The sequence below is a fragment of the Peromyscus californicus genome, unplaced genomic scaffold (assembly GCF_007827085.1).
Source record: "Peromyscus californicus insignis strain IS unplaced genomic scaffold, ASM782708v3 Scaffold_18__1_contigs__length_77618521, whole genome shotgun sequence".
NCBI classification, from domain to species: domain Eukaryota; kingdom Metazoa; phylum Chordata; class Mammalia; order Rodentia; family Cricetidae; genus Peromyscus; species Peromyscus californicus.
Genome location: NW_026294480.1, coordinates 953,733 through 1,096,861, shown reverse-complemented (window position 1 = coordinate 1,096,861; position 143,129 = coordinate 953,733). Strand labels below are relative to the sequence as shown.

The window sequence follows — 143,129 nt, the reverse complement described above, 5'->3', positions numbered from 1 at the left end:
AGGAATGTGTGTGCATATCCATGAGTTGGTGTGTGCATTCTAGGTTTATAGTGGTATATATGCATGTGTATGTATGCTTTTGAGTTTCCGGTTGAATGAGTGTACATATGTACACAGCATGTGCATGTGACTGTGCATGAACCACTGTCCATAAGAGAAGGAAGAAATTTTACAAACCAGTCATGTCTTTGGTGGCATAGCCACTGCTCTGAGAAGCTGGACTTCAGCTAAAAGGCCTCAGGCTTGCCTTGAAGCCACAGAACAGTTAGGGGTTGCTACTGACCCTGCAGCTTATCCTCTGTCCATTCAACCTATAGGTCCCAACAATGATGGCCAGGTACAGGAGGCAGATGCACACACTGTGTTGGGTCAACCCAGGTTAAACTACAGAGAGCTGACCCTGATCCACAGGCCCACACCCACAAGGAAGGCCAGCTTCTTGGGAGCATACAATCATCCAAACAATGTAGAAATACCAGTTCAGAAATGTACAGAGGATCCAAGTGTCTCCAGGGCTGGTAAGTTCTGGGTTAGTGCTGCCCAGCGACAGGCTTTCCAGAAACATTAGAGCTCAGAACCAAGCAGGCTCCTGGAATGTCACGATTTAGAGTTGAATCAGATTTTCAACAAAAAGGAACACTTTTAGCTTATGAAGTGCACACTAACTATAGCAGATTGGAAGAAGAGAAACGCAGTTTTTCTACTCTTCTTTCCTGTCCCACATGTTCAGAGTTGAGGCTGCGTAATTTCTCTTGCTAGTTCCAAACAGTATATGCTGAAGATTTGTCCATCACAAAAGTTCTACAAAAGCACAAATTTTTTATAGTATTTTTATTTTATAATTAACTTAATTTCACAGATCAGCCATGGATTCCCCCGTCCTCCCTCCTCCCACCCCCTAGCCCTCCCCCTCAATCCACCCCCTATTCCCACCTCCTCCAAGGCAAGGTCTCCCCTGGGGAGTCAGCCCAGCCTGGTAGACTCAGCTGAGGCAGGTCCAGTCCCCTCCTCCCTACACCAAGGCTGAGCAAAGTGTCCCAGCATAGGCCCCAGGCTCCAAAAAGTCAGCCCATACACCAAGGACAGGTCCTGGCTCCACTGCCTGGGGGCCTCCCAAACAGTTCAAGCTAATCAACTGTCTCACTTATCCAGAGGGCCTGGTCCAGTTCCATGGGGGTTCCTCTGCCATTGGTTCACAGTTTATGCGTTTCTACTAGTTTGGCTATTTGTCCCTGTGCTTTTTCCAATCATGGTCTCAATATCTCTTGCTCATATAATCCCTCCTCTCTCTCACTGATTGGGCTCCCGGAGCTCCACCTGGGGCCTGGCCATGGATCTCTGCATCTGCTTCCATCAGTCACTAGATGAGAGTTCTATCATGACAGTTAGGGTGTTCGGCCATCCCATCACCAGAGTAGGTCAGCTCAGGCACTCTCTCAACCATTGCCAGTAGTCTATAGTGGAGGTATCTTTGTGGATTTCTGGGGACCTCTCTAGCACTCTGCTTCTTCCTATTCCCATAGTGTCTTCATTCATCATGGTATCTCTTTCCTTGTTCTCCCACTCTGTTCCTGATCCAGCTGGGACCTCCTGGTCCCCTAAGCTCTCTTTTCCCCCGACCCTTGCTCTCCATTACTCCACCCCACCCCCAGTTTGCTCATGTAGATCTCATCTATTTCTCTGTCGTTGGGTGATCCCTGTGTCTTTCTTAGGGTCTTCTTTACTAGGTAGCCTCCCTGGAGTTGTGAGTTACAGTCTGGTTATCCTTTGCAAAAGCACAAATTTAATGACATTCTGTCATATTTTTTTCTCCACTTCACACCCCACTTTGCTCACCCTCAGTATAGGGTTCTGCTGCTCAATCTGTCCTTGTTCTTTCCTCATTATCCTTCAGCCTCAGCACCAGCCCATCCTAAGGAAGCCTCTACCAGAAGGACTAGAGCCCAAGCAGCTTCTTGAAAAGAGAATGCTGGGGAAACTCAAGGGATGAGGGCAGGAGAAGGAGCAGAGCACCAGCCTGGCTCCTGGTGGTGGAGTCAGTGTTGGAGTGTGAACTGCACCAGCTGTAGCCAGCTGATCTACCCAGCAGCAGCAATTCCTTGCTTGGGGGTTGGGACTCCTATTCTGCCCACAAGGATCTCTTAGGAAAACTTCTTTGCAAGCAGCCAGCATCAGAGATATGGGTCTGGGCCTGGTGGTCATCAACTTCCTCCAGAAGCCCTCAGTACAGACAGGAACCCATCTAGGATTTCCTGGCCACAGCTGTCCATGGATGGGGGGTTGTCTGGCTCACCAGGTGTGGGATACATTGAGGGGCTGTGACAGAAATGTTCTTAGATCCTCAGAGTTAATGTGGACAATGGCAGAGGACAAATGTTCCTGTGTGCCTCAGACTTAGCCTGTCCCAGCCCATGGCAGCCAGTTATGACAGCAAGTGGACACATCCTGCTGGGGATTTTTGGCCAGGAACACTGTTCTCTCCCCAAAGCTTGTTCTGGAAATGCATGACTCCAAGGCCTGGTAAGGGCAGGAAATTGAGGCTGGGGCAGGAAGTGGGGCATAGAGGTCAGGGACTTTTGTCAACTTCCAGCTCCTTCCAACTTGAGGCTCTTCTCTATAGAAGGGAGAGGATGGTCCTATGCAGCCTGGAGAAGATGGGTCCTTAAGGCCATGAGAAGCAGACTGCACTTTCTGCCCTGGATTCTGATGTGATGTAGACCCACCCAACTACACACACACACACACACACACAGACACACACACACAGACACACACACACACACACACACACACACACACACACACACACACACCCCTGAAAAGCTTTGAATAGTCCCTTTGAACAAGCAAGTCCTGAATTGGGCAACTGTGAGGAAATGAGTAAGAACTGAAGAAGTATACTTAGCATGATAAGATCTTAGGAAAGCCTAAAGTGTTTCTGGAAGTTTCTGATGTTTACAAAGGATAAACAGGAGAGGGTCACCTTTTGTCCACAACACTCAAGAGGTTTCCAGAAGAAATCTGAATCTCGATGGCTTCCCAGATCTCAGTCTTTGAGCACCCAGTGTAGACACATGCTGTAAGAGATGTGGTGCTTGGACAGACACCAAATCAAATGCAGTTCCCAGGCAACTGTCCCCCATGAGCACAGCCTGCCTTGCTCCCAGACCACCACCAACCTCACATCCTCTGGAGACAGGCCTGACCATCCACTGGACAGCTCAGAGCTTCCCCTCAGCTACCCATGATATACTGAGCATTATAATGGAATTGCCCTCTGATATGGGGAGTCCAGGGTGTTTCTCCCTGACCTCACCAGAGAAAATACAGAAGGCAGACCAGGTTCCATATAGCCTCCCCAAACACAACAGGGAAGGCAGCTGCACCTAGCACAATTAAATTCTTAAGGGTGCATGCAGCTAAAAGAAAAATGTGACTGGGTTGTGGCTCAATTCTAACCTTGTGTGCTTGAGGTCCTGGGTTCCCAAAACAAAACAAAAACAGCAGAACTTTAAAATTAAAGCATTATCAATATAAGTAAATAATCCTCATTTCAATAAAGACGTCCATTTTCATATTATATTCTGAGTAGGCCATCTTTATACATAGGAGCATTTTAGAATAAAGACACCTCATAACCACTACCCTGGGGTGGGGGGAGCTGACAGACACCAGCTTTGCTGATCCCCCTCTTCCCATCCTCACAGCCCTTCTGGCTATGTCTCTGACCTGTAGCCTTATGAACAGTAGCTGAAACTCACCTACATTGGTTCAGGAGACCAAATCACTCTAGATACAGAGAAATAACTGAGATACTGGGAGCCTGAGATGCTAACCAAGGACCTGACATGATGACCCGGACCAAAACAGGTTCCTGTGTATCTGTGTATACAGTATGCATAGGTGGACCTACTTATATGACTTTACTCAGACATACCCTTCCAGAAGACAAACAATGTCTACTTAAAAATCTATCCATAATGGCTAGAGAAATGGCTGTCACTGGAGTCTCTGTTGTACAATCATGAGGACCTGAATTTGGATTCCCAGCACCCACATAAAAGCTGAGTGTGAGCCGGGCGGTGGTGGCGCACGCCTTTAATCCCAGCACTCGGGAGGCAGAGCCAGGCGGATCTCTGTGAGTTCGAGGCCAGCCTGGGCTACCAAGTGAGTTCCAGGAAAGGCGCAAAGCTACACAGAGAAACCCTGTCTCAAAAAAAAACCAAAAAAAAAAAAAAAAAAAAAAAAAAGCTGAGTGTGACCCTTTTCCTCCTGGTGGGTTGCCTCATCCAGCCTTAATATGAGGGGAGGTGCCTACTTTTATTGCAATTTGATATGCCTTGTTGGTTGATAATCCTGGGAAGCCTGCCCTTTTCTGAAGGGAAAAGAGGAGGAGTGGATTGGACATGGAGGGGTGGGGAAAATGGATTGGGAGGGGAGAGGGAGGGAAAATTGTGGTCAGGATAAATTTAAAAAAAAAAAAAGCTGAGTGTGATGGTGACCCCAGCTTGGGGCAAAAGGTGTGAAGGCAGGCCTGTCCCAGGCTTGCTGGCCAGCCAGTCTAGATCAACCAATGAGCTCCAGGTTCAGTGAAAGACCAGGTTTCAAGATACAAGCAGCTGAAGAAGATGCCTAAGGTCAATGTACACACACCTGCATGAACACATTTATACACACCCAGCATATATATTTTAGTTAGGGTTTTATTGCTGTGAAGAGATACCATGATCACAGCAACTCTTATAAAGGAAAACATTTAACTGGGGATGGCTTACAGTTCAGAAGTTTAGTCCATTATCATCATGGTGGGAAGCATGGTGCTAGAGAGGTAGCTGAGATTTTCTACATCTGAATCTGCAGGCAGCAGGAGGAGACAGTGAGCCATTAAGCCTGGCCTGAGCTTCTGAGACCTCAAAGCCCACCGCAGTGACACACTTCCTCCAACAAGGCCATATCTGCTCCAACAATGTCACACCTCCTAACAGCGCCACTACCTATGGGCCTGTAGGGGGCATTTTTATTCAAACCACAGTACACATATATACAACACATACAAATCTGTCTACCCATAAGACACCTGAAACCATAAGGTATTCCACAGCACCAGGCAAATGGCCTTGGATACGCACACATGTCCTGCAATCTGCCTAGGCCCCAAGGTTGTCTTTCAAAAGCCAAGAGCTGTACTAGTCCCCTCTCTTCAGAACCAGTCAGTCACCAGATCATCCACATTGGTCCTGGCCTTCAGTCCTTTCTCTTCTGCCTAAAAAAGAATCACTATTGAGAAAACAATCATCCTTGATCCAGAGATGAGAGCAGGAGTCAATATGAGAAAAGGTGTGAGGGACCTGGGCCACCACACTGTACCTTGCATCTCCTGGGTCAGATACTACAGGCCTCTCTAGTGCACATTGCAGACCACAGGGTTGAAAATCTGAACTATCCTCAAAGCTGTGGTTTGAGACAAAAGCTCAGGGCCAACAGGGTGAGGGATCCCCAAATGACCTACCAGCTTTACCTGCATCCTGGTCTCTATTCTGTAGCCTGAGCCAAGATCATTTGATGATGATGTCCCAGAAGGAAGTGAGGGAAATGCCCGCCACCTCCTTTCCCATAACTAACTTCCAAATGTGAAGACAGGGTGAAGCCTAGCATGCTGACGTGAAGGCTTAGCATCACCTTAAGTATGCTCAAGTGTAGCAGTCCAACAATAAGACACATGAGGAAGGTCACTCCAGCCCAGAAGACCCTGCACTCTATCAGGTCACTGAACCTCACTGGATGGTGAAGACTCCTGCTCACTACCCACAGCTAGCCAGGAGATTTGGCTCATCCCTAACCAGGAGCTTCCTGTTCTATATAGGTCAGAGGCCCCAGGGAAAAAAAGAGTTCCACCCTGTGTTGTCCTGTCAGTGGACCAGCAGATATCGCCACCTAGTCTCCAATACCCCAAAGTCCACAGAATTATCTAAACAGGCCTATCAAGGCTCGCCCACTGCAGGCATCTGAAGCCTCCAACCCTACTCTACTCCAAGTGAAGATCTATGAGGCTCTGCATGAAGAACACTCTGATCCATCTCAGATGTCTCTGTGTCATCTGTCCCGAACTGCACACTCAGCTGTCTCTCACTGTAAGGGCAACATTGAGGTAGAGGTGGCCAACAAGCAGCCTGTTGGGTCCAACAGACCCAGCCTTCAGGTCAGCCAGAGCCTTGCTGCACCCCTCCCCCACACCGCTGCCCTGGGCTTCAGGGAACCTCATTGCATTCTCACTGGTTTTCCTGCCAGGGAACTGTCCAAACAGCTCAGGTTCCTCGCCAAATAAAACACGGTCTGGAACCGCAAAGGACAACCCCACAGATGGAGCATTCATGTCAAACTTAGGAGTGGTGGGGGGCCCCTCTAGCCTCAATGGCAGAGGGGTGTGACTTGAGCCAATATTTGCTTGAGAAAAAGAACTGGCTGGGCACACACACTTCAGGGGATAAAGGAAAGAGGTGTCCCGAAGAGGCAGGGAGGACTATTAGGGTCCAGCAAATTTCAGATCCTCAGATTCAGGGGTGTCCTCCTGACCTGCTGAGCTAAAAGTAGGGTACATACTGCCCAGCAGACTGACCTAATTAAGGCACTTTCTCCCCAGGCACCCGTCTGTGAGTCCATCGCCCACAGGCCATGGAGGGGGGCAGGAATCTCCCTGTCCGAAGCTGGTCAGGCCAGGGACAGAGGGCTTTTTGTTATGCTGAGATTTCCAGAGGAAAGCTGGCTCTGAGTCTGAGTGATTTTGCTCCATAGGCGAGAGGTTTGGCCAGTGCCCAGCTGGGGATAGAAGGATCTGTGTGTTCTGTTGGGGCCACATCATTGCCCAGCCGTGGTGGGAAAGCAGGCCGGCTGTTCATGAAGCTCCGACTTGTTGAATGAAGTCTGATTTTCCAGAATCACTCTGACATCAGGCTGTGCTGACTGAGATGCCTGCCCACAGATTACATTCAGATTATAAATGAAAATACGAGAACCTAAGGCTTGCCCCCACCCCCCACACTCACACACACAAAGCTTAATGGAGTAATTAAGATATAATCCCACTCTTCCAAAAAAAAAAAAAAAAAAAAAAAAAGCTTTTAGCTAAGAAACTCGGTGCCAAGCCTTAGTCAGAGATCAGCCTTTGCTGACATTATCAGCCCCACGAAAATCCGCCTGTCACGGAGGTGCTGACACCACCAGACACCCAGGCCACATGGAGTTGCCAAATCCCGTCCTCTTTGTTCTGAAAGGAGAAAGCTTGGCCATGAGCTGCAATCCCAACAGAACGAGCGTGAAAATGCTGCTGCCTGGAGGGTCTTGTTAGGACAGCAGACTGACAGCCAAGTGTAAAGTAGAATTGAAAAGGTTGATGTTAAAATACGAAACCATTGCTTATTAAATACTTGCAAATCTCTCCCTTTTCTCCCGTCTTATTTTTTTGAGGATTTCATTCATAAACACAGATCTCTCATATCCGTCCAACCCTCTCCCCCAAGTAAGCAAACAGGGATGTGAACCCTGGCCCTCAGAATAAGTCTGACGCTCCACCAACTGGGCTATTCAATCTCTTAAATACTTGCGCATGTTCATAGCAGCTCACATCTGCCACATACCCCAATCCAGCCCCCAGGTCCCATTGTTCTTGGCCAGGCATTTTCCCACCAATAAGAGGTGCCTACCAATAAGAACCAGTTCAAGGCGCCCCCACCCTACCCCCCCCCCCCCCCCCCCGCGCCCCGTCTGGAAAGGAAAAAGCAAGCTATGGCTGAGGAGAGGAAGGAGGGAGAGAAACACAGAGTGAGCCATCCCCAAGAGGATGGCTACTTGGACCTGCTAGCACCCTGTTGTGGGTCCTTGACACCTCATTTCCAGTCTTCTTTCTCCCCTTTCTCTCTGGGTTACCTCAGCCTTGTTTCATCCACACTCCAGGGCAGGGCCAGCACCTCGGCATTTGTCTTGTGTGTTTCTTCCTTGTGCACGTGAGGATCTGACAGGATGCTCTGGAGAAACAAGATGGTTTGTTCTCTGGAAATAATAAGATGTTGTTTCAGAGTAAGAGAAAATCCAAATGCACAGGAAAGTGGGGATCCCAAAACATGTATGATATTGATGGTCAGTTTATGTTGCCCATCAAATGACAACAGGCTCCCAGAGGTTATTTTCTGCAAAACAATTTACTACTAAGAACTGTGTTACTTGGGTTAGAAAGATGGTTCAGTGGTCAAGAGCACTGGCTACTCTTCAGAGGACCCCCCTTTTGTTTCTAGCACCCACATAGTGGCTTGAAACCATCTGTAGAGTTCCAGGAGATCCAACACCCTTTTCTGGTCTCTGCGAGCACTACACATGCCATGTGGTGTACATACAAACAGGCAGGCAAACACACACATAAAAATAATCTTTAAAACCTTTATAACTGGGCCAGGCAGTGGTGGCACATGCCTTTAATCCCAGCACTCAGGAGGCAGAGCAGGGGGATCTTTGTGAGTTCAAGGCCAACCTGGGCTACAGAGTGAGTTCCAGGAAAGGCACAAACATACACAGAGAAACCCTGTCTCAAAATACCAAAAAAAAAAAAAAAAAAAAAAAAAGAAGAAAAAGAAAAAAACCTTTATAACTAAATTTAAGAAAAACAAAAGGGAAGAGAAATCAGAGAAGACAATTAAGTCAGCACCTGAGAAACAGCTTGAATGACAAAGCAAAAAGTTTGCAAGGATGTTACAATGTAAACATGCTAGCTGGCTTTGCTTGTGACTTTTGCTAGAGTTCAATATTCTGAATGCAGATGAATTCATTCCTAGACGTAGCTCTCAGGAAATTTTTTTATGTTTCAGCTTCCTCAGCTTACACAGTGTATCTTTACCTGCAGATTCGTGCTGTTTAACAAACCTGCAACAGCTTTCTCTGACTCAGCAAAACACCAGAGATAAGCCTATAAAGAGAAATGAATTATTCTGTATCCACTTTGGCCCAGGTTTGGCTGGCCCTGTTGCTTTGGGGTTATGTTGAGGCGGCACACCACAGTCGGAGCCCAGAGCACAAGTCAGAGGAAGAGTGTAGAGATCCGGCTCTGCTCTGTTCTTAGTCACTCCATGTTGCATAAAACCATGAATTTTTCAGGCTGTGCCTTTCCTTGAGAGACTCCATTTCACAAGGAGCCTTCAACTATGTTTTGAGGATGGGGGTAATTGCTCTCCCATGTAAACAAGGAAACAATACCATCTTTACAGCACCACCGGTGCAGTGCAGTCTCATAAAGGACTTATTCCTGGCTGTGAAAAGGGTGCCATCCTATGAATTTATCAAGGGGAATTGAGACAACATGATCACATGGGCATCTCAAAATCCTATCAGGGAGACCAGACCTTACCAGATTTATGAGACACACCAGACCAAGGAAAGGGTATAACTTCCTCACACCTGAACCTCATAAAGTGATATACATTTAACACTGTGGTCGCCACCCACCAACCTAGCATCTGATATCTCATGTTGCATGAAGGACCCACAGGACTGTCCCTGGGGCTTCAGCTCAACTCTGTCCCCCAATGTTAATGTGTCCTACTCAACGGCAGCCTGCCTGTCTCCCTGCTCTTCTTGCCCATTTGGACATGAACCCACAATTTCATGCTCCAACATGGTTCTGCCCTCTCATCTCTTCAGCTGTCCACATCTTTGATCTCAACCCTACTCCCCTTCAGACTGATTTCTAACAGTAATAGCTTCTTAGCAATAGACTCTACCTCTTACATTCTTCTATAGCCTCTTGAACCAGTAATCATTCTACAAGCCACATATGGACATACAGCTATATAGATATATTTACTTTGTGCTATGTGATATCAGAGTTAATATCAGTAATTAAAATTGAAATAAAAGAATTTGAGGAAGATGAATGCTCACACTTTTAATCCCAGCTCCTAGGAGGCAGAGGTAGGTGAGTCTCCTTAAGTTTGAGACCAACCTGGTCTACACAATGACTTCCAAACCAGCCAGGCAGCCAAAGCTACAAAGGAAGACACTGTCTCAAAAGGAAGAATAAGAACCTACATTTGTCCCTTAAGATTTTCATGGTAGGTGGGATTATTTGGAAAATTGCTGCCCTTAAAACTGTTGCACCCTGTGAATTTGTTGTTATTCAATAAATTCTGACATGCTGACAAGCCACAGACATGTTTGTCTCTGTTTCTGTCAATAATGCACTCACCATGAAAATCATTCACTTTGAGGTCAGGAAACAAAACAAGGAAGAGGAAGCAGCTGAGGCCCTACTGTCCCCTCAAGGGGACAGCCCAACAACTTAGAGTCCCAGTGGGCCCTTAATGAGTTCACTGCCTCCCACAGCACTGCCCCCAGGACCTTTGGAGGGTACTTAGCCCAGGCCTGAGGCCTCACTCCAACAGGTGTAGTGCTCAGGATTTCAAGAACACTGATCCAGTCAGCCAAGAAGCCCCTCCTGGTTCCCTGTGTCCTCTGTGCTGAGCCTGACCCCCAATGCAGTTACCTGAGACAGGCTAATGTGTATTTGTTGCTGAAATTCTTTCCCAGGGGGAGATGAAATCAATGTCCACCCCTCCCCCTTAGGTCCTAATGACAAGCTGAAGCATAATTCTGCCGAAGTTTTTTCTGGGGAACCAATGAGTTTATCAGGCTTCCTTACAGAGTAGAGGTGAGACTTTACTTACAGGGGTGTGGGTGCTCCCCCTTCAACAGAACACACCTGAAAAGCCTTTACCCAGCGGGCATGAGGGCTTCCCCCATACCTGCATAGACAAAGCCCACCCACTCCACCCCGTCCCCAGTCTGGCCTTCCTAGGCCACATGCAATTAAGGCAGACCTGTATTAGAAAAAGTCAAACCTAGAGTCTGATGAAGGCACACTAAATGTACAGTGCTTGCTTCTTGGGAGGAATTTATGGGACCGCTGGTGAGGCCCGGCCTTTCCTAAGGCCCCAGCTACAGTCCACCATGTAACACCAAAGAAATATGGCGGGTTCCATAGCCTCCTAATCCCTGCCCGAGCTGCCCACAGGCACAAGTGTTATAGACTATTATTTTAACGTGTGTTACTTTTGTTTATGTTGCATCTGTTTAACTCTGTGAAGCTGTGTTGCTGTGTCTGTGTAAAACACCTGGTGGTCTAATAAAGCACTGAAAGGCCAATAACGAGGCAGGAGAACGGATAGGCAGACAGAGAGAATATATAGAAGGAGAAATCTGGGAGGAGAAAAAGAAGTAGCCAGAGAAAGAGGAAGACTCTAGGGGCCAGCCACTCAGCTAAACAGCAAGCCACAAAGTAAGAGTATGATTTACAGAAGTAAGAGAATGGGAAAAGCCCAGAGGCAAAAGGTAGATAGGATCATTTAAGTTAAGAAAAGCTGGCAAGAAACAAGCCAAGCCAAGGTTGGGAATTTGTAAATAATGGTAAGTCTCCGTGTGTGATTTATTTGGGAGTTGGGTGGCAGGCCCCCCAAAAGAGTAAAAACAAACAGCAACCCACAAGTCCCACTCATGAAGAACTCAGAGGTTGCTCTTGCCACCCCTAAACTTTCCACTTGTCCTTGAGAAGACTAACGACTCTGGTGGGCAGACAAGAAGCATAGAGTATGATGCCAGTTCTGTTCTGGACACCAGCACTCACTCTCACTTTAAGAAAGCCCTTGGAGGAAGTTCCAGCTGCCCTATAACAGCAAAGGGCAGGGAGGCAGAGAAGAATGACCACTGAAAGAGCCAGGGGCTGAGGCCAGAGGGCAATGGTTACGCTGTGGCCTGACCCTAGTGTAGAGCAGCACTCAGGTGATGAGGTGAGCTGTGGTTATACCCAGCACCCCAGCTTGGGAAACAACAGTGGGTTCCCAATGGGTGTCTGAGCCAATCCATTCATTCTAAATACAGCAAAGGAAAGTGACCAGGAACAACATGTAGCCTCAGGGAATGTTTGTCTAAAGCATAACTGAGCACTACAGTGTGCTCAAAAATGCTTGAGCTCAGAGTGTGCAAGCAAACACTCATTTCAACTGGAAAAGCACCTGCCGAAACACACGTCTATTCTGGGCTACCAATGCATGTTTAATAGAGATACTAAAAAAAAAAAATCACCAGTGAAGTGAAACATTTGCCCTTCAGCTCTGATTGCATAAGAGTTCTAAGAAGGGAGGGCATATCCCATGTGTCACAGAATGGGGCTCAAGCATCCTTCCCCAAACACCCAGATGCCTTGCTCAGTGTCTGATGGCTATGCCCCATGCTGTCCCTTTAAAGCCGAGTGGCATGAGAAGACTGTGATCTTCAGAGACTCTGGGCCTGGTCCACTCAGGCTGAAACTATGTACAAGGGTTCTATTTAGACAAATACCACCTCGGTGAAGAGTCACACAGGCGCCCTCAGTGCGTTATCAGACCACGCGCATCTGCTCAAGACCTCTGCTTGCAAGAGCTCAAGTGTGTAGTACAAACAAACCTGTGGGCCACCAGACACGCATCAGCATGTATGCAGGATGCACATGTGTCCAGGTGTGAGCAGATACAGGTGTGCCTAGTTGGCTCAGGAGTGATTACAGCCTCCTGATCATCTTCATATGGTCCCTAGGGGTCACAGGGAGCTGTCACACACACACACACACACCATCAGGTCCTACTGAGGACAGAGGGAGGGAGAGGGAGGGAGAGGGGGTGAAGCCCATGCATTCCACACACTTCCTTGTGATACGACAGTGTGGTACAGACCTGGCAGGCCTGCCCTGGAATGTCACAGGGCCAGCTGCTCCAGCTTTGATGATCCATCACCCTGAGGCCCCCTGGACCCTCTCCCAGCCCTTCCCAAAATGCCCTGTGGGGACCCTCCTTGACTGCTAGAGATAAATCCTTCTCTCTTCCCAAGGCTCTGGGTTCATGTGGATGATGGGGCATTATTTTGAAGAGGGGGCCATTCTGAGCCTCAAGACTCTGCTCTGTGTGAGCTGATGCAAAAACAGTTATGTATTCATGAAAGTGAAGACATGTGTAGGTAAATCCTTCTAAAGTTTTTTCTTCTCCAAATGAATTTTTTTTTTCTCAGACAATGACTACTACATGACCTAATGTCCTGATGGTTTAGAACCAAAAGGCACATCATGGAGAACCATCTGCTAATCCCTACAGAATGTCAGGCAAGTCTAACCTGCACCCTGCAGGCTACATGTGACTAAAGAGAGCCAGGAATGCAACCCAAAGTTTACAAAATTGAAAATTTAACTTAAAACATTATGAGATTTATTTTGTAATTTTTTGTAACCCGATTCCATGGTTGTAAACCCCTGTTAACAAGCTTTGCTCCAGGCACTTTAGATCATGGACAGCTGAGAAGTTGGAGCTTCCAAGGTGGTGGACCACCAAGGTGACAGGGGATGCTGAAGTGGGGCAGGAGGGCTGAGGCATAGAGCAACTTTTGGGGCCAGAAAAAGCAGGGCACAAGGGAAAAGCCAAAGGGACAGACATACAGGGGTCAGACCTGGGAGACTGGGCAACCAGAACCTCCAGGAATCCCTGTGGGTGAAGGCAGTATACTGAAAGGGATCAGGGAGCCAGGCAGAAAGGTCTTTACAGTGGGGCTGGGAGGTGCTGCAAATCAGAGTTTCAAGGGGAGTTAAATGATTGTCTAAATCTGTTTGGCCTGCAAAGACAAGTTCCATGGCCATAGGCTTTGATTTCTTATCCCCAGCATTCCCAACCACCTCAAGACTCATTAGCAAGTAGAAAAAAAAAAAAAAAAAACCCAAACAACAGCAATCCTGGTTAAATTGTTACTTCTCCCTCACATTTATAAAGCGTAGAGGCATCCAGCCTAGGGCTGGCAGGCCCTCCCTCAGGCCCAACCCTTTCTCTGTTGTTGCTCTACTGGCAAAGAGAGCTTGTGTAAGTAAATCATTATAGTCTACCTTCAGTGTGAGGTGCGTTTAGAGATCATTAGTAAATCACAGATAAGCAGGAGGCACTGGGTCCCTGTCTTCCCTAGACAGTGGCCGGTGCCTGCTTACCTGAACACTTTATAGTTAAAAAATCACAGACAGTCTGCTATGTGACTGAATGCACATATCAGAAACAGAAGGGATCTTGAGCCTCAGGAAGATGGGGAATTTGGGGTGGGGACTGCGCAAGATCAGCTGTAAATTTGTACTTCCCTGAAGACTTCCACCAGTGAGGAATTCAGGAGCAGGGAAGTGCAATAGGAATATGAATACCATTGTTTTGTGCCAAATTGGTGTGCCAGCACTTCCTGCCTTTTCTCAAGCTGATGCCTGGCATTACAAGATTGAAAAATAAACTACCTAGCTTTTGCTACTGAGTCTTCAGTACCCTTATTATGAAGGGAGGATCATTGTTTCTCACAGATTGTCTTTCCCATGATTGTGTCATAGCCAGGCACAAATGCTGTACCTTCAGCCACATCTTCTACCTTCCAGCCTGCATGGAGATATTCTCTTTTTAAAGGCACTTTCCAAAACTCGATGAGTCTTGGGCTTAAGTCTCACTTGCTACCAGAACCTAGTCACATGACTACAACCCCAAGGCAGGTAGGCTAAAAAAATGTAGTCTACCCTGAGTGTGCTGAATAGTTTTATGTCAACTTGACACAAATTAAAGCCATCTGAGAGGAAGGACTCTCAATTAAGAAAGTGCCACCATAAGATTGTAGGCAGGTTGTAGACAGGCCTGTAAGGTATTTTTTCTTACTTAATGATTTGGGGGGGGCAGTCCATTCTGGGTGGTACCATCCCTGGGCTGGTAGTCCTAGATTCTATAAGAAATCAGGTTGAGCAAGTCATGGGGAGCAAACCAGTAAGCAGCCCCCTCCATGACCTCTGCATCAGCTCCTGCCTACAGGTTCCTGCCCTGCTTGAGTTCCTGTCTTGACTTTCTTCAATGATAAACAGTGATATGGCAGTGTAAGTCAAATAAATCCTTTCTTCCTCCTTTGCCTGCCCTGGTGTGGACCCATGCACTGGTGATGGGTTCATAGAGGACTCAGGAGTTCAGAAGTGAATGGTAGTGGTAGGTGTGCGATGCCGATTGGGCCTTGCTGTAGACAGAGCTGTTTCCCCAAATGCATGGGCTAAAACTGTACCACAGGGAAACAGGAACAGACTGAGGAACTAGAGAGTGGGGGAGGTACTCAGAGAACGGATCCTAAAGACAGGTCCAGAGAGCTGCCTTACTCCTTCTACCACAGTAGAGAGGACACTGAAGAAGGTGTCATCTCTAAACAGGAAACCAGGCCTTCACCAGGCGCTGTAATCCACTGGCACCTTTACCTCAACTTCCAGGAGAGTGAGAAGCAAATGCCTGGGTTTTCCGCTGCATGATCTGTGGTGTTCTGTGACTAAGACAGACCACAAGCCAGTAGGTGAGATCATCACTGGGTATGTGGTTCTGATCTTGGCTCCAGAAGGAGGTCATACCCCAGACAGTATTTGATGATTGATGAGAAGACAATCTAGCCAGAACGGTGGGGCAGAAGAGTCTGGGGGTGGGGGCTCAGAGGTGCCCCAAGAACACTACGTTTACAGGATGAGGCAAGAGGACACAGAAGGAGGCAGGCTTTCAGGACAGCTAGCTGTGAGGTCCTATGGCATCCAGATAACAGTAAGCAAGGGCCTGGGGTCCAGCAGTGGCTACGGAGATTAGAGACAGATTCTGGGGGCGAGAAGGGCATTGGAAGTGGCTCCATCTATAGTTTCCAGATTGACACGAACACAGGGCTGTTGCCTGGCTCTCACCACAGCAGCTCCTCTTACGGTCTTTACTTGCCGTCTGCTATGGTGGACATAACCAAGGCCAGCAGACAAGCATGAGACCAAGCAGATGCCTGTAGCCAAGACACTGTAACCTCAATATTCTTCCTTCTGCAGAACTGAGAACTCCATGAACCAGCTCTGTGGTGTCCTACTGGCCGAGCAACACCAGCTCCTCAGACAAAAAGTATCTGGCACAGTCTGCTTACATACACAGACACACTCAGAGACATGGAAATGTGGGTTCTGCCCAGGGCCATGAAGAAGTGCTGAGACATCAGATTACATTGACTTTAAGGAATGGTATTTTCTTTGGATTTCTTTATTTGGTTATGTACCTTAAAACTAAAGGGAGTAGACATAAATGGCTAGAATGCACTAGAGAAAATCTGCTGAATGTGGTGATATTGTGTTCCCCAAAATATTGTGTACCCTAATAAACTTACCTGGGGTCAGAGAACAGGAAAGCCACTAGATACTTAGGCTAGAAAATGTTGGCACTCACGTCTTTAATCCTAGCATTCCAGAGGCAGAAATCCATCTGGGATCTCTGTGAGTTCAAGGCCACATTGGAAACAGCCAGACATGGTGACACACGCCTTTAATCCCAGGGAGTAAGCCTTTAATCCCAGGGAGTGATGGCAGGTAGCAGAAAGGTATATAAGGTGTGAAGACCAGGAACTAGAAGCATTTGGCTGGTTAAGCTTTTAGGTTTTGAGCAGCACAGTTCAGCTGAGAGCCATTTGGATAGGACACAGAGGCTTCCAACCTGAGGAAACAAGATCAGCTGAGAAGTTGGCCAGGTGAGGTTAGCTGTGGCTTGTTCTGTCTCTCTGATCTTCCAGTGTTCACCCCAATACCTAACTCAGGTTTGTTTTTATTAATAAGACCTGTTAAGATTCCTGCTACAGCTGAATGCCATTTTTGCATCTTATAACTTCCACCTGGTTAACATTTATTGACCTCAAGCTCTGACAGGTTGAAGTCATCCAGCGGTTCTTACTTTATTTTTCCCTGGAATTCCCCTGTAATCCCATGATGGCCTTGAACTTAACTATGCAATGCAGACTGGCTTTGAATTCACAGTGTAGACCGGTCTGTCCTAGAACTCAAAACAGTCGCCCTGAATCAGCCTTCCAACTGTAAGGATTGCAGATGTGAGCCACTATGCCCAGCTTGGGCATAAGTCTCAGGTGGAAGAGAACACAAAATGGAGTGTGCTGCATGCTACTGTGTTGCTTTTCCCTTAGAAACACAACATTCTGCTCACCTTTCACAGTGGACCAGGAATGGCAGTCTAGGTCCACATGGCTAGAACCTCCCTCCATGAAGTATCTGAGTCACCCCATTGCCCCTACAATCCCAACTCTGCTTGTCAGGGCTCTGCTGTTGTGGTGTGAATGACTGAATACACAGAGAGAAAGCCCAGAGCATCATCACGAGCCTTCAATGTAGAACAGAGCCACAAACCCAAAGAATCCATAGAAAGCTGGGGTCTTGGTCACTGAAAGGCCAAATTTAAACTAATTATCTTCATAGAGGGGATTTTAAAGCACATATGGTAAGGACAGTGGAGGGCTCACATGAATAAGCTGCCTTGAAGGGAAGGTGCTATTTTGAAGGTCACGTGGGAATGTAGTTGTCCTCCAAACCATCGGCCACAGAGCTAGAGGTCAGCCAAGCTGCTTGCTTCACGTGGCATTTGTCTCAGCCTCATCAGCAGAACCACACAACCATTTCTCCTGTGGGGAAAGCACCACTAGGTTTAAGGCCATTGTAAACCCAGCATGGTCTCATCCTAAGGTCTCACACTGCTGGAGGGCACCCCAGGCCTGCAACCTCAGTGTGCTGAAGTGTAGGCAACAAAGGGCCACACAGAGATGCAGGGACTATACTTTATCCTCAGGATCTGTCCATGGCTTTAGCTTGGACCTTGATTTGGAATGTGCTCCTCCCAAAGATGCCCAAACCCGGACTCTGTGAATGAGGCCACTGGGAAAGGATCTTCGCAGGTGTGATGAAGAAGGGTCTCAGGATGAGACCTTGCTGAGTTTATGCTGACCTTATGTTTAGTGCCTAATGCCCTCCAGGAGAAAGGAAGTGTGATGGGGAAGCACAGAGCAGTAAAGAAGGCCACAGGGCAGGGAGGCTGAGGGTGGCATGATGCATCTGCAAGCTGAGGAGCATGGTGGACAGAGGCGGGAGCCCAGCTTAGACAAACTCCCTCAACGTCTCCGCTGGAACCTCTGGAGTATTAACCACTTGGTATTTAGAGCTCCCACACATAAGCGTAGTGAGCATGTCCCGCTCAACCTCCTGAAGGACATTCTCAAACACAGAACATGTGCTGGTTCACCTTCATTATCAACTTGATTGGATTTAGATCAACTGGCAGACACATACCCCTCTGGGTGTGTCTGTGAGGGTGTTTGCAGAGATTCCTGAGGAGGAAACACCATCCTGCATGTGGCTGTCACTGTCACGTGACACATGTGATCACACTGAGATGTGATCCTGGACTGAATAAAAAGGAAGAAAGGAGAAAGCAAGCTGAGCGACCATCTCATTTTCCCTTGTGACCAGCCACATCACACCTTCCCTGCCAAGATGGACTGGTTCCCTCAGCCCATTAGCCAAAATAAACCCCGCTTTCTTTAAGCTGTTCCTGCTAAGCATTTTGTCACAGTGAGAAGAGTAATTAATACAAATGTCCATAAACTTGAAGATTTAGGTCACACTAAATACGTGTTCTGACTACTATGGAATTAGCAGTCAGTAACAGATCTGGAATATTCCTGAATATTAGAAACCAAAGCCCACTCTTTTGTGTTTGGGAAGTTTTATATGAGCATGTGTGCACATGTCGGTGTGGGTACACTTGCCCATGAATGCACCTGTGGCAGCCAGAGGGCAATGGTCAGGGTCTTCCTCAACCACTCTCAACCTTACTTTTTGAGACAGTCTCTCAGTGACCTGGGTCTTCCCTCTAGGCAAGTGGTTCTCAGCCTGTGGATCAAGACCCCTTTGTGGCGTCGAATGACCCTTTTACAGGGGTCATACATCAGATATCCTGCATGACAGATATTTATATTATGATTTGTAACAGCCACAAAATTACAATTATGAATTAGCAACAAAATGATTTTATAGTTGGGGTCACCATGACATGAGGAACTGTATGAAAGGGTTGAAGCGTTAGGATGGTTGAGAACCGCTGCTTTAGGCTAAGTGGCTGGCCAGTGAGCCCGTCTCTACCTCCCCAGCAGTGGGAGTCCAGATGTATTATACTATGACCAGCTTTTACATAGGTACTAGAGATCTGAACTAGTCCTCATACTTACAAGGCAAGCATTTAACCCACTAAAACATCTCCTCAGTCCCCTAAAATCCTGTCTTCTAAACAATTTCTGGGCCAAACAACATGCCAAAGCAGAATCTAGAAAGTATATTAAACTCAATAAAGCAGTGGTGCAGGACCTAACACTCCACTGCCTGGGCTTCAGCTGAATCAGTTCCCGAGAGAACATTTACATTGTTGCTTATCTGTATCACAAAACAAAGAATATTAAATGCCTTGGCTTTCACTTTAAGGAACCAGAGGAGGAAGAAGAACAAATTAAAATAGAGAAACTCCCAGAGCCCAGATTAAAGGCTGGTGACAAGAGAGAGGAAGTTGGCTCAGTTGGTAAAAATGCTCGCCCTGCAAGCTCGAGAACCTGAGTTAGATTCCCAGAACCCACAAAAAATCTGAGCATAGTGGGCCAGGTGTGGTGGCAAACACCTTTAATCCCCACACTCAGGAGGTAGAGGCAGGTGATCTCTTTGAGTTTGAGGCCAACTTAATCCACAAAGAGAGTTCCAGGACAGCCAGGACTGTTACACAGAGAAACCCTGTCTCAAAAAAACAAAGAAGAAAGAAAAAGAAGGAAGGAAGGAAGGAAGGAAGGAAGGAAGGAAGGAAGGAAGGAAGGAAGGAAGGAAAAATGGACAAAGTGATGTGCATTTGTAATCTCAGAACTAGGAAAACAGAGACAGGCAGAACCCTAGAACTTGATGACCAGCCTGCCCAGCCTAGTTGGTAAGCTTCAGGTTCCAGTGAGAGATCCTCCCTCAAAAAAAGACAAGGGGTTGGGGAGATAGCTGGTTGGTTAAATACTTGCTATGCAAGTATGAAAACTGGAGTTTGGATCCTCAGCACCCGTGTAAATGGCAGGTAAGTGTAGTGGCCTGTATGTAGTCCCAGCACTTGAGAAGCACAGATAGGGGAGTCCAGCAGCAAGATAGCTAGCTAAACAAGTTGGATCAGCAAGTTCCTGAGTCAAGCGGGAAACCCTGCTTCAATATATAAAGTGGAGAGCAACAAGGAAGACATCTTGATCAACCTCTTGCTTCCTTGTGCACCTGCATGCACAAACACACATACACAAACACACACACACACAAACACACATACACACACACACACACACACACACACACACACACACACACACACACACCAAAATCAAACAACAAAAACAAGGTAGATAGTTCCTGTTGACCTCAGGCCTCTACACATGCACATATACCCATGCATGAGCAGTCTCACACATGTGCACCCATACAAACATGCACACACACATCAAAGGAAATAACACAAGATCTCAGAGAAACCAGAGACTTCTCTAAGATCAACAAAGTCGGGAAACATCTGACCTGATCAATCAGGGACCAAAGAATGCAAGAACTATCAGGAGTATCTAACCATAGTGAAAGAACATGGGACTATCACGGGTGAGCACTGTAAGAACACAGGGGCCACCCCGTCTCAATAAATAAATAAATAAATAAATAAATAAATAAATAAATAAATAAATAAATAAATAATAAAAAACAACAAAACAAGAATATGTCAATATGATAGTGCATCTCTCAACTTTGATGAGATGGACAGATTCCTAGAAAGATAATACACATCAAAGCTTACATATCTGCTTACAGGCAGAATGACCCTATTGCTATGGAGTTATTTGGATCTTAGATCAACGATAACCTCACTGAGAACTTCTACCAACATTTATAGAAAAATTAATAGCATTCTGCACAAGTTGTTCGAGAAATCCAGAGGGGACAGAACAGGCGTAAACTTGTCCACGCGGCCAACATTGTTCTGATAACAAACAGGCACAGACAATATGAGAAAAAGCCTCCACTGGGCAGTCTTCATGGACATAGATGCAAATATCCTTGAGCTTGTTTGCAACCCACACTGAAAGGAAAGGCAAGGGTAAGCACTCCTCATGTCCATCAATTTGACCAAGTGTTCTAACCAGTAAAACCCAGCAAGAAAAAGAAAGTAAGATGAGAAAAGAGGGAGCATATTGATACAAATTTAAGGTTATTTTTGTTATACTGTATACATATTTCTACTTATGTTTAAGATATTTTGTATATTAACACAAATTTAAGTTTATTATTGTTATATTGTGTATACATTTATAATTCTGTTTAAAATATTTTTGTGTATTGATACAAATGTAAAATTATATTTGTCATACTGTATGTACATTCTACTTCTGTTTAGGATATTTTGTATATTGATACAAATTAAGGATTTTTTGTCATATTGCACTACACATTTCTATCTCTGATTAAGATATTTTTGTATATTTTCACACATTCGAGGTCATTGTCCTTATACTGTATAATCTGTTTACAGATTGTTTATTTTTATAATGTTGAAGCATTAGTCTTTAAGCTATATAGGTTGATAAGAATTACAGGTTAATAGTCACCCATGTTTGTCAAACTTATAGTCATATTAGTTAGGTTTTCTAGATATACAGAGATATTTCAGATGGATAGGTCATCTTCAAACACTTCAAAGACCTAGAGAATATGGCATTTAAATGTTTTAATAACTTAAAATTTCATTGATGTGAGACACAATTGCTCCTGGCAGCACCCATCTATTCCTGAGAGGATAATGGGCATCGAAGACACTCCATATGAAATTTGTCTTCTTCTTGGCAAAACTGGCCTGTTGAGCAAAGAACTGCCCTTGCCTTGACTACTGACAGTAAGCATGCTGTCCAATCCAGACAAGCAAGACACAAGGAAAAGCGACTGCTGAACCTTGCCAAGCCAGGGTAGGACAGTCTTTCAAATTTCCTGCTTCTGAAAATGGTCTGTCAGATATTCTAGGCTGGTAGCCTAGAATAAGTGGATGCCCCAACATTGCAGAGACAATGGGTGACTGTCCAGGCAGCCAGCTGTTTCTGTCATCTCTTGCATTTTCAGAAGTTGCTTGCTTGCACTTCCTGCTTACTCAGGTATTGTTACTTTCCTTCTCATGTATTTGATGGGGTTGAACACTAGATGGTTACAGTTACAGTCCTCTCATGTCTTAGCTCAGAGCATATCAGGTCCAAGACTTAGATTCTCCAGGATAGGACAGCTGTTGGAGCAATGTCTGTAATTTGCCAGTTACCTATGGTTTGGACATTTAGTATGTGTTTCTTGCTTGATGTTGTTCTTGTTGGTTGTAGTTTCATTTTTGTTTATGTTAGTATCTTTTCTTTCTTCTGGACAATATTTGATAATTGTTATTATATAATCTTTGTGTTAGGATTAGAACTCTTTCATTTAAACAAAGAAAGAGGAAGTGTTATGGGAATTATTTCCATTCAACCAATGGCTTTGGGGTAGAAAGCTCTAGAGTGTGTTCTTGCTTGCATGCAGGACTGCTTAAGAGCAGAGGAATAGGGGTCCGTGTGCTCTCTAGGGTGGTCGGAACAGAAGCAAGCCTTGCTGTTGGTCCCCATCGCCCTTGGACAGAACAACAGGACAGCGGCAGCTGGAGCCACAGGATCAGCAGCGGCATCTTCCTTGTTCTGTATTAGTGAGTCTGCATTTCCATTGCACCCCTTAATAAATTATTAAATAGCTTGTATGGGTTCATACTTCAGGAGCAAGATTGTCTTTGTATGGATTCACACTTCAGGAGCACACAGAAAACATGATTCTGTGCCTAGGAAATCCAGAAACAATGAAAAAGCTACCAGAACTCACAAGAAACTCTGATGAGACTCAAAGATACTAATTTTTGTATACTGGCAATAAACAGTCAAACATTAAAGGATCATTTATGGTAGTTCAAAACTACCACACATGGCAGAAGTGAACTGTTCACGCACAGCAAGCCACAAAACATTGTTGAGTGAGATGATCAAAACTAGACAAATTGTGTTTTGTATACTGGGTAAATGAGTCAAAGGCCCAGCACTGTTAAGAGCCCATTTCTTTCAAGATTCCCATGTGACTGCTAGCTGTGGTGGCTCAGGCCCACAGTGCCAGTTACTCTGGAGGCTGAGACTAAAGAATAGCTGAATTCTGTGAGTTTGGGGCCAGCATGGGCAACATAGTGAGATGCTAATGTTATTTTTTTTAAAAAAAAAAGTCCTGTTCAAAGAGTGAGAACACTCCAAGCTAGAGGATGTTAGAATGTATTTCCAAGTCACATAAGCTATAAGGAAATGAATTCAGAATATATTAAACCTCACAGGGTGTCTGTCTGTAATCCTAGCACGCAGTAGGCTAAGATAGAAGAATAATTGGGTTTCAGGCCACCCTGAGCTATATAGCCAGACTCTGTCTCAGAAATAACCAGTCTCAACAGATCCACTACAAAAAAATGTAAACTATCTGGACAGATAGTCCACTGAAGGTGAGTCACAGATGTCAAGCACATGTACAGATGGTCTTCCACTGAAGATCCCGCCAGTCAGGAACCACGGCATGGATGCTGGTCTAGGTGCTGAGTACTGGCACATGGAAGTACCCAGGAATAAAACACAGAGTAGCTGCAGCAGAATTTTACAGTCATCAGAAGAAATGTAGAAAACTATGAGCGAACAGCTCTACACTTCAAAATATTTATTAGAATTTGCTCAGGAGGGAGGAAAACAACACAAGAAGAAAAATTCAGATCTGTACAGGGCGATGAATGAGCTTAAAAGGCAGCCATTGGCACAGACACAAAAGTCTTTTCGAAAGTCTCTATAATCTCTTGAAAAGATAATTGACTGTTCAAAGCAAAAATAATAATAGTGTGCTGGGGAGGTTCAGCACATGTAAAATTAAAACACACAAGAGCAGAGGCAGGAAGGGCGGGATATTGTGAAGTCTCCCCTGGAAAGTGGCATCATCCTATTTGAAATGCCATCAGAGAATACGTGTTAAGCCCTAAAACAGATACTGAAATGTTAAAGTAAAGATGTATAGCGGATGAGCCAATGGTAGAGATAAGATGGAAAACCCGCTAAATTGGTCCGGAAGAGAAAAGAACAAAGCAAGGCCAGAGAAGATAATCGGAAAGCAAACAGCAGGACTGAATGTTTCAACCTTAGTCTGCTGTATCAACCTCAGATGCAGGAGATCTAAACTCTGCTGTGTTGGTTTGTTTTTGAGGGTGTGTTGTTTTGGTTTTGAAACAAGAGTCTTGCCAAGTACATTAGCCTGGCTTTGAACTCACAGAGATCCTCCTGTCTCAGCCTCTCAGGTGCTAGAACTATTGGATAAATCGCCAAGCCTATTTTTCTAAACACTGCTACAAAAAGACTAGATTTAGAGGTTGGTTAAAAAGTGAAATGCATAGCAAGATGGAGAAACATGCCCATAAACAGTAGTCAACAATAAGGATGGGTCAGAGACTCCATCATAATAAAGAGGCTGATTAGTTGAGGAGCAATCCCTCTGAGTATGTACGTACATACCTAAAGACATTGCAGCAAAATACAGAAGACAGGAGCTAAAAATATTGAAAAGTAAAATAGAAAAGTGCCCAATAAAGTTGGCCTCGGCAATTAACAGAACAAGTCACACAAGTGTAGGGAGATGTGGGACCCGCACATGCACAACACTATGCGTCGATGTAACCCACCAGCATTCACAGAACACTCCACCCCAATGCATAATTACAGGCCATCAATGCCATGAGCTCACAGGGCCTGGCTTGTGACCACAAAGGAGTTATTAAAATTAATGACAGAAATGTGTCTGGCACCTTTCCAAATATTTGGACATTACTATGCAGCTAACTAAACAATACATGGGTCAAAGAGACCACCAGGGAAAATAGAAAGTAAATTAAAAATCAAAGGAAAGTGGGAAACCAGCGGGCCAGTGGCTGTGGGATGCAGACAAAGCCGTGCTTATAAGAAAACGGACAGTGTTAAATAAGAAAGGCCTGCAAGCAGCAATCTCCACTCCTACCTTGCAAAGGCAGTGAAAGAATAGCAGATTTAATGTGAAAGAGAGGAAAGGAAATTTCTGCCACTGCAGCTATAAAAGGGCTTGCAGTTTCCACTCTGCCTCTCTCCTGCTACGTGAGGACTTGGAGTCCCCTCTGGGGGACACCGTGCTCAAGTAGCATCTTGGACGCAGAGAAATCATCAGATTTCAAGTCTGCTGGCTCCTGTTTTGGAAGTGTAAGAAAGAATTTTTTCCTGTGTCTATAAACCACCTATGCTTGGGTGTTTTGTTACAGCAGTACAAAGAGATAAGACAGAGGACTTCCCACCTAGCCCTCTGATGTTTGTTGATCTCTGAGCAGGACTGTCTTCCTTTGACAGTCACTTTCTTGACTTTGTGTCTCCTCAAAACCTGATCTAAACAAATCATTTCCTTCCCCCAGCCTCCTCTAAACATGCTCCATTGGCCCAAGGATCCACTGTGGGTTTCCACAAGGCCATGTTTCTCACAGGGCTTCCACAAAGGCAGAGAGGGCAGGTAGCTAAGGCAAGTCCTCTCCTGGGACTCGAACACTGATCCTGCCTGGCCTAGTCACCCTGCTTAGACTGTGGGGCTGGGACCAGGTGCCCCTCTCACCCCCATCCTTTCAGGGACTCACACTGAACTGTGAACTTCCTGGGGGTGTGAACAAATGGCTACAAACTGGGAAGAAGAAACAGCTGTGTCTTCTCACAGCCCAGAAAGACAGACGTTCAGGGTCCAGGTCGAGACAGCTCTCCCTGATATCCCTAAAGGACCCTCCCAGCTCTCTCCAGCTTTGGGTGGTTGAGTAGCCTATATCAGCACAACTCTGGTCCTACCTGCATCCCCTCCTGCACTTTGCCTCCTTGTTCAAAACTCCCATTTATAAGAACATCATTACTTATATACTGGATGAGTCCCACCAACCTATTGGATTCATCTTGCTCATATGCAAAAACGTTTCTTTCCACATATGGTCACCTCCACAGGTACTGCAGTAGGACTTAGGGGAACATGACTCAGTCCACAACATACTCTAACAGGTCCCCAAGCCAAGAGCTTTAACTGGACTTCTGCTCATCTCAGAAGGCATTTCTCACTTACATATTGCCAAGCACAAATATAGTGTGTGTGTGTGTGTGTGTGTGTGTGTGTGTGTGTGTGTGTGTGTGTTGGTATTTTACTTTATGAGACAGGGTCTTCTTATTTAATCCAGGCTGGTCTGGAATTTGCAATCCTCGGCTCAGCCTCCTCACTTGTACAATTATAATGACATACCAGCACACCAGGCTTACGTGTATCAAGTGTATATGACTCCATCCTGTCCCGTGTGACTGGAGGACCTGGGCTAACACACCTACACGAGATGTCTACAACTCTCTGAGACCTGGCTTTGAGGCTACAGAAATCCTGGCCCAGGATACCCTCAGGTCTCTGTCTGTAGAATTCAGGTGGCACCTGGGCAAGCTGTCTTCCTTGGGGTAAAGGTCTGTATGTAAACAGGCCTTTGCGTCCTAGAGTTTTCTTGACAAAGAGCTGCAGATCCTTGGATGCTGCACTCTTGTGTCTAAGACTAGAGTAAGTGGGAATTAAAAGCTAGAATCAGTGGAATGCTCATGGCTAGGCCACAGGGCAACAAAACAGAGCATTAAGGCTGTTCATCGTCCTTAAGGACCTCCACAGCCTTCTTAGCCCAGAGGAAAAGCTGTGTGTATTGGTTGCTGCTGTGAGGCTCATCTTACAGAGTGGACAAAGATGGTCTCAAGGTGAAGTCAGGTGTGGAATACAAGATGAAGCTTGAAGTGACAGGACCTGCAAGTGTATTTTCCTCCTAGCCAACTTCTCAAAACACAGAACAGGGCTCAGCATGGTCACAACTGTCAGCAGTTATCAGAGGCTCTGGTCACCCCATGAACAGGCTTCTATGAAAGGATGTGGTGGGGTCTCTCAGAGCTCTGGTGTCCATAGGAACACAGGGCTTTGGGGAAGGCGAGACAGGAAGCCAAGGGGGTCCGGAATTCTGCAGAACTTGGTTCCTTCTTCCAGTCTGGTGACTGAGACTGGACCCTCAGCCTCCCACCACCTGCCTGTTGAGGGTTCTATGATACACAAATAAATACACCTGGCGTTGCAACAAAAGACATTTGTGAGTGTTTCAAATGTGCATATTTTGACCGGAAAGCTACTTTGTGTCCTAGTTAAAAAACAGGGATACAAACTACAGAAGGCATTCAGTGAGTCAAATGTATACATTTTAACAGGAAGGCTATTTTGAGCACTCGTTAATAGCATAACACAAATTAAGGTCCGCTAATGCACCCCCTTCACCCACGATGGCGACTGATGGATTACAATCGTTAGGGGAAGGAAGCTGCCTGCGAGGACAGTGCTGCGCGGGGAAGCGGGCCTGGCACAGTCCCAGGTCGCTCCAAGAACTTCTTTCCAGGGTCACAGGCGCGGGCCAGCTCTGCTGCGTCAGTGGGGTCCCCAGCGGCCGCTGCGCCCACAAGCCTCGTTTCTGCGGCCCAAGCCTTCGGGTCTTCCCACTCAGGGGAAATCGCAGGCTTCCCCCGGGTACTAGGAAAGTCCATGAGCCCCGAGCTGCGCAGGCGCAATCATGGCCCAGCGCTGTCGGGGCGGGGCATCCCGTTGGCCCCACCCACGTCACGCCGCCCCTCCCGCGCCTGCGCCTCCGGGCGGCCGCGCATCCTCGGCCCTCTCCCGCGCGCTCTGCTACCTCTGCCGCCTTCTGCTCGTCTGCGCTCGGCTCTGCTCCGCTCCGCTGAGCTCCGTCGGTTGTGCTCCATCTGCACCGCTCGGTGCTCAGGCGCGGACCGCCATGAGGCTGCGGGGCCGCGGGCCGCGGGCCGCCCCCTCCTCCAGCTCAGGGGCAGGCGACGCGCGGCGGCTAGCGCCCCCGGGAAGGAACCCCTTCGTGCACGAACTGCGGCTGAGCGCCCTGCAGAAGGCCCAGGTGGGTTCTCCGCAGCGCTGCTGTGCTCTGCCCAGGATGTGCCCGGGATGTAGTGGGGAGGGGCTGGGCGCCGCCCGGTCCTTGGAGAGCCGCGCCCCTCCCCTGCAGCACCCTTCGAGCCAGCGCCAGGGTCCCGCTTCCCGCCGCCTGCGCGCATGCTGACTTACACCCTCTTTGGTTTCAGCACCGGACACTACACTCCATCCCTTGGGCCCCACAACCTCATCCCGGGCCTGGCGCGGGTTCCCGCCAGCAGGAGGCCTGGTGGTGGGCGGCGGAGGGGGCGGGGGGGGGGGTTCCCTCGCATCAAGCAGCCCCTTTCGAGCGCCTCCGCTCAGCTAGACCGACTATGTGGTGGCCTAGTGCCGGAACCTGGATGGTCATCTGGAGCAGCAGCGGACGTGCGAACCCCCTGGCATAACCCGGCGGGAGGATTTCCACATCCATGTTTGCGGATTGTTTCCTGTGTCGAGTACACTGTTAGCGACGCTCCCTGGGGTAGCTGTGCCGGGAATCAACTTTATACAACCTAGTTCCCACGTGAGAGGGAACCGGTGTGCTGCGGTTGGTTGGTGGGAACCTGCATCCAGGCACAGTTACCATCTGTTCCAGCCGCTCTCACTGTGAGATCTGGCACAAGGAACCTTTCCTACTCTGGGACCAGGTCTGTGGTGCTGTGGTCACTTCGGGGACCTTTCTGTACGTAATGAGTAGAGTTCACAGTTTCAGACTTCTGTGGCTCTGTGGTTTATGGGCAGAGTAGTATTTCCAACTATGAGGAACCAGCTCTGAGAGGAGATGGTGTTTTTAAGGTGAAGTTTGTGAAGTCCGTTGAGGTTGTCACTTTCCCAGGCACAGGTTTCTTCTCAAAGTTTCTAATGGGGTTGGAGAGGGGGAAGGCAACGTTGCTTCATGTCAGGCCCCAGGTCTTATCCCCTTCCTTGCTTGTATCTGCAGCCAGACAAGGCAGCTGCCTGTGGGACTCTGCCTGGAGCCTCCGCTGCTGTCAGTGGTCCCCACTTCCTGGGGCTGTGCCCAGAAGGAAACCTTAGGGTGCAGCCATCTCTGAACCTAATTATCCCTCTGTTTCATTCCACAACCTCCTAACCTACAACTCTCTCCCAGGTCACTTGTGCAACCAGTGGGTCTTTCTTCCTCCTCCTGGATCTGCTGCTTGGAAGCCCTCCTGTGGATTTGGGGGCTCCTCCCTAGCCAAGTCCATTCTGGTTCACCCTACCCCATTCCAGCCTGGTCACCCTGCTGCCGCCCCACTCTGGTCACCTTAAACAGCACATCCCTGATTGTTCTTTCCAGTCCTTGCCTTATTAGCCTGCCTCTACCCCATCCTAATCTGCACTGCCTCACCCTGTCATGTTGCTTCCACCTCATACTTTGTGTTCCTGTCCCTCCCCTCGATACTCAGTCTGGATGAATTACCTTCCTCTCAGAAAGCTACTTATACATCCATCCTTGCCACAGTCTTAACCCATTTAGTCTGATTCTGGGACCAGGTCTTTGTTGCCTAAAAGCATGTGCCCACGAGGCCCTGCTCAGAACCTTGGTGTAACTACAGTCTGTGGCTAAAGAACGTGTTTGTAAATGCCCTCAGATTCTCTGTTGTACATTCCCCAAAGCTGTGGTTTGCAGAGCCTTTGTCTTTATGGAAGGCTTTACTGAAAAGTTTTCTAGAGGGCAGATGGATGACCTGTCAAGCAAAAGAATCCTGCTTCCCCTTAAGGAGGAGGTCCCTTAAGTCTGAAGCTCAGAAACTTCCTACTCCAAGTAGCTCTGAACTAACTACCCTGGGAGGGGTTACTGTATAGCTTTGGATTAAGGACACACAGGCCACCTCAGCCCCTAGCAGCCCATCTGTCACTTAGCTACAGATTTAGCAATCAGCTTAAGCATTGAGTGGACAGAAAAATAACAGGCTAAGATCTGTCTGCACACTGGGATCTGAAGCACTCGCTGCTTCCTGTTACAGCGAGGAGACAGACGAAGGGCAGGCCTCAGAAGGTCTTGGGCTGTCAGCTAAAATTCTTCTCAGTTGGTTGTTTTTGAAGTCCTAAAGTGGTTTTCTGTCACAGGGTTTTGGGGGTACTCCCCCATGGACTCTGTGGTACAAGCATTTCCCGTCCCGGCTCTGATGGGTTTTCCCGATTTTGAAATTTGACTAGATCGGAGTTGACTTCCTGGACAGCAGAGCCACCTTCTCCTGGGGCCAGTCCTGGTTGAGTGCAGGTTCAGAGGCAGCTGCAAGCCCATCCCAGAGAAGGCGATAGTGAGGTCAGGTGGCTGACAAGTTCTGCCCTAACTTCAGAGCCCCGAGTAGAATTTGCCTAAATAATGGAAGTCTCTTCTGGCAGGCTTTTTCTTTTAGTGTCTGAGTTCAGGCAGAGCACAGCTGGGCTGTCGCCGGGGCCTGACTCCAGTGGGAAGGGTGATGCCAGAGCAAAGTCCTGACAGCATGCGAGATCCTGCCACTCCTGCATTTGTATCTAGTCCCCAGGCCCCGGGCCCATGGGCACAGGGAGGGCAGTGGCCTGCTGACACTGCAGGAGACTTAGTGAGGGGTACTCTGTATTTAAAAGATCCTGTTGCCCGTCACCATGCTGCGTGGAGGTGCAGGTGTTCTGCAGACTTACAGAGGAGAGGTGAGACGCTGGAGTAGCTGGCTTGGCTGCACAGTGCTTGGCCCTTCCCAGAATGCCTGGAGCCCAGGTCAGCTTAGAATGCATACTTGTGCTAGCAACGTGGCATCTGATGGCCCACCTCTGTTGGTGCCTGTGTGTCTCAGGAAGACCTAAGGTTGTTTCCTTGTGCCTGGCTTTTGGTCACTGTTAGCTACAGCCCCTAGACTCTAAGCTTTAGAGGCGGGCGGAAGGCCAGCCTGAGTTCCTGTGTCACAGATGAGGACTGAACTGTCCCTGTCTCACAGCAGTGTGATGCCTTCGTGTAGACGTCTACCTGCCCTTCTAGGGAGTCTTCATGTAGAGCCGACCTGTAGTCTTTCTGAGGTTCTAGAAAGTGGTAACAAACAGTGGGAAGGAGTAGTCCAGGGAAAGACCTGACTCACTTTTACAGCCTTTTAGAATTTGGACTTTTGGCAGCCTGAGTGTTTCTTTATAAGTATACACTTTAATGCATAAATGTACAACTGGAAAGCACAGGTCTGTGCAGTTGCTAAGGCGTGGAGCCTGTTTTAACCCAGTGTCATTAGAAGAACCCATCTGAATGTCCTTGTGCTCATGTCAGATTATAAGGGATGGTGGATAACTTTGTTGTTGCCCTTGCTGATTTGGTGCTGGTGAGTGTGTGCACGTATGTGCACGTACATGATGCCAGAGGTTGACATTTGAGTGTTTTTATCAATCCTCACCTTACATTTGGAGACACGGTCTCTTACTGAAGTTGGTATTCACCAGTTCAGCTAGACTGGCTAAAGAACTGCAGAGATTGTCCTTTCACCTCCCCAGCACTGGGATGACGGGCACCCACTGCCACCACTGGCTTTTGTGTGGGTGCTGGGGTTGAACGCAGGTCGTGTTTGTGCAGTGAGCACTCTACTAGCTGAACCATCTGCCGGACCCCAGTCCTGCTTTTTGTTTTACTTTTTAACTCTGCGGGCTTCCCTTCTGCGGCCCTTGGTGTTAGCAGTGACAGCTGGCTTTTGTCTGGCTGTAGACCGTGCTCTGCACTTTTCTGTGCACACAGCCTGGTCCCCACATAAGGCCTAGGTAGAGTGTCACCTTCCACAGCACAGATGGGAGCTGACACTAGAGAGCCGCCTCTGGCCCTGGTCACAGCTCCCAGCAGAGCCCACACCTTTTGAAGATGTAAATATAATTCTGGCCTCTTGCCTGGGGCTGGCCTTGAGATTGTTGTGATGTCAAGACCCACCCTGTCTGCACCGTGTCCAGGGCCTGGGTCCCAGCTGGTGTCACAGTTTCCTCTTCAATTGCTTGGGTGCTAGTGTGCCAGGAGGAGCCGCTGGCGTGCGTCTTACACTGTGTTCTTTTTCAGCTGTAACTCTAGCCCTAAGCTTTTTTTTTTTTTTTTTTTTAATTTAAATTGAATGTAATCCTTTCCGTCTACAAGTGGTAAACGAGTTAGCTGACTGACCTTTGGTCATTCATACAAGTAGCAGTGACCTATGTCTAACCTGTGAAATGGGCTTAAGAGTATGCAGCTTAAGGGAAGTTGTGATTCCTGGGAACCCCGGGTCAACCACCAACCGTCTAGGCCTGTGCCAGTTTCATGCAAGCGGGCACCATTGGCGACTTCCGTAAGCTGGTGCACGTGGCAGCCTGAAACTTGCAGGATGGACATGGAGCCTGAGGCTGTCTCCAGGCTGTTCCTGGAGGCAGCTCTCCTGTACGTACCTCCTTGTGTCAACCTCACTCTTCACTCCCAGCATCGATGCACTCTGTTTGTGTCCAACTGAATGACTTGTTTCTCATTTCTTTCTTTTTCCCGTTTTTCATGTCTGTAGGCACGTTTACTTGTGTTGGGTGTGAGCAGGTGGGGGCACATGCGTGTGGAGGCCCAAGGATAATCCTGGGAATCATTTTCAGTAGTTCTTCCATCTCATTCAATGAAGCGGGGTCTCTTAATCACACGCAGAGCTCAGTAGTAGGTTCAGTTTGGCTAGTCAGCTTGCTCTGGGGATCCCATCTCTGCCTTGTGAGGCTAGAGTTACACTCACTGGGGATTTTCTTGGATTCAGGGAATTCCAAACTCTGTTTTTCACACTTGAGTGGCAAGCACTTAATCAGTGAGCTATCTCTCTAGCCAATATCTATTGTTTTTTTAAAGATCGGGAACTTTGTGCCTTAAAATAGCGGCCGGCCATCAAGACCCAGCGGCAGACCCCAGGCATGGGACCCACCTGCTGGCCTTATCAGTCACTTGTGTCTGATGCTTCCATTTCCCCTAAATAGCAGAATGCCCACAAGTCCAATTATCTACTCCCCCACAGTGTTTGAGAGGGTTCCCCAGACTTCCTTTCCCAGGTCTCTGAGGCTTGAGTGTTGAGGCAAATCTTTTATCAAATCCTGTCTCTCGAAGCCACATTCCAGAAGGCCTGACCCAAGGATCCAGGAGGACTTACCTAACATAGGGCCCCTCCATATCTAGTTTCATTGGACATAACCTAGGGCAGGTGCAGCCAGCCCAGATGACCAGGGCCATAGTTGCTCAGCACGCAGTCCTTGTGGGTCTGCTGCAGTATGTTAGAGTATCCTTACCACTCCTGACTGGAATTCCTGATGTCTCTTTTGTTCCTCAGATCTGTAGTCTAGATGTGAATGACTGTGGAAATGAGCCCAGAGGAAAGAACCCAGTGTTGGGGAGGCGGGTATGTGTGGGGGCCAGTAGTGCCATGTTTTATTGTGATGGCAGGCCCATATCATATTGTACCACCATGGCAGTTTTCTAATGAGTTAAAGCTAACCCGTGTGCTCCTGGGCTTTTTCCATGTGGTAGTCCTTCAGCATGCTGCATGGACCGGTGAGTGGAGGTACTAGCTGTGGCCTAACCTGGTACACGCCCCTGGGGTCGGCTGTTCGTGTTGGGAACAACTCCTTTCCTGAGCCAGCACATTACCGTTCAGTTGTATCTGCTGTACAGTCAGAAGAGTGACTTATTATCCCTAAGAACTTACTTGTCATCTACAGGCTTTTTTTAAAAACACAAGTTTTTTAACTGCCCAAGTAGACATAGAGCTGGACTGACCTAAAGTCTGGGAGGGCAAGGGCTGGCTCTTGGCCATGTGGTGGAGTGGAGAGCTTGTGTTGGCCTGTGCGTAGAGATGGATAGAGGCCTGTGAGCTGGGCTCATGCCGGGTTAGGTAGCGAGGGCCACACTTTAGGAGCCTCTTAGGGTCTTTTTGCCTGCCAAGTTAGCCTGTAAGGGGGCAACTGCTATGGACAGATCAAACCCCAGGCCCACCTGTCCCACAGGAAGTCTCACCTACAGGAAAGAGTTCTTGGTTACTTTGTAGTCTGTCCTGCCAGGTGTTCTTTGACTTTCTCACATGGCCTCAGAAGTTCCCAAAAGCTCAGCCCCCTCCCAAACTGACTTCATCCTCTCCTACTCTTCACAGGTCTCTTATTCGAGCCAGCACCCTGAGACTGTGTAGCTCCTGTGGTCAGTGAGGTGGGAACCTTCCCACTAGAGGCATGTGATCAAGTCAACTCCATCCTTCAGAGGAACAACCAGTCTCACGGACATAGTCCCTGTGGTGGTTCGAATAGGAATGACCCCCATAGACTCATGTGTTTGAGTGCTTGGCCCACAGGAAGTGGCACTATTAGGAGGTGTGGCCTTGTTGGAGGAAGTGTGTCACTGTGGAGGTGGGCTTTGAGGTCTTATATGCTCAAGCTATGCCCAGTGAGATACACAGTCTCCCTCTGTTACCTGTGGGTCAAGATGTAGACTTCTCAGCTCCTTCTCCAGCTCTGTGTCTGCCTGCATGCTGCCATGCTTTCTGCCCTGACAATAATAGACTAAACCTCTGAACCTGTAAGCCAGCCCCAATTAAATGTTTTCCTTTATAAGAGTTTCTGTGGTCATGGTGTCTCTTCACGGCAATAGAAACCCAAAGACAGTCCCAATACACCTCCTTCCTTGACCAGCTAAAACAAATAAGCTGTCCATGTGGTATGGAGTTGATAGTATTTGGGGTCTTCTCAATCAGGGAGCTCAGGGTGTGCTAGAGGCATGGGTTCTCACCCACAGAGCTTGTATAAGCTGCAACAGAGCATGTTTGTAGATGTAACCGTCTTATTAAATAAGAAACACAGAGCCAAATGCAGAGTTAAAAAGTCAGAGCAGTAGCTAGGAGCTGAGACTAAAAACCTCCTTCTTACCCTTCCTGCCGCTGCCATTCTTCCTCTCAGCAAGAGGCCTACTTCCTGTGTGTCTGTCTTTTTATTGACTTTCTGTTCTGCCTTCTCATTGGTTGTAAACCCAACCACATGACCTCCTCATCACTGCCTGTCTATACAGACCTCCAGGTCTTCTATGGTTGGTATTGAGATTAAAGGCGTGTGTCTCCATGCTGGCTGTATCCTTGAACACACAGAGATCTGCCTGCCATGTGATCGGGATTAAAGGTGTGTGCCACCACCGCCTGGCTTCTGCTATGGCTTGCTATTAGCTCTGACCCCCATGCAACTTTATTTCTTAACATACAAATAAAATCACATTTCAGGACAAATAAAATATCACCATACATGTTATTTCCAAATAGCCTTCCCGCTGAACAGTGAAAGCAGCTGGAATGCTCTGGGGCTTGAATCTTGTGATTTCCTTGCTCAGTCCAAGCAGTGAGTCTTGAAGATAACCACAAATTGGGGTGGGTCTTTCTCCTGGACTCAGCTGAGTCCTAGTTCCCCAGGGAAGATGGGACCAAAGTGAGTCCCTACACATGTCTGAGACCTGTCTGTCCCACTGCATGGTGGACCTCTACTGTTGATGCTCTCCCAAGGGTCCCCTCCCCTGTATTGTCTGATATTCATGGGTTCCAGCCACCGTGACCACTGGCCTGGCGGCCACATTCCTGCGGAGTTCCCCCTATGTCTCAACATTAGAGTGTGAAATAGTACTTGGGTTGGGGAGAACATGGTTCATCCTGAGCCCTGTCTGGCTGGTATCCCTCAGCCTCAGGTCTATGTCCTGAACACTTCCAGGAAAGACCTGATGAAGGAACAGCGTGTTAATATGCAGGCACTTCTCTGCCAACTGATACTTGAAGTACCTCTTCTTGGAGCTGCCACCCTCAGCGGGCAGGGCCAGGGGCAGGGTCTGTGGGAGCCAGGAGAAGCAGGTCCTTTAACTCAGGTCCTCTCTGGTCTCCTGAGACTGGACTGTTCACCTGTTGGAAGCTGGAGCCGCCTCTGGAGTCACAGGCCCTGGGAAGCTGCTGGCAGGGTTCCCATCTCAGTTCCACCTGTTCCTGGTAGCCTTCGGCAGTTTGTGCACATGGTGCTGAGATGAGTGCCTGGAAAGATCCCTTTTGGAGGACTGTAATTATGGGGAGTCCTGCCCCCCGGTGCTCCCTAAAGTAGGTCAACTGCCACTGAGTCCCTGCAGCTTTGGAGAGGGATTTAGGACCAGTTTCTATTTTTGAGTCTCATTCTTAGCAGGTAGTGCATACAGCCCCCAAATGTTTGTTTTGGCAGAACCCTTGGGTGGCAGACCACCGCGGCAGGACCCCGCCTGCCGGCTGTCATGTTGTAGTGTTTCACCTCTTAGGCTACAAGACTATGAGAGCAGAACTAAGGGGACCAGAAGGACAGTGCCACACCACACACACGCACATGCACACGCATGCACGTGCACGCAAGCACGCACACACACGGAGAAAACTTGTGTTGACAATGTGTAGTAGGAAGAGTGAGGAAAGCATCCTGGAGAGACCCCTGAAGCCAGATGAAAGGCTCCCATCATGCCTGCCAGGATGGTCCTGAATCAGAGAATAAGCATTGTTCTGGGTACCCATGTTGGCTGCTCAGCCTGGACCTTCCCACCAGAGAACTTTGCACTTACTGCCCCTTGTGGGGGACACTGTCTTCTGCCCATTTTCCTCGGTCCTTCTGGGGTCCTGTAGTCACTGCAGAGGCCTTTCAGAGCACATGCTCCCTGTACACCCTTAGCCTCCTGCCACACCCTCCCTCAGTCAGTGTAGGCAGGATCTTGGTGTGTGCAGTTCTTGGTCATGTCAAGTAGACTTCAACATCACAGGTGTTGAGATGTGTCTGTTGAGTGACAAGTCCATTTAATCACATCACTCATGTATTGATTACAGGGATCTGCCAGCAATGGGTTTTGTGCTGGTCTTTTAGGAAGCCTACTGTCCAGACAGCATGTGACTGGTTAAGTGACTAGTCCACAGGCTCCCAGCTGGGAGAAGACCATACAGTCTGGTGAGAGGGAGGGGTATTTAGGTGTCTGTATCTACAAGCCACCGGGCTCATGGCAGCTCAGCCTTTCTAAGGACTGGGCATGTCCTTGACCTTGAGCACAGGGCTATATGTTGTATGATATTTTGTTTGTGTTCTGACAAATAAAGCTTGCCTGGAGATCAGAGAAGCAGAGCATCCAGCCACCAGAAACTTTTTACCGCTACAAAATCTCAGACTGAGTAGAGTGACCCTGTCTCTACAAATCCTGAAAGGGCCTCCGAAATCCTGTCTCCACCTCCCTAGTGCTGGGATTAAAGGCATGAGCCACCACGCCTGGCTCTGTTTCTCTTTTAGACTAGTTCAGTCTCATGTGGTCCAGGGTGGCCTCGAACTCCTAATCTTCCTGCTTCCTCCCAAGTGCTGGGATTAAAGGTGTGTGCCACCACTGCCTGGCCTCTATGGTTGACTAGTGGCTAGCTTTACCTTCTGATCTCCAGGCAAGCTTTATTTGTCAGAACACAAACAAAATATAATACAACAGCTACAGGCTTTCAAAGCCCAGAGGCCGACGTAATGAGGCTGAAGAGTAGAGTTAGAAAGGTCTTGTCTAGCTGAGGCCTGTCCAGAAACCTCTCTGCACTTAGTCTATTTAACCCTCTGGCCTCAGGGGAATCCTCCCCTAACCCCTGCCACGAGGGAGGGTAACTGCTTCCTGTGTGGTAATTTCTGGATCTTCGAGTGAGATGGCCACAGCCTGGGTGTTGCTTAGGGTGTTACTTCTGAACTTATCTGGAGCTCATGTATTCTCTGACACTGCAGTGTCTCTGATAGAGCATTTCTTGGGGGTTCCCAGGCTGCAGTCACTCCCCCCATATGTCAGTGCCTTGCTGCTTTTCTGCCAAAGGCTGCCCTGGGTGATCATGTAGCCTTTCCTCTGACTGCACAGATGTTAGACCAGGCCTGGGCCCTCCCTGCTGAGATAGATAGCTGCACAGCCTATGCTGCTGTGTGTGGAGCTTGCACAGGGTGGCAGTTCCCTAACACCCCACCTATCACATAAGGAGACATGTGCTGTGGGACCTGCTGAACTAGGTGGCTGAGCTGTTGCTCAGTGCTCACCAAGTCCCAGCACCTGCCCATAGGAGCACAGCTGTGAGCTGTGAATGGCCAGGTGCTACTGCTGCCTATGAAATGGCATGTGGAGACCCGAGCAGGTAGCCAGGGTGACTTCCCAGGTCCTTGTTTGTTAAGTTTTGGGGTTCCAGAGCCATCTCGGGGCCTGAAGTTGCCTTGACTCAACCTTTCGTGTGCTCATAGGGATCTCCAGTGAGAGATGTGTTCCCAACCTGTGTTGTGGTTTGCAAAGAGGCATGGTTAGCCATGGGGAAACTGGATTGTACCCGAGACAAGGAGATGATCCCTCTCGTGTCCACGTGCGGTGTGCCCTTCTGTGGTCTGTCTCAGCCTGCAGCCTTCCATAGTCACACACCAGTGTCACTGGGATCTAGGGCAAATGCCAGGGTGTTCCGGCACCACCCCAAGGATGCTCTCCCCAACAGTGCCTCTGTGTCAGTGAGGCACAGGCCTGAACTAGGGGGATCCAGCTGACAAAAGTTTCTGGGATCTTCCCACCAGACCCACAAAAGTTGATGAAAGCCATCTGCCCAAGCGCTCCTCAGTTCCACCCTGTGTGCTGAGACTGATGATTCTGTAAGACCAGAGTGGCCGTGAAGACTGTATAGCAATGGTGTGTGGCAGGGACAGCCCGCTGGGACAATCACTCCTAACTGCCCATGTGGTTCTTAAGGTGATTCTTTAATGTTTTAGTGTTTCCCCAAAGAAAGGGTCACATCAATCTGCACCAAGAATGGTCTGGATTGGTCTGATAGGCTGAGACTTTACTGGCCAGCCCTTGGGTGGACCTGGTGTAGACCTGGGGAGTTGGAACTGAAGGTTTAAAAGAAAAAAAAAAAGCTCCATCTTAGAAAAGCTATATTTAATTTTAGATGTGAGTGGGAGAACTAAGAAGGGCTTATAAATAGCCATAGTGCAGCCTCTGAGGAGAGAGTTCTGGTGGAGACGTGGACGCTAGCTGTGCATGAACATCTGAATACTCCAGCCCAATACACAACTGGAATCTAAGGCCGTCACGACAGGGACATTAACGTGTTAGTGAGAAATGGACGGATGGATGCAATGTAAATATGGGCAAAAGATTTAAAAAAAAGGTGAAGTACAAACATCCAGCAGACAATATAACACTGCTGACGCTGTTCTTCAGATGGCCCCATGCCCTGTATCCAGACTCATCTTGGGCTTCTGGCTGTAGAGGATACTGAGCAGTGGGCGGGTGCTGTGGGATTGGTCTTGTACAGTGGCTAGGGTCAGATGAGCCTGTTTGATAGAGCTATTTGTGAAAAGATAAAACTGCCTGCCTGCAGCAGCATACAATGTGTTTGTTCTCTTCTACTTTGTGTGGCCACGAGCTTTGGTTCCGAATGTGACTGTTGAAAGCTCCCTGCCTCAGAGCTGTGTTCAGCTAGAGCAGAGTCACCCTGGACCTAATTAAAGTATTGAGGCGACATAAGGCAGAGGGGATGCCTGTTGGCTGGTCTGCTTATTTGCTCCTGTATGGTCTGGATCTAGTTGGAGTCAACTGGGGCTCTGGGTGGTTGTGTGGTATTAAGCCCTGGGCTGTGGGCTTCAGCAAATGTGCCTTGGGGTTCCAGCTGAGGGATGTGTGTGGGATTTATAGTGCTTTTTAAAGCCTGCGTGTACTCTAAAAGGAAAGTGTAAGTTAAACTGCATGTGTCTTTCTTGTCTGGTTTGGGGCAGTGGCTGTTATGATAGGCTTAATGTTCACATTGCTTCAGACATTGGTCATTAGTTCCTGGTTTGGGATATTGACCCACAGTTGACCCAAGGACTAATTTTCCCAGGTGTTTCAATGCCCTGGAGGCATCCCTGTAGTTTTTACCTCTCATCTCTAACCCATTTGGGAAGTCCATTGCCATATCTTCAGAGCCTTGTTGCCACCAGCCTACCAGGATAGCTTTTTGGAATACACAGGAACCATATCTGCCTTCCTTTCTAGACTTGAGTTAGTCCTTTCAGGGACAGCTTTGCTTACATCAGGGCTCTGGCCTAGACTCCTGCTTCTTGGTACTGAATCTTTCACCCATTACTTCTCATTCTGGGGTAATACAGACCAGGGACATGTGACATTTGCAGCCTACCCCTCCTTGGCCATCATAGCCATCCCAAACCCGAGAGCCAGAGGCCCATCTTGGGCTGCATTCTGAATTTGTTTTATAGGAGAAATCAAAAGGAACTGCTAAGAGAGAAAGACTGCTGTGGCTGTTTGTCCCTCAGGTAGGACCTGTGGGGCAGGATAGCTGCACCCTAGAGAGGAGAAGCTGGGAGGAGGGCAGCCTCAGCTACCATGCCGGTGACTTAGTTACTGAGCTGACTACAGGTGTCAGGAAGTCCAGGTTGGTGGCATTATGGTGGTACCGTCCCTGAGTTAGAGCCAGCATGTGTCAGAGATCTGCGCATCCTGAGAAGCGCAGGGGCTCCAGGGCCTGATGCCTGTTATTTCCCAAGTGGTTTCTCCCATTGCTCACGGAACCTTGGGCTCTGATCAGTCACTACCTTGTTCTACTCTGGTTGAAGTACAACCCTGCCTCCCTGGTAAGATTTTTCTTTGTCCTCTGTGAGCAGGCAGGCTGGCTCTGTGGCATGGGGGTACATAGCCAGCTGCCCCATCTCTGTTTCCTACTCAGGGTGGCCCACCAGAGTTTCTAATTCCCTCTGGGGTGGGTGAGGGTTTAGGGCAGTTCTTTGTGTATTGTGCTCAGGCTGTTCCTTGTGGCCCCAGCAGCCTTTCATTTTGCCTACCATCCCATCTAATCCCTAGCTCCTACCCTGAGTTTCTGGATGAGGAAGTGACATGTGGGCCTCTGGCTTCTGGTCCATCCCGTCAGGAGCTGGTAGCAGGTCTCTGGCACCAGGTGCTCTGATGGCTGCTCTGAGTGTGATGGTTAGATCCCTGTTGGTTTATTTTACAGCTCTGCATGCCCTGGCTTGGGCTGAGCATACATGGATGTTGGTTCATTCCTCTGGTCTCTACACAGTTGCTGACTGTGCTGTGGCATCCTGTCCAGTCTCGGGGTCCTCCAGACAGCTGCACCTGTCAGGGACTCCTCCAGTTGGCCGTCTCTGTGACCCTTGAGCTGTGACCCAAATGCTGAAGTCATCCAGGCAGCTGGAGAGAGACCCATCTCGGTTTCACCGTCCCTATGCTTGTTGCCTCGGATCTGTCCTTGGTGCCGTGTGTCTCTTGAAGCTCCACCCTCAGCTGTCCCACGGAGAACCTAGACTCACCTGTCCCCCAGTGGTGCCCCTGGGGTGGCATCCAGCTCTGCTGCCACCAGCAACAGTAAAGTTGGCAGACTCTCTCCATGATCGATGGAGGAGTATAACTCCTCAGGGTACAGAGCTTACCCGCGTTCCCACTGAGCATAGGAGGCCTGCATCACCTTCTGCATGGCACCGTGTAGCATAAAGTACTGGGTGCTCACTTGTCCTAGAACCTTTTCTTCACGGGTCACAGAAATTGCCCTGTCAGGTGGGATGGTGACCCCTTAATAGACCCTGGTAGGCAGAGAGAGACCACCATGGGGATGGCCGGAGCTGCGGGACTCTGGAGACTGAATGTGTGGGAAGGGCTTTGCCCAAAGACTGGACAGTGAGGCAGAGAGAATGACTTCCACCAGAGTGCAGGGATACCCTCTGCCAGTGTCTCTGGGTCACTGTGGTACCAGTCTAGGGCAGGGACAGAATGGGACCTTGGCCATCAACCTGGATTGGCCTCTATCTGAGTCCTAGACAAAACTGTGAGTCCCTAGCAGCCTCTCAGGAAGGACTGCTCATGGGAGTGTCTGACTATGACCCTTGGTTGATTTTCTAAGGAGCCAGAACGAGGGCCAGATTTTTAGTACGTGTGTGTGTGTGTGTGTGTGTGTGTGTGTGTGTGTGTGTGTGTGTGTGTGTGTGTTATAGCATGTACGGGGAGGGCAACTTGAAGGAGTCAGTTCTCTCCTTTCACAGTGTAGGCCCTAGGGATCAAATTCGGGTTGTAAAGCTTGGGCATCTTTACCACTGAGACATTCTGTTGGCTTTTCAAGGTTATCTGGCCGCTGGTCTGTGCCCTGTTGGTCCTCAGGGCCCAGTCCTCCTGGTCTCACTCTTGTCTAGCATCCTCCTTGGAACCTGGTCTTACTCTGTCACTCTCCAGGCTGAGCCTTGGTAATTGCCCCCTCCATTCCACTCCACACACCCCATTGCCCTCTGCTTTGCCCCAAGATTCTCTCTCCTGTTCTGACATCTGACAGGGCTCGACCTGTCAGCTCCCTGGGGAGGATGTGGGCAGGGTGAGCACTCAGGTATAAAGTGTCACAATCTTGGACACATCTGAGTCCATCTGCCGTAGCTTTTGGGCAGACTGACCACAGGTGAGGCTGGATGTCCCTGGGGGTCTTTGTGAAGTGCTTCTAAAATGAGGTAGAAGCATTGACCCTAACACAAGTCTGGAAGAGGTCCCAGCTGTCCCTATCCCTTCGGGAGCCCAAGCCACACCCACAGCCAGCCATTCCTCAGACACCTTCTTGGAGGCCAGCTTTGTAAAACATCTAGAGGAAGTCAGGGTTCCAGAGGTCCTCCGCAGGAAGGCAAGTGAGAGCCACCCGAAGGCCCGCAGATTGTGACTAGAGCTTGTTGGCACCTGGTCGCGGGGTCCAGGCAGGGTCCTGATCTCGGGGTCCAGGCAGGGTCTTGATTGCGGGGTTCAGGCAGGGTCCTGACCGTGGGGTCCAGGCAGGGTCCTGATCGCAGAGTCCAGGCAGGGTACTTTCTGGGTGTGTTCACCACTTGGCCACTTCACTCGGACCTATCCGTTCATGGTGCCCCTATCTGTATCATTCCCAGAACCTCCAGCAACCCAGTGGCCACAGAGCCCCTCAGATCTGACATCCCAGCATCCAACACTCACTTTGCCGTTCTTAACTTGGTGCCCTGCACAGATGGATTGGCTCGGGGTGTGCTGTACACCACCAGGTAGCTTTCTGCTTCTTCTCACTGACTGTTAGACACTCTTTGAGAAGAGAGCAGCTGAGGATGTGTGTGCGGCACCGATGCCACCGTCATCCATGTGGAGGATGTCGTGTGTTTGCAGGTGTCCTCAGGAGTCATGTTAGTTCCCCTACAGTGAACACACTGGTGTTGGTGTGTACTTTGAGGAGAGTTGTCTATGTCAACTGTCCCTGCCAGGCTGACTCAGGGCGACAGGGTCTGTGCTGGCTGCGTGTGATGGTACTTCATGCTGTAGCACTTCACTCTTAGACACACTCAGTGTTACAGGCCGGCGCATCAGGAGAGCCCCATTTACATACAGAATAAAGAATCCCTGCCGGACAGTGGTGGTGGAGCACGCCTTTAATCCCAGCATTCAGGAGGGCAGAGGCAGGTGGATCTCTGTGAGTTTGAGGCCAGCCTGCTCTACACAGTGAGTTCAGGACAGCCGGGACTGTTACACAGAGAAACCCTGTCTCCAAAAGCCACAAAAAAAAGAAAAGAAAAGAATCCCTAGTTAGCTGCCCCTGGCCACCAGGACAAAGCATCGTGGCCGGCCTGACGCTGTCTCATATTCAGGTGCTGCAGGGCCGGCTCCTCTTGAGGAGAGATGTGTCCTTCTGGGTTCACTTTGACCCACTTTCTCCTCCATCTTGCCAGAGCTATAGGACGGCTCAAACCCCAGGGAACAGTTTCGTGACCAGGGCAGGGGCACCCATCTCCACCCCGAGTCCCTGTAGGCTTATAGAGCACACCTTCCCCACAGCATCCTTGCTCTTGGGCGGGGCAGGGAGTTCCTGAACTCTTTACTTATCTCCCCAGAGCACTGATCCCAGAGAGTCTCTGGGGTGGCCACACTGCCTCCTACTTGGGCCCCAAAGCCTGCTTATCTTCCTTTGTCCAGGCCCCTGTCTACAGGAGACTTCCCGGAGAACAGTCCTCATAGGAGGGGTGTCCAAGGTCTCAGTGTCCCAGCTGTGACCAGCTTCAAATATAAGAGCTGGTTTGGAGGTATCTACCAGGGGTCATGGAGAGAGTGAAGTGTGTCTGTGTATCCATATGTTCAGTGTGTGAGGAGAATATATATCCATGTTATGTGTATTGACACATGTGTGTGTATCAGTGTGTGCATGTGTGGCTATGCATGAGTGTGTGTTCAGTGTGTGTGTGAGTGTGTGGTCATTGTATGTAAATATATGTCTATGTGTCAATGTATGTGAAAATGTGTGTGTTCAGTGTGTCTATGAACGTGTCCACATTGTGTGTGGGTACATGTGTGCTGTGTATATGTGTTCAATGTTTGAATGTCCACGTTGTCTATATTGGTTTATATATGTATCATTGTGTACATGAATATCTATGTGTATATATATTTGTTCAGTATGTGTGAATGTGTCTACATTGTGTGTGTGTGTATATGTGTTCAGTGTTTGAATGTTTGTCCACATTGTCTATATTGATATATATGTGTATCATTGTGTACATGAATATCTATGTGTATATATATTTATTCAGTGTGTATGAATGTGTTCACATTGTGTGCACTGGTATATGTATATACATATATACCTAATGTGTATGTGTTCAGTGTGTATATGAATTGGAATATGTTTGTACATGTATATCTATATGTATGTGTTCAGTGTGTATATGAATATGTCCATATATATACTGGGGTATATGTGCATGTGTGTTTGTATCCCTTTTTTCCAGTGGGTATGTGAATGTGTATTCTTTGGTGTGTGTCTTTGTGCTATGGACAGATGTCCTTGAGTATACCATGCCCCAGTCCTTGGTCTTCATTGATGCCTCTAAGCTGTATCCTGACCTGTGGGCTCCTGAGTTCTGCCACTTTTCACTGCTCCCTTGTTTTGCTGCAGTAGATACTGGGGTTCAGTCCGCACTTCCTGTCCTTATCAGACTCACCCTTACACAGAGACTAGGGTTGATGGGACTGATATGGAGTGGCTGCTGTTGAGGCCCTCAAAATGTAATTCAGACTGTCTCCTGTGATGCTGTGATGGACTGTGTGTATGTACCAATTTCATCTAGACTGTATCAACCTTCAAAGGGTAACTGAGGTTAACACAGCCCCAGGCCACTGTAATTCCTTATTGAACTGTGGTACAGTTACTCACTTCTGGCTCACAGGCAAGATAACCACATAGTCTGTTTGGCCTGGCACCTTTGAGAGTGATGTGACTCCTTGTAGTGAAGTCGGGTCTCCACTCTCCACAGCTGGACTTAGGAAGTGGGGCTCTGGGTCCCAGCATCAGGGGCCCTACAGCTCTGTGTCCACGGAATTTTCACGGAGTTGCAACCTTTAGTCCAACCCTGTTGTCATCTGGGAGCATAGCTGAATCCTTTACTCCATGTCTCTCCCCTCATTCATACTCATCCAGCTCTTCCCTGGCCAGTTCCTGGACAGGGTATCCAATCTGCCACATGCTACCTCAGTTTCTCTGGTGAACAGCCATATTGTGTGTAGTTTTGGTAAAATGGGCTCTGGAGACCTGCCCGTACACGTTATAAGTTGGCATCAGCGTGGCACTGGGCCTTCTGGGTGTGGAGAGTGGACTCCTGTCTCCCTCCCAGCGTCTCTCTAGCACCCTGTACTCCTGATGTGGACAGAGCTCTTGATTTCATAAGCTACAGAAAGAAAAGGTGCCTCGAGGCTTTGGTAGAGAGTCAGGCCCTGCCCTGGCAGCGGCCACCCACACAGGGTGTCTGGAAAGTCGTCAGACGCTCAGTTGCTCTTCAGTCTGGCCTGGTTTTCTAAGAATGATTCTCGGGGCTGCTAGAGCTTTGCTTCTCCTCCCCACACCCCACACCACCGTCACCACCAGATTCAGCTACTCTGGTGTCATAGCCTCCTGGCTACCTGCTCCCTTTGTAGTGGCTCAGAAACATTGGCCTCTCCTATGTCTGTGGTCCCCTAGTCTGTTCAGACCAGTTTGCACCAGGGTGGGCATCCTGAAGTAGGGACCGGTGGCTAGGCTGAGTCTGTGTGAAGACAATAGCCTGTGGAGATGTCAGGAGATGTGGGCAGAAGGGACAGCAGTAGGTTCTAGAAGGTTCTAGGAGGACTGTGGCAGGCCCCATCAGCCCTGCCTTGCTCACCTGGGAGAGGGTTCCCTGCTCCCTGGGATACAGACTGGAAAAGCTGGAAAGCCAGCACTGAGTGAGGCTGGAGGCAGAGTACAGAGGAAGCTGGCCCTGACCCTTGAGGCCTCTCCACTCTCCCCAATATGCTGTACAACAGCAAGCTGCCTCCCCAACTTCATGCATCCCCACACACTGCACTGCAGTGCTGCAGAGGGCTGTCTGCTCCCCTCTCCCATGCAGCACACCGATGCAAAGGACTTCCTCCCTAGCTCACACCCACCCCGCGCTTGCTGAACAAGGCTGCAGAGGCTCCCTTCTCAACTCTCAAGTTTGGCATTGTTGGGAAGCCTGCTAAGGGCTTCTAGGAAAACTCCTCGTGGAGAGTAAACCAGAGTAACCCAGGGAGAAAAACGGAGTTTGCAAAGCTGGGATCCTAGAGACTTGGAAGCTGCAGCCAGGTAGCCAGAGAAGTGGCAGTGAGAAGTGGCTGTTAAAACAGCACAGGTCAGTGTAGTTATAGGTGTCTCCCCTGAAAGTCAGTGAAGAGTTGATCCAGGTCAGTTTCCAGCAAGCCCAGCACCCCTAACACTAGCCCTGACTGACAGGTAGGTAGCCTCCCAGCACCCCTAACAAACACAAGCCCCAGTACATTATTTCCTAGTGTTGCAAGTAAGAATCTGACATCGGAGGAACCCTGGCCACAGCACTTTAGCGTGTTGCACAAGAGTAAGTGTTACGTCCCAGTAGAGGCAGGGAAGTGGTTGATGTTTCCTCCAAAGACATCTACTGACAGCCCACTGCAGGCTGCCGTGGGACGGGGAAGGTCATCATTATGAGATGTCATATGTAATCATTGTCCCAGTGAATGAACTAAGTGTTGGAGTAGATAGATGTTGGTATCTGGATCTGTCCTGCCCTCAGGCCTCAACTGACTGCTGGGCCTTTAAAAGGTGTGTGAATTCATTCTCAGTGTCAAGTCCACCCTGATTTCTAAGGCTGTGAAAATGCCTTCCATGAGTGCAGCATTTGGCTCTGCCCTACAGAGCCGAACTGCCGCCACATGTCTTCCAAACTCAGAGCCACAGGCAGCCACCTGGTCCTGTAGCCTCCTGCTGCCCTGAGGTGAGCACTGATTAGTGAGCCGTGCCTCCCTTGGGCTCTGGCCTTCTGCCCAACCTTGCCTTGGCTGGAGAGCTGCCCTGATTCCTCTGTTCTCCGGTCCAAGATTGGTCTTGCAACTCCACTCAGCTCCCTCACAGCCTCACCAATGTTTGGGACTACATCTACTATCTCAGTGCATGTCAACACTTTGTGTGTCTGCACATGTGCGTGTCGGACCCAGAGGTCAGCCTCAGATGTGGTTCCTCAGACACCATCTGCCTTGTTTTGAGACAGGGTTTCTTAACTGGTCTGAAACTCACCAAGTAGGCAAGGCTGGCTGGCCAGTGAGCCCCAGGGTCCCAGCAATCCCCAGTGTTAGGATTTCACTTTTGTACTACCACACCTAGCTTTTTTTTAACTTGTGTTCTGGGGTTGAACTCAGGTCCTCAGCTCCTTACAAAAAGCACTTTACAGACTGACATATCTTCCCAGCCCCAGCTTAATGATTTTAGGGAGAGGTAGGAAGGAATGATGATGTGTTGAGCAAGACATGGAAGCTTGGCTCCAGCTTTGGGGTATCAGGTCAGAATAGAGCTGAACGTGCCAATCAAGCTCTGCCATGCCGCTCCCAAGACATCCTGAGTGTCTTCAGTCAGGAGCGGGAGGATGGGTGCCGCAGTGATGGCAGCGCATTGGCTAGCTGTGACCTGGTTCTGCAGGACCCCAGGGTGCAGGCAGACTCCAACATGTTCTCAAACAGGAGTGCTTAAAAAAAAAAAAAAAAAAACAACACCTGTCTTCCCAGGTGGCTTTCATGACGTTGACGCTGTTCCCCATCCGGCTCCTGTTCGCTGCTTTCATGATGCTGCTGGCTTGGCCCTTTGCACTTGTGGCCTCCCTGGGACCGCCTGACAAGGAGCCAGAGCAGCCCCTGGCCTTATGGAGGAGGTAAGTAGCTCTTCTGGCTGACGGTGTGTGTGTGTGTGTGTGTGTGTGTGTGTGTGTGTGTGTGTGTGTGAGAGAGAGAGAGAGAGAGAGAGAGAGAGAGAGAGAGAGAGAGAGAGAGAGAGAGAGAGAGAGAGAGATGTTCATTGTCACAGTATGCTGCTCAGTCCATGTGGATCTGTCTCTCCTTTCTAAGCCTGCTTTATAGGGACCTGTTCCCCAGGGACCAGTGCTACCTTCCTGCTTGTCACTTGTCCCTGCCTGTCTCTCTCTGATCTTTAGACTTCATCCTCACGGCTCTATGGGTCATGAGGCTGCTGTACCCATGTCTCAGAGCACAGAGATTACTCCACCACCATGGCCTCCTGTGTTCCAGAACCTCTTCTGTCTCTCGATGGCCTGAAGATTAAAACCAGAGCTCCCAGGCCACCCTCACCCAGCTCTGGGTCTGCTGGTGGGAATTGGGGAACATACTCTGAGTGACCAGCTCTTGGGCTGAGTTGGCCCAGCACCATAGTGACAGGGTCCCTGCTCAACCCTCACAGTGCAGGTGCTGGGGGGGAGGGGCGAACACCTTTTGAGTGACAGGTCAGGTCGCAGTTGACACATCCTGCCCACCTGGGGTCACTGGAGGTAGACAAGCCTGCACCCTTTCTTAAGTCTAGTGATTTGAAACCAATTCCCACTTTCTTACCAAACTTGACAAAGCCAAAGCTCTGGCTAACAGTAGGCTAGAGCCAGACAGTCCTGCCCTAGTGGGGACCTTGGGCCAGTCCAGGCCCCTGAATGTTGGACACTGTCACTACAGGCTGGGTCTCTCTTAGATACAAACTGGCCCTTTCCTTTAAGTGTTAGATATGAACGAACCTCAGCTGTCTGAAGATGGAAGTGTTGGGAACAGAGTCAAACTGGGCACTCACGGTTAAACCACATCTTCTTGTCAAGGGATGTGTGTGTGTGTGTGTGTGTGTGTATCTTTCCACCTGTCACAGGTGCCTTAGCCAGCGCTCTAAGAATGCTCTGCTGTTGTATCTAGAGGCCCCTTCACCAGCTCAGAAAGGCAAACAAATCATTGTTGGAGATGCTGGCAGAAAGGCCTACAGACCACCAGATCGGCTGCTGTGCAAATAAGCTTTTCCTGGAACATGGCCACCCCCAGGGCTACTTTCACAGGGAGCTGAGTTGTGTGGGTGTGGGGGCTGTATGGCCCCAAAGCCTAAAGGTCACTGCTTTGCGAGCTGAGTGTTCACCCAAACCTCCCAGCCTTTCTTTTCTTGTGAGGGCCTGATGACCAGGATGTTTGTTCAGGAGAGAGGCAAGAGGGGATCTCATTTTCTAGACTTCAATTCTCTGTGTGTCAGATCACTACCAGATGATGGTGAGCACCCGGTGTGGGCATTGAGTGAGGCTGGTCATCATCAGGTGATGGTGAGCACCCGGTGTGGGCATTGAGTGAGGCTGGTCATCATCAGGTAATGGTGAGCACCCGGTGTGGGCATTGAGTGAGGCTGGTCATCATCAGGTGATGGTGAGCACCCGGTGTGGGCATTGAGTGAGGCTGGTCATCATCAGGTGATGGTGAGCACTCGGTGTGGGTGTTGAGTGAGGCTGGTCATCATCAGGTGATGGTATCACCACCCCGTGTGGGTGTTGAGTGAGGCTGGTCATTCGTGAAGTTGTTGCTTACTCTCAGCTCTTCATTTGTCTGAGATTTCCTAATCCTCTTTGAACAGCATGCTTTACTGTGACATCCGTTAAAAGGGTAAAAAACCATAATGTATGTATCTAGTATGAAATAAAACCAAGCACATCAAATTTAGGGCAAACCAGATCCTGACTTTGATCTTTCTGCTGGGAAGCAGACTCGGGTGGATTTAAAGGTACTTGGGTGACAGGCGTCAGCTCTTGGTGACGAGGGGATCTACATGCCTGCCTGGCATCACACGGGCCTGATCACCCCTTTCTTTCTTCCCTATCCCAGCTCAGAGTCTGAGCAGCAGAACCGTCTTCAAAGTGGGTGACTTGGGCTGTGTTCCTTGCCTCCGTGCTTCCTGGGGACTCTCCTGCAGGCACTCATGGGCTTTAGCAAGCTGCAAAGGGCCCCAGCACACTGTCCAATGGCTCTGTCCCTGTGTGTCCCAGTCACAGGGTCTGTTCATAGCAGCTTCCTTTACTGCACCAATGTGATGCAAGTCTGTTTCACGTGCAGTGAGTGAGAGGCTGAGATTTCTTACGGCCACAGTTTCCCTCAAGCTTTGTACGTCTTTGTCAGCTCAGGGTACATGTCATTCTGTGTGAGACAGAAGAATGTGTTTATGCCTGGGTATATATGTGTATAATGGTGCATGTGCCTGTATGTATGTGAGTGTGTGTGTATGAAGGATGTACATACATGAACGTACACATGTGAGAATATGCATGTGTGTGTGCCTGTTGGAGTGTGCATTTAGATTAGACTATGGATATGTGTGTAGGTACTGCATTATGTTTGCTGTGCATTTGTTGGTGTGTGTGTGTGTGTGTGTGTGTGTGTGTGTATGTGTGTGTATGAGTGTACACAGGTGAAAGTACATGTGTGTGCACATGTTGGAGTACACGTGTGTGTATGAAGATGAGGGTATGCATGTAGGTGTTGGAGTATGTGTGTGTAGATATGTGTGTTGGAGTGTGAACATATATGAATGTGCCTGTTGTACTATACATGTATGTATAGATAAGAGCATGCAAGTGTGCACATGTTGAAATGTGCATATGTGTAGGGTTGTTGTGTGTGTTGGAGTGTGCATGTATGTGCATGTTGGTGAGTATATGTGTAGGAGTGTGCATGTGCACATGTATGTGTACACAGATGAGACTGTATGATTCTATGTATAGGTTGGAGTCTATGTAGATGAACGTGTGCATATATGTTGAGAGTGTCATGTGTACAGTATACACGTGTAAACTGGACCTGTATGTACCGTGTTATGCCTCATGAAGCCCTAGACACCTTCATTCCATATCTATGGGAACTCTAGATTTGTGGTCCTGGGTTCTCATGGGTGCTCCTGACTCCGAGTGGCACAGAATTAGGAAAAAGTGGGGTTTAAAATAGCTAGCTGCAGAGTCATCGAAGTTCTGAGTTATAGCAGCAGATTCATTCAGACTCAGACCACGTTATGTCTGCACAGCAAAGCTGTTGTGAACAGATTGATGTTAAAGACGACTTTTTTTTTTTTCTGGGTGAAGTTGGTTGCATTCAGACATTCTTAAAAATCTCAGGCTTTCGGTGAATGACACAGTTTTACAAGAGACGCTTATTGTAAGTGACTCTCAAAGTACAGTGTCATAAAAATCATACTGCTGCCTCTTGGTAGTACTGCCCCCTACACTGGTTCTTTTATCCACCATAGCAGGTCCGGGGTGGGCCAGGCAGGGAGCAATCAGGTCCTCCAGCTGCTGGTCCTCAGCCAACAGGCAGCTCAGGAAGGGCTTGTTCCTGAGAGCACCTCTGGACTCAGTTCCTGGGTTGATAGGTTAACCGTGAGAGTGAAGGACTGAGTATCTTACCCCCACCCTCAGAGAAGAGTCACCACATCCTGGGTATAAATACGATTTCCTCTGTCGGCAGAAGCACAGCCACATCCTATGATTTACAGTTTTTTAAATCACACACGTGCTTTGCTTTGCATGTGGACGGTAGCCTTTGGTTTTGTTTTGTTTTGTTTTTCTCTTGCAGTTTCAAAATCTCTTTTTCCTGTGGCAGAAAGAATGTCAAAACCCCCAACTCAGCCTCAGTTCTCCAAGCCCCATGGTCAGGCCACACTGTGGGGTAGTGATTGCCTTCTGGTGCATCCAGATCATCCCCTGTCCGGTCTTTTTTGTTTTTGTTTGAAGACTTTCTAGAGTATCAGGTTCTCTTCCCAGAAAGAGGATTTGCAAGAGGAGCTCAGACTTGATTAACCACTGACAGACAGCTTGTTCTCCCTTGCCTGGCTTTCTGGTTGGCTGAAGCATAGCGTGCATGTTCCCCTGGAGGGTGCGGGTCTACTGTCTTGGGGCTCATGAGCCTGTGTGTGGAGGCACATTGTTTCTCTTCAGAATCTTCTCTTCATCCTGTGCCCAGAGCCCCAGGTCTTCATCAGCACTGAACAGCTTTAGCTCATGTTCCATCCCCCTTCTTCATGTTCCTGTAGCTTTCTTTCTGGGCCTTTACTTGACCTCCAACCTTGCCCAGAGCTCATTATCCTCCTTGCCTCTGTGACAGTACCAACAGGATGAGGGTCTTCACCTTCACTGGGCCCACAAGGTCTGTCTCCATTCACACCATCAGCCTGGGGCACCCAGCCCTGAGCGTAAGCTTGTGGCGAAGAGCCATCTATTGGGCTCAGCTCTTTTCCCAGCCCCTCCCCATGCTCAAACCCCCCCCCCCCACTGTCTCATTTTCCCCATGGGGGCAGAAGGGCACTGCTGTCAGCAGGTCGGGGTTGATGGTGCTGACTTTCCAGCTCCCCTCGTCCCCTTGCCTTCCCAGGACCGGCTCCTGTTCCAGGGGAGCCTTCCCACAGCTGCCCTTCCCCATCCTCGGCAGCCTCCTCCTTATCAGTTGCTGTGCATTTTATTGCTGTACATTTTTATTGTGAGTCCATCTAGAAGTGTCCGGCTGACGTGGAGAAGTGCACACCCACGTGTCACACCATCCCTAGAAATAGAACCTTGAGTCTGCTCCCCAGTGTCTCATGGTAACTACAGCAGCTGCTGATCCTCCAAGTAAGCAAAGGTCTTTCCAAGGTGACTCCTCCAGGGGCTCTGTACCCAACAGTGATTGGCCACTACTTAGATCTGCCGGGGCTCCTCTCACAGAACCTCCAGGGGAGTTAGTGCTTTGGGAAAATCAAGGAACAGGGCTTTGGGCTCTTTTTTTTTTTTTCCTGTGGTTTTTGGTCACCTGGTTAGCCCACAGCCAGTGAGATCTGATGCATTCTGCAGCAAGCCTCCTCCAGGGACCAAGCTCCACCCAGGCCTTCCCATACTACATGTCACTGCCGGGGTGTCCCAAAAGGTGTCTGAGTGGTGACAGGTTTGTTGAGCGTGCGTAGAAAGGAAGATACCAGGGTTGAGCGCCTGAGTTCTCATGTGTTTAAAAAGGACATCATAGGAAACCAAGATGGATGGCTTAGGCCAGTTTTCTTTCATCTACATTCATGTCCATCTAGGTCCTTCCAGAACCTTACTGATTCATGTGGTTGGCCTCTAAGGCAGGGGGACCTATGGGAAGGAGGTCTAGAAGGCTCACCAGGGCAAGGCCCTTGCTCTCAACTGATTAGCGTGCAGCTTCTGATGGGTGTTCTGCATGCTTTGATGGCTTGTCTACTCATGCGTGGCTGAGTGCTAACATGAACTGCTGATATCTAAAGTCTGGGTGTTTGACCTTGGCTGTGTGATCTGCTGTCAATGCCGGGTAGCTGTGTTCACTTGCAGGATGCTGTGTGGTGGGAAAAGCCCTTCAGTTGTCTGTCAGAGGAGGTGGGAGACATTGGCTATGGGTGCCCCAGAATCAAGCACTCCAGTTCTCCTCTCAGGAAAATTGCTGAAGCAGCCTTCAGCGCCCTGCCCTACTGCCGAGGCCCCATTATCACTTTTCCCGTGCCCCCTTCCATGCCTGTGTCGTGGCAGGAACCTGATGTTGCCTGTCCCTTACAGGGTCGTGGACTTCCTGCTCAAGGCTATCATGCGCGCCATGTGGTTTGCTGGCGGCTTCCACCGTGTGGCTGTGAAGGGGCGGCAGGCCCTGCCCGCGGAGGCTGCTATCCTCACACTGGCACCACATTCTTCCTACTTCGACGCCATCCCTGTCACCATGACCATGTCCTCCATTGTGATGAAGGCGGAGAGCAGAGACATCCCGATCTGGGGAAGTGAGTGAACACTTGGGAGTGGGTGAGCCTGCGGGAGTGGGTGAACCCCCTGAGAGCAGGTAAGACTTCAGGGATGGGTGAAGACGCGCGCGCGCGCACACACACACACACACACACACACACACACGCAATGAGCGAGTGAGACCCTGGGAGTAGGTAAGGCACCTCCCCACCCACCGACAGGCCCCTTCAGGCTATCTGCCGTCATACAACAGGCCCTGGCTGTGCTCTGTTTTCGTCCTTGTGTCCCCTATAGCATGAGCTTTTGTGGATTTTATTTATCAGCACCTACATGTCCTCCAATACCGTCAAGTGCAGAGATGCGTGTCCGAGGTATGTCTTGTAAGCATGCATTTCTTGTATCACAGAGCAGTTCAGGGTCTCTTGAGCTTCTGGGCAGCCTGCTCCTGAGGACCAGTGACTCCCACAGACCAGGAACAACAGTGTCTCAGAACTACTGATCAGATCACAAATCCTGGGTGCCTTGATGCAGCACAAGGTCTTTCTGTCTCATTCTAGGAACAAGTCCAAGGCCATAGTGTGTGTGTGAGGGGGATCCCTTCAGAGCCTCCACAGGAGATTGTCCTGCCTGCCTGGTCACATGGCCAGCTTTCCTCTGCCCCTAATCTGTGTATGTCTTAGCTAAGAGCGATGCCAGTGGATAATCCATGATAGCCTCATTTTAAGATCCACAATTTCACCTACATAGACTTTTTGTCTGAAAGGCCATGTTCACGGGGTCTCTCTAGGGTTGGGACATGGAGAGAACACAGCATTGACATCCAGTTGCTTTTCACACCCTGGCTGGCTTTCTTCATGGTTCCCAGGCATCTCAGTATATGATGTGGGGCTGGGGTGGGGAGGGGTGGTTATTGGGTACTGCGGTGATTGTGGTGGCTGTGGTGTCCTTGATTTCAGCCTGACACCTGTGGTAGAAGAGCCACAGCTCTGAACCCGCATCATCGCGAATGAATACCCCCAAGGAAGAAGAGACACAGATTGGCAGAAAGACTCTATGTTCTGAAGCCTTGTTCTGGTGTCTGGGCACTCTGCCTGTGAGCCAGTGTTCTAGATTAGCTCTGTGGCTCTGTGGGTCTCATGAATATGGCCACTCAGCAGGCTCACCTATACTACAGAGCATAGTTTTGTATCTTCCAGACTGTGGGCCCTGGCAGTGTGATCTGAAAACAGGTGCCTCCTGGGGTCTTAGTTAAGGTTATCCTGGCTGTGATGAAACACTATGACCAAAAGCAGCTTGGAGAGGAAAGACTTTATTTCAGCTTACAGTTAAACATCACAACCTATCGCTGAAGGAAGCCAGGACAGGAACTCAAGTCAAGGTAGAGAACTGAAACAGAGACTGTGAAGGAGTGCTGCTTACTGGCTAGATCTTCATGCCTTGCTTAGCCTGATTTTTTTTTTTTTTTTTTTTTTGGTACACCACAGAATCACCTGCCTGAGGGTGGCCCCACTCAAAATGTATTGGGCCCTCCCATGCCAGTCATTAATTAAAAAATACACCATAGGTTTGCCCAGAGGCCAGTCTGGTGGTGGCATTTTCTCATTGAGGTTCCCTCTCCACAAATGGCTTGTGTCAGGTTGTCATAAGACTAGCCAGGAGAGCTGACATCCCAATCTCTCTGTACGTATAAGACTTCTGCTCTGTGAAAGACCTCCAACATCTTGGAGTCTATTTGCCCGGGAGATGGGCAGAAGAAAGGACATGGCCATCACTCTGGATTGTCCAGCACTGACCCTTCTGATCTGGCCCTGACCAGATGTCTCTCCCAGGCTAAAGCATAGAAACAGCCTTCTGACACTTAGCCAGGATATGAGGAATGTTGGTCACAGCTGCCTAAGGGCACTAGAGCGTTGGGGTATGTCTGCACAGGGCCTTTCTGTCCTCACTTCGTCCTCTTCTCCCTTTGCTGGTGAGCAGGCATTCCCCCATTGCATTGCATATGGAAACATTAAGGAACTGGCTCTTGGCCATGGGGAAGCAGGTGGTCAAGGAGGCTAGAACCTAGGTGTGGTGGCAGATGGCAGCAAGGTCCCCAGCCTAGATCAACCCCTTCCCTCAGTACACACCTGTGACTTTTCAGACTAAGCCCACTGCAAACATGGCCTCCACAGCCCACATGCTTCCCCGACCTGAGAGGTGTGGTCATTCCCTTCCAAGGGAAATGTGAGTTTTCACCGTGCGTTCAGGCGACACTGTGGTCAGTCGTATCCTAAGCAAAGTATTCCAAGGCTTGTGGACCCTGCATGAATTCCCTCCATCCACAGGGTGCTGGTACAGAGTTGGCTCATATGGAGGTGAAGAGACTAGATTGGGGCTCGGCTAGTGGTTTACTGTTGGTACAGTGTGCTGGATGAGAGAGTCTCATCTCTGTCAAATACCTGTCTCAGTCCCCTGACTGAGACAGCCAGGGCCTTGCAGAGGTGCCAAGTGGGAAGGCAGAAAGCGGGACTGTGTGTAGCCCTGCACCTGTGAATGGTACAACAGATCCTGTGGACGGAAATGAGCTGGCCAGTGTGAGCACCTTGGTTATGAAAGAACTCTGAGCAAGCATGGTCACTCCCCTTCTTGACGAGGCTCCTGGAGGGAAGCTGAATTATTTGGGTCATGGGCTGTAGATTTATCAGCCTGATATCAAATAAAGGATGATACTCCACATGCCTGGAAAGTTAGGTTGAATCCAACTTTGAATTTTTTGGAAGCTAAGTGAGGTCGTAATTGGCAGATGTGCAGCCCACCTTGATAACCCTGAAAGGTGTCACAAGCCCTGAATGTCACTGCATGTGGCCCCTGGCAAGGCACCAGGAAGCTGTTGGGTTTTATAGAGGTATTATCACTGTGTACAGGGGTTTTTCCTGTAGCTTGTGCATTTCCTGGTCATTTATACATAGTCCACAGAGTGAATGGTAGTGGCAAGTTTATCAGAAATGTTCCTTATCAAGGTATGTCTATAGTCCCAGCACTTGGGAAGCTGAGGCAGGAGGATCACTTGAACCCTAGCTAGAGCATCAAGACCCTGTCTCTAGAGGGAGAGGAATATTGATTAGGTTCCAAATGTAGCTCATCCCAGTTGGTTCCTTACCCAGCTACCTTTGAAGGCAACGTGCCAGATTAGGTACTGTCCTGGGCACGCAGGACGTGTTCTGGTTCCTGTCTCAGAGTAGGCTTGGGTAGGCAATGGCTTGTCCCAACTTCCAGCCCCTCTTTTGGGCCTTGTGACGGACAGCTCCTAACTCTGTTGAAGAGATGAATGTTGAAAATACCGGAAGTGTTTTCATCTTTAGGTCCGTCAGTGCCAGGAGTGTGACCAACCTCATACCTTTTTCTGTCTACATTATCAGTCTGTGAGTCAACTTTATGTGTCTCTCTTAGTTAGGGTTAGGGTTTTTCTTGCTGTGATAAAAACCCCATGACCAAAAGGAACCTGGGGAAGAAAGGCTTTATTTTAGCTTGCGCTCCAGGTAACAGTCCATCACCGAGGGGAGTCAGCAGGACAGGAATCTGGAGGTAGAAGCCATGGAGGAGTGATGCTTACTGGCTTGCTCCCCATGGTTTGGTCAGCCTACTCTCTTATACAGCCCAGGGGTTGTATATCACTCCAACAGTATGCTGGGCCCTCACACATCAATCGTTAATCAAGAAAATGTCCACATGCCCCACAGATTCCCTTCAGAACAATTTCTTTTCCCAAGACAGGGTTTCTCTGTGTAGTCCTGGTTGTCCTGGAACTCATTCTGTAGACTAGGTTGTCCTTGAACTCAAATCCACCTGCTTCTGCTTCCTGAGTGCTGGGATTAAAGGTGTGCACCATCACCGCCTGCCTCGGACAGGGCAATCTTAGGGCAGGTTGACAAAAACCAACCAGCCAGTACTCATTCATTCAATGAACTGGTCAAGTGATGTTTGGATGTAAAATGCTAAGGGAATGCCATCACAGACCTGTTGGAACTTCTGGCATGGTTGTATAGACCATTTGTACAACATGGGACTGTTGGCAGGGAGCTTCAGACTTTCCCTTCCTGCCTTTAGGAGCGACTTGTCCATTGAGGTCCAGAATCATTTGTCTGATGGAAGAAGGTTTACCCAGGAACCCTCAAAGATAACATCCTGGGTGCCCAGATGATCACTGTTACCTTGTCCCATCCTTGGAGCCCTTCTTGCCTCCCTGTACCATCCTCAGATTCACTGAAGGACGGGAAGGCATCTTCCACAATCCGAGTCAGTTTTCTTATCCTTGACGTCATAGACACAGAAAGCTTCTGTACTCAACCCCATGAAACACACTAGACTGCAAGACCAGGGGAGCCCCAGCGCCTCTAGGAAAGATGATGGCATTTTACAGAAAAGCAGAGAAGGTCGGGGTTGTGATGTCACCCTCACAGCATCCTGGGTGGATTCTGTCATTCCTCTGCCTTTTTACTCTAAGTCATTTTAGCAGCATCAGGAAGTTGACAGAAAAGGATGAAACAATTAATTGCCAGAATGACAAAACAGCTAAATGATTCAAGACCTGGAAAGACATTGTCCCCTGGGTATTTGACTCTTCATATGAGTTATGAAGACACAGTGGATTATTACTACATCAAAGGGATTTTCTCTTTTTTTTCTTCCTTCCTTTTTTTTAAAAAAATTGTTTTCTATGCTTTTTGGAAAACCTCCTAGAAAGAATCATGAAGTAGTCTTTTCAAGTCTCAAAATGATTTACGAAAAGAACCTACAGCTAAAACGGTTCCGGGCGATGAGCTGTAGTCCCCCTGGACCTGTTTCTGTTCTCCTCAGAACCTGGACTTACCTGAGGGTAGTTCATATTAAAATTCCTTCAGAGTATTTTGAGCACCCTCCTGTCTTTTCATGACCTTACTTTGGTGGTCCCCAACATTTTGGTCAGTTGAGCCCTGCCAGTCGTGGCATAATAACCTCGAACCTAGACCAGATGTGGAGGCCCTCTGATGCAGTGATTGCCCCAGAGCTGTGTGTGATCTCTAGGGTTCTTACAGCAAAGAAGCCGCGAGAGTTTGTTCTCGCCACTCTGGAAGCTAGAAGTCCAAGAGGAGGGCCTGGCCGCCAAGCACAGGGTGACAGCTGGCCATCCTCGGTCCTCCCTGGCTTGCAGGCACATCACATCCCATCTTGTCATGCAGCCTTCTCTCCCCCACCTCTGTTCTCTTAGAAGGGCATTGGTCATTGATCGGGACCTAGCTAGGGTGATATCATCTGAACTTGATTGCCTGCAAACATCTTATCCCCAATTAGGGTCACATTCCCCGATGCCAGGAGTTAGGGCTTCATCCATGACTTTCAGGAATGTAAGTTCAACCCACAGTGGGGTCCAGGAGTACTTGACTCTCTTGTTCTGCTAACCGAGTGGCAGCGGGTCGTCTCTGTTTTGGTAGTGTTACCATTTTGTCCTGTGTGTCCTGGCTGATGGTCCTCCGGGGCACACGGGTTGTGGGGGTTCACTGGAAGGTTCCTCACCCTCCAGGCGTCAGCATGGCCCAGGGAGGTCTCTGTTCCAACTCTGTGGTTGCTGACACCCTGTCTCCATTCCCACAGCTCTGATACGGTACATTCGGCCCGTGTTCGTGTCCCGGTCTGACCAGGACTCTCGGAGGAAAACCGTGGAGGAGATCAAGCGACGGGCACAGTCGGATGGAAAGTGGCCTCAGGTAGAACCATCCCGCTCTTACGGGCTCTTCCAAAACTGTGCACTTTGAGAATGGAAGAGGAAAGAGAGGAGACCACAAAGCCTGCCACGTCCATCTCCAGTGCTGAAGTTCACATTGTTCTGTGTGTCTTTGGGGGCGGGTGTGCATCTAAGAGTGTGCTTGGTGTTGGGCACTTCGGGTTTCCGTGTCTGGGCATAAGTGAGAGCGGGCTCTCTGGAGTGCCCACTTCTTTGTCGCTGTATGCGGTGGTGCCTTGCTGTTTGCCCTGGGTATGGTCTGCTAACGGTGAGCCTGTGGAATTCAGGTTCCAGATCCCAGACTGAACCTCTTTGGCTCCTGTCTCTGCATCCATGAGGCCTACCTTTGCCCGTGGCCCCCGTCAGCCTGAGATGTCTTGGTGTCACTCATGTTCAGTTCTTTTCTTTCCACTTGAGCCAACAGGTAGCGGCTGGAGGCTTTGCAGGATCCCCTGTCTGTGGTACTGAAAAGCACTACAGATCTGGGGCTTAGGCACCTGTGCCCACAGGCAGCCTCTGTGGAGGCTTCTGGCTTGTAAGGTGTGGCAGGTGTCCACCCCCCCCCAAACACACACACATACACACACATACATACACACACACACACAGACACACAGACACACACACATACACACACATACATACATACACACACATATACACACACATATACACACACATACACACACACACACACATACATACACACACACATACATACACACACATACATATACACACACACATACACACACACATACACACACATACTTAAATACACACACACACATACACATACACACACATACATACACACACATACATACACACACACACACACACACACACACATATATACACACACACACACACACATACACATACACACACACACACACAGTTGCTCTCTCTTCTCCAAGGAGCTTACCTGTGCTCTTCGGGCATGCCCACTGAGCCCACCCAGCCTCCTCAATGGATCACCTTCCCATCAGGGCTCAGATTTTAAAGCTATTTGAGCATGCCTTCCATCATGGGGAGTTTGAGTTTGTTATATGCTGCCATTGACGTGTCCGGGGGGGGGGGGGGGGACGGACAGGAGTTTCTTCACTCTGTGGTTGTGCCCAGTGGCTGCCGTTTCCTGTCTGTTCCCAGCATCCCCGTTCCTCGTGGTGTGGATCCACTCCTCAGTGCCTCCACTCTTGGCCTCCGTTCTGTCCTGGGATGTGTGTGACTGAGAACCATGTGTCCTTCACTGCTGTGGCCTCTGTTCTGTCCTGGGATGTGTGTGACTGAGAACCATGGTGTCCTGCACTGCTGTGGCCTCTGTTCTGTCCTGGGATGTATGTGACTGAGAACCATGGTGTCCTGCACTGCTGTGGCCTCTGTTCTGTCCTGGGATGTGTGTGACTGAGAACCATAGTGTCCTTCACTGCTGTGGCCTCTGTTCTGTCCTGGGATGTGTGTGACTGAGAACCATGGTGTCCTGCACTGCTGTGGCCTCCGTTCTGTCCTGGGATGTGTGTGACTGAGAACCATGGTGTCCTGCACTGCTGATTACTTTGTGGTTATAGTGTGTTTCGTTTTGCTCGTCCGCCCCCAGCCCTGGGGGGAGCCCCATGAAGACCCTCCTCTTTCTGGGAGCCGTAGTCTAAAGTTATGTCAGTAATAGAAAAACCTATTGGTAGTGGGGCTCCTATTGACTCTGGATTAAACTTTGGTTTAATGCTATCTTTTTCCCATTTTAAGATAATGATTTTTCCAGAAGGAACATGCACGAATAGAACCTGCCTCATTACCTTCAAACCGGGTATGTAGTTTTTTGTTTGTCTGTTTTGTTTTTATCTGTGTCAAAAAGAGGAAACCAGTCATGACTTTTAAAGTAATGTCATCTGTTGATAATGGAAGTCTTTGTTGTCTCTTATGACAAGTTCTAAGAAGCATTTTTAGAAGTCACAGGAAAGTCTCAGTGTTTGAGCCAAGAACTGGAGTGTTTGCAGGAGGATGAGGAGACCGTGAAGGCAGTGGCTATTACGAGGTGATACCGTTTGCCTGAGCTCTGAGGTCCTGACCAGTGAGGCCCTGATGTGCTGAGATCTCCTTGCTCTCTGGGATACAAAGTGCCCTGGGCCCTGGCAGATCCCACTGACTATAGGGGTCTTCCAGCCTGTAGCTTGCTCTTCTGTTGCAAAGCCTTGAAGGCTGGTTTTAGAGCCGCATGAGAACAGGGCTCTTTCTCCATGGGCGTGAACAGTGACACATCATCTTGGACACCCCCTCATGGCACTCCCAAGCCCAGCATTGGGATAGAGCCCCTGGCTTTAGCAGAGTTGTGATGATGGAGGTACAAAGTCTACTCCTGACTGCCTGGTTAAAGTTTTGTATACCCTGGGAGGTGTAACAGGTTTACCCCTTGATCCTGTCACAGCCGTTAGTGCCATTAAGAGGTAGGTGGGACTCATAAATTCTCTTTGCATGGGGTATGTACACCATCTCCCACAGACTAGGTTAGACTGGGTACAGCTGTCAGTATTTCGCTCTGGGCTGCATCATACTGCCCTGTCTTTGAGGTTTTCCAACTCCATGGTCTTTCCATTCTTTTTAGTGCTGGATGGTAAATTCAGAGTCTTCCACCTCCCAAGACCGCCCTTTTTTTCTGTTCATGTGCACACATAGCTGAGCCCTCCCTTTTTTGACACAAATAGTGGCAGCAACTTTGATAAGCAGAGATAGCACAAGAAAGGAAACTCTTACTCTCTCTCAATGTGTCCTGGGTTGCTCTTTTTAAAAAGGCTTAGCAGCTAAGGAAGCATGTGGTGACCAAGACAGGCCTAGGGAGAAAGCCCATGGCCCTCCCCACCTGGACTCCTCACCCTGGGTATGGTCCATACAGGCCCCTAACCATTTTCTTTGAAACCTCAGTAGTGATACCAGGCCATGTCCCCAAAGCAATGGGCAGAGAATAAATGAACTGTGAGGGAGTTGGGGTTTCTCAACCATGACAGGGAACCCGTTCCTCTTCCATAGTAATGAGATTACCTATCCTTGAAAAGAGGACCAGAGGACCGGCTGCCAGCCTCACTGCACAGAGGAAGCTATGCTGCCTCTGTGAAGTTGAAGGAATGTAGACACAAAGAGGGCCTGTGGAGAGCCTCCCCAAGGGCAACACACATCGTGGGGGAGGGGGAGGTTGTATGCCACAGTTACCAACCAGGACTAACTGGTGTCCAGATAAGGTTCACACCCCAGATTCTTACTCAGCTCTGGACCAGTGTCCAGCCAACTACCGTACTCCACAGCACACATGAAACCTCTGTGGTCTGAACTCCTTCCTGTGGGTATCCCTGCTGCTAGTTGCCGCTTAGGTGCCTGATGCCAGCCCAGCACCTGTTTCTCTCACATTGTACTTGCCTTCATGGCCATGCATATTCAGATGTATACATTCACCCAGGTTCCAAGATGGGAGTTTTTTGTGTGCAGATTTTTCAAGGGGTGCACAGAAATCCTGGACCAGGACCATCACCAAGGCCCTGAACTAAAGAATAGAGAGGTGTCTGAAACAACAGGAGAACTTCCCTCTAGGACCCTCCCCTCCCTGAATGGTTACACACCACTGAGGAACACTGATTTCCATGAGACTCTGCACTAGTCCAGAAGAACACAGAGCCCCTCGGCCAGCAATGGTGGCTTCCTCTGGTGTCCGTTCCTCAGTGTCTGGGTGCTCCTGACACCTTGGTTCTCAGATGTATGGGCCTTCAAACAGCCTTTTTAAATAAAATAGAACTTCATAAACCGGGCTTGTCAACTCATCAAGGAATACATAGCCAGTATATAGATAGTAGAGGAGACTGTCGGGGCAGTCCTGGGGCCTCTCAGGTGATATTTCTCCAGTGCTCAGGCTAGTCACACATGGGGAACAGGGCTCTCTCCCCGGTGAGACCAGATATGCCTTATCCTGCTTAGTGACTACCCCAGATACAGGTCATGGGCAGTGAGTAGAAACCAAGGTTGACAGAGTAGACCTATGGAGAAGAGAGCCTGACAAGGGCCTGAGGTATAGACACCCTGGAGACCCTCACCTCCCATCGGTGTCTGTTCATATTGGTACTGATACACAGCAACTCCTCTTTTCATGGACAGTGCAGGGGTACAGGAAATAATCCAGGACCCCAAAGAATGTCTTCACTGACCTGGAAGGCTGGCACAGAAAAGCTCAGTTTACTGAGGCCAGCAAAAGTACCACAGCTAGGTCCCAGCTTCCCATACCTCCTGTTGCCAGCATTGAGACACTGCACTTTTCTTGGTAGGTGCATTCATTCCTGGAGTTCCTGTCCAACCTGTGGTGCTACGTTACCCAAACAAACTGGTAAGTCATGTTCTTCTGGGACATGTGTGAGGGGGGTTCAGGAGGAAGGAGAGCTGGTGTTTTGGTTGTATCTGGATTGCCATGTCTGTGTCCTTTGTCCATGCACACAGTAGTTAAGAGAGCAGTTGGCACCATCCCACGGCCTCAGCCCAGAGAGGGAGCAGCAGGCTCCGCAGGTGGAGTCCCAAGTGTCAGCTAGCTCCCTGGTGTACTCATGACAGTTCTAGAACAGTCTCAGCACTGGCACACAGAGTTCACCTTTCACAGGCCCAGAAGCAGTGCCCTGCTCCATCCCAGCATTTAGTGAGACCCCACACAGACAGTCCTCAGAAGCTCCCAGAGCCTGGCTTACTCTGGGCAGTTTTAAAATCCAGGGCTGCTTACGTTCTAGAAGACTGAGCAGTAGGTAAGGAATCGGGTAACTTTGTTGCTTCCTCTGCTCCAATTGAAAGTATTGTTTTAAAGAAACAAGGTAAGACAAGGTAGTTGGGCCCAGAGCTCCTGGGTGACCTGGAAGGACCCCAGCTCAGAAGAGGGAGGCCTCAGAGCAGGTTCTGCTGGGTTTTGCCACTACGCCTTTCTCCCAAGAGTCCTTAATAGTCCCCCAACCCCTGGGGGGAGGTGTCAGCACCAGCCTGTTGCACAAATGCCAGCTGTAGCCTTCCTTCTGCTGTGACTCTTGGAGCAGGTGTTTTCTGCCTTGATGGCTTCCACAGTTAAAAGTGGCTGGTCTATGAATGTAAGCCCCGGGGCCCTGAGTTGGTACTAAGCATACATGGCATTTCTTAGTGGAAATAGTAAGGTGGGGGTGCTCACCACAGTGAGCTCTCCCTGTCTCCAGCCGTCAGTCACCATGACAGCGGAGGACAGGATGGAAGGGAACCTCTCCACTCACAACCTAGTGGTAGCAATGTAGGCAGCTCATGGACACAGTGTCCAGCCTGCCTGAGCATGGGGTCACGGAGGCCGTCTGGACCATCAATCACTAACACTAACAGATTAGATGACTCTATATCATGTATCGCTGATCCACGGAAGAGTCCATTTCCTGTCGCTTTCCTGAGGAAGGCCCTGCCCTCTGCTGAGAGTCAGCACACCCAGGAATAGAGTAGCCTGCCAGCCTATTTGTGGGAGTGAGGTTTCCATTCTGAGTTGGGTGATTCAGGGCCCTGGAGCCCAGGGCACAAGCTGCTTTTACTCTGCCTGTATTAATGTGGGAGGAGAATAGCTGTGCATTTCTGGGCTGGCCGAGGATGGCCCTCCTGTGGTCTGGCTCTACTTTTGATTCATCTGCTTTCTCACTCCCAGGACACTATCACATGGACGTGGCAAGGACCCGGAGCGTAAGTTGGGCACCGTGTCATCCTGTCTGTCTTCTCATTCTGTGGACGCACAGGCCCCTGATGACCCCCGTGCCTTCGTTACTTTTGTAAATGTGAAAACTGCTCTTGACAGCAATTAGGGTCAGCCCATTGTGAAAAAGCTAAGTGTTCCCGCGTGGCTCTATAACACGCCTGGATTCTGGGGACGTAAGTTCCTCAACACCAGCGCCCACGGGAAGGTACCTGAGCCCTTCCCTTACCCACCTAGCACACCTGGTACTGTCCACCTGGCCGCACCTGGTGTTTGGGGATGGGGGTCTTTTGTCCAGGCAGTGGGATTCAGAAGGTGCTAGGTGAGGGAGGCCCTCTAGAGTTGATATCCCAATCTTCCCAGGACAGACATAGGGAATCAGTTGAACTGTGATTATCAACCCCATGGAATAAGAGAAATAAAAACTACAGCAGCCAAGCTTGGGACACCAGGCTGTCAAGGCCATCGTAATACTAGAGCTGCCATTTGTGTGCAGGGAGGAGGAGCCATCCAGGGACAGGACAGCCTCAGTGGCTTCAGACAGGAAGTGAAATCAGGTACCAGCCCCTCCCAAGCCTTTCAAGGTACTTGTGTCACGTGCTGGGGAAGTGCCCCTGCAGTGATGTCAGACCACCACTTCTGAGGTAGGAGGGGGTGGACTGGAAGGATTACTTGGAACTCTGTTCCGGTGTCTTGTTCTATGCTCAAACTGGCATGTTGGGGCAGAAAAAGATTGGCTCAGAATTAGGGGGTGACTGACTGCCGGGGAGATAAAGAGAATGTGGCCTCCAGGGTGGGAAATCCAGGTAACTCTGTAATTCCATTCAGTCTAACCAGTAGTGGCAATATCACTGAAGATCCAGGACCCTGGAAATTAGGTGAACAAGCCAGGACATGACTTAAACCTAAAAGTCTGCCCTGCCTGCATAGGGAGCTGGGCATCCTGAGTCAAGGCTGTCGAAGCAGGGCAAATGAAGCATTATGGCTCTCTAGAATAACCAAAGACCAAAGCAAATATTTAACCAGAAAAGTGAAATCTCTAGTTAATAAAATTATCTTATTACTTACACTGCCTTTTATTTTATTTATTTTTTTTAACCTTTCAACTTTGGAAGGCTCCCCTTCCTTCCAGGTTCACTGCCCAGAAAGTACCTCCTAGAGGCTCTGGGCAAAATTTGGAGTCATTCAGCTATAAGAATTAGTAGCCTTACTTTTTAACTATGTTGTAAAATTATTTAATGCTGTTTTTAAGGTTGAAAATCCTGTGGCTTACTCTGTGCCAGTTTCAAAACCAAGTGGAAATCGAGGTGAGTAGACGTAGTGTTACGAAGTATGGGCAGTATGCAGTATGGGTAGAGTGGGAGTGGTATCTGGCCAGGGGCCAGTTCTATTGTGGTTTGTAAGATACAGGATTCCATTGGGGCCTGAAATGATGCAGAGTTAGAATTGGGGCTGTGTGATACAGTGTCACAGTGTTACATTGGGGTCTGTATGGATACAGTGTACTACATCATGGTCTATATGGATACAATGTGCTACACTATGGATACAATGTGCTACGCTGGGATCTGTGTTACAACAGTGTTAACCCCAGTCATGTGGTTACAGTGTTACATTGGAGTCTTCAAGAATATAGTGTTACAACAATGTTAACCCAGAATGGAGACAATTTCACATAATGTTACACAGGGTTTCTTGTTGGGGGGAGTGTCATACAATGTTATAGTGGAACTGGCTTGATACATTGTTAAAATACTATTAAACCAAGAGCTGTATAGATACACAGTATCTAACCTGTTCAGATAATGTTACATATCTGTCCTTGAGTGTCTTCATTTGTCTAGGTCGTAGAGGAACTTTCTAGTCACTTTTTCTCTGTGGCTTTTTGTCCTTTGTGATTTAAATACATTTGCATAGGATTTTTTTTTTAAGATTTGTTCATTTTTGTTTTGTGTGTATGGGTATTTTACCTGCATGTACATCTGTGTACCAGGTGTATATATTGCCTACAGAGGCCAGAGAGGTTGTCATATCTCTAGAACTGGAGTTACAGATGGTTCTTAGCTGCCATATGGATGTTAGGTACAGAACCCCAGATCCTCTCTCTGTATGAGCAGCAAGTGCTCTAAACTGCTGAATCATCTCTTTAACCCTTGGATGCTGTGGGATGTCCTGTATGCTGTGAATATGTGTTGCTATGATTGATAAATAAAATGCTGATTGGCCAGTAGCCAGGCAAGAAGGATAGTGTAGGCAGGACAAGGAGAGAGGAGGTGGGAAGTGGAAGGCTGAGACAGAGAGACGCTGCCAGCCCACCATGATGAGAAACAGCATGTTAAAATACCAGTAAGCCATGAGCCACACACATGGCAACTTATAGATTAATAGAAATGGGTTAATTTAAGATATAAGAACAGCTAGCAAGAAGCCTGAGCCATTAGGTCATGCAGTTTATAAATAATATAAGTCTCTGTGTGTTTACTTGGGTCTGAGGGCCGCGGGAACTGGGCAAGAACAGGATAACTTCAGCTACACTTGGACAGGGTTTTTAAAAATTAAAAGGAAACTATACCTATCATTCGTTATGTAGGTGACTGTTACCCAGAATAAATAAAATTGACACATACACATTTTCTTTTTACTGGCCAGGCACTGGTGGTGCACACACCTTTAATCCCAGCACTCAGGAAGCAGAGGCAGGTGGATCTTTGAGTTGGAGGCCAGCCTAATCTACAGAGTGAATTCTAGGATAGCCAGGGCTACACAGAGAAACCCTGTCTCGAAAAACAAACAAAAAAGAAGAGTCAGACAGACAGACAGACAGACAGACATTTTCTTTTTGCCTTCATTACTACCTGATACCAATACAGCTAAGTTTAAATAGCTAAATTCATTCTGTCATCATCCTGTTTAGCACTGGTCATGGAGTATATGGCTAAATCCAACAAACACAGTTATATATGTGTAGTCTGTAGAACTTTCTCTGAGTGGAGGGAGTAGTGGTTTTGGTTTTTTGATTTGTTTGTTTGTTTGTCTCAAAAAAAAAAAAAAAAAAGAATAAAAAGAATTCTGATGGGCCTGCCTCTGAAATCAGAGATGAGTCATATGCACCTTTGTATTCAGTGAAACAGTCTGCTCATTTGCCATAAGTTCTGCAGAGCCAAACAAAATGAAAAGGTGGGCTACTGTGACTTCTACAAAGAGCCTGGCCCAGAGACTGTTGGTTCTGCTGCTCTGGATGTTTTAGTAGCTCTCTGTTGGCTGCCAGGAGAGAGCAGGACCAGGCCTCAGAACGAACATGGTCTTGTCATGGCTGAGACCCCTGTGGTTTTGAACAGACCTATTTCAGACTTGGTCTCTCATTTTAAGGAAGACTGAGAAAGGTCCTGCAGTATGCTTTACGTGTCTTTTTTCACATTGCTGGCATAGGGTACCAGTGTTAATGTAAGAAGACCATTGTAACTTTAGGAATTTCTAAAATGTAACTGAAAGCTTATATGCATATAGTGGGAATTGATAGGCTGCTCAGGATGCTCCTATATTCTTAAATACCTTTATTTAAGAACAGGAATCAGGGATGGTCTTTTGCCCTTTCATGATGGTAGAATTGGCATCTGCATGGGCCACTAAGTCATTTAAAATGCTGCACTTTTAGGCTGACTTATCACAGAGATGTAGTTGATATTAGCTGCCAGGAGGGCTTCGGGTATAGAAACTGCAGAAGTACTATTCTGTGTAATCCTTAACACAAAATTGAGATACGCTTGTGATTAGGCGCTGGACATTGTGGCCTGGGACAGTGGGTACTCCTGGTTAGTAGTGCTGGGTTGTAAAATTTACAGAGGGGTGTGTGTGTGTATGTGTGTGTGTGTGTACTCGAGCACATACAGGTCTAGATACGTGCATGTGCAGTATGAACACTGAGTGTGCAGGCATGTATGGGCATGGTTAGACTATCCAGAGGAAGGGCTCTGCCAGTCCTAATGTTACCACACAGTTACCGTTCATGATGACTGGTGGGATCAGTGTCTTGTATTAACAGAGATGACACGGTTTTCTGTCCACAGTTCCTGCCCGTGTATTGCCCTTCTGAGGAGGAGAAGAGGAATCCTGCCCTATATGCCAGCAATGTGCGACGCGTCATGGCCAAGTGAGTGAGCAGCTGCCAGTGGTGCTGGGGAAATGGGTTTGTTCAAGAGTGAACAAGCAGGTCCTGCGTGTGCTAGCCGTGGCATGTGCTCAGCCTTAGGTTTGTGTCTCCTGCTTTTATCTGATGATGTTTTGACTTGTTTAACACTTAAAAGATGGTTAATCTTTGCCTCATTTTGCAAGTTTCAAACCTGCCATAGTCATCAGTGATCCTGGTGTGTTTTCTGGGGCATGCACTGACCTGGGCAGGGATCAGCCTCAGGTCACAGCCTCCTAAGCCTGTGAACTGTTTGCTCACACACACACACACACACACACACACACACACACACACACACACACACACACACCCCGCTGGAGGAATCGTAGTGTCTGTATGTTTAATCTCCTAGGGTGACCTGCGCTGCCTCCCGACTCTTGTGCACAGTTGAAAACTTAAGCATTTTCACTTTCTGGTTCCTGCTAGTCTGAACAACAATCATGTTACCCAAGTGCCCTCCCTCTGACTTTCTTCCACCTTCTGAGCCCCATGTCCCATACACATACTTAAAACTAGACCCCGAGCACTCCTCATGCATACCAGACAGTGATTGCCCCCCACAGCAGCCTCAAGTGGACAGCCTTGTTGCTTCCCCTGAAGGGGCTGTGTACAGTGGAGCTGAACTCTGGCCTCTGCCAATGGCAGTTCCAGGAAGCTTTGAGGTTCCTCTCCCTGGGAGTGGGGGGAAGTCCTACCCCCAGTTCTTGACACAGACCTGGAGAGAGTGTTGTGGGAGCACCTCTGATGAGGCCCCAGTCCAGACCTCTAATCACTGTGCAGAGCTGGTTCTTGCCTACTTCTCCCTCATCTCTCTCGAAGGGCACATGCCCAGGGTGCAACCTCCACCACAGACAACTCTGAGCACGTGCTAACTAAGGGAATGCTCAAGCCAGGCCAAGGTCCCTGCATTCCCTTCATTGTGATGTGATCTGCTTTGGGGGTGGAAGGAAGAGATTGGATCTTTTAGAACTCAGCAAGTGATCGCCACCATACATCACTGCCAGATTATAACACCTGCTTAAGTCAGATTAGAGGGATTTTAAGGAGTTAATGCAGAAAACACAATATTCTCTGAAAGTCGCGTCCCATCCACCTAGATCTTGAGTGTTGTGTCCCATCCTCATCCCCTGCTCCAGCCTCTTGTATGGAACAGTCTGCAGCCTACATCCTGACCCCAGGTGATCGCGTACTTCATGGTTGCTTGCTAACACAGCATCACTGGGGCAGCACCAGACTTTTACTATCGGGATCCATTTTCTGTTTTTGTTTCTTCCTCCTCTTCCTCCTCCTCCTCCTCTTCTTCTTCAAGAGAAAAAGAACATAAGTTGGGTGGGTAGGGAGGATCTGGGAGGGGTTGGGGGAAGGGAGGGAAAACTTGATCAAAATATATTATATGAAAATTTTTTCAATAAAATGAATTTTTTGAGATTATAATATACTTACATCACTTCTCCCTTCCCTTTCCTCCCTCCAAACCCTCCCATGTGCCCTCTTTCAAACATGTGGACTCTTTTTCTTTAATTGGTGTGTGTGTGTGTGTGTGTGTGTTGCTAAACACATACATACCACCTGCTCGGTCTGTATGATGTTACTCGTTTGTATGTTTTCAGGGCACACTGATTGGTGCTGGATAACCAGTCAGTGTGTCTTCCCTGGGAAAACTATTTCTCCCACTTGGTGGCATTCTTTAGTTACCAGTTGTTCTTTGTGTGGGGTTGAGGCCTCCTGAGCTCCCCATCCGTGCTGACGTACCTGTTGGTGTCATCCTTCTTCAGGTCATGTTTAGGCAGCTACACTGATGAGGTTTCCTGGGTATAGCTTCTCCAGTGTTCCTAAGAGACATACTCTCACAGCAAACTCCTGCTCCACTGGCTTTTACCATCTTTCCGCCCCCTCTCCCACGATGATTCCGGAGCCTTAGGGGAAGGGGCTGTGCTGTGGCTGTGTCAGCTGGCCCTGGGCTCCGTCATTCTGTATTTTGATTGGTTGTAGTTTTCTATAATAGTCTGAATTGCGAAGAGAAGTTTCTTAGATGAGGGGTAAGGACAAATATCTAGGGTGTAGATGGGATTATGTTGGTGTGGTAAATGGCAGTTGTGGGTTTTCCTCCAAGATCCATGACGGCAGTAGCCCTGGGTAGCTGGCTAGGTTTCCGGTACCGGCATGATTTCCCTCTTGTTGAGCAGGTCTTAAGTGAACTTAGCGAGCTGGTTACCATGAAGGATCGCTCCTGCCCGCTTGGGTGCCCCCTCACCGTGCCGTGCTAGTCAGTGTTGTGGTTCATAGGCCTCATAGCTGAGTAGGACGGATGGTTACATCCCTCCTTTTGCAAGATACTTTCTGGTACCAGGAAAGCTAGTTTTCAGGAAGGGAGCTTTAAGGTCCGATCCAGCACCTGGGCGTCTGGGCCCTGTGTGCAAAGTATCTGGTGTCTTACTTTCTACTTTTGGGGACAAGCAAGAGCAGTAGCAGTAGCCCATGGTGTTTTGGAAGTCTCGTGGGCAACCCCGGACAATAACCCAAAAGAGCGGAAAGCCCATTTTTCTTAAGGAGATTCCTAGGGGAGTTTTAAGGCATTTTCTTCCATAATGCACTTACTGAATTTTCCTCCATAAGTGTGTTTAATACGGGGGAAAATTTGTTTTTCTTTTTGTTTTTCGTTTTTTCGTGAAATCTGACATAGCCTTTGTAGACAATTCAATTCTTAGGACAGGACCTGCACAAGGCCCTGTGGGATGATTCTGTATAGCTCCTCTGGATTCATTAGGTCTGAGGGCCGGTGCTACACTAATCACATGCAGAGCATGCACACATTGCAGTTGTGCAGACCACAGACATGCATGATATTAGTGGGATGGGTAGCAGGAACAGGCAGCTGCAGATCTGGACAGCCTGTGTGTCAAGAAAGGGAAGTTTGAGGTAGCCATCACGCACACATGTTCAATGCAAATTGCGGACTGTAACTATAGGGCTCCTATGGGACTGAGCATTCTGTATAGCCACCCCTGGGGACTCAGCACTCAGCACTGCTTCCCTTGGGGACTCAGCACTCAGCATTGCGACCCAGGGCTTCAGTCAAGGCTTTTGCTGGCCACAGCCTATTTGCTCTTTCCTAGGGCTCATGTAAAAAGTCTCATCCTGGCTGGCTCTGGGGAGCATTCTAGCTGCAGGGGTGTCGGTTCCTGTTTGGGCCTTTTTTGTGTTTCCGTCGCCTGTTCCCTCCAAGTTCCCATTGACAGACCATGGGAGGGACCTGCTTCCTGGAGAGAACAGTGGCTTTTCCTTCTTGTCTATATCTAGCTCAGTAACATGGTGGTAGAGCTGCCCACATCCTTAGACCCAGAGGCATAAGCCTGGGATCCAGGCCCTGACCTGGCCAAGCTCCTCCCTTCAGGCTCGCTCCAGGTTCCCTAGGACACCATGGGAAAACATGCCATATCGCCACAGCCCTGAGCTTCTGCTGGATGCCAGATCTTGCCAATGGTGTGCACCCAGAGAGGGGTCCAATGGGCTCACAGCAGTGATGAACCTGGGGGCCAGAGTTGAGAGGGTTTTCCTGCTAACCTGAGTGCTTGGTGTGTGTACTTCTGCAGTGGTTTTGCGGGGTCCCATTGGTTGTCGGAGCATTGCCAGCTGGTGTGCTCACGGCATGTGTGGTGCGGCAGAATTCCATTGTTTTCAGATGTCCTGGGCAGGGCGAGTTCTTAGAAAGTGATAGTCACTCTTGGTTTAGGTTCTGTCTGGGTTCGTAGGAATTTCCTTTCTTAATCTATAAGTTAAAATAATGTTTCATGTGGCTACAATAGTAGCCCACTGAGACATCAGTGAAGGAAGGCCTGGTCTACACACGGGGAAAACATCTCCTGCCTAGATCCCAGGAGGAGGATGCACCCATCACAGTCTCAGACAGCTTCCCCCGAGGGGAGGCCCACGTTAACCTGGTACCTGAGGACTGGGTGTCCCGTAACTTTCAGTGCCCCTGGTGAGCCCTGGGCTTCCCTCCTGGCCGGTCTGTCAGGGTGATTGCTCCCCTGAAGGCCGTCAGGGCCTGTCTGTCCTCCCTGGTTGCCCCTCTGACACCCGGTTTCCTCGCGGCTGCTGTGGTTACTGCCCTTGGCAGGCAAGGCCAGTGGCCCGGCATGAGGAAAGGATCTCTCTCTCTCTCTCTCTCGTAGGGCCCTGGGTGTCTCCGTAACCGACTACACATTTGAGGATTGCCAGTTGGCTTTGGCAGAAGGACAGCTCCGCTTGCCCGCTGACACCTGCCTGCTGGAGTTTGCCAGGCTCGTGAGGGGCCTCGGGTGAGTCCCCTGGGGCTCTCGAGCGCTCGTGAGAACCGGTGCTGCCGAGGTGGCAAGGAACCTGAAACAGAATTCTTTCTCTGCTTACGTTGGGTTTCAGATGTCATCAGCAGTCCGCCTAGAAGGACTTTAAAAATCTTGCTGGATACCAGCTGTGCGTATGGGTGCTGCCCCTGTACACCATACTGGGAACACACCCGACAGACAGACAGACAGACACAGAGACAAAACCTGGCATCTTGTAAACTGAGGATGTGCCAGGCTCAGAGACTAACTTGCTGCTTGTTAAGAAATTTTAAAGATGTTTCGATGAGTCTCCCAGCTTCACAGTAAGTCTCCTGTTTTAGTTTCTGTGATAATGATTTTGTCAATAAATCTTCTCATTTTTTATTTAGGCTGAAACCAGAAAATCTTGAAAAAGATCTAGACAAATACTCAGAAAGTGCAAGGGTGAAGAGAGGAGAGAAGATTGGGCTTCCAGAGTTTGCAGCCTACTTGGAGGTTCCTGTCTCAGATGCGCTGGAGGACATGTTCTCACTGTTTGACGAGGTGGGTCCACTGGGGAACTTGGGGCAAAACCTATGACTTGTCAATGTGTAACGGTCCTCAGTGGAGCGAGTCCCACGAAGATACAGGCTAGCCTGTTCTCTAAGTGTAGGCAGGCCCTGGTTTGCCTTCTGGAGAAGCTTCATGTTGGAGGGTTGACTGGGGTTCTAGCAAGCGTGCCTGGGAGTCATCTTCCAAAGCATGCTTTTCACACATGTGGATATTACCAAGTCAGACTGGGGTGAACCAGTTAGCTAGCAGGTCCCTTGTGACATGCAGGCAACCAAGCCGTCATCTGAATGTGTTTCTGCTTTGCAGAGCGGTAGCGGTGAGATAGACCTTCGAGAATATGTGGTCGCCTTGTCCGTGGTGTGCAGGCCCTCCCAGACCCTGGCCACCATCCAACTGGCATTCAAGGCAAGTAGATTCCTTGAGTGGAATTTGTGCTTCTGTTAGTCATTCCTCCTATTACTGTGACAGATTCCTGGCAAGAAGCATGTTATAGGAGGAGAGGTTCATTTGGGGCCACGGTTTGAGGGGAGACAGTCATAGTGAGGAAGTCATGAAGGCTGGGCTGTGAAGTGGTTGGTTGTGTTGCATTTGGAGTTAGGAATCAGGAGGTGAATGTTGATGTTCAGCTGGTTTCTGGCTTTTACCCCGTTATCCAGCCTGGAACCCCAGCCTATGGGATGCCACCCTATCATTCAAGGTGCATCTCCCTCTTCAGTTAACACTGTTAGAGTCATGACCAGAAGTACCTCCTAGCCTGCACCTCCACACTAGACAGTGTCCCCCTTTAAAGTCCCAAAGGCCTAAGAACTCCTGTTACCAATTTTCTGTATTCACCACCTCCGTCATTACTATAACCAAATACCTAACAAGAAGCCACTTGAGGGACTGGAGAGATGTCTCACTTGCTACTCTTACACAGGACCTGAGTTCAGTTCCCAACACCCACCTCACATGGCTCACAACCACACCATGGTTCCTTCTGGCCTCTGTGGGTGTGGGAACCCATTTTCAGGTTTCCTAGTGGCTTTACCCAGCCGGTCTTCATAGAGAGGATGATTGGACCACAGGCCTGAGTGCAGGTGTCTGAGATGGTCTGCTCTTGGCTGTAGGGGGGGTGGGGGGCGTCTTTTGCTCCACCCCTTGGCATTTCTATAAATACCCTGGGGCAGAGACAGTCGGGGCCCGATGGAATAGGCTCCAGGCCCTCTTGAGGCTATCCTGTATTTTCTATCTGTTTATCTCCATACTCTAAATCCTTCTATCTAATATTTGCTGCTGCTCCTACTCAAGAGCACTCTGGGGAAATGTGAGAGTGGTGAGTAGCCTCACACACACACACACACACACACACACACACACACACACACACACACGTGAGTACCTGCATGTTCATGGTGCGTAAACATACATTCGGGTACACAGACACATAAATAATGAAATAAATCTGGAGCCACTTAAGGGAGGAAGGATTTGTTCGGGTTTGTCATTTGAAGGATGCCATCCAGCATGGCAGAGAAAACATGGCAACAGGAGTGTGAGGCGGCTGCCTGCCTTGCGGTGAATGACAGCCAGAAACCTGAGCCAGGGGAATGCTGGTGCTCAGCTCACAGCGGCTGATGGGATGGTGCCACCCTCATTCATAGTGGTTCTTTCCCTCTTAGTCGGGATTCTCTGGGAGTACCTTCACAGATATGCTCAGAGGTATCAGGGACCCTGATCTCTCACGGCCTCCCAGAGCTCCTTTCTGTACTGATCTGGTGTACCACTCCAGAGTAATGCTGAGACGTGTCCCCAGTTGCCACTCCAGGAGAGTTAACTCTATGGTGTCAACACTGCTGGCTGTCCAGAAAAGCCTGACCTGTACCTACACTGTGTTCTCTTCCGATGGCTCAGCCCCACTTGGTCTCTGATGTCCTCGGGTAGAATCTGCCGTAGGTGATGGCGGCAAGCGGCACTCAGTCCAGGCCTCTCACAGCTGCCTGACGGAGCAAGTGTGGCAGGCAGCCGAGCATCCTGGCGGTCATGCTGTGGCCATATCCCCACTGCGATAGGCACCTGCTCACATTCCCGCTCACTCCTTGGGCCAGCTGCTACCTCTCAGACTTCCCCGTACCCCACCTGCACCCATCGGCTATCCACAAGATATAATGGCCCTGGGAACATGGGACAGTGTTGACAGTGACAAGGTGTCAGGGGAGTGTCCTAGCAAGGCTCGGTGTTCCATGACTTTCTGGGAAGATAGAAATACCTTTCCACCCAGTCTAAGAGCATAGGCAGACCAATGAAAGATTCCAGCAGAGTCCAGCTTTGCAAAGTGAATGAGTTCCTTAGCTTCCTGTGCAGCGCTGCAGCACCACAGTTAGGGCCAGATATCAAGGTGTGGAACAGCTCTGTGGCCGTAAGACCCAAGAGACACATATACTCCTAGATACTCCTGGAGGTGAAATCAAATACATATTCCCGCCCCTTTGGGGTCCCTTCTTGTTTTCCATGTTAGTGTCACTCCCGTAGAAAAACTTTCACGTAGGGGTCTTGGGGACACCTAATAGTCCATTTTCCCATTCGGTGAAGTCTTCTGATTAGAAATGTATGTAAACTTTTAGTCCTTGGCCTGCTTCAAAACCACAGCCTCACAACCTCAGTTCCTTGTCCCCTTGATCACCCAAAGATGCTGCAGTTTATCCTTTGGCCACTAGGTGGCATGGGAGGCACACTGTTCTGCTTGCCCGGTTCTTGATACCAGAACCCAGCAGCCCCAGCTTTTCCCTGGCACACTGAGCCCTTCTGATGCTCCCTGCTGGAGCCGAGTCTCTGCTCCATCTTTGCTCCCGCAGTTACTACAGCATCCAAGTCTCAACATGTGTGTGCAGTGTCCATGAGGGACCTGCAGAGGCCAGTAGAAACAGAGGCATGGCTCTCTGCCCGGTACCTGACCATGTACTTATAGGCACCACCCGCTCAAGGGTGCCAGCTGTTTTTACAAGGTGGGATCAGGACCACCAGGGAAAATGTACCATGCCTGGCAAACACCAGAAGGAGGGTCCCTACAGTAACTTCACTGCCCCTTGCAGATGTATGGATCGCCTGAGGACGGCAGCATAGATGAGGCCAACCTGTCCTGCATCCTCAAGACTGCACTGGGTGTGTCAGAATTAACAGTGACTGACTTGTTCCGGGCTATTGACCAAGAGGAGAAGGGAAGAATCACATTTGGTAAGTGTCACCCCAAGCAGGGGTAGGATGTAGTGGGCACTGCAGCCCAGATGTGCGGGGAGGCGGCATAGCCTCAGAAGGCCTGGGGACATGAGTGGAGTCCCTACCCCATCTCCACACACCAAGCTACCCCCTCTCCTCAGATTCTCCCCCTGAAGAATGTTCCCCAGAAAAAATACAATGGTCAGGGGTTCAGTTTCTCCCTGTCATTTAGAAGCAAGCTTAATGCTTAGAGCACACACAAGGCAGAAGCTGCTCTCCTGGAGGGTTCCGCTGTGCCACCAACACCCACACACCCTTGAGCCTCTCTGCCATGCCCTGCTCCTAGTCCCTGGCCTGAGGAATTTCCGGTCATCGACACGGGGTGTTGGCGTGATGACTTCTCTTACAAAATTCACCTTTCTGGGGGCTCTCTCGGTCCTAATAATCAACCTCCTTGTTTTGCAGATGACTTCTGTGGGTTTGCAGAAATGTACCCTGACTTCGCGGAGGACTATTTGTACCCTGATCAGACACATTTTGACAACTGTGCACAGACACCCCCAGCACCAACTCCCAATGGCTTCTGCATTGACTTCAGCCCTGAAAACTCAGACTTTGGGAGAAAGAATTTTTGTAAGAAGGTGGACTAGAATGGGAGATGGCGGAGGAACGAGGCCCCTCCTGCATCGCCGCCTGCCTCCAGTGGCCTGGAGCCTGCTTGAGTGTTCCGCCATCTGCATTTCCCTGTCTTCTCACGCCGTCTCTGTGGGTCTGCAGACCTGAGGTCCAAAAGACTTGTGATGTATTTGTTTTCTGTCTCAGGGCCCAGCTGGGCATTTGCAGGGAAGCTGTGTGTGTCCCCCACCTGCCCTTTGCAGGCGGGCAGGCAGGTAGGCAGGTGGGTGCTCGGGGCCTTCCTGTGGGGCGGGACTCCACAGGCTGAGTGGGCACAGGGATGATGGTGTGCTCACCTGGAACACGCTGGTCTTGAGTTTGTGTCAGTCTCTTCCCCTCGTCGTCGTCTGTGTGGTGTGCACAGTGCAGGGCCTCTGCACACACCTCTCCTGGAACAGTCACCCTGTCCTGATCCAGTGCCCCTGCTGTCTCTGGCTCCCAGTGTGATGGAGCGTCATCCGATTATAATGTTTCTGTGTTTGTGCAGGAGCTCATGACTATTTTATAAACCTCACTTAGGTACTTTGGAAAACATTCAACATTTTTTTAAAAAAAGAAAGAAAATTGGTTTTCTACTTCATTTTTCGTGTTAACATACAGATATTTATTTCCAGGCTTGTTTTTGATAGACTCTGAGACTGTTTCCGGTGGCCACAGTTTAAAGGGCCTCTCTGCCCTCCTCCCGATTAGGACCATGGGACATTTAGCCACAAAGACTGGCCCTGGGACCTGCTTTCCCCATCTCTTTTTATAAACATTGCCAGTTTGGTATTTCGGTTTCAATGTAACAAAATCTACTTCATGTAACTGGTAAAAGCATTGATGGAATCAGGCAGAGGGAAAGGACTGGAAGGCGTCCCCTCGTCTTTATGATGTCACTCTAGCTCTGGAGCAGGCATACTGAGGTGGGCCAGGAGGTCCTGTCCAGCCCCCGCAACCCTCTCCTCTGCACCAGTTACCATGGTGACTTAGGAAGAGCAGCCACCCTCTGAGCACAGGTGGCCTTCTTCTGTGGGGGTGACAGACCACAGTTTGCTGTGCTTGGCCCCCCATGAAGTCGGGAAGGAACAGGGTCCAGGCCGCCACCTTCGGCATTACCTGGTTTCATCCTTTTTTATGGCAAACTCATCCTTAAAGCACAATGGTGACCATAGGGTTAGTTTGTTTCGTAAGCAATGGTTGCTTTGGAGTTTTGTTTTTTACTCCTGAATTAGGTTTTACATTCGGGGTGTTGCTGTAGAAAGTGACAACCAGGCTGGTAAGTGCAGGAACAGGTGTTGACCGACTTTCTCAGAGAGCGTTAGTGTGTGCTCCCCACAAGAGAAATACATAAACAGAACCCCTCAACCTCAGTCACACAGCGCCACACTGCCGCAGGATGGGCAGGGAGCTTGATTTCTGGGCTCTTAGCTTGTTAGGTATGAATGAAATGTGAACACAGCCTTCGTAGCCAACTGGTTGGTTTTTATAACTATAGAGTACAAATTTCCAGAAGAGAAAAGCCACTAAAAGGCCAATGAAGGAGACTAATGAACTAAGATGTCCCGAGGCTGGGGCTCTGCCCCACCATCTGCAAGTGAAGGGTTCCTGTGGAATGCCACTGGGCATGTTGAGGAAATCCCGAGCAGACCTGGGACGGATGTTCAATCTCCTGATTACTCTTGCTGGTAACCTCAGTCCGCGTCAGAACTGTGAATGTACATAGTGGGCAGGGGCAGGGGCAGCGCCCACCCTGCCTGCGGGCTCCTTTGGGGTGCGGTCTTCAGGTTTTCCGTGGAATAAACACGACACAATGTAAAGTTGTACAGGCTGGAGTGTGTTTTGTTACACGCCTCTCGGTGGAAAGACAACAGGCATCCCTTAGCCTGGTAGGAAAGCCCATCGAGGTGAGCTCATCTTTCAGGCCTGGAAAGCGCCAGCAGCTGTGTGTGGAAGCTTTCCTGGCAGTGTTGGAACCAGGAGCTGTCATTCACGTGACACATACATCTCTTTGCATCTGCTGGGCCGATTCTGTAGTTTTTCTGTGTGAGGCATGTGTGAAGCGTGTGTGACGCACATCTGTCGGCAGATCCATCTTATGAAACCAGTATAAAAAAATGGAGAAATAGAAGTACAACAGCAGCAAAAGAATTACACCCTCAAAGAGGTTTGGTGAAGACTGAAGAGATAACTCAGTAGCTAAATGCTGCTGCAGAAGCTTAAGAACCTCAGTCAATCTCCAGAATAAGTGACTGATGTTTGCCAGGGTGGTGGGTCACCAGGACGTGTGGTTGGGCCCCATACAGTGAGAAAATGTGGTCTAACCTGATACTATCTAGCAAGTGTTGCTTATGCCCTGTGTTTTAAGATTTTTTTTTATCAGTTTTAAGTATGTATATGTGCACATGAATGCAGATGCCCTCGCAGGTCAGATCAAAGGTGTCAGATACCCTACAGCTGAAGTTACAGGTGGTCGTGAGCTGCCATGTGGGTGCTGGGAATCAAACCCAGGACTTCCAGGAGAACAGCAAGTGTTCGTTAAAGCGGAGCCATCTTTCCATCCCTCTCCTTTGTGCTTCTTGATGAACTTGTCATTTTTTTAATGACCATCGACTCTGACACTAAGTGTGGTTAAGATTTTTTAAATTTGTTTTGACTTATTTTTTTTTTTTTTTGGTTTTTTCGAGACAGGGTTTCTCTGTGTAGCTTTGCGCCTTTTCCTGGAACTCACTTGGTAGTCCAGGCTGGCCTCGAACTCACAGAGATCCGCCTGGCTCTGCCTCCCGAGTGCTGGGATTAAAGGCGTGCGCCACCACCGCCCGGCCTTGACTTATTTTTTGAGACAGGGTCTTCACCAGCTCTGACTGCCCTAGAACTCACTCCGTAGACTAAGCTAACCTTAAACTCAAAGAGATCCACCTGCCTCTGCCTTCAGGTGCTGAGATTAAAGGCATACACCACCATGTCTGGTTTGCTTACAATTTTTTAAAGATTCAAACCAAGACATGAGCTGCATGCTCTCCATGCAGAGCTGGTTTGGGAAGTTGCCACCTATAATCATTTTGCTCAAGGTCACAGGAAATACTGTAGCTCCAAGCACAAACTAGCCACACACGTGCAGGACAGCAACCAGGCAAACGACATGCTGAAATGTTGGGGCCCTGCGCTTGTCAGACAGGATCTGTCTCTGCCGCTCCCATTGTCCAGTTCTGCCATGCGGAAGTTGGAACTCACCTGCAACAAGCATCTCACAGGAATCAGAGCCACTCCAGGTCTTTTTAAGAAAGCTGCCTGCCCTACAGATTCCATATGAAGCCAGGGTGAGGGTAGCCAGCATCTTCCACTTGTACCCCACACCACCACCGCCCCCAGCTTTGCAGATTGTCGGTTCCATTCCTGTGCATCTTCTAGCATGGTGCTAAGAGTCATACCTATAAACCTGAGGTTATATCTTCTCCCAGGAAGATGAATTCCAACAGCCTCAACCTTTGGATGAGCTGAGTTTGGTCAAGAGCCAGTCTAAACGTCTTCTGACGGAAAAACTGAGTTTCAAAGTTCACTGCTCACCACTCCTGATGTTCTCTGTATAAAATGATAGGGGTTCCCAAGAAGTGGAAAGAATGAGTAACCAGTTAACCAACTGATGTGCAAGTTCACACCCAAGCACAGCAAGTTCACACACAAGCATGTACACAAGCACACAAGTATGTGCATGGCCAGTCAGGCAAGTGCACAATCTCATGACTGACCCATCCTCATTCCTGTGTCTCGCCGTATGATGGCACCTGTTCACAGATTCTCCCAGTGCCTGTTTGTGCTCCACTACCCCAGATTTGGTAGCACCCTCGTCCCAGTCATCATGACAATGCCAAGAGGCACATGGAGAGCCACTTGGCTCCAAAGGCAGTGACAATGCACCTCTGTGCCCATCCTACCCAGTCTCATGACAGTGGCCCTTTCTCATACGTCTTTGGGACCAACCTTCCCATCTGATACATTCATATTTCTCTTGTGCCTTGAATCAGGAAAGAGGCAGCCCCAGGGCTGACAGCTGTTTACCTTGGTGTAGCACATGTCCTGTGGTCCCAGGTAGAAACCTCTGGTCTTGGGGATGGAAGCTTGTAGTGGGTAGCCATTCCAGCTTTGATCTGGAAGTTCCAACCCCCATTGAGACTTCGGCAACTGTCACGCCTACAAGGCGGGGCCAAGGGAGGTGCCTGGAGACCCGAGATCTGGATGGGCCAGCGCGCTCTCTCTGTTCCGGGACCCTGGACGGTAGAGATGGGCCAAGCAGAGCTCCAGAGAACACCGCTGGACTGCGATACACCTTCCCCAGACCCCGCGACCTACCTATCCCTTAATTTGTAAGTTACACCATTAAATAAATCTCTTAACTACGTGGAGTGGCCTTAATAATTTCACCAATATCTGGCGCCCAACGTGGGGCAAATTCCAAAGGCCTGGGTGGCTCCCACCCTCAGCCTCCTCCCCAGCTAGCGGGTACCTAAACCTGCCTACAAAGTTCCATATAACCAGGGAATGCCTACACGGTTCTTAGCCCCAAGACCAGCTAAAGAGGCACTCCCCGGCTTCCTGAGTGCCGGCGCCGGCTCCGGCTCCGGCTCCCGCCATCTTGACTCCAGCGAGCTGCAGTCAGCCAAGATCACCAGCAGGCCCTGCTTTGGAGCTGTACCAACGCCACCTGCTGGCTGAAAAGTGCTACTACACCCCCCAAAACCACGAAAGGTAAACATATTGTTTCAAGTAAAAGTACTTGATAATTTTACACCTTAAAATTGACTAACAAATTTTGAGTAATTCTTGTAATATGGCTGACAACATTACCTCACAAGAATTTGAAAACCTTTTTGCCTGTATGATGAATGACATCTTCCTGGAAATATACAACCTTCCTAAGGCATATCTGGCCTGTACCATTTTGGCATTCATCGTAATAATTCACACAGTGTTCAAACACTGGTTTAATAACAAGAACAAAGATGAGTCATTATTGGGACTGATACAGGCTTTAAGAGATAGCAATGAAGGCTTACAGAAAAAGATTCTCTCTCTGGTGGTGTCAGAATTTCACCAATAGAAGCTCTTAGAGCAAAGTATTCCAGCATGAAAGGAGGGTAATCTCGGCCCGGGCCAGGTAACACAGTAACAGATAAGGGCCACAGAGAGTCAAGGTCAGCAAAGTAGACTTGTTTCTCACACAGGACAGGGCAGCTCTGCCCACTGTTTTGTTTGATTTTGAGATTGTAATTTAGTTACATTGTTTCTCCTTTCCCTTTCTTCCCTCAAAATCCTCCCATATAGCCTGCCCACTGTTACTGTCACTGTCCCAGGCTGACAGGCCAGCCCCTCCAGAGACTGCCTGTCAGATGGCAGGGAGGAGAGGGGTCTGTACTGTGTGTTGGTATGTCAGTCACCTCCTGCCTCACTGGGCAGAATGGTCCCTGGCCATACCCAAGACCATAGGCAGGAGTACAGTTGGGCGGAGAAGGACCTTGAGAGGGCGAAGGGGCCGTTTAGAACAGCAGCACAGCCACCAAGGCATCACCAGATATAACTGAACCATTGCTAATTCCTCGGTTACAGATGCTTTTCTGGCCATGATTAGCAATGTGCACTAGTCCTCGGTTAAGGCACCATCCTATCCGGGAAAGCAGCCCAAAATCGCAGGTCCACCTCCAATGTCAGAGCCCAGCCCTGTGTCCTTCAAGGTTGCTTTGGCTGTGTAGTGAGTTCTGTAGCCGTGGGTAAGAGATGGACAGTCAGGAGTAGACCCTCACTGCACTCCAGGCCGTGTGTGCAGGAAAACCTAGAAGCCGAATCTGTGTCTGGGGTTTGTGTCAATCGAGAAGCCTCTCCAGTTATAATGGAAAGGCCAGAGCAATTGGCCTGCCTAGGGGAGCTGGAAGATCCAAGAGTGACGCCAACTTGGGTCCGGGACTTCCAGGACAACTTCAACCAGGCTAGGTCGTTATTGACCAGCCCTGCTGCTGATCCACATTTGGTCCCCACCCCTTTTTTCCAGCCACTTGGAAAGGATCCTATGAGATGAGTACTGGGTTTGTGGGAAGAGACAAACTCATGCCATGTCATACCTGAGAAAATCCTGGTGGGTGATGCTCTGAGGGAGACACGAGAACCTGGAGGTTAGCAATGTGCAGTCCCAGTGAGCATGGGCAGGAAATACACAGAAAGGAAATGAGTAGCCCAAAAAAACATGGTCAGATAACCTTTCAGGGACAGAAAAAAATATTTGACAAAATAATAGCCATAATTTCCCCAAATCTATAAATGCAGACATAAAAGAGGCAGCTCAGTGAGCACGAAATCGAACGAATACCAAGCAAGTCAGGCCTGAGAAAAGGTGCTTGCCACTAAGCCTGATGACCTGAGTTTGACCCCTAGGACCCAGATGGTAGAAGGAGAGGAAAAACTCCCACAAGTCCTCTGATCTCCACATGTGTGCCTGGCACAGGTACACACATAAAACACACACACACACACACACACACACACACACACACACACACACACACACACACACAATGTAAAAAAAAATTTTAAGGAAAATGCAAAGGCATCCAGAAGAAATGTGTGTGCTCCCAAGGAACAAAGTCTGCCCAAGGGACTGCTGAGTGCCTACTGGTTAGTGGCCGATAGCTGTCTTCTCAGGATCAGCCAACTCCTCAGTGAATGACAGATGACTTCTCAGTGGTAGTCCACTTCTCAATGAGAACCAAAATCTCAGTGACTAACAGCCAAGTTTTCTGTGACTGGCAGATGACTTCTCAATGACAGCCAAACTCTCAGTGACAACCAGTTTCTCAATGATCAGAGCCGCCTTGGTGACTGCCAACCCCTCAGTTGCAGCCAAGTTCTCAGTGACTGCTGATTCCTTGGTGACTGACAGCTGTCAACTCCTTGATGGCCACCAACTACTCATTGGCCTCTGACTATGCTAGCTAGAAGGCTGGGGACATCCTCAAAGTTAAAGACAAAAAAACTGCCAGCCTGGAATTCTGTGTTTCAAAATATCTTTCTAAAATAAAGACATTTTCAGTCAGCAAAAGCTGAGCGAATTCATCATTGCCAACCGTGTCAATAGTAATCACAAAAATATAAGAAGCTGAGCACAAATGCTAGGTATTATCTGAAGGTACACTGTTGAAAAGTATATCATAGCCAGGAGTGGTGGCACATGCCTTTAATCCAAGCACTTGGGAGGCATAGGCAGGTGGGTCTCTGAGTTCAAGGCCAACCTGTTCTACAGAGTGAGTTACAGGATAGCCAAGGCTATGTGAAAAGAAATACATAGCAAATCTAAAGGAAACAAGTTTGTAAAACATGAGTCTTATCCAAACTAGGCAGGACAGTAAGAGTGCAGAGGAGGACAAAACAAATACAAAATATCCAGGTGCTAAATTTAAACCTCATCATGTCAGTATTTCCATTAAACTCAGACTGAAACTCCCAATGGGAATTGTTAGGCTGTATGAAAAATAAAATATCTAGGTATATGCAGGGTAAGCCTAGATAGAAAGTAGAAGGATGGAAATGTAGTACCACAGACTAATGTGACCAAAAGTGGGCCAGCTTGTAAGGTTTCGTTGTGCTAGTGAACTCTGAGACAAGGAGAACTTTCAGGACAAAGACATTTCATGAGAAGGAAGGTTCCTTCCACAAGATACTGGAGTCCTCAGGAACGTGCACCTGATAACTCAGAATCAGTCAAGCAGCATCAAGACGTCTAAAGGCAATAGACTGGTGAGCGTGGTTGAAGACAAGTTTCCAGAAATTGATCCCATCCGGGGAAGGGAATGTAACTACGTAAAAATTTAAATGACCCTCTCTGTGGAACTAGCGAAGCAGCACAGACCATGTGCCTGGGACTAAAGCTGACCTTTTGGAACTCAGAAAGCCCCAAAGTGGTTGGATCAGGATGAGTATGTCTCTCATCTACATGAAGCTGCCCACAGACAGAACTGAACTGCGCAACCCGCTCAGCAGCAAGGGATGCAAGCTGTGTGCTAAGAGATGATGATGACAAGAGCCTTAGAGTGGTGAGCAGGGCCGACCTGTCCAGTTCTGTGAGAGAGAGCTGGTTGGGTGCTGGCTCACTGTTAAGCTACAAAAAGTTGCTTCAGGTCAGAAGGAACAGGTGTTGGACGTGCCTCTCCAGAAGGAAGCCCAGGTCATAAGGGTCTCGGGGGTGAATCTACAGTGTCTACTGTCAAATCCCACAGTCAGGCAGGAAACTAACCTGCAAACAACAGAAACTGGCCCACAAGTTGCTCAGACGGTCAAGGCAACAGATTCCTTGACAGTCATCATAACTGCATTCTATCACACAGAGAGCAGGCTGGAGGGAGATTGAATTTGCTTGGGAGACACATAGAAGATGTAAAAGACACAAATTTAGGTCCTAAGATTCAAAATGTACTGCTTGGGATTGACAGCAGATTAATATCTCAAAAGAAGAGGCATATTAGAAATGAAATCAAGAAAAAAGCCCCAAAAACAAAACAAACAAACAAAACAGGATTATCTATCTGTGAGATTCGAGCCATTGAACTTACATGCCAGCAGGTTCCCAGAGAAGAGGGAAAGAAAAAAAGGTGGAGGAATTTGTCGTCCCAATTGGATGCAAACTCTAAACTGTCGTATGAAAAGGAAAGGAGAGCCATGAAGGAAACTCACCCAGGCCACAGCAATGCTCAACATCACCGCCAAAGGGATTGTACAGAAAGTTCAACCAGAAGACCCTCTTCTGAGGTGCAGACAAGAGGTACAGATCAAGTGACCATCTGCAAAACATGGACTCCAAAGGAGCCACTGACTGGTCAGGCTCTGCCCAGCAAAAAGAGCTTACAACACAGAAACAGGCCTTCCAGACACAGGGAACTAAGAGAACAACACATCACCAGTAGCCCCTCAACATAGAAGCAAGTTCTTCAATCACAAGCTAAATGAGAGCATTTGGAAATCTGTGTTCACACCAGGGAAGACGAAAAGGTAGAGATGAAAATAATAGAAGAACTTTTCTTCACTGTTTAAAACTCTATTGAAGGATGGTCTTCTAGTCTCAAGTTGGCAATGGGTTCTCCAGTTCATAATGTGCACAGCAAGATATTTGGGGTGGGCAGCCCAAAAGCCCAAAGGGAGTGCCCTCTAGTCAAGTGTTCCTGCTACATGTTAGGCTAACGCTATCTGTGACGGCAGATATAGAGAGGGTGCATACCGCATACAATGAAGCAGCAGACGGAACAGAACAGCAATGAGACACTGCAGAGGAGGAGCAGAATGAAACAAAAGCTACTCGATCTGAAAAAGGACTGAGACCATGGGGGCGGGTAGGAAACCAGGAGCAAGCTGGTAGACTTAACTCCAATCAAAGCGGTCTTCGTGTTAAGTATTCATAGTGTGAATGCCTCGATTGAAAAGCAGAAATGGTCAAATTGGATGTGAAAGCAAGACCCAAGGCAACGTGCTCACAAGAAACACCCGCATGTATGCAGACATGAGGCAGCAGGGCACAGACAGGGAAAGGTGTGCTGGCCCAGTCAGCACTGTCATGTTGGAAGGTCGGGGTGTCAGCTCTAAATTGCAGGCCATGGAAAAGTTTGCATCATAGTAGGTGAGCAGAGTCCAGAAGTAAACACACAGCTGAACTGACTTCAGGGAAATTGCAGAGGCAATCATGTAGAGGGAGGATCACATTTCCAACAAGTGGTGCCGGAGAGAGTCACATGAAAAAAACCAAGGACCTTGAATCCACTTCCTGCTGCAATGACTTGAAATGGATGATATAAACAAATGTACAGTCTATGATATAAAGGTTTTCTGAGAAAAACTTAGGTGGAAACCTTTGTGATCTTGGGATTGGTAAAAAATGTCTTAACACTAAAATCAGGATTAAAAAAAAAACTGAAAACTGGACTTCATCAAATAACTTCCACTCTTTGAGAAGGCCTTACTAAGATAATGGAAACAATTCAAAATCAGGATAATATTTGCAATACACTGCTCTGTTAAAGAGCCTGTAACCTGCCTGGGACTGGCCTCAGGTTCTACGCTCAGCACCACAAAAAAATAAACGAATAAGCAGACACGTATGTCTCCAGAGGATGGAGAGGACTGTACAAATTCAACCACGGGGTAAAAACTCAAATGTGAAAAGGGGCTTGAACACACATTTTGACAAGAAGTTATGCTGCTGACCAAGATAAGAACTGTCAAGGCATCTTAGTCACTAGAGAAATGCAAATTCAAACCAAAATGAGCTATCACTACAAATGTATCAGAACATCCGTGGTGAAAAAGACTCATGGTGCAAAGTAAGCTAAGAATACAAGGTAAGGGACATTCCCTGGCACTGTAGAAATGCCCATGGCATAACTAATAAGGAGGATTGAAGTGAGTTTAAATTTCTTACTGCATGTATGGCTCTGAGTAATATATGCTGTTTTGTTTCTGTAATCTTGCTTGCCACTGCATCAGTGACCCCATCCCCACAGTTAGACATGAAATAACTGTTATAATCCCCTTGTCTCTGCTCCTGTAAACATGATTGCTCATTGACCTTAGTGATGTCGGCTAAAACTCAAACCCCTTTCATCAACGGTTCTTAGTCATATAGGCTAACCCCACCAATAACAGCAAGACAAAGGTGATGCCATGCAGCCTATACATGTTGTAATAAACCGTGGATCAGGGTTCCTCAAAGCATAAGCTTGGCTGGGCCTGCCAGCATAATCAAAGATGAGCTTTCCAACAATTAGAGCTGTTTGGTTTCTTGAAGATCAGATTTCTGCAACATGAGAGCTTTGCAAAAACAGTTAACTGTTTTTAAAAACACATGCCCACCATATGACCAGTCATTCCATGAGAGGTCACCTAAGAGAAGTGGCAGCAGACATCTGCACAAAGACCTGTGGGCTCTGTCGTAATAGACAGCTGTCTATCTGTAGCTATGGGGAAATTACAATGCAACCATACAATGGAATACTCCCCAACAAAGAAAAGCTACCCACAGAGGTAGCAATAGCTGGGATTCACCTTAAATATGCTAAGAGAGAGAATAGACATGAAACAGTATTTGCTACAGAACTGCTTTACAAAAGTCTAGAAAAGTTGATCCATGGCCATGGCGAATGAACCAGCGGTTGCCTGGGTATCGTAGGGTAAGAGATCAGGAAGGGACTGAGGAGCACTCCAGCTTGACTTCCATGTCCTGCAATCAAGTCTTGTGTCTTCAGCAATAAGGTCTTACCATCTAGCTATGGTGAGCAACCAAGGGAAATTACAATAGCTGGTTTTGTTTGGGAGCCTGGGGGCCTCTCTGACCAGTGCCTCATAGAGAAGCATCCCATACCTGGCACTGAGATTTTCATTTAATATACATGTCTTGTGGGGGGAGCACGTTCCATGCAAGCAGAGTAGCGGCATTCTAACTCCTTTTTTAATTAGATTTTTAATTAGTTCACAACATAGTGGGTTTCTATAAGGCTTTTTCTTTTTGAAGTTCATTTTAGGATCCTGCTCCTGGATCATTTTTTCCCCAGATTTCTCCTCCTATGTATTCTCTCTGCCTGCTAGCCCCACCTGTCCTTTCTCCTGCCTTGCTATTGGCTGTTGAGCTCTTTATTAGACCAGTCAGGTGTTTTAGACAGGCAAAGTAACACAGCTTCACAGAGTTAAACAAATGCAACATAAAAGAATGCAACACATCTTTGCATCACTAAACAAATATTCCACAGCATAAACAAATGTAACACATCTTTAATTTTCTATAGCAGTTGATGATCTATCAGGAAAGGGGGTCACTAAACCCTCTCCTGGGATTCCAGCCACTCCTGGCTCTGCCCTGCTGCCCCAGCCATATGGAATTCTGGGCTGGTATATGGAGAGGACTCCATCTATGCAGCTCCCAGGAGGCTGTCACCCAAGTTGGAGTGGGACTTTCTGAGAATGCAGCTATTTGAGGTAACTCACACTTTTTCAGAGTAACCCCTCACCCATGCTTCTAAGTAAGCCCAATGTCCTCACTGGCTCACCAAACTGGACTAGGGTGGAATCATCTCTGTGATCTGTTGTCAGCACCTTGTCTGGGAAGAGTCACACAGCACCCAGGTGTCCTGACAGAATGGACTGGCGAAAGAAGGCTGCTTATCTCCTGGTGGCCGAGAAATGGAGATGATGCCTCCACGAGATGGGCTCTGTGTTTTCCTCCTTTATCCTGCCCTACGGGATGCTGCCATGCACATTTGAGGCAGCTTTCCCCTCTCCTAGTGATCCCTCTGTAAATGTCCTCACAGACACACCCAGAAACTGCATTGTTTCAGTTCCTCCTCTCTCTGCTTCTACCTGCTGTCCAGAATGTGAACTCTGAATCCTGCTCCAGCTTCTATGCCTGTCTGCTGCCTCCACCTTGCCATCGTAAACTAGCCCCCTGGAATCATAAGCCCCAATGCACTCAAGCTGGCAATCTATTACTGTTTTAGTCACTGTTCTATTGCTGTGAAGAGACACCGTGACCATGGCAACACTTATAAAAGATAGCATTTCATTGAGGGCTTGTTTACAGTGTCAGAGGTTTAGTCCATTATCACCACAGTGAGGAACATGGCGGAGGCATGTCAGCACTCGTGGTGCTGGAGCAGTAACTGAGAGCTACACCCTGATCCACAAACTGAGAGAGAGAGACACACACACACAGAGACAGAGACAGAGACAGAGACAGAGACAGAGATGGGGGAGAAGGAGAGAGAGCCTGGCATGGGCTCTTGAAACCTCAAAGCCCACCTCCAGTGACACACTTCCTCCAACACCCACTCCAACATGGCCACACCTCCTAATTTCTCTAATACTTCTCAAGTAGTGCCACTCCCTGATGATTAATATATGAGTCTATATATAGTGTCTTAGTTAGGATTTCTATAGCTGTGAAGAGACACTATGACCACTGCAACTCTTACAAAGGAAAACATTTAATTGGTGCTGGCTTACAGGTTCAGAGGTATAGACCATTACTGTCATGGCAGAAAGCATGGCAGCATGCAGGCAGACATGGTGATGGAGAAGGAGCCAAGAGTTCCACATCTGAATCGGCAGGCAGTCGGAAGAGAAAGAGACACTGGGTCTGTCTTAAGCATTTGAAACCCCAAAGCCAACCCCCAATGATAGGCTTCCTCCAACAAGGCCACACCTCCTCCAACAAGGCCACACCTCCTAATCCCTGTCAAGTAGGTTACTCCCTATGAACCTGTGGGAGTCATTTTCATTCAAACCACCATATAGCACCACCTTTTTCTTTTTTTTTTTTTTGGTTTTTTGTTTGTTTGTTTGTTTGTTTGTTTGTTTCTTGAGTTCATTATTTTTTGTTCAACTTACTCTTGAACATGAGATTTGCCCTGGAGTGGCTGATATATCCAATGTCATTCCATTGGAGAAAACAGATGTTTCCTCTCCCAGCAGTTATAAATGACAATTATGCTTTTAATCTTTACCCTAGTGGCTAGGTTTATATTCATTCATTTGTTGACTTTTTAGAAAATAACAAAATTAAATATAATAAAATAAAATAAAAACTATCATATTGAAGTTGGAAAAGACAGACCAACAGAAGGAAAATAGCCCAAGAGAGAGCACGAGAATCAGAGACCCATTCATTAGGACACTCAAGAGTTCCATAAAAACACTGAACTGGAAGTCATAATATCTATAGAGAGAGGACCTGGTGAAGACCTGTGTGTGCCCTGTGCATGCTGCCTCAGTCTCTGTGAGTTCACATGAGCTTTTCTCATGTTGATCTTAGAGGGCCTTATTTTCTTGATGTCCTCCATCCTCTCTGGCTCTTACATTCTTTCATCTCCTCTTCTTCAGGGTTCCCTGAGCTCGAAAGAGAGGGATTGTTGAAGACGTCCCATCCATGACTGAGTGTTCCAAGGTCTCTCAATATCTGCATAATGTCTGTCTGTGGGTCTCTATATCTGTTCCCATCTCCTTCAGGAGAAAGCTTCTCTGATGATAGTTCAACAAGGCAATGATCTATGAGTATAACAATGTCATTAGGAGTCATTTTATCACTACATTTCTTTTTAGACCAGTATTATTTGTTTTTTCCCCTAGGTCCCTGGGCTATCTAGTCTTAGGTTCTTAAACACCTATGCAGTATCAGGTATGGATTCCATCTCATGGAGTGGGCCTTAAATCAGATCAGTTATTAATTGGTGTCTTAGTTGGGGTTTCTATTACTGCAATGAAACACCATGACCAAAAAGCAAGTTGGGGAGAAAAGGGATTATTTGTCTTATACTTCCATATCATTGTCCATCATTAAAGGAAGTTAGGACAGGAACTCAAACTCGTCAGGAACCTGGGGCAACTGCTGATGCAGAGGTCATGGAGAGGTGCTGCTTGCTCAGCCTGCTTTCTTGTAGAACCCAGGACCACCAGCCCAGGAATGGTACCACTCATAATGGGCTGGATCTTCCCCCATCTATCATCAATTAGGAAAATGCCTTACAACTGGATCTTTTTTGTTTGGTTGGTTGTTGTTTGTTTGTTTGTTTGTTTTGAGACAGGGTTTCTCTGTGTAGTTTTGGTGCCTGTCCTGGATCTCACTCTGTAGACCAGGCTGGCCTCGAAATCACAGAAATCCGCCTGGCTCTGCCTCCTGAGTGCTGGGATTAAAGGTGTGTGCCACCACTGCCTGGCCCTTACATCTGGATCTTATGAAGCATTTTTCTCAGTTGAGGTTCCTTTCTTTCAAATAACTCTGGCTTGTTTAAAATTGAAATAAGACTATCCAGCACTGTTGGTTATTCCCACAAACTTTGTGCCATCATTGCCCTTGCATATCTTGCAGGTGGTACATCATTGCTTGCTTTCAGGCAAGTTAAACTTCAACATGATGATTACAAAGTAGGAAGGCAGGTCATGTATTCAGTGATCGCAAAGTGTATTATTAACTTGGTTGTGAGGTCCAGAAAAAGCCAGTCTCTTTGAACGTAAGAGATGTTTGCATAAAATTGTATTGCTACAGAACAGAGGCAAAGAGGTGGCCCTTGGTGCATCAGAGAATAGAGGTGGCACCATCATCTCCTGATGTCCCTGTTAATAGATTGTTGTTTTCCTTAAATTCAGTAGCTGCCCCTTAAGCAACTGCTGTCCTAATCGGCAATTGCAACTCCACAGCTACCAGCAGCGGATTAGCTAGCCAGGCGGGAATTCTGTTCCCTCAGGGACCAGCTCTCTCATAACTGCTAAAGCAAACTTTATCTAGATCTCTATCCCTTTATAGAATTCAGGATTCAAAGGTTGAGGTAAAATTTTGCTTGCTCAGAGAGGCTGAATAGCAAGCAGCTAACCTTCTCTCCTAGCTCGTGTCTCCCCCAAAACAGCTTGTCTTCTGCTCCACTCCACTTAAGAACCCTAGCTACACACGGTTCCTCCCTACCACTTCCTGTCAGCCAGTTGCTGACTCAGCCTCCTGACCCCAGGTTTAATTTTATTTAATCAAACAAATGTAACACGTCTTTGCATCATTAAACAAATATTCCACAGCATACATGAATGTAACACATCTTAAATTAATACTCCACGACACCAGATAAAGTGACAAGGACTGAAACCACTCTGCCACCCCATCCACATGTAGAAATTATACTCTTTCATGTCAGACGGTATTCAGAATCAGGTCTTGGGAGGTGATCAGATTTCGAAGGCTCCACTTCAGAAATGTCATTTGTGCCTCATAAAATAGTCATGGAGAGCTTTGTTCACTCCTGCCCTAGAGAGACCCTAGAGAACTTACCATTTGTGATCTGGGAGCAGCTCTCCCCAGACACCAGTGGCCCTGGGGATCTGAGACTTACAAGACTTTACAGAAATCAATGTTACAGCAGCTCCCGTTGACCACGATAGCCATAGCAGTCTTCCATCCCCATTCTAATCCACATGAAGAACATCTCTGGGGGGTTCCTGCCTGGCATCATCCCCACGTTTGGGGGACTGAAGGAAAGTGATGAGGCCACAGAACATAGGCACAGAGGAGTAAACAGTGAGGAGCCAGGTCATTTAGGGGTTCCAAGTGAAAATAGGCACTGCTAGGAACTCGGTTCAGTGGGGCCCGCAGGTGAGACACCCCCTCCAGGGCCCCCATGCTCTGGGCAAAGCCCTCAGCTACTCTCGGGGACAGCAGAAATGGAAAATAAGAGTGAAAGGAACAGAGAAGTGCAGAGTAGAGAAGAGTATGAGAAGCTAAGAGCGCAGGAAGGGAGGGGTAGAGAGGGAGCTTGGACTCGGGTTCTGAGAAAGGGCTCACACTGCAGCTTACCCTAGTGTGTCCTAGACCGCCCTAGGTGTCCGCATATCACATATCTGGGCAGGAGATCCAGCTTCTTGTCCTTCGGGCCCTGAAGCAGGATATTGACCACACAGGCTATATTATATTATAGCTCCCCTCCCCCCCCCAAGGGAAATCGGTTTCTGAAGCAGACTGACTGGAAGGAATCAGACAGCTCGGATCTCTGTAAAAATATGTTCAGGCGAGCCTCCGGGAACCAAGCTAGAGCGCTGAGGTGGGGTGGGAAGAGGCACACACTACAAACATGCACTTGTGACCATGGTACCTGAGAAAGGTGGTAGAGGAGAATCAGGACGGAATGGAAAATATTGGTACTTTGGACCCTAAGGTCAGAGCTCACGGAATGAGGAGGAAAAGTCCCTGAGCAAACTGGCCAGAGCAGGGCCAAGACACACTGTGACCTGGCTAGGAACATAAGTGGGGCACCACCACAGGACTGTGAGGCGCGTCCCACTTGCTTTGCCCCCCGCGGAGCTGGAGTTGGAGAATCTTGTCAGCAGGATGTTCAAGCCACGGGAACAGGATGGGGTAGTTGTACAGCATCGAAGGGAGAAGTAGGGAGACCCGGGTGAGTCTTAGGAGCTCCGCGCAGGTCCCCGCGCTTTGGTCACTTAGCTCTCTTCCGCGGGGAGCGGGATCAGCTCCTCTGCTTCTCGCAGCCTTGTTGGAACCAGTTGCCTGGGAACCCCTTGCAGGCGCTGGCGGGACAACCCCGAGGAGCGCAAGCGGGGACGAGAGACCTGGACTGCTCCTTCCTGGAAACCAACTGTCCGTCTAGTCTGCAACGCGTCCAACCTATATACCTTGCTCCCACGTGGCTGAAGCTTTCGGACCGCGCAAGATATCGGCCAGGCTCAGGCTCGTTAACCCCGAGTCCTCTCAGACATCCCAGTACCCAAGAGATGCAGGAGAGCTGCCTAGCCTGTCCTCCGCCCACCCAGGGCGGGACAGAGGCGGAGCCAGTGCCAGCGGGCGCCCCCGACGGCGGGGGCGGGGCTAGGCGGACCGACCCCGCGACTGGATAAGAGCTTGAGGCTGAGACCGCCAGAGCTGTTAAGCAGGACTGAAGGCTTACAAGGACCTCAGAGCAGGAGGCAGGTAAGGACCAGGGTCGCTCCTTGAACATCCTTGGAGGTGGCGTCTCCATTACCCCTGACATACTCTGACCGTGGATGGCTAGGCGGTGGGGCGACAGGCAGGAACCCCACTCTGGCCCTAGACGGCCCTGCCGCAGTGTGAAATGCAGGAACCAGAGCCATCCAGGTTCTGGGTCCAAGTCGCCAACAGCCAGGGCTTTGGAGAGCAGCTCCTTCCACACAGAACTAAGGGGTGTGTTCTCAGCGCCTGTCCTCAGAGTGTAGGATTCCACAGAACCCAGGCTCAAGACCTTCTTCACAGGAGGTTGCTGTTACTTCCCAGAGAGCATAGCTGTCTTTGGCTGAGGCTGGGCATCCCGGATCCTCAGTGGTGGGTTGATGCCACTTGAGTGGCTGGGATCTGGAGGAAGCACACTCCTTGGGGTTATTTTCACAACATGCCAAAAGCTCCATCTCCTTTCTCCCTCCCTCTACCTTCTCTCTTGTCTTTTCTGTTAGCCAGGGCTGGACTCAGGTGTGGGGAAAGACAGGGAACCTTGGCTCATGAACCACCTGTTTCCTGATCCAGCTGGTGAAGAACGATGTCTTCCCAGGGGCCATTTTGCTCTCTGTGCCCAAACCTCGCCTCTGAGCCATGAGTTGAGGAGTGTAGGGTGTGGCAGACAGGTGCCCCGGTACCTGTGTGCCTGTAACAGAGCAGGGAGCAGAGCCTGGGACCAGGTCCTTTGCCATGCTCCTTGCCCTCTCACAACCAACCTACTCTGGCAGCCCTACCTGCTCCCTGGCAGCTGCAAATCCGTTAGCCCATTTTTGACACGTGTGAGGAATTTGCATTTGGGTTTGTCACCAGGGTAAAGAGGCCACAGAGAAGTGGTGCATAAAATAACTTCTGTCAGGAGTTTTTGTTTAGGGATGCAGAGGAAAGTCACCCCATTAGAGCAGCCACCCAGATGCCGGGCTTCCATCAGTGTGCTTGTCTGAGTTCAGTGGAAACAGGCTGTCACTGGATGTGAGTGCTGTTGCCTCCCTTATATGCCATGGCCCTGGTTCTGCAGAAGCATAGGAGAGGCGTTCTCTGGGAGTGCTGCGAGTGTAGCTCTGTAGTGTGGACTGATTCCTGGTGACCTCTGTCAGCTCAAAGACCTGTGAAGCCATGGTCATGGGCAGGGTGGTTTGTATATATGCTCCTTGGAGATACTGATGACCATTTGTTTTAAACTTTCAGTTACTGTAGCTGATTTTAGTTATATCCATTTTGCTTTTTATTGTATTACTAAGTATAAAGAAAGCTGCACACCCTCACAAAGACTGCAGTGAGTGGAATGCTATTGGCAAGGTGTAAAATTGCCCTCTGGGAATTCTGATAAGTCATGCAGGCAACACCTGGGATTGTTATTAGGAAGCAAATTAGAAACCACGCAAGCCTGCACTAATGGGAATGATGGCTTTGGTGGGAAAGGGAACCACGGCGGTGTGTAGGGGTGTGTCTATTTCTGGTCTCCCTAGCCAGTCTCTCCCATCTCTGTGAACATCCCCCAGCTATCCTTCATTCTGGCCATGGCATCTCAGGTGCTTGGATAACTTCAGGTCTCTGTGCTCAACCCAGGTACCCTGAAGACTTGGCTGCTGAATCTGTGTGTTGTTGTGTGTTTCTTTATGTTGACTGAAGGCCAAGAAGAAGGAAGCAGAGTTCCTTGGGTTCCAGTCTACTCATGAGTAAGAGCAAATGCTCCGTGGGACCAATGTCCTCTGTGGTGGCCCCGGCTAAAGAGCCCAATGCCCTGGGTCCCAGAGAGGTGGAGCTCATCCTGGTCAAAGAGCAGAATGGAGTGCAGCTGACCAACTCCACCCTCATCAATCCACCACAGACACCAGTGGAGGCTCAAGAGCGGGAGACCTGGAGCAAGAAAATTGATTTCCTGCTCTCAGTCATTGGCTTTGCTGTGGACCTGGCCAATGTCTGGCGGTTTCCCTACCTGTGCTACAAAAATGGTGGAGGTGAGTGTTGCCTGGTCTCCTGTGCCTGCTAAGGGTGGGGCCATGTGAGGGGGTTTGGGGAGTGCAGGGGAGGCTATAGAAGCCACGGTACAGTGGGGGCTGTGCTCGTAAGAAATGCTCACAGGGAAGGCTGAGGAGATAACTAAGTAAAGAGCTTCCTGTGTAAGCATGAAGACCTGAGTTTGATCTCCAGAATCCAAATAAAAAAGCAGGGCATGGCAGCAAACACCTGTAGTGCTAGTTAGCACTGGGCAGGTGGAGACAGGTAGAACCCTGAAGATTGATAGCTAACTAGTCTCAGTCTAGCCTACCCAGAGAGCACCAGGCCAATGACAGACACTGTCTTAAAAATCAAGGTGGGCAGCTCCTGAGGAATGACACCCAAGAAGGATGCCTAGCTTCACAGGTATATACAGGAGCATGCACACAACAGGAAATGCTGTCAGTGAGACAACCCTGTCCTCCTGTGGGGTGGTCAGGCTGCTTTACCACCAGCAACACTTTTCAGTCTTCCCAAGCTGGAGATCTCAGAGGAAATCCGACAGCCAAGGAGCGTGGAACCCAGAGAGCGGAAAGGAGAAGGGAGTGGTGGAGGGTTAGGGGCCTGACTTCTCTTTCCACTGGTATTTTCACTTCTGGAAGAAAATTCTAAAGGACCAAAAGAACGTGTTTTAAGACAACTTCAGCAGTGTTTATAGAGTTGTTGGACTTTGTAAAATTCAAAGTTAAACTTAGAAGGGCAGAAGATGATCCTGAACTGAAATATACCCATTTCTTCTACCTCCTCCCTCTTTCCCTCCCTCCCCCCTCTCTCTCTCTCTCTCTCCCTCCCTCCCTCTCTCTCTCTCTCCCTCCTTCTCTCTCTCTCTCTCCCTCCCTCCCTCCCCCCTCTCCCTCTGTCTCTCTCTCCCTCCCTCCCTCTCTCTCTCTCCCTCCCACCCCCTCTCTCCCCCTCCCCCCTCTCTCCCTCCCCCCTCCTTCCCCCTCTCTCCCCCCTCTCCCTCCCCCCCTCTCTCTCATATGTGTGTCTTCTTCCTTCCTTCTCCTCCTTTAAATACAGTTGTGGGAATTGAACCCAGAGCCTTTCGTATGCCATTTACACTCTACCACTGAGTCGCATCCACAGCCCTCTTCATTTTTTTTTTTTTTAGTTTGAGTCAGGACTTCACTGCTTCCTAGGCAGTTCTTGAACTCACTCTGTAGATCAGGCAGGCCTTGAACATATGGTCTTCCTGCCTTTAGCCATTGGAGTACCTGGGATTATGGTCAATGCCACCAAGCCTGGCTCATATAAGAAAGCCCACTTCTTAATCTCAGCGGTAGAGCCATAGCTATGCAGTGGAACTAAACAGACCAAGGTCACCAGAGAGATTCCAGTTGAGCCCAGAGGCCTCTATTTCCATGGCTTGGTCTTCCTGGCTGGCTGCAGGATATGAAGAATTGCTTTGGGAAGGAAGGGCTCAAGTAAAATCCATGAGCATAATTGCTCAATTATGTGCTCTTGAAGGTGAGAGGCCCAAGGCCTTTGCAGCTCCAGTAAGTAACTCAAAGACAGGTGAGAAGACTCCCACCCTCCTCATCAAGACCTGAGGAGAAGGCTGTGGCCAAGCTCTGCCTCACTGTCAGATTGAGGGGAGCAAGGGGACTCCAGGGGTGTGCAGCCTTTGTGGAGTAGAATGTGCAGTTTAAACAGATCAAGCCCTGCATTCTGGCTCCAGGAATCTCCTGGCAGCAGAAGTCTCCAGAGAAGCAGACTCTAAATGTCAGGATTAAGTCACAGATCCCAGGACCACAACTCTCAAGGGGCAAAAGTACAGCTGGGCCTGAAGAGTCCAGCAGTGCTCAGAATAATGCTGAGAAGTGGCTCCGGGCCTTGACTGCCTTGCTTCCGGCTGAGCTCAGGACTTAGGGTGGGTGGACAATCAGAGGCATTGGAGGGAACATGCCCAACAGGGACATAACAAGCAGCTGGCACAGGCAAGGAGGCCTGGTTTACCATCCATCCAGGATATCCCCTTGGGTCCTATGCAGGGAGCCTCCCACTCTAGACAGGAAGCTGGGTGACAAGATCATACTTAAAGGTACAACATCAAGGCTCACATGCAGATAATGAAAGCAACCCCTTTCTGTGGCCCCAAGCTGAAGCTGCTGTCCTGTGCACAGGTGCCTTCCTGGTGCCCTACCTGCTCTTCATGGTTATTGCCGGGATGCCCCTCTTCTACATGGAGCTGGCTCTTGGGCAGTTCAACAGAGAAGGAGCTGCTGGAGTCTGGAAGATCTGCCCTGTCCTGAAAGGTAATGTTCAGGGACATGGCTCCCCAGGAGGCATGGCCACGCCTCTGGGGCTTCAGAATAAGATGATGACATTATGTACAAGTTCTGCTTTCCTAAACTGTATGGACATATGCACATGCTCTTCTAATATGGGTCCTTCCTTAAAGACCATAATGACCAGGAATCTTCTAGAGCATTCTCTTGCTCCCAGACCAGGCTGCCCTACAGCTAAGTGGTGGTAAATTTGTCAGGGTATTAAAATGGTAAGATTTCAAAAAACCTATCTGTCATCTTTCCATCAGTCATCTACTTACTTCTCTATGGTCCATCCAGCAAGCACCTTTTTCATCTATCACCTGTCTATTCATTTATCAATCATCTATCTGTGTGACCATCATCTACCATCTATCTCCATTCATCCCTCATTTATCTATCTACTTATCATCTATACACGTATCTATCTGTTTGCCTATCAATAATCTATTATTCATCTATTACTCTACCTACCCATCTTGCATTTATCAATCACGTATCTATCAATTATCAATATAGTTCAGTGAGAGCCAAAAGTGTTTATACAAGGCTTCAACACTATGAGACAGATGTACTTTACACTGAGCCAGGTGGCCTGCCCAGTGGTTGACACTCCCCCGATGTCACCTTCCTTGGTCCCAGGAGATCCCAGGTAGAGAACAATGTGCCTTCTGCATGGGAGATACTGACAGTGAGAAGACTAAGGACTTCTCCATGTGTTAAAAGCAAATCCTGGGTCCACCCCAGCCCTGTTTACCACCTTTAGACCACCCTTGTTCTGACTCAATGCCATCCCAAGGAGATGGAGTTCCAGGAGACTCCAAGGCTCTTCTTGGAAGAGACCTGGTGAGTTTCCCCTCCAATAGTTGGCATTTGCCAAGAAAATGACTCTTGAAAGACCAGCATTGGATTTTCTCAGAAGTATTTGAGCAGTGACTGCATTGAAGAAAGCAGAGCCCCAGTTCCCAGTGCAGTGTCTGTGGGCCAGTGTTTTACACCCAGGACCAGAAACTGCTGCTCTGGGTAGGAGCAGCAAAAGGCTTCTCACAGCTGTTCAGGCCATGCTCTTCGTGGATATGCTGCTCTTGTGCAGTGGAAATGTGAAATGCAGAGGCTGCTGGGTTTTGAATTTACATCTTGTAAGTGTTGGATAGCATTTTTCTCCAGGCTAAAATGATTTCCTGGATTACACTGAAATGAAACTGTATAAAGAGGGACCTCACCAAAACCTACCTCCATGCACAACTTTAGAGACAGACAAACCCTTTGGGGACACACACTGTCACTGGTGGTCCCCATTGTGATCAAAATGTAGGAGTCAGCACTTAGATGAACTGCACAGGACTGTCTGACACCATCGTTGGATCCTAATGGAGGACCACTGGGGCACCTGGGAACCCTGGGACTCTAGGAGATAATTCTTGTGTTAAAGTGGAGTTTCACTGTCCACTTAGTATATAAACTTTATCGAGTCAAGGTCAGAGGACTCAATCTAAGAGCTATAGATAAAAATGAATGACTCATGTCATGTTCTCCTAGACTCTATCTAGCAGTGCTAATGTGACCCAGGGAGTAGTCACCACGTCTGGGGCTCTGGTGGCTGCTGGGATGAGCTTCAACCAAATATGTCATTGAGGTGGCAGTTGATAACTGAATTGGAGACTTAGCCTGCCTATCCTTGTATAGAGGACAGCTCAAGGGTTGGTGGCCACATGTGGCCATGCAGACTGCAGTGATGCCAGAATTTGATCTGCTGGATTTATTTATATTTTTCTTTTGAGGCTCATGTCCCTTGATTGTGGAGAAGGCCTAAGTCTTCTACAGGATACAACCAATCCTGTGCCTCAGTCCTCACTGGGAGTCACAGGGCTGAAAGGCCAACAGGAAACCAAGAAAGAGGGCAGATTCAGTGCCCAGGACTGTGGCCAGCAGAGGAAAGCTAGTTAGCTCACACAGGGACCTGCTCACAGCACGAAGTTCTCCATCAGTCTCTGGGTATTGGTAATGGTGTACTGCAACAATCCCAGCACTAAGTAACCTGAGGCAGGAGAACTGCAAGCTCTAGGACAGCTCAGGCAGCATAAAATGCTGTCTCAGCTCTTCAGTAAAACCACTAAAGCATTTTTTTATTATTTTGCTGTTTGTAAAGCCTCAATAAACATTTTGAAGAGCATTAAGTACTATGCAATGCTAACAACTTGGCTTGGAGCACAGGGGAACTGAGCAGGCGTCGATACCGATAGCTTTGTAGAGAAAAGGCTATGGCCGTGAGACTAGGTGGGTGAGAGAATCTCAAGACGGTGGGTAGTGAGCAAAGCTCAGTGATCGCTGTCCCTAGGCTGGCTTTCGTACCATTCCAAAGACAAGTCTGTAGGAGGGCCATGCTGGAGCAGAGCAAGGTTGTGGGAAGAGCCCATGGACTCAGGTATGGGGTCTCAGTCAGAGACGTTCTCTGCATCTCCTAACTTAGTCTGGGGAAGCTGCACTCAGAGAGGTCACCTTCCAGCTTTGGCATCTGTATACAGTCATGGAAGTTCCTCTCCCTCTCCCTCTCCCTCTCCCTCTCCCTCTCCCTCTCCCTCTCCCTCTCCCTCTCCCTCTCCCTCTCCCTCTCCCTCTTCCTCTTCCTCTCTCTGTCTCTCTCATACATACACACACACCACCTTGAATTGTTCAAAATCACACCAGCTACAATCCCTAGAGGGTCTTTCCTGCTTGTTTTCCTGGCCCCCTTGGACCACATGCCTTCTCTTTCCTTCTCTATCTTTTCGAAGTCTAGTTAAGAAAATTATCTGTATTTTCATTGCTCATAAGTTGAAGCTCCACATGGACAATGAAGATAACAGTTAAAATGTATAATTAAAAAACTGAAGTATGATCTTGTCACCCAGCTCTCCTGTCCATCTACCTGTTCCCAACTAGGCGAGCAGCTCTACTTCAAAAGCCAGATAGCCAGATAGTCCAAGGTAAGACCAGAAAGTGAAGCCCAAAGTGAGGGACAGTGAAGTCCAAAGTGAGCCACTGTGAAGTCCAAGGTGAGGGCCAGAAAGTGAAGTCCTAGGCAAAGGACATAAAAGTTGAAGGTAAGGTACAGGTACAGTGAAGTCCAAAGTCAGGGCCAGCTATCATTTGAGGCCATGAGTAAGTATAGCTTTAGCTTTGAGGGTGGGCACAGAAGCTGAAATGATCTTCAGCATCTGAAGACAACACCACAAGGTATCTGATAGAAGGGTTCTTAAATCTATTTCTCTGTCCCCTGTCACCTTTCTCCATATTTGTTTCTGTTGTGAGTAAATGAATAATGTACACACACACACACACACACACACACACACACACACGGTGGTGGGGGGGAGAGAGAGAGAGAGAGAGAGAGAGAGAGAGAGAGAGAGAGAGAACAAAAACTATAGTCACCAAAAAACACCCTGATTGATGAGAACACTCTCCTGTCTTGATTTCAGCTGGATAACTTTTGCAGCCTGTGCTTATGATAAGGGAGGGACAGCCAGTGGAGCTGTAGTTATAGTATATGCTGTATGGTAACAGCATCACAAGACTGTTCTTTTTGTTGGGGTGTGTGTGTGTGTGTTTATGACTGGGTCTATATTCTATATCCCATGTTGCATGTGACCTCAAACTCAGGGTGATCATTGTGTCTCAATCTCCTCAATGCTAGGATTTAAGATATATTCCACTATACTCAGCTGTAAGAATATTCTGTGGCAAACAAAAAAAGGTATGTGTAGTTTCTAAAGGCTGTGTCTTATGGGACATAAAGGAAGAAGCCACACTACAATAAAGTAGTGTTGTCAGGTTGGTGATGGGCTACACTTCAGCACCTGGGGCTCTGTATTTTTGTGAGCAGAGCTCAGAGTGGCCAACTGAATAGTCAGCTTCTGCACCTGCCTACCTAAGGAGACAGTTTTCATTCCCCAGCAGTTGGAACAGCTGAACAGACACACATGGGAGCAGGGCAGGGGGGGGGGGACTCTCTTGCAAGCTCCTGTGCCCTGGGAGCCACATCAGTCGGTGGCAGAGTTTACTCCATTGTGAAGGAAGGTGTTCTTGTCACTGTCCTGTAAAACCAGATGGAACACTCATATCACACACAACAGTGGTCCCCAAAGGACGGGAGGCATGGTCAGCTCCTTCTTCAGACACTGCACTTATATTCTAACATAGTACATAATCAAAGGGGTTTTTGGTTTGTTTGGTTGGTTGGGTTTTGTTGTTGTTGTTGTTGTTGTTGTTTTGAGTTCCTAAAGTCTCAAGCTAAGGACTTCAGATACCAAGTTTTAACCTTAAAAAGTTTCAAATGGGGCATTCACCATTAGCCATCTTTCAGGGAAAACTTTCAGCTATGCAATTTGGGAAAATGTGGATTCTGACAACATGGCTTCTTGGCAACATGGCTGACAAACAGCATGGCTTCCCAAAATGGCGCCTGATGAGTTCACTGTAAATCAAAACCTTCTTCCTAAGGATCTTAGTGCATGGAATTGCAATGTGGGGTTGTTTGATCTTGATTAATTCTATATAGGAGAAGGCTTTATGAGGGAAACAGTTTGAATTTTACTATTTCTACTTTAATTATTCTGTATGGCTGTGGGTAACGCTGGATGGTCTAGTGTACCTATGGCTGACCCTTATGGCTACCTGAATGTTTATAGGGTAGTCTCAGATACTCTTTGATGGCCTTTGATGACCCCTCTGGCTCTCTATGTCTCTCTGAGACATATTGATATCTCTAGAAGAGACAGATGATTTTAAAAGTGTCAATTCCTTCTCTGTAATCACAGAGTGAGGTGTGGTACCCACCCTTCCTGTGTGTGTTAAGGTGTTGTGGAATGCAAAGGATGTCTGTGCACCAACTCAGAGTGAGTAGATGATGGGAAGGGACACCATGCTGATGGCGGCTCTACTGTCGTCACCAGGTGTGGGCTTCACCGTCATCCTCATTTCTTTCTACGTGGGCTTCTTCTACAACGTCATCATCGCCTGGGCACTGCACTACTTCTTCTCCTCCTTTACCATGGACCTCCCTTGGATCCACTGCAACAACACCTGGAACAGCCCCAACTGCTCCGACGCCCATGCCAGCAACTCTAGTGATGGCCTGGGCCTCAATGACACCTTCGGGACCACGCCTGCTGCTGAGTACTTTGAGTAAGTGAGTGGTCAGTTCGTCCTGTCAGCCTGGAGAATGGAGAGTTGGCAGGTCTGGGAACTCAGGGGCAGCACTGAGGATATCCCACACACCTTGTTGTTCTCAAAACCATGCTGAACCAGTCCCTTCCCTTGTCCAGAGTTGCTGAGTCCTGTTCCTTACGCAGTATATTTCTGAATTGCAAGGGATGGTCTTAAACATCCTTATCCAGCCTCTATTGATGGGGGCCTTGGGAGGGATGGACCCTGGACTGTTGCCCACTTGTTCCATTCTGCATCTATAGTGAGGTGGGAGGAAACTGCCCAAGACACTGCATCACTGCTTAGAAGGAAAGGGAGCTCCGGCTTTGGGCTTCCGGGGCACAGGGCACAGAACAACCAAGTTCTCTGTTAGCTCCAGAAAGGGCCTCTGTGAGCATCACTGCCTGGGTACCTCAGCCTCACAGGCAAGCTGCTGGCAGGATGCAAGGGCTGTCCCCTTGCCATGATGTTTTCGCTTTTATAAAATTTCTACTTACTTCACTGTATCCCTTTTCCATGCATGGTGCTAGCCTTCCTTCCCCAACCCTGGGACATTCTCATCTCCAGCAAGCCTTCCTGGTTTTCTGTCTCCTTGCCAGACCATCTCCTTGCTAGGCCTACCTTTCATAGTCTACCTGTAGGCTAGTACCCCTCCTGGAGTTTTTCTTGATTCTTTCTGTCTCCCATTATCTCTTCTATACCCTTTATCACTAGGTTGTCTAGCCTGGAAGGGCTGTGACACCCAGCCAACAGTCCCACTATTGACCTTGCTTGAAGTCTAGGCATGTGTAAGTTCACTCATATGTGTGTGCACATCTCTGCACATCTGTGCTTTCGTGTATATGTATGCACACATATGTGTCTGTGTGTGAATGTGGATTCTCACCATTAAGAGTCACACTGCCATAGGCAATGTTTTCCCCTGTATGATTTTCAAGATGGCAGCTATGAAGATGTAAATCTACAGATGTGAGAAGGAGTCTGACTCTGGGGTTGTCCTGCCTCTCTTGGGACACTGCTGGTGCTGGCTGTCCCACTCTGACTGAAGCAGAGTCTGCTGAAGTGTGGCTTCTGTGACAGACATAAGCAAAGGGCATTAGAAGCAATCACTGTCAAGGTCAGGGTTTTCCCATGGACACTGGTGTTCTTTGTAGGACTGAACTCTCACTGACCTGTTTGAACATGTCTTACTACTCATGTTTAAATGTAGAAGAGCTCACTTACCACTTAACAGAAGCAGTAGCTGAGCCGATGTCTGTAACTTAACACTCAACTGGCTGAAGCAGGAGGACTGCAAGTTTAAGGCCTGGACTACAGAGGAGAATCAAAAGCTTAGCTGAAGGGGCTTTGGCCAATAGGAATGAAATCATTTCTGCTCCAACTGCAAGCAGGTTCATTTGTGAAACAAAGTGTTCCACCTTTAAAGTTTTAAAAGTGGTGCTCACTAGAGCCACCGAGACTCTGAGGAGGTGAAGGAATGAAGCACTGCCCTGAATGTTTAGATAGTTTTTTTTCCCTAGGGCAAGCAAACAAGATATAATGGCATTGATCAAAGAATGCTTCCACCATCTGTCAAGTAGATTTTGGCACATTCTATGGCCTGTCCACTGCTACAGCTCCCTTACTGAGTACTCCCAGGGGAAAAAGCCCCCAACCTTACAAACACTTGTCATGTGTTCCCATCCATGGGACAAGTGTCAAGCCAAAGTAGAGGGACCAGCAGGGATGTGAGAGAACCAGTGCCTGAGGACACCAGCTGCAGAGTTACACTTTGGGGATCCATCAATTCCACTAAAGGAAGCTAAGAGCCAAGCTCGAGCTTGAGTCTGGGTTAGCTTATCACACAAAGAAAGAGTGACTATGTTTGTGAGCTCATGTGTCTCTCACAACTGCCAGGTGGATTGCAATGTGGTTTAGAACACTTGGAAAGAGCAGAGATGTCAGAGTGGGTGAGGGGCCTGGAGAACTGCCTGATTTATCCTTGGAAGATGTGGGAAGCACTGATTCCTCTGTGTGATTTTCAGATAAGAAAATCAGAGGGCACGTGTACATTAGTCTAGGGATTTTTGACAAGGAATGATGGAGGAAAGAATGTTATCTTTTTAAAATCAACAGTGGAAGTCTGGAAAGAGAGGCCACAGAGCAGAGGTGTCCAACCCTGTGCTCCATGAAGACCTGTAGCCCTGGCCGGACACTGAGCTATTGCTAAAGGTGACTAGGACAGAGATGGGAACAAGAAGAGAATTACATTGCCCTATGAAGTGTGTAAAAACCAAGCTAATGGTTGACAGGAAAGCTCTGTCCTCTAACACAGGCATCCATGAGTAGCAGTTCCAACCTTCCTGTATGTGTGTGATGCTACATCATGGATTTGACAACTAAGATGTCAGCAGGAACAGGTGTGCGAAAGAGTAGTATCAAGCATGTCTGCTGCATCCTTGGAGAGTAGCAACCTGGTCTTGGTGGGACACCAAACACTGGTCGTGTCACCCCCAGGCTCTGACTCCACAGGGATAGCACAGCTATCCAGACATGAGGTATGCTCCCCAGACATGGCCAGTCTTGTATGCAAAACTGGTTCCTGTGCCTGCAACCAGCTTGGTCAGCCCATGTCCACCACAGCCAACAATGAAAGAGATGCCATGGAGACTGACCACAGAAGGCCCCATGTCCCAGTCAGCCATCTCTTCCAGCAGCTTCCCTCTTGGGAAGCAACACTAGGTAAAAACGATAGAAACTACTCCTGGAGGAAGGTGACAAGAAGTGTTCTCGATGGGAATATGGAGTCTAGAGAGTGTCAACTGGCTAACTCAACATTACTTTTATTTTAGTGACATTTAAATCCATTTATCTCTTTTTTAAAGGTTCTGGGTCTTTAACTTGGACCCTTGTACATGCTAGACAAGGAATCTACCACAAAGTTACATTCTGTGCTGGGTAGTTTTATGTCAACTTGATGCAAGCTAAAGTCATCTGAAAGGAGGGAACCTCAATTAAGAAAATGCTTCCATAAGATGGGGCTGTAAACAAGCCTGTAGGACATTTTCTTAAGATTGATGGGGGAGACAAAGCCCATAGTAATGGTGCCGTATCTAGGCTGGTGGTCCTGGGTTCTATAAGAAAGCAGGCTGAGCAAGCCTTGGAGAGCAAGCCAGCAAGCATCACCCCTCCATCAGCTCCTGTCTCTAGGTTCCTTCCTCACTTGAGTTCTGGTCCTGACTTCCTTCAATGATGAACAGTGATGTGGAAGAGTAAACCGAATAAACCTTTCCTCCTCAAACTTGCTGTGGTCATGGTATTTCATCACAGCAATAGAAACCCTAACTAAGACACATCCTTTTTATTGTTTATTTAAAATCAGGGTCTTACTATGCAGCCCATACATACTACCTGATCCTTCTGCTTCTACCTCCTAGTGCTGGGATTACAGGAGTGAGCCCTTTTATAGGACTACACATTTCTCCCTGCATGTCTGTTCCCTTACTCCTTCTGTCCTGCCATTTCTCCAGTGTCCATTCTTAATAGACATGCATAAACAACTGGCTCCTAGCAGACACTGTAAGTTTGGTACTGTCATGCTCATGGTTGTGATAAGAAATTATGAATATACTCAATAGACATGAAGCATAGGCCAGGGAAGTGCATATGATCTCCCAACAAGCCCATGTGACTGTAGCCACTTAAGACTTCCTGACTTCCATAAATACTCAGTACCACTTCCACCTATTTTCTAATACAAATTATCAGAAAGTTAGATTTAAAGCCAGAAATGTGCCTCTAATGGACTGCTGTAGCTGCATCTCACTGTTTGATTTTTAATTTTAGTTCAGTTTAGAGTGTCCCACAATCTCTGTGGTAATTTCTACTTTTATAATGGAATATTTTAAAAAGATACTTGTTTTTTTAACTTTGAAATACTTGGGTTGTCTAGGTATGTTTTATCAGTTTCTAATTTAATTGTCTTGACAGCATGTTTTATAAGTTTTACTTATAGAATTTAGTGCTAATACATACTGAAATGTGCCTTGCAGCCTATGATATGGTCTCTGTCAGTTCTGCATGCATTCCAGCCAGGCTGCATGGTACATGCTTGTGGTTTCAGAACTTGGGGGTCTAAGGTGGTAAGGTCACTTGAGCCCAAGAGTTTGAGACTAGTCTAGGCAACATAGAGCATTACATGTTGTTCATGTTAAGATTGTTGTCTGGGTCTTAATTTATTTAGTGATTTTTCTGTTTACTTGCTGAATCAGTTACTGAGAATAGGATTTGAAATCACAATTATAATTGTCATTTTGTCTGTCGTTATACCATCAATGGTTGTTGCTTCATCTGAAGCTCTGGTCTTTGTTTTAGTACATTTGTTTGTCTGTTTGTTTGTGTGCGTGTGTGCGTGCGTGCGTGCGTGTGTGTGTGTGTGTGTGTGTGTGTGTGTGTGTGTATATGTGTGTGTGTGTGCTTGAGTATACACTTGAGACTGTTTACAACAGTGTGGTCTACATGTGAAGGTCAGAGGACAACTTGCAGGAGTCAGTTCTCTCCTTGGTGATATGAATCTTTACTCACTGAGCTCTCTCACTGGACCTGGTGATTGGGTGTCTTGAAGTGCACATGTTCCCGAATATTAAGCCTTCATTCTGCCCCTTTTACCATCAGGAAATGTCCCTTTTGGTCATATGCCTCCTTGTGAAGTTCACTGTGTCTAGTTATAAATATGTCTGCCCCTTTTAATAGTCAGCCTGATACATCTTTTTTATCCTTTTGAGTCTGACTTCAATGTGTCACATTTGAAGTGATTGACTGGGAGGCAGCATTGAGTTGGTTCTTTCATTTGTCTCCAGCATAACGATCTGTCTTCTAACCGGAATTTTTCTTCAATATGGGTGAGTTCAAGGCCTCTCTCTTGGTGTTTTCTCTATTTGTCTCACTTCTTTGTTTATTGTTTTCCCTCTCTTCTTTTATCTGACTCCGTCTTAGGTTTATTTGCACTATTGGGTGATAAACTGTAGGTATTCCACCTTTAGTGGATAACATTAACACCATGGGCCTTGACTTACCTCCTCCCAGGGGCTTCACCCCACTCCCTACACCCTTCAGAGCCCACTGTATTCCCCTCACCTTCCCCACATCTTTGGTGTGATGTCAGCACAGGTCTTCCAAGTTGTAGCCAACACAATGCATTGCATTTGCTTTAAATAATTATTCTTAAATGAATTTGATAGCCAAAGACATGAGATTTACTCTCTCATCAGCCTTCCTGGCGTCTCCAGGGCTTCACAAAGAAGTTTCCATTTGGTTCCCTTTTCCTTTGGTCTGAAGAATCACCTTTAAGAGTTCTGACAGTGTAGATTTTCTGGCAAGTAATTCTCCCACTCTGGGCTTTTCTATATTTGTGGGGAGAGTTGTTATAGTAAACCGTACATGACTAACCACTTTTAACATACAGTTCCACAGCAAAAAACACCTTCACACTATTGTGCAGCCATCACAACTGTCCACCATCTCGTCCAACTGGAACCCTGTCCCAGGTAAACTCCATCCTCCCTCAAACCCAGCAGCCACCTTTCTGCTTCCTGTCTCCTTAAATCTGACTCCCCCAGGGACCTTTCCTGAGTGTAAATACAATGTTCTTTCCCTTTGAATCTGGTTTAGTTTACTTAGCATGTGCTTTTAAGCCCATCATCACTAGAATTACACTCCTTTGTGATGGAAGCCACAGTTTGCTTCTCTGTTCTTCTTCTGATGCACACACGTGTGGCTGATGCACACACGGATGGCCTGCACTTTATGGCTATTGTAAATAGTGATGCTGTGAACATGGGTGCACTTATGGACTGTGAGTCCATGTCCCTTTCAAATTCTTTTAAAGTTTTTGCTCCTTCTTGTTTGTATTATATGAAGTGATAGGTTTCATTATAACATTTGCATACACATCTATAATGTATTTTGGTCATATTCACCCCTCTGTTATCTTATGCCTATTTTCTTTGAGCATGAAAGTTTTTAAACTTGATGACATCAAATTTTGTCTATTTTTTTCTTTATGTCATATCAAAGAATCCACTGACTTACCCCAGGCTTTCTTCCCAGGTTTGAGTTTCAGTTTTGACTTTAGCTCTTTTATCCACTCTGAGCTAATTTTTTATATGATGTGGAGTTTTCAGCTGTTTTTTTCTCATATTTTTTTCTCCTTCATAAGCCAATTAAAAGAGCCATGCTAACAGTGAAAAACAGAAAAAAAAAAGAGGTTTATTCAATGGGGTCACATTGAGAAGAGGGACAAAGCATTTTGGCTACATCCCCACCAAGTCCATCTTTGGGGATCCCAGTATGAGGATAAGGTTTAAGTAGGAGCCAGACTTAAATGCATAACTAAGCAGTCAGTCATGGTGTGGCCCTACCAACACTAACCCATTGTCGTCTCTTCTGTAAGGTGGTCTAGCAAGTTGTAAATCTCTCTTCAGAAAGAAGTAATCCCCTCTGTCTGGCCCAGACTCTGGGCTTCCTCTTCTACCAGCATGACATTCATGAGGGACTCCAGTTTCTTGGGGTCCGTTGTTTCAATAACCTAATGGCCAAAGGAGAGGGACACAAGTGTCTTTAGAACATCTTCATCCCTTCCAGGCCAGCTACATATTTCCACTTTTGATCTTAATGATTCAGTATAAAGTAGACTACCTATGTCTGTGTGAAACAAATATAAACTAAGAACCAAGGTCAGAACACACTGAGTTAATGTCAGGATGCTGTCCTGAAGAAGCACATTTCTGCGACTGTTGGCTTTACACTGCTCTTGGAAAGACTAGCACAGACAATTCTGTCTTGTTGGCTTGTGACAAGGTCTTGCCACAAAGGCTAGTTTCTCCTGAAACTCATGGTCCACCTGCTGCACCTTCCTGAGTACTGAGATTACAGGGACTAGGAGGTTTTGCCATGCAGCAAGGAGACCAGCCATTTTTATTAGATAGTTGACTTGGTGGGTTTTATGCCACGATAGTATTTGGCGTTTGTCTTCCTTTACGAACATGAGATCTGCTCTGGAAAGTCAGGTGGGTGGGTGCAATGTGGTCTTTCTGCAGCTTCAAACTTTGTGATTATGGCTCTAGGAGTTTCCCTTGAAGGATAGTTTATCCTCTGTGCTCTGGTGGCTTTGTGTGACCACTAAGTCCTCTCCTCCGGCTAGCGAACAACCCTTAGCCCTAAATGAGCTGTGATAACGTCAGCTCTCACTCCAATGGATGCTCCTCCTGGTCTCAGTTTCCTGCAGGCTGCACCCTGGTGTTCAGTGAGGACTTCATGTCCTTGCAGGCAGCTTTGTGGAGGTCCTTCTTAGAAAGGCCCTTCTTTCCAAGACTCTGCCCTGCAGTGTGCAGTTTCTTGGGGTCTCTGAGCTCCAGTCCATTCCTTGTACTCAGTGAGACTCAGAACTGATCTCAGAACCCTGTCCCACCCTCTAGGGGTAAGGACTCCTGCAGGTGGAAGTGGGCACTGGCTGGATTCATCCCCATATACCCTTCTCCCAAGTCATAGTCCTAGATTACCTCCAGTCCAGTGTCTGGGCCCCTTTCAGAAGGCTAGGGTCTAGGCTATCCACATGACCTCACTCCTCCTTTTAGCACACCCCTGTGGGTGATACTGAAGTCTTGCCTCATCCATCTATTATAACATGCTCCCATGGGCAGAGCTGAGGTCTGGAGGTAGGAATCTGGGTCCAGACCCCAGCTCTGCCATTTGTTGGCGGAGTTTTGAGGGGCTTCTCTGTGCCTTGGTTCTTCTATCTATAAAGTGGAGAGAAGAGGCAGTAATTCAGGGAGACTGTACTTGACGCCCTCAGTACAGATTCCTGTTGAGGCAAAAGACTCACAGCTGTGAGCTCAGCTTCAAGGAGAACACAACACAACGCACTGTGAAATCCTCCTCCATGAAGGTGAGGATGCCAGGCTAACCATGTCTGTCCCTCCACACCACACAGCTCCAGAAATTTCTACCCATCTGCCCCAATCACCTTACTTGTTGACTGCAGGCCTCGCTGTCAGGAGCATTGTCCCTGCTGTGCAGTGTGGGGCTTTCTGTGGCCATTGGTGTGGCTGGTTCCCACGCTGTGGCTGGTGCATAGTATGGGGGGGTGGTTTGCTGGACTTTCCTCTAAATAGTTCATGAGATCTTGTGTGTGTGTGTGTGTATGTGTATGTGTATGCCATAAATTTGTGTGTGCACAGTGTATGTGCATGTTTGTGTGGGTGTGTACACATGTACTTTGTAGGTGCATATGCATGCATGTGTTTATGTGGATATGAACATGTGCTCAATGTAGATGTGCATGCATGTGTGAATACATGCAACATTCATGTATGAGTATGTCTATGTTGAGGACAGAAGTCAATTCTGGCTGTCTTCTCTAATCACTTTCCACTTTTCCATGTGCCTATGTGTTGTATGTACATATTCATGTGGTTGCATGTACATGTGTGTGTGCATACATGTCTGGAGTTCAGAGACTGACATCAGGTATCTTTCTCAGTCACTCTTCACTTTATCATTCTGAGACAGTGTCTCTTACTGAACCTGGAGCTCATCAATTTGACTTAGTTAGAAGCCAATGAGCTCCAGGGATTCTCCAGTCCCCTGCATCCCACCCTATGCGGTTATAGCTATACACCAGCAGACCTGGGGGTTCAAACTCAGTTCCTAATGCTTACACAGTTACAGGTACATTACCTACTTACCATCTCCCCAGCTTCCAGACCATGGGACCTTAAATGTTCTGGAGCAACGAGGACTGTTATTACAGAATGAAACCAAAGCAGTGTAGTCCAACTTAGGTCAATAATGACTTAGCAGGTGACTGGAAAAGTCATGTGACCATAATCTCCCTGAGTGCCACCTCCTTCCTTTGGGAGGAGATGCACAGTTATGGCATGTAGGGTTGTCTGCCCACCCTCGCCCCCCATCCCTTGCCCCTGGCTCTTTGTACACCACCCTCCAGGCAAAGAGAGTAAATGGTCCTAAGGTTTGGCTAAGACCTGTGCTGTGAGACACAAGGCTCTGGAGTGAAATTGGGGCATGGAGAAGGACACAATAAACTCTATGGATCTAAGACTTGGTAGTGTTATCCTGAAATTTTTCTCTTGTTGGTAAGAAGCTCTAAGAAATGAGGTCCCACTGGGACAGCAAAGCAAGGAGCATTGGACAGCAGCCCAGGGCAGGGGCAGGGGCCTTAACAATCCTCGCTGCCAAGATAGGGCCAGTAACTCTACCAGGAGGTACACTAGCCTGTCTCATAGTGTCTCATTAGCTTTAGGTAATTCACACTGCATACCCATATGCTAAGAGCTTGCACAGTATCTACGGTAGACAGGATCCTAAGCAAGTCACTTATACTCTATAAGAAGAGAATGTTGGTACTCTGACCATACTGGGACCCCTGTCTGGGGACCCTGGCCCTAACTACTACTAGAGTTTGAGGTGAGAGCTGAGATGGATTTTCAGTGCTGCACTATCCCTGCTGACAATGACTAGCACCACCCCCGTTGTGGTTTCTAGACTATGAGGATCAGAGTTCTCCAACTTGGTGCCATGATTCCTGTTTTTGTGAAAATCTCCAGAAAGCTGGGGTGGGTTGTGTTGCATTGTAAGGCTGGGCATTAAATGTCTGAGAAACCTCATCTGACCCACAAACTGGGCTGTGGTGGCTCCTTTCATGACACGTTCCTCCACTTTCTCTGGCAGAGGCACCATTAGGACAGGCTGGGCTCAAAGCCCTGTCTGTGAAGGTGATGCAGCCACTTCCATATTGCCAGGTTCATTGGGAGCAAGTGTACCTTTTTCTCTTGTACATATTCTCTTTAGGATGCCTCCCTCAAAGATGAGTGCAGTCATGCATGCCCCCCCCCCCCCCATCAGATCATTCCTCAGGGAGCCTCCTTAAAGTGGCAGGAACCGTGTGAGCAAAGATGAGAGAAGTCGATACAGAATGCCCAGGAACCTGCATGTGCAGCTTTACTGCTCAGAACTCTCCTGGTTTTACCCCTGAAAAGGATTCTGGGACTGTTGCAAGATAGCAGTGCATGGTGGCTTCATTCAATAACTTCTCCTGGTTTCTAGGTCTCCATTTTCCTGTACGCCCAAACTTCTCATTCCCTCCCAACTCCAAAAATCTTATCTGTTGGCAGAGAAGGATGTATTGACCTCCTGCGGGTTTCCTGGCAAGACATCCAGCTTCTCTCTCTGTCCATCTTAAGGCAGTTCTGTGACTCAGAGGACAGCCTTGGGTCTTTCATAGCAGGAAGGGGTATTTCTAGTCAGATCATACCAGGTACTTTCCATATGACAAAGATGAGGAGAATAGAGACTAACTCAGCTGTCCCACTCCAGTCCTGGGAGACAACTGCTCCCCCCAGAATCATCTGTTGCCTCTCCTCCAGGCGTGGCGTGCTGCACCTCCACCAGAGCCGTGGTATTGATGACCTGGGCCCTCCACGATGGCAGCTCACAGCCTGCCTGGTGCTGGTCATTGTCTTGCTCTACTTCAGCCTGTGGAAGGGAGTAAAGACCTCAGGAAAGGTGAGGTGGTAGTCAACAGGACCTGAGAACACATGGCGATGGGTGGGGGAGTGGAGGAGGGAGTAAACATATGGCCATGGTTTGTGAGCAGATATATGGTCACAGTTAGACACATGGACATGTGGCTATGGTTGCATGGGTGTACACTTGGCCATGGTTGGCAAGTGGCCATGTGGCCATGTTGAGTAGGTTAACATATGACCATGGTTAATGAGTGGCATATGGCTGTGGTTGGTGGATGGACATGTAATGGTGGGTGGCTGAACATGTGGCCATGGTCAGTGGATGATATGTGGCCATGATTGGTGTTTGGGCATGTGACCATTATTGGATGAGTGGTCATGAGACCAAGGTCAGCATGTGACCTTGGCTGGGTATATAGACATGAGGCTATGATTAGGAAGGTAAACATGAGGTCATGTGTGGTGGGTGGGAACATGAGTACGGTTGAGTAGGAAGTAGATACGTGGTTATGGTTGAGTTGAGAGTAGATAAGTAGCCATGGCTTGTTTGGCCATGGACACACGGCCGTGTTTAGATAAGGAGGAGATGTGTGGCCAAGGTTGAATGAGAGTGGACATGTGACCATGATTTGGTGGGAGCAGTGGGCACATGATTATGGTGGATGAGGACAGACATTGTGCTTGAAGCAGGGCATTGAGAAAAACATCACAATGGTGTGTACAGTGTGAACTTATTTTATTTCTAACTGACGAAAATACTTGGCAGTTATGTGAGTATGGGTACCCATGGCAATTTGACCAAAATGACCCTGACACCTGTAATAATACATGTGCCAACACATGGAACCCTCCAATCTCCTTCCCTGCCCTCATGCCTCAAATCCACTCCTTTCCACATACTACCCTAAATTCAACAATGTAAGCTCCCACCAAGGCCCCACTGCATGTGACTTAGGCCCCTTGGAGACACTGTCTTCTCTTCCAGGTGGTGTGGATCACAGCTACCATGCCCTATGTGGTCCTCACCGCCCTGCTACTGCGTGGAGTCACCCTCCCTGGAGCCATAGATGGCATCAAAGCATACCTCAGTGTGGACTTCTACCGGCTCTGTGAGGCATCTGTGAGTGCAGACCCCATCATGGTTGGCAGTCCGTTAAGCCAGTGGGGCTGTGGGGTAGGGCTCCTGCATATGGTTCAGAGGCCCAGCCTGTGGCTCAGCAGCAATTCCTTCCTATCCTGTGAGGTCAGCAGATACAGGCTGGCCTGTTCACCTGTACACCTGTCTCCTTCATAGGCAGGGTTAGTGGAGGAGGGGTCATAAGACACTTAAGGGAGCTGAGATGGAGAGAAAGGAGACAGGGGAATGGCCATCTCTGGCTCTCCATGGGGAGAAGGGTGTGCCAGTCAGAGCACCCTGAACACCCTTCACCTTCTTCACCTGCGATACTACTGGTCCCAGGAGTTTGTGTGTGTGTGTGTGTGTGTGTGTGTGTGTGTGTGTGTGTGTGTGTGTGTGCGCGCTGTGGGATGTTCTGTATGGCAAATGTATTGCTGATTGGTCAATAAATAAAACACTGATTGGCCAGTGGCTAGGAAGGAAGTATAGGCGGGACAAGGAGGAGAATAAAGCTGGGAAGTGGAAGGCTGAGTCAGAGAGACACTGCCAACTGCCACGATGACAAACAGCATGTGAAGATGCCGGTAAGCCAAGAGCCATGTTGCAAGGTATAGATTTATGGAAATGGATTAATTTAAGCTGTAAGAACAGTTAGCAAGAAGCCTGCCACGGCCATACAGTTTGTAACCAATGTAAGTCTCTGTGTTTATTTGGTCGGGTCTAAGCGTCTGTGGGCCTGGCAGGTGATAGAGATTTGCCCTGACTGTGGGCCAGGCAGGAAAACTCTAGCTACATGTGTAAGTTGTCATCAAGAGCACAGTCTGTGGCTCTGTATTAATTTTCTTCAGGGCTGAGCTGCCTTAGGGCCTCATGAACCAGGGTTCATCTTTGGGACTCTGAATTCCTGACCCCACTGAAGGTTTCTTAATCTTAAGTAAAGGAAGAAGTTATTCTAGGTTAGAAAATTTGGAGGCCTCAAGGCCATCAAGAGATGGGCTCTTCCAGGCTATAGGAGATGTTCCTGAGAGGGGAAAAGACAGCTCCATCTTCGGAGAGCAATGAAAGCAGCCATCTTTGAGATGTACTTGTGACAGAATTCCATGAGGGGTTGTCGGAAGTCATGTGGGCTGGGCTGGGACAGGTGATAAACCCCAAAGACAACAGGGAAGCTCAGACACTGTGGTCGTCCTGCTAGAAGGGTGTAGGTTTATGCTGGGACTGGGGGTAGGACAGGAGGTTTGTGGGTCTCCAGTGGGGTCGGCAGGAGGACTGGAAGGCTGAAGGGCTGCAGATCCATACTGGGTCTGAGTCACGAGGCCCTTTAGGCGTTTGCTGCCTGATACAAACCTGAGGCAGAAGCAGGCAAGAACGGGCTGAGATGATCAGGGTAGAGAAGACTCAATGGGGAGTGACTGTGTCATTGTAAGTCTGTGTTTGAGAATTCAAGAAACAAAAAAGTGAAGGTCACTAGAGTCTCAGCAAGCAGACATGCACCCCACAAAAGAAAGCAGAGAGACCGCATGTGAGGTGCTGAGGAAAAAAAGGCAAGTCACAAAGATAAGAGGTTGTGAAAAATTAAGATGACGGTAAGACTGGACGGATGGAAGGTAGACAATAGGTAGATAGATGCTAGATAAGTATTGATACATTTGATTGCTAATAGATGATTGAATGATACATGATAGAAATAGGTACCTAGATAATCAAATATATAAACAGAAAGAACCAACGAAGGAAAAAAAAGAAAGGAAGTTGTCTCTAGTACCCTGTGGGAAAGTGCTCCGGGTAAGGTCAGGCAGGCTTCTGAGCAGGGCCCAGGGAGGCACTGAGTGGGGTGTGACAGAGGCTCAAGGTGTGCATGTTGAGAACCTGATGAATGGCACACCAAAATCTCTGGGGGGATAAACTGGGTGAGCACTGGGACTAAGTGAGAAACAAGAATGTCTTGGTGATACTGTTCCTACCTGAACCACCTCGATGAGTGAGCTTGCTGTAACAGAGGGGCCACACAGGACTGCTAGGCAGGACCCCTCTACTGACCACCTGCTCAACCACGCTGGACTTGACCTCTCCACCATGCTGAGGACCTAGTTGTCTCTGTAACCTTGACCTTCTGGACCAGCTGTCCTCAAACACCTAGTCCCTTCGGGATATCCCAAAGCTCTTGACATTGCTACCCAAAGGAGAGAGATGCCAGATCCCTTGTTGCCTAGGCTCCCACAGTGCCGGGCTCCTCAGCAGCATCAGGTCCTCTGTTCCATGAGCTCAGGACAGCCACTTCAGACATCCTCAGCTTGTCCACTGCAGATTCCAGTGACAGATTCTGATATTCTTGTCTCAGTGCTGAAGCCCCTGAGTTACCCTGGGCTACATGATGCTCAGAAACAACTCCTGGTACTGTCCAGCTCCCAAATAATTCAGGTGGTAGATCCCTGGGAGAGGGCTTCTGAGCTCTTTCTTAGCTCTTCCACCAAGGCTACACAGTAACTATTCAGCCCAGCTCCTTAGGTCTTAGCATGACTCTAACCCACGCAGGTTACACCTGACTTTATCATTTTGGTACAACCATCAGCTCTTGTACCTTTCTTTTCATGAATAGAAAAAATGGACCTGCTATTGCTGGACATTTATGTCTGGCCTCAGGTGGCCTGGGGCTCTGTGCATGTGCCCCCTGAAACCACAAGTTGATACACAAACACACAGCCTCCCTTTCTCCATGCCCTTTTAGGCCAGGGATGTAGGAAGGCTCATTTCCTGAGACAGCAGGTACCTACCACCGCCAAGCACGTATATCCCATTTGCTGAGAACTTTTAGTGCCTCAGCTGGAGGTGAACATGGAGTGTCACTGGGAAGCCTGTGCTATCATTTGGGAGACCGCCTGGTGACAGCTCCCTCTCTCTCCTCTGGTAGAACTCGCATCCCACAATTCTCTCTAATCGTGTCTCATCCTCTCCCGTCTCTGGCTGTGACAGGTGTGGATTGATGCTGCCACCCAGGTGTGCTTCTCCCTGGGCATCGGTTTTGGGGTGCTGATTGCCTTCTCCAGTTACAACAAGTTCACCAACAACTGCTATAGGTAAGCCTCGAGCTACCATTGCTGGGAGATGGTCTGCAAAACCTAGTCAGTGTCACTGATCCCAGGGTCTGCCTCTTGGAAATGAAGCTATCCTGGAAGAAAATCACAAAGTCTCTGAGCCACACAGATTTCCTCTCCTTAGTTTTATTTGTTTTTCAGAGACAGGGCTTTAAGCTATAGCCTAAGTTGTCCTGAAATTTACTGTGTGGCCCACACTGGCCTTGTCATGGCCCTTCCTCCCGCATTAGCCTTTCAAACACTGAGATTAAAGGTGTGGATCACCATGCTTGGCTCCACATACCATCTTCCAACAAAATCTTGCATCTCGCTTTAAAGAAGAAATTGAGACATGAGGTGACGTGTGTCACCTTCAGGGAAGAGCCAGATCCCCAGGACAAGGTGGCAGGCCAGCCCTTACTCTACAGATACATCTTTATCTCTTTCTCCCTTTTGCTATTCTCCATCCTCGCTCTCCCACCCCCCCAACCCCCCATGGATTTCCTCTCCTCTGCTCAGGGTCCAGTTTTACCTAAGACCTTCACGTAGGACGCTTAACTCTAACCCTCATAGACTAAACTGAGGGATCCTGGGCCTGGGAGGATGTCCCTGGTGCTGAGAAGCTTAGCCTGAGTCACCTGCAACTACAAGCTGGAACCCTATCAGAAAGTTCTACACCTAAAATGCAACATTTCCTCCTAAAAACAGAATCAGTTGATCCCAAGATCTGCCCTCTTTGAACTTAATGGGCACTGAAAATACAGAATAAACACAGAAAAATGGTTCCAAGTCACCAAAGGAAGTTGCATGGAGGGAAATAAAGTGGAGGGCAGGTGTGGACCACAGTCCTGAGGCAGGTCCTACCTGGAGCCCAGGTGTGTGCCTAGGTGGACACTCTACAGTGAAATGAGTGGGTCCTCCAGGGTAGACTGGCCACAGTGGGAGACCCTGACTTTCCCAGTGGTCTCCAGGCTTGCCTCCATCCCTGATTGTCAGTGCTTAGAGTAGATTCACCTGAGCAGCCACTTTAGCACGCCCATGTGTGCAGGAAAACTTTCTTTTATGCCCCTCCCCCCGAAAACTGTGCATGCCCAGGTTCCAGGACTCTTGGTGAGGTGGCCCAGTGCCGTGATGGCTGTGTGAGTGGGACACAGAGTGGTTATCTTTTCCACTGTTCTGAGCCCTGACAGAACCCAGGAGTACCAGACAGGTTCTCCCAGTTGTAGGTCCTTTGATAGTGCTCCTCTCAGAAGCTGCCCTCCGAGCCTGCCCATCCCCTTCCCTAGATGCTGAAAATGGGTAATAACACCTGGCTTCCCAGAGTTGCAGCTTAACCGGTACCAGGACAGTCTGTCTTGTTCCTACAGGGATGCAATCATCACCACATCTATTAACTCCCTGACAAGCTTCTCCTCTGGCTTCGTCGTCTTCTCCTTCCTGGGGTACATGGCACAGAAGCACAATGTGCCCATCGGGGATGTGGCCACAGACGGTGAGCACCCACCCACCACATCTCACTCTCCCTCTGGAGTGAGGCCAGAGGGACATGGCCCAGACCCAAAGGATGTTGGGTGTAAGAACTGCTGAGTCAAATGAGAGCCACCATGGACAGCCTGTGGCTGTGTGGCTTACCAGCCCCAGCCCAAGCCCCTGGGCAGGGTTCTTCCTGCCCTGCTTCCTCCATACTGTCTGTGCTGGGCTCACATGAAACCAAGTGGTTCAGCCAACACCTCAGTCCCTCAGCCTGTTCCCTGTAGATAGTGTGTGGAGGTCTGAGTGGACATCGTCAGACATTGTCGTTTTTGTCCCCTAGGAGTTCATGCCGTGATGGAGTATGTAAAGCTCAGGGGAGGGGAAGACTGAGCTTTTCCAGTCACATAGTGTCAGGACAGTAAGGCACTAGGCTTCAACTTGGCTTGCCAAAATTAAGCAGCTTGTTTCTGACATCAGCTATCAATGTTTCCTAGCAAGTGTCCAGACATCATGGCAGGTTTGGATGAGATTTGGGTCTAACCAGCTAAGTCCTTGAGTCTTTGGTGAATGACCTCCCCTTCCTTCTCATTTGCCTGACTTTTGGACACTTGTTTTGGACACCAAATATCTCTCCACACCCAGAAGTTGTGACTAAGAGTAGGAAAGGAGGGGAGGACTCAGTGTGGCCAGGTGATGTGGTGTTTTCATCCATTTTTCTGTAACAAAATGTCCAAAGCTGGATGACTTTACAATGGTTAATTTAGTTCACAGAGGTCTAAGAGCACACAACCGTGAGTATGTCTTTGGTGAGGGCCTCCAGATGGAAGAGAGAGAAAGGAAGAAGCCCAGTGCAGATGGGCTAAACACATAGCCTTGCTTTGTAAGTGCCCACTCTCTGCAATTAGTTATACTCATCAGCCTTCCATCACTGTGATAAAATACATAAGAAAATCAGTTTGAAAAAAGAGAAGGCTTGTTTGGTCTCAGTTTCAGAGATCTGAGCCCAGGTTCCCTTAGCCATCACTTTGGGTATGTGGCAAGACATGGTGGGGTCAGCACGGTAAGACAAGCTGCTGAGCTCCTGATGGCTAAGAAACCAAGGAGAGGAGGGTTTGGGGACACTGCACATGACCTACTTCCCCCAGCTAGGTCCCCCCCAAGAGCCCATTCAGTATGAATTCATCTACCAATGGTGTTGATTTCCCCAAGATCCAACCACCTTCAACACACCAGCAACTGTGGACTAGGTCTTCAACACTTGAGTCATCAGAAAGTTCTACATCCAAAATGTAACATCAATCCAGTCCCAAGAGACCCATTCTGAAAGACCTAACTCAAATCCTACAGATAAACAACCTCTTTGTGAGGGTGGTGTCCCCTTAACCCAGTACCTCTTAAAGGCCCTGCTACCTCATTATCAATCTATCTTCAATTAAATTTCAACATGGAGAACTAGGAAAATGGCTCAGTCAATTAAGTGCTTGTCACGAGAGCATGAGGGCCCAAGTTCAATCTCCAGACTTTACAGTGTGTGTGTGTGTGTGTGTGTGTGAATGTGTGTGAATGTTAGTGCATGTGTGGGGCAGGCATGATCTGTGCAGGAAAGCTAACTGGAAAGACATCTGGGACTGTCTGAGGCAAAAGTATCTGCCGATCCTTTTCTCTGATGCAAGTTTTTATTTTGCTCCTCCCATTCCTATGGGCATACGTGGGTTGGGGACAATGGTGCAACTGGCTGAGCAGATCTCTCAGATGACTGTCTACCACGTGCTCTTGGGGCACTCCAGCCAGTGTCTGCTACATTCTCAGGAAGTAGGACTCCTGAGGAGAAACAGAGGAAAGCAGCGAGGGAAAGTCCCAAGCGATCGAGGACTGCCCACATTGGCTGGCTAAGTGGCCTTTCATGGTGGTGGGGCAGCAGCAAGCAAACTGTGACAAGTAGGGAATCGGGAGGCAAACTGTGGCTGTGGTGAGCTCCTGGTGTGACAAGTGGGGAGCCAGGAGCAAGCTTGTGGCAGTGATGAGGGTTTCTGCCTGTAGGACCTGGGCTGATCTTCATCATCTACCCTGAGGCAATTGCCACACTCCCGCTGTCCTCGGCCTGGGCTGCTGTCTTCTTCCTCATGCTGCTCACTCTGGGTATCGACAGTGCTGTGAGTAATGCATACCCCAAAGCTCCACAGCTGTGCCTCATTGTTGGTCTGTTCCTGGGGATAATGCCATATGGGGCGAGGTTCCTCAAACCTCATGTGCTTAGCCCAGAGCCTGCATGTCAGGTTCAAACATCCCCATGATCACCGGAGACCCTCTCTGGACCTGAGTGGTAATGGTTGAATTGTAACTTACTCTTTTCTTCCCAAATCCAGTATCGGGGTCTGAACACACACACAGCAGAGCCCCAGTAGTCAAAAGGTTGGCTCATAAAGGCAGAGTGACTGGCCACCCCTGCACAGCAAGGCATTTCCTGACTCTGGACCCCCTTATGATGGACAGAGGCTGACTGTAGCAAAGGCTGGACTTTGGAATCTCTTTGCAGGCCCCTGGTGTACAACCTCAAAGGGCTGGGGCCAATGAGCACTCTTAGACCCCTTCAGCCCCATCAACTGCTCAAGACCATTTAATGAGTCCTAATATCAGAATTGTCTGGTAGCAGCTTTGGGCTACCCCATGCCATTTACCCACCCTGACGGAGCTCAGCAATTGTATGCTTCCTGGAAAGGCTGAACCAGGAACCCCTCTTCCCAAGAGCATGGATCTCATACCACAGCCCCACTTCCATCATACACCCAGCTGGTAGCCCATGAGTTTATTGTCTTGTATCCAAGATGGCACATCTCATGTGCACTGCTTGCAGACCCCAGGAATACCTGGCCAGCCCCATTGTAGTTCAACTTGGGGACATATCCAATGCCCAGCCTGGAGCTGTGCTTGAGGGAGGGACAGTGTCCTTTAGTGATGCATTTACCCCATCACTCTCATAAGACTTTCAGCCACTTGGCACTTAGTAGGCCCAGTGACTTCAAGGTGACTGTGGCTGCCATCCATAGAATCTTTCTGAGGCCTGTGTCAGCCAGGGAGCCTCATCAAGGGCTCTTCTTGTCTTACCCCAAGTCTGCTGTACATTTCCTTCACACCCACCCTGAGCATATACTCACTAAATGAAAAATCAAGCCCTGGGAAGGTAGTGCCAACCACCATTCTCCATGTCCTGCAGATGGGGGGCATGGAGTCTGTGATCACTGGGCTTGTTGACGAGTTCCAGCTACTACATCGGCACCGAGAGCTCTTCACTCTTGGCATTGTCCTGGCCACCTTCCTGCTGTCTCTCTTCTGCGTCACCAACGTATGTAGTTGCCTGCTCCTGTCATGTCCGTCCTGGTGCCTGGCAGCACAGCTGGTGGCCATGGGAACAGACACCACACTGCATCATTTCTAGGAAGCTTCATCCTCTCCCTCAAGTAAACCTACTTCCCTGTAGTCACAGGCAGGGCAAACACGGGTCTGGAAGCTGGTTCCAGAGAGTGAGTTCAGCACTTAACAACGTCCAGAACGCACCTTCCACTGAAGCTGCCTTCCTGGGGGTGGAGAGGGGCTGGAAAGTGGTGGAGGCCTGTCTGTGGTGTCTTGGCCACTTCTACCAAGGTTGACACCACCAAGCTTGGAATTTGAGTGTCTCTGTTGCTTATTATCTGGAGCCTGGGAAAGGAAAGCAAGGGAGAAGTGGTTTCTATTTTATTTATTTCAGATGTCTCTCTCAGAAGCTTTGTGTGAATCCATGACTCAAATCAAACTTTATCGGGGTGAACAGGATATATCTCCAGAGTGAACCCACAGGATGGGTTACCTTTTAGGGAAATTTTTTTGATAGACAGCTGCTACAGCTTTCCCCAAGTTCATCGGGAGCTCCTTCTCTTCCAGGGTGGCATCTATGTCTTCACACTGTTGGACCATTTTGCAGCTGGCACATCTATCCTCTTTGGTGTGCTCATTGAAGCGATTGGGGTGGCCTGGTTCTATGGTAAGTCTTGATCATACCAGCACTGTGGCACCAGTGTGTCAGCTGGGCTAATGTCCTCTGGCTTGCTTTCTGTCAAACCACTTTGAAAAGAGGCATTTGAACTCCACTGGACTCTAGAAGTTTAAGTCACAGCTCTCATGGCATCACAGGGTGTTGGGCCAGGGCCTGTCTATTAGATCAAGAAGGACAGCCAAGTGGCTACCTCGGAAGCCATGTCATGGTTAGAGATGTTCAGAGAGGGTGTGTTGTGTGGGAGAGTAAGGCTTATTGATTGCTGGACCCTTTACAACAAACTGACAAAAGGTAAATACCCCATCCAGCTAGCCAGGACCCTACCAACAAGCACAGAATAGCTTCAGGTCCATCTGGGCAAAGTGTGGTCTCCCTGTCATGGCAGGGACCTTGATCATATAATTCAGTTGGTCTGTGAGAGGGATGTCAAACCATGGCCACTTCCCACAGGTGCATCTCACATGTACCTACTGGACAGGACCCTTGACCAGCCGAGTTGCTTGAGCATAAGTCAGAACCATAGGTCCTCCTGTGAGAATAGCCCATCAGCCATGTATGTGCTAAGTGTCCCTTGGGGTCTAGAGCTGCTCACAGGCCTCCTAAGAGCTGCAGGATCCCAGGGGCCTCAAGTATTTAGCTGTGGTCCACCCTTTCCCTCCCACCCCCAGTCTTTTTGCCACAGTGGGGTTCTAGTGGTGTCCTGGAACATGAATGGAGCTCTAAGCAGGAGACCTTGATCAGAGCTCCAGTCAGAGACTCTTTCTGATGAGACCATGAGGTCTGCTGAGCTTTTCAAAGCTGGGCACCCTACTGCAGTCCCATGAGCCAGAGACCAGGCCAGAAGTGGTGAAGAGAGTCACTGTTGAGATCTCCTTACCAATTCCTGAATAAGAAAAGCTGAATAATATTGCTGGAGGATGTTTCTAAAGTGTATGGCTGGGAGAAATACCATTTATTAAATGTCTAGAGATAGCTTTAAATTAAAAATCATTACACACACACACACACACACACACACACACACACACACACACACACACTGGAATTCTCAGCCTTTAAAAAGGAAGAGATTCTGGCACATGCTCCAACATGGATGAACCCCAGGGACACATACTAACTGAGGCAAGCAAGTCCCCAAAGGTCATATCCTGTGGTGCCACCTACATATGATCCCTCAAGGGACCAAGTCCCTAGAAACAGAGTGGAATGCTAAGTGTTGGGGTGGGATTTGGAGTTGAATGGACAGAATCTCAGTTGGGGAAGATGAGAAAACTCTGAAGATGGAAAGTAGTGATGGTAGCCACTGAGTTGATCCTCAAAATAGTAAGTTTTGTGTTGGATGTGTTTTGCCACAGTGTTTGACAGGTGGGAAATTGCTGTTTCAGAAGGAGGTAGGGAGGATGTGGGACCTGGAGAAGGAGCTCTAGCAGGGTAGGGACAGAGTATTGATGGGCCCTCAACTCACCACGGGCCTCTTGGAAGCATCATCAGAGTCAATTAGTGCAGGCTGAGTATAATCAGGGGTATGGGGTCTGAGGGGTGAGGCCCCTAGTGTCAAGAAGAACCTATGTATGCCCAGTTTCATGACCAGTCCCATGGCTATCTCTTCCTCCTTAGGTGTCCAGCAATTCAGCGATGACATCAAGCAGATGACAGGGCAGAGACCCAACCTGTACTGGCGGCTATGCTGGAAACTGGTCAGCCCCTGCTTCCTCCTGGTAAGAACCATGAGCCTAGACACTTCTTGCCTCTGCCCTTGAATCCATTCCAGTGCCTTGAGATCACTGAGAAAGACGTCAGAGAGCTCACCTGGCTTCATGCGGCAATTAGCAGGGACGTAGATCCCACTGATCTATGCAGCTACACAAGCCCGCTCACAGCCCTCTGCAGCCTGAGGGAAACTCTTGCACCCACTCAGTTGGTCATAGGTAGGATACAGCCAGTATCAATGGCCAGGGGCACCTGCCTGGGAACCCCCACAGCACTGGCTTCTTGTCTCTGACTGAAACAGTTGATCCTTTTTTAACTATCCTATCTCCTAGTTGACAAGGCCCCTCGCCAACATGAAAGAGCTGACCTCGATCTTAGGAGACACGATGAAGTATTTGAGTTCCATTCTATATTGCTTCATGGTATTAGATAAAACCTATAAATTATGCTAAGCAGTTCATTCCACCAACTTCACGGAAGCATAATTTATGTAATTTTAAACCTAATTTAAAACCCATTTCATATAAAGTTATGATCTTAGCAGAAAATAAAATGTTACCTCGTGTTTCTCTAAGTCACTGTGCTATCTCCTGGTCACAGCAGACAGTGCACACTGAAGGCGTGTTATTATGTGACCTCTGCAGCAGATCACACTCCCCAACAAACTGACCAGATCAAAATCAATTTGCATGTAAGGGTGTGGCTTTGTCAGACACAGTGCTTTCTAAGGAATGTGTCATCTGCTGGAACAAAAAACAAGTATGAGATATGTTTGTCCAAATGCATTTTCCAAGATGGACAGTAAACTTTGCTGACCCTGAGAAATACACAAGTGAGAAATGACTCCTAAAAAATGCATCCTGATGCACACTGACTGGACTTCCTATGTTTGGGAATGGTTATTGTGCCCAGGTACAAAGACCATGTGTAAGTATGCAGTTCATGCCAATCATGTGTAGGTACAAAGTACAGGTGTAGTATGAAGTACATGTTTAAGTACACTGTACATGTGCAAGCACAGGGTATAAATACATAGTGCATGTATTGGGTGCAGTCTAGGCACAAGCAGTCAGGTAGGCACACATGTAAGCACACTTATATGTAGGAATGAAGCACATGTGTAGCTACACAGCATGTGTGGAGGTATACCATTGGTGCCTCAGGAAAATGTCGTATTGCTTGGGCCAGGCCCAGGTAGCCTGGTGGAGGATGGCACTTGTGGCCTGCGTGCCTAGGAGACCTTCTATAGATTACTTGCTGATTTTGTCCTCTATCTTCACACCTGCCTATGTGCCTGACCTCTGTGCCCATTTATTTCAGTATGTGGTCGTGGTCAGCATTGTGACCTTCAGACCCCCACACTATGGAGACTACATCTTCCCAGACTGGGCCAATGCACTGGGCTGGATCATTGCCACATCCTCAATGGCTATGGTGCCCATTTATGCAACCTATAAGTTCTGCAGCCTGCCAGGGTCCTTCCGAGAGGTGGGTGTTTTCAAGGGGGCTCCTCACCCTAATAGTTCAGTGTCCCCATCCCTGGACCATCTCAGCCAGCAGGAGGCTGGAGGTGGGGCCATGATGGCAATAATGGGCTGGTGTAACAGAAAAGAGGGGTATGTATGTGTATGCCATATTTGTGTTTGTGTGTGCTGGTGTGCCTACAATTGTGACCGTGTGTGTGTGTGTATGTGTGTGTGTGTGTGTGTATGTACACATCACATCTGTGACTGACTATACATACCTATTTGTCTTGTGTGTACATGTGTACCAGTGTATCTATATGATTTGCCTCTGTGCATCCATGTGTCTATGTGATACCAGTCTATGCCTACATGTCCTGTTTGACCCGCCCTGGCTACTATCCCTGGGGGAATAACTTATATGATGGAATTGTGAGTGGACTAATAGTTCCCAGAGACCATTCACACTTGAGTTCCAGGGTCTCCTTAAAGCGGTTTCCCTGGATTGAGCAGCAAAGTCCATTGTACCTGTGGGGCCCAAGGACTCCACCATGGAGCCCCAGTGTCCCTTGGTGTTGGAATCTGTAGCAGGTCCCTCACCTCACAGGTTGGCACTCAGAGGTCCCTCTGTCAGTCTGGCCATACTGGGTCTAGAACAGAAGAGTGTGTGGTCAGAGGACAGCCCTTCTGCTGCCAAACTTAGAAGGCATAGGGCTGCCACAGTGTCCAGCTGAGAATCAAAGACAGTCCTGGGACCTGAAGTCTATTCTGGGGTCCCAGGTGACATCTAGGCTCTAAGAACGGATGAGTAGAAGGAAGCAATACTTCCTGTAAGGGGTAAGTAACAGACCCTGAGGGACCTGCCTGAATCCACTGAGGGATCGAGATCTCAGCTAGCACTGCACTCACTGTGTATCAGAGCATCGTTGGTTTGCTCTCATTCAGAGTTAAGGACCTGAGGCTGTGGCCCCTGAGCCTGACTCCTTTTGTGGGAGTCCTCATTATTATAGTGGGTGCTGGCTGGTCTGTGCCAACCTGGGCCCCATGCCATACCAACAACCCCATTCTCTCTTAGAAACTGGCCTATGCCATCACACCTGAGAAAGACCGCCAGCTAGTGGACAGAGGGGAGGTGCGCCAGTTCACGGTGAGTTTGATACCCTGTTCAACCCTCGGGGGGGATTCAGAGAGACTTGACTAGTATCCTCTAACTCCCATAGGACCCACAGCTGCTCTAGCAGCCCCAGAAGACCGGGAAGCTGTGTACAGAAAAGCACTTGCCACACCAGCAGATCTTTGATGCTATCTAGGGCCACCCAGAAGCCTGAGGTGGTGGACAGGGCAGTAGAGGTTGTTCATGGAGATGAGCAGCCAGGGTGACATTGGCAGGGATGCCTGCATGAGGGGAAGAGCCCTGTGGGGACAAATGTGAGAGTCCCTAGGATCTATGCCCTCCATTCTTGGAGAGATGACAAGAAAAGGACCATGAAACAGAGGGCCTGAAGTAACTCAGGAAGCAGGGCCAGGAGGGCAGGGGCTCACAAGGAAAGGCTCATGAAAGCTTGGAGTTAGTCAGATGTCCATCAGGGTACCTGAGGGCAGGGAGGCCAAACTGAGTGAGAATAGAGTCAGGCCTGGTCAGGTGTCCACGGAGAAAGCAGGCAGGCCCGGGAAGCACCAACGAAAGAGTAGGATCCTCAGACCCCTGGGTTCTCTTCTGCCCTCTCTGAGAGCCAGGTGAGTTCTTGTGTCCCACAGGCGGGTGACATGTGCTGAGCTGCATGTGCAGAGGCTGTCCCCTCACACAATGCTCTGACGGTGAATGAAGCTGCACCTGGTATCTTTGGCTTTTGTAAAACCATCCCTTTCGCTTCCTCAGTGGCCCGAAGACTTGGGTGTCTTTTTCAACTCTAACATAAGCCTCAAGTTTCACCCTGATGATCCGACGAGGTCGACTGAGCCACTCACATATAGGGGAGCTTCATCTTGATATCTTTAGTTGTTTGTCCTGTTTTGTTTTTATTTTCCTCTTTGTTGCCTTCTTGGTTGAGCTTTTTGCTTTTTCTTGCTCCACTCATCTGTTTCCACTTGCTTGGAACCTGCATGTTTTAATTCTTTAAATAGTTATCTTTGAGGGTGGCACATAGTTCCCTCAAAGTCCAAAGTTAATATCTCAACTCACCTTTTAAATATCAATTACGACGACTTAACCCTGCTACTGGTTACCGAATCATTGTCTTAGGTTCCATGCCCATCCTTTTAGCCCACGAGTTAGACATTGCTGCTGTGGGTTTACTGTGTTACTGCTTTGTGCGAACCATGACCTGGGGTTGACGATTTCTTGCTGTTCGTGACTTCACCACATTTTCCATGTGCATTTTTCCTTTCTGGATCATGTTCTGGGTTCTCAAAAACAATCCTTGAGACATCTCCTTAATGAGCTCTCACAACCAACTCCCCACCTTCAGGTATCTATGACCCTCTCACTTTGCCTGTGTCCCTGAAAGCTCACAGCCCCCCAGTCCTCAGGGCCCTTCACAGCTGTGCTTTAAAACCCTCCTTTTGTTTTGTCCCTGGACTCTAGAGTACGTGCCTGGGTCCTTTAGGACGCCTATCCACACTTGGATGCTTTCACATTTGGATTTCAGGGGCACAGTTGCACAGTGGCTCTGGTCACTGGGTCATACATTATCTGCTCACTCCCTGAATTTTCCTCTGTACCCTTTGGATGCTTTCTGATGTATCTCCCTGCTCATGCTTCTGAGCCTACTGAATCACTGGGAACTTCCTCTGCCTTTATTGATCCATCCACTCGTTTTAAAATTAGTTGATGTTTTCTGGAATGTGTAATCTTCTGTGAGCTTGTGCAGAAGGCTAACCCTCTTGCCTGTTATAGTTTCTTCTTTGAGGTTTGTTTGGGGTCCCTTTGTATCTTCCATGTCTCCTCTTAACTTTTTGAACAAACACAGTGAGATTATCTGAGATTTGAACTTTTCTGTCAGTTGGGGTCAGTGTCAGGCTTTGCTCACTAGAGCTTTTTTAAATTTTGCTTTTTGTTTCTGGTAAAGTTTAATCAGAGCCAAGGTGTGTGCCTTTTTCTAATTGCATCCTGAATATTTTTTTAACATCTGTGTGTGCATGCTGGGGTGGGATTCAGTGCATGCATGTGTAGGTGTGCATGCCTGTGGAGGCTGGAAAAACACCCTAGGATATTCTGGTGTCATCCTCAGGACCATGCCTGACATTTCTACAGATTCCTGGGGTGAACACAGGTCCTTGTGCCAGCAAAGCAAGCACTTACCAACTGAGCCCTCTCCCAGACCCCAATATATTGGATATTTTGTTTTGGTTTGGTTTTTATTTTAGACAGGGTTTCACTATGTAACTCTGGATAGTCTGTAACTTGCTATATAGACCAGGCTGGTATTGAACTCACAGAGATACACCTGCTTCAGCTTTCTGAGTGCTGGTATTAGATATGTCACCACATCTAACTGAACATTTTCAATACCTTTAAATATCCTTGGAGCTCCTTGGATCTTTGGAGGTGTGTTTTTTAAGACTTGTTGGGTGGGTCCCAAGAAGCATTGACATAGATCTGTCTCTCAGCCATTTTGCAGGCTTGAGTAATGTTTCCAACCTAGCTGCAGGGGCAGGCACTGATCCAGCCCCACAGGTCCCAGGCCAGTTCCCATACCCTGTCCCAAGGCTCCTCTGGTGTCACACTTGCTGCTCAGGACTCAGCCCATCTCTGTAGGTGCTCTTTGCTGCTCTGTCCAGCAAGCTCCAGACACGTAGGTCCTTCACATTCCAGGGAGTTTTCTGGGCTCTGACTGCACTCTGAAATCCAGAGACCTTCCAGGAAGCAGTCTGGGTGGCTGCCTCATTCATTCTTCTTGAGGTATCATTTAACCATGGCCATCTGATGTCCAGTGTCTTTCAAACCCCATAGATATCTGTGGTGTTCAACTGAAGCCGTTTCAGATGGTAAATTCAGTCTTGTCATTCCCCTTTGGTGAGAAATCTGAGTGTAGCTCTGGTCCATCCATCTTGCCTGCTCAGTAATATTCCATTATGTCAACAGCCCATAATTTAGCCCTGTCTCTCTAATCAAATCCACTGCTCTAGTAGCTACCATTTGAGCCTCATTTGCTCCATCTCTGGATTCACACGTGTCAGTCACTTTTTCTAGTATCCTGCACATAACCATTGTGCCAGCTGCAACATCTCCTGTCCTGGACCCTGAACTCTAGGCTCTAGGTTCTGGGTTCTAGTTCTTGATGATCCTTGCTTGGAGCTCAGTGTTCCTGGTTTTTAAAATATAAGTCACCCTGTGCCCTCCTTTCTCTGACTGTCACCTAATTGCCTGCTTCTGTTGGTGACAGGGACAGAGGGAGTGGGCCTGCCCCCAGATCTGCTGCACTTGGACAGAATTCTGGGTTCTGGCCCTTCTCTGTATACCCTCAGCCAGAATTCTGTTTCTTTTCTGGGCCCCATGCCACAGTTGGCCAGTGCCTGTGTGGGCCTAACCTGCAGACTGCCTTAGGCTCTGCCCACCTTGGGCCATGCTGTGGCAAGTTCAGACCAGAACTGAAGAAGCCCCAAAGAGCCATTTGAGAAGAAACCAAAAGATTATCATGTGGCAGCAATGGCCATGGCCTCTCTCCTATCTCTGGTTCAGTGTGTCAGACCACGGTCTTATGAGCCATGTTTTGAAAACACTTAGCAGCATGGATCTCTCCAGTCAGTGAGTGTCCACAAATGGCTCATGATCAGAAACAAGTTGAGCAGGCAGCAGAACAGGAGGCTTCTGGTCTCAATCCCCGCATCATCAGCACCATCCACACCATCAGCACCATCAGCATCATCAGCACCATCAGCACCATAAGCATCATCCACGATGCCCCCTCCACTTGCACCTGGCCCACTACCAGCAAAACAGGCTTCAGAGTGCAGCACCCCCTGGAATAGACCCAACAGAGTTTCAGCATGCAAGGGAAAAGGACACTACTGGGCCACTCACAAATCAGTAGGAGGATAATATGGAGCCAGCCCTGGATCTAAAGATGTCCTGCACATCTCACTTCAACTGCTGGTCACAAATAAGCTGGCCAGTACTCTGGCCTTTCAAGCAACTGAGCTCCACAGGCATGATTATTTGTTATTATGTTGGTTCTGTTTTATTTTTGCTTTATTCTGCTTTTTTTTCTTTTGTTGAGACAGAATCTTACTGTAGCCCAGACTAGCCTCAAACTCATAGCAATCCTCCTGCTTCAGCCTCCTGAGTGTCGTGATTACAGACATTAGCAACTGCACCTAGTTTCCATGTCTCTTCTTTATCAAGCAATTCAGTACTTAAAAGTTTACCAGGCCATTGGCTCTTGGTGCCCCTCAAGAGTGGCATCCACCAGTGGTAAGCTCCCCATAGGGTAGTGGTGCCACCTGTTGAGTTGAGTCCATCTTGATTTCATCACAGGGCCACTGGCCCAAAAGTGACAATTGTAAGGTCTGCTCCTCACTTCTGAATAAACGATGCTTTCTTTCCAGCTGCGCCACTGGCTGTTGGTGTAAAGTGGAAGGGGACAGCAGCCAAGTGGGCCATCTCACAACAGCAGGACAGGGAGCCACTAAAGGAAACCCAGGCATCAAGAAAGGAGGGCCGCTTCCACCCTTCCCCTTTGCTGTGTGGAAAAACAATCAAAGCTCGGGCTTCAGTGTTTGACTGTTCACACCTAATCCATGCTACAAAAGAAGAGGCCTCTGTGAGTATGTGGTTGTAAGAACACACATCTCTACACAGTGAGGTCAACTGTGTCCCTGTCCCTACTGGATAGAAAATACTTGGCTGGTATCTGGTCCCTGCAAGGCTCACTCCCCCATCTGTGGTCACCCTGGAAGAACAGGTCTTACTGTCCCCTGCACTCTAGGAGAGGGACCTTGGTACCTGTATATACACTGTGCCAGAATCCTCGTGCTCACAGTAGCTGCCTAGACCCTTTCTTTTGCTCAAATTTACAATGTCAAGTATCCTGTTTTTTCTGCTGTGTAGAAGATAGAAAAGATGGTTAACACATGCCAAGTGCTTTCCTGGTGCTTGGCTCTGAGCAGACACCGTGACCTTAGCATCCTGATCATACATTACACACACACACACACACACACACACACACACACACACACACACACACACACACAGGGTCTGTTCTGAGCCACGGAAGACAAGGGACTTGGTGCAAGTGGCCAGAGATTCTATGTTTTTTTCCTTTATAGCTGAGATAAATAGACATGAAATAAGGTTGGGATACAACCCATACTCCTAGCCCCTGGGAGACCTGCTCAGCTGTGGTCACTTCAGTATGGAATTGAAGGCCACAGAGAAAGTGTATTCCTCACAGTGTGTCCCAATCCCTGGACACCTGCTCTGCACAGGGTCCCAAAGAAAAAGATCATATCCTTGGCCTGGAGTCCTGCCTGATCTTTGGGGAAACACCCACTCTTGGGTTTGATTTCCCAGAGGCTCCCATCACATCAATGGACATTATCCATATTATAAATGGCTTTTTAAAATCATATGTATGTGTGAATCAAAATTATTCTCAAAATGCAAGGTTAGTTTGTTCAAATCTGTTTGCTGATGTCCCTGTTTTTGTTTACAAGAGTAATTAGCAATACCATAGGAAGAAGGTAGACCAAGAACCACCTTCCCACAGAGTGCTGGCTTTAGCTCCTGGAGTAAAAAGTGGATGTCATGATTTTCCTTTGAGTTAATAAATGTGAACTTTGTCTGGCCTGTATCCCATGGTACCACATATCTGTCTGGGAGAGCCAAACGTAGGTGCTCTCTGCAAGCAGGCGTGAGGGATTTGAGTGTGCCACCAGGTGGAAATGCAGGGCTATTGGCCTCAGGACTGCAGTGTGTCTGAGACGGATCAGGCTTACTGCCTCCTCTCTGAGGAATGGCTCCATGTAGATATCCAGGTGTTGTCAGCATCTGCTTTTTGTCTTCACAGTACCTTGTATGGGTCCTTACAAACAATAAAAGAAATATATGTTGGAAACAGGCTCATCCTTGTTGCTATGTGTTTCTTGGCTGTTATCATGTACAGCATCCAGCTTACCTGCTCATACATGGGAAAGAGGGGTGGGTCCAGCTCCCCTAGAGAGAACTCTTCCATCTAAATACCCCTCAGCATGTCTCCTACCTCACTTTACATCTCCCATGCACCTCCACACCTGCTTCTCCCAAACCTGGAGCAAGTTCATATGTGGAACTCTCTCACAGGTGTGCTAGGTATAGTAATGACCCTGCTCCAGGTCCATACCCCTGCGATGTATGTGGCACTCACCTGCTCATTTCAGTAGGACACACTGTCTACCTGCCCACCTTCCTCCAGTCTTTCTCCAATCAGCATCCTGTCAGCTCCCTCCACTTCCAGATTCTGTCCCCCGGCCCAACCACAACAGCTGTCTGAGATCTCCTTTCAGAGACAAATCCTGGGATCTTCTGAGTGGGCCTCTAGGTTCTATATCCTATTCTGTGACTGGAGGGATTCTTTGGACATTGAGAGACCAAGCCACACCTAAAGGAAACCTCCTTATGCTTGGTTTAGTGTGACTTGTAACAAGTTATGTAGTCATCAACACCGTGACAATACAATAGTCTCCCTATAACCCATGATAGAACAAACACTTCCATCCATATGACTTATGCCAGACCGGCCCCCCCACCCAAAAAAAAAAAAAAAACAACCTCACTTCCTTCAGGTTTTGGTCCTCTGAAAATACAGTGAATCAACTACCTTGACCCCAGACCACAGAGTGAGCAAAAGCCTCACTGCCAGGGCCCACTGCCTGAATGCTGGCCATAGCAGCCTCAAGGGCGATGGATCAACTTCCTGTTTGATTGTGGCCACTGTTTATACTGCAAGCCACTCTGAAGCTGTACGTACAACTGTGCTTGCTGAGGAATTTGGGGAGGGGTGCACTAGCCAATGTCTGTGGCTCAGGACATACACAGGGCTGGAAATACTTCCCATACCCCCCTTCCCAGCCTCCAGCTTTTGGCTGTTCACACTATGCCCTGCACAGCACAAGAGGAGAAGGTATGGGGGCTAAGTGGCAGCCAGAGCTCTCAGAGATGAGTGATGTGGACAAGCACCTTGAGAAAACACAGGGAACCCTATGTAGATGACGCCTCAGGACTGGGGCAGCCACTACACCAATCCCTGGAACCATTAGCTGCTCTTCCAAGCTTTACAGGCATCCAAACCTAGAAGGAGCTGTGAAGAACATCAGTGGCTGGAGATTGACTTGCCTAGTGCTCACTATAACACATAATTCAGAAAATGTCCTAAGGAGCAAGGGAGTGGAAGGTGTATGCTCTGAATATGTAAAGAGCTCTTACAAATCAATAAAATGGTAGTTCTTTGAGGAAAACAGACAAAAATCATGAATGGATACCGAGTGATTCATCTTTAGTACTGAAGCAAACACCCAAGGAAACCAGCTCATAAAGAGAAAGGGGTGGTTTTTGCTCACAGCTTTGGAGATTCCAGTCCATGACTGGTTGGTTGGTCCTACTGGCTCGGGGCAGCAGCAGCACAACCATCATGGTAACCATGGGTATCAAAATGGATCCATCATGGGATGGGACATGAAAGGGAGGAAGAACAGGAGGTTAGAACAGGAACACTATCCCTTTCAAGAGCATTGCCTCTGACCTAACCCCCTCCACCAGCCTCTGCTTCCTAGAGGGTCAACCACCTCCTAACAATGTGAAACTAGAAACCAAGCCTTTAGGACAGAGGTGCATTTGGGTACATTCCAGATCCAAACTTCAGCAGATTCACTCCAAAGGAGGGTGGCTAAGTGGTCAGAATCCAGTGAAAGGGCGCAGACTCACTCGTCATCAAAGAACCACAAGGAAACCCTCACAGTCCTGAAACAGCTAAACCCTAAAAAGTCTGACAGTGTGTGTGGGTGAGGATAGGGGCCAGGAGCACTGGTGCATTCTGGGTAAAAACATGCATCGGTGTGGTGGCTTGAGGAGGGTGTGGCATCATCCAGGAAAGTCGACTTTCTAATTGTAGGTACTGTTGGAGCCTCTCCCCATGTGTGGGATTTCCTTCACCCATCAGCTGTGGCATACCCTCGCCCCACTGGGGTGATGCTCCACTAGCCTACACTGTGACCTGGCCCCAGGGCCTGCTTCAGGCCTAGCCTATCACCAAGCCAACCCTATCTGACATCCCTTTGGTGCCAGGGTGAGTTGGACTCCACCTGAATCCATGCTTGCTCCTGGCCCCTTCATTTCCTTGTCCTATTTTCTTAACTCTTTCCAATTTTCTCACAAGAGCCCCACCATGGAGTGAGGGTGCAAGAATCTTGCTCAGGAATTCTCAGGAGTTCCAACCTCAGATATGTGTCCACCTAAGGCTGCAATCTACCTCAGTGTGCTCCCCAAGGGTCATGTGTCAAACCCAAGCCCTGTGGTATATCCTTTTGTACCCACCAGAGGTCATGTGTTCATCTTGGGTGCACCAATGATGTGCCAGAGTCCACACTGACACACATGCACAAGTGTTCATAAACGTCCATACTGGGCACGGCTGGTGTTAAACAGATTCCTGCTTGGTGTGAGGAAGAACCTTTAGTTAGTGACACTGACTTATGGGGCAGGGCTATAATGGCTCCCATATGTCTGAAGAAGTCCTGCTCCCTAATACCTGCAAAGACGACCTTATAGATACTTTATTGCATTTGTTGCATTATGCGCACATGAATTCACATAAGCATACCAAAGCATGTGTGTGGAGGTCAGAGATCAACTTGAAGGAGCTGATTCTCTCCTTCTACCGTAAGAGTCCCAAGCATTGAACTCAGGCCATCAGGACTGAGTTCCACTTGCTGAGCCATCTTGCTGCCCTCAAAGGTGATTTGAGCAGAAGATAGAGGTACCACAGATGTTATTATGGATGGCCCTAAACCCAATGTGACTGGAGTCCTTATGAGAAAGGAGAAAGACTCCATGATAGAAACACAGGGAAAGGATGTCATCAGACCAGAGAAGCAAAGACGGGGCAGGGGCCTTCAAACCAAGTACACCAGAGGCTGGAGACCATGTGGGGCATAACTTCCCCGATCTTCAAAGCACACAGAGGAGCTGGCTCTCTGCATGCTGGGTAGTTTTGCACCTGTGTGGTTAATTCTGCGCCTTCACATTTGACTCAGCTGTAAATGGCGCCATGTACATATGGGCTTGTGTCTGTGAGTTTTGGTAAATTCTAACTTTTCATAATGTTTTAACTGCCTCATACCTTTTTATTTTAATTTTTTATTTAAATTTTTTTATTTTAAATACCAACCTCTAAACATGACTTTTTATTAATCCTTTGAGAGTTTCATATATGCATACAATTTGGAACATATTCATCTCATACTCCTTCCAGATTAAACCCAGCCCTACAACCCCTCCCAACTCCCTGTCCTCTTTTTTTTAAAAAAATAACCTACTAGTTCTGGTTTGTGCTACCCATATACTCATGTTTATGGCGCCATCCACTGCAGTATCATAGACCTATCAGGGGCCACACCCTTGAAGAAAACCGACTCTTCCTCCCTCGAGAGATATCAACTGTCAGTAACTCCTCGGCTAGGAGTTGGGGCTCACCACCCTTTCACATGTCCATGCTGGAATATTAATGGAGTTGGTCTTGTTCAGGCAACTACACGGTAAAATGTACTGCTGTGGATTTATGGGTGCAATAGTCCTGGCGAGTCCAGAATGCACTGTTCACTCTGGTACTTCCCAGCCTCTGGCTCTTACCATCTTTATGGCCTCCTCTTCCAGGAGGGGCATAATATAGATGTCATATTTGTGGTTGAACATTCTTCAGACACTTACTCCGCACTTGGACCAACTGTGAGTTTCTACATTAACAACTAATTATCTGCACGGAGATTTTTTTAAGGTCTAAAAGCTGTAGTTCTTTGTCTAGCGCTGAGACCCCACAAAATTCTCCCCCTTCCATATTAGTATGTCCACTGATAATGCTATTATTCCAGTCTTGTTTATGCAGCCATTTGTAGGAGAGGTTGTTTCGCAGATTGTTCCTGGTATTCTGGCTCTCAGCGTCCTTCTGTCCCACTTTTCTGTGGCATTCCCTGAGCCATCGCCAACTGTGATGTGGATGTATACATTGGGGCTCCCCACCATTGGTTGATCTCTGCATTGGGTACAGTTGTTTTCTCTGATGGTCTCCATTTGCTGTAAAGAAAGGCTGCTTTGATGAGGGATAGTAGCTACATTTATCTATGGGTATTAAGGATAAAATTTAGAATGGTAGTAAGGAATGGTGCTGGTCTAGCAAAGTGGTAGGGGTAGTAGATCCTTTTCTAAAGTTCATGACCTCACTATTGCAGGGAAGCTGGCTAGGTTTCCAGTGCCAGAAATGATTTCCTTCCTGCTGAATAGACCTTAAGTCCAATTAGACAACTGTTGACTGCCACCAACATGTGAGTGACACCTCTTTTTCATAATTATTTCATTTATATTTTGATATTATAATTACATCATTTCCCACTTCCCTTTCCCACCCTCCAAATCTTCCCATGTACTCCTCTTTGTTCTCAAAAGTGACACTTCTTGCACCTTTATTCATATCTTGTCATATTGGTAATTGTCATGGTTCATAGATGTTACAGGTGGAAAAGGCTGTTCAATTGCTTCCCTCCCTTGGCAGCCTGCATAGTCTTTTCTGGGACCACAGAAGCTGGACTGTAGGGCAGAATTTCTCAGGTCAGATCCGGCTTGAGTCTTTTGAGTTGTGTGTTCCAAGTGTGTGGTGTCTTCAGCAGTAGGAGCTACACTCAACCCCTAAAGGGCAACCAAGGGCTGCATCTACAATCTATATTGTTTGGGAAGTTACTTGGATTATCCTAACCAGTCCTTCAAAAGGAGGTTCATCATGCCTGGCACTGAGGTTTTTATTAGTCTGTGGTTCTTGTGGAGCAATGTCAGCCCAAGTGGCTTAACATCCTTTAAGATGTGGTGTGTGTGTGTGTGTGTGTGTGTGTGTGTGTGTGTGTGTGTGTGTGTGTGTAGTTTTAGGGTAAATATAAAATAATATGATTCCTTGAAGCTTTATGAAACAACCTTAGTGTTATTTGACCCTTGTCCTGCCTTCTCCTTCTGTATTGATCCCCTTTACTCCTCCCCAGTGGAGACCACCCCCATTAATCCATTTCTATGTCACATCATTTATATTCTACCATCTCCTTCCTAAGGCCTCCCACCTATGGTCACTTTATGCTTGGAGAAGGAGCCGCTTTATTGGTTATCCAATGCAGAGTAGTCAGCTTTGAAACCATTTAACACAAACAACAAAATTAGATGCAGCAGGTTCTACATACGTGTGTGTGTGTGTGTGTGTGTGTGTGTGTGTGTGTGTGTGTGAGAGAGAGAGAGAGAGAGAGAGAGAGAGAGAGAGAGAGAGAGAGAGAGAGAGAATAAGAGAGAATATAACCAATGAAAAAGGAATGTGACACTATCTACTTCACAATGCAGGTCATGAGAGGGATTCAAGGTAGGATAACTGGGAGGGGTTAAAGAGTAAAAGGAGAGGGGATGTGATGCAATTCTATTTCAATTAAAATGTTAAAAAAAGAGAGAGAGAACGATTTGGGAAACAAACAAAAAAGGGTTTGAGGGCTTCACTAATCCATGGGTACAGAAATAGGAATTTAGAAGGAAAATTGATACTATGTCCATTTGGCAAAATGACATTTAGTAGGTTCACCACTGGGGCCTATCAACTCCCCAAACATAAGTTCATGGCCAGATTTAAAGAATCAGGCATGCACTTCATCCTCTGGAGTAGGCCCTAAGTCCAGTCAGAAAGTAATTAGTTACTGCCATACCCCTGTGCCATTATTGAATTTATGGACCTCTCTTGTCACTCAGATCATCATTGTGGATCACAAGGTACACAGCTTTGTGAGACTGCTGGTGACTTTCTTTCCCAGTACTATGAATGCTAAGCAGTAGAACAGAAGTTTTCTGGTCAGCATCAACTTGATTTCTCAATGACCTGTGGTCAGTATGTATGGTATCTTCAGCAGTAAGGTCTTACCAGCAATGGCAATAGCCTACATTGTTTTGGGGGTCTCCAGAACACTCCTGAACAGGAAGTTGAGGGGCGGAATCCCACAGCTGGCACTGGACTTTTATTAACAGCCTACCATTGTGCATATCTGGAAATAAGTCACTTTTACATCCAGCTAATGTACTCATGATGTCGTTCAATTTTTTTCTTCATTTTGTTATTATTTCTGACCTATGTAATTCTTTTTTAATTGATTGATTTCCTTATTTTACCTTCTGGCCACAGTTTCTCCTCCCTCCTCTCCTCCCAGGCCCTCCCCACCACCCCCATTCTCAACCCCCAAACCACTCCTCTGTTTCTGTTCAGAAAAGGGCTTATCTCCCATGGAGATCAACAAAACATGGCATATCAAGTTGCAGTAAGACTAAGTACCTCCCATGTATTAAGGATGGGCAAGATGACCCAGTAAGCTAGTAAAAGAGTCAGAGACAGCCCATGCTCCCTGTGGTGATATATTGTGTACCCTAATAAAATTTGCCTGAAGATCAGAGAACAGAACAAGCCACTAGATTAAACATAGAGGCCAGGTAATGGTAGCACACACCTTTAATCCTAGCACTCAGGAGGTAGAGATCCATCTGTATCTCCGTGAGTTCAAAGACACCCTGGACTACATGAGATTGATTCAGTGTAGGAGAGAAACAGAGCCAGGTAGTGGTGTCACACACCTTTAATCCCAGTACTTGGGAAGCACACATGCCTTTAGTGGCTGGGTGGAGAAAGGTATATAAGGCGTGAGGAGACAGGAACTAAAGACTTTTTCAGGCTGAGGAGTCCTAGAGGTAAGACATGGCAGTAGGTTGCTCCTTTGTCTCTCTGATCTTTCAGCATTTACCCCAATATCTGGTTCCCAGATTTTTTATTATAAGACCATTTAAGATTCATGTTACAGCTCCCACTGCTAGGAATCCCACAAGAGGACCAAACTACACAACTGTAACATATATAGAGAGTGCCTAGGTCAGACCCACACAGGCTCCTTGGTTGTCGGTTCAGTTTCTGTGAGCCCAGGTTAATTGATTCTGTGGGTTTTCTTGTGGTGTCCTTGATCCCTCTGGCTAAAATCTTTTCTCTCCCTCTTCTGCAGGATTCCTCAGGCTCCACCTAATGTTTGTCTGTAGGTCTGCATCTGTTTCCCTCAGTTTCTGGATGAAGCCTCTCTAATGACAGTTGGGATGGGCACCAATCT

The 143,129-nt window shown here is 48.2% G+C and overlaps 2 protein-coding genes and 1 long non-coding RNA gene across 7 annotated transcripts; 2 read left to right on the top strand and 1 right to left on the bottom strand.

Moving 5' to 3' along the window:
* The first annotated feature begins 27,718 nt into the window (after positions 1–27,718).
* On the top strand, positions 27,719–80,240 carry Lpcat1 (lysophosphatidylcholine acyltransferase 1). Its single transcript, XM_052742917.1, has 14 exons — positions 27,719–28,016; positions 48,063–48,205; positions 53,885–54,099; positions 59,672–59,784; positions 61,548–61,608; positions 64,106–64,164; positions 65,473–65,507; positions 66,770–66,824; positions 69,585–69,667; positions 73,882–74,007; positions 74,403–74,556; positions 74,872–74,970; positions 77,637–77,778; positions 78,226–80,240. Exons 1-14 carry the CDS (start codon positions 27,882–27,884, stop codon positions 78,408–78,410), a joined length of 1,605 nt encoding a protein of 534 aa, XP_052598877.1. The 5' UTR covers positions 27,719–27,881; the 3' UTR covers positions 78,411–80,240.
* LOC128113328 (uncharacterized) lies at positions 79,879–95,647 on the bottom strand. 3 transcript variants are annotated; one of them, XR_008219415.1, is made up of 5 exons: positions 95,064–95,647; positions 94,769–94,847; positions 84,528–84,572; positions 82,474–82,682; positions 79,879–81,996 (listed from the first exon to the last, which is right to left on the bottom strand). It is a non-coding gene; the product is annotated as an uncharacterized LOC128113328 (long non-coding RNA). The 3 variants fall into 3 exon arrangements; XR_008219414.1 differs by having other exon boundaries at positions 94,769–95,647; XR_008219416.1 differs by lacking the exon at positions 84,528–84,572 and having other exon boundaries at positions 94,769–95,647.
* Positions 95,648–95,787: 140 nt separating this feature from the next.
* Positions 95,788–135,839, top strand: Slc6a3 (solute carrier family 6 member 3). 3 transcript variants are annotated; one of them, XM_052742916.1, is made up of 15 exons: positions 95,788–95,896; positions 97,565–97,893; positions 100,033–100,188; positions 105,135–105,366; positions 115,809–115,947; positions 116,896–117,030; positions 120,001–120,104; positions 121,469–121,593; positions 123,615–123,727; positions 124,789–124,917; positions 125,493–125,592; positions 127,222–127,322; positions 128,635–128,802; positions 129,853–129,924; positions 134,325–135,839. In XM_052742916.1, exons 2-15 carry the CDS (start codon positions 97,608–97,610, stop codon positions 134,346–134,348), a joined length of 1,884 nt encoding a protein of 627 aa, XP_052598876.1. In that variant the 5' UTR covers positions 95,788–95,896; positions 97,565–97,607; the 3' UTR covers positions 134,349–135,839. The 3 variants fall into 3 exon arrangements, with proteins under 3 accessions (XP_052598876.1, XP_052598875.1, XP_052598874.1); XM_052742915.1 differs by lacking the exon at positions 95,788–95,896 and adding an exon at positions 96,880–96,904; XM_052742914.1 differs by lacking the exon at positions 95,788–95,896 and having other exon boundaries at positions 100,057–100,188.
* The last annotated feature ends 7,290 nt before the right edge of the window (positions 135,840–143,129 follow it).

Coding starts and splice junctions, on each gene's coding strand:
- Lpcat1 (XM_052742917.1), top strand. CDS start 27,882: ATGAGGCTGCGGGGCCGCGGGCCGCGGGCCGCCCCCTCCTCCAGCTCA. Junction 66,825..69,584: donor AAAACCAAGTGGAAATCGAG/GTGAGTAGACGT, acceptor TTCTGTCCACAG/TTCCTGCCCGTGTATTGCCC. Junction 69,668..73,881: donor GTGCGACGCGTCATGGCCAA/GTGAGTGAGCAG, acceptor TCTCTCTCGTAG/GGCCCTGGGTGTCTCCGTAA.
- Slc6a3 (XM_052742915.1), top strand. Junction 120,105..121,468: donor TTCACCAACAACTGCTATAG/GTAAGCCTCGAG, acceptor TTGTTCCTACAG/GGATGCAATCATCACCACAT. Junction 127,323..128,634: donor TCAGCCCCTGCTTCCTCCTG/GTAAGAACCATG, acceptor CATTTATTTCAG/TATGTGGTCGTGGTCAGCAT.